The 144,179-nt window shown below is 32.6% G+C and overlaps 1 protein-coding gene across 4 annotated transcripts; it reads right to left on the reverse strand.

The window, feature by feature from the left end:
• Positions 1-39,343: 39,343 nt before the first annotated feature.
• Positions 39,344-98,347, reverse strand: LOC123563040 (voltage-dependent calcium channel gamma-5 subunit-like). Of its 4 annotated transcripts, none has more exons than XM_053528679.1 (5): positions 98,194-98,347; positions 48,002-48,320; positions 47,356-47,451; positions 42,966-43,100; positions 39,344-41,904 (listed from the first exon to the last, which is right to left on the reverse strand). In XM_053528679.1, exons 2-5 carry the CDS (start codon positions 48,216-48,218, stop codon positions 41,603-41,605), a joined length of 750 nt encoding a protein of 249 aa, XP_053384654.1. In that variant the 5' UTR covers positions 48,219-48,320; positions 98,194-98,347; the 3' UTR covers positions 39,344-41,602. The 4 variants fall into 4 exon arrangements, with proteins under 4 accessions (XP_053384654.1, XP_045211536.1, XP_053384659.1 ...); XM_045355601.2 differs by lacking the exon at positions 98,194-98,347 and adding an exon at positions 96,560-96,813; XM_053528684.1 differs by lacking the exon at positions 98,194-98,347 and adding an exon at positions 86,435-86,479.
• Between the last annotated feature and the right edge of the window lie 45,832 nt (positions 98,348-144,179).

Genomic DNA, 144,179 nt, shown 5'->3' on the forward strand with positions numbered 1-144,179 from the left:
TACCACAGAAAAGTGGTCTTGTTTTTTCCCTAGGGTCAGTTATAAAAATGTTACAATATCAGTTATTTATAGTAACAACTAAGGGAAGTTAATCTTTAAAAAAAAAAAAAAAATGCAAGTCCACACAAAAATCTTTATCAGGAAGAGACTGGTAAAAAAAACCCTCAAAATTGGATTTAGCATGTTTGTTGTACTACAGAAAAGTGGTCTCAATTTTTCCCTACGACTAGTAATGAAAAAGTTACAATAAAAGCTATTTAAAGTAACAACAAAGGGAAGTAATTCTAAAGAAGGGAACTGCGCATGACACTTCGTCTCATAATGGTGTATAATTGTGCCAAGTAACATCAAAATCCCTTCATGCATGAAGAAGAAATGTTTCGGACAAAGTCATTCTTGTATCTGACCTTTGGCCTCTAAGTGTGACCTTGACCTTAGGCCTAGTGACCTGGATCTTGCGCATGACACTCCGTCTCGTGGTGGTGAACATTTGTGCCAAGTTATATCAAAATCCCTCAATGCATGAAGAAGAAATGCTCCGGACAAGGTTTTTATTCTTGTATCATTTGACCTCTAAGTGTGACCTTGACCTTAGACCTAGGGACCTGGTTCTTGCGTATGACACTCCGCCTCGTGGTGGTAAACATTTGTGCCAAGATATATCAAAATCCCTCCATGCATGAAGAAGATATGCTCCGGACAAATGTTTTAAGAAAATATGATAAAGGGGAATAACTCAAAAATAGGCAAGGTAGATTTATTGTTCTTGCACACTGCACTTCCTCTCAATGTGTTCTATCAGTGTATGAAGTTTGAAGAAAATCCCTCCAGTACTTTTGGGGTTATGCTCCGGACAAAATGTTTTAAGAAAATATGATAAAGGGGAATAACTCAAAAAATAGGCAAGGTAGAGTTATTGTTCTTGCACACTGCACTTCCTCCCAATGTGTTCTATCAGTGTACGAAGTTTGAAGAAAATCCCTCCAGTACTTTTGGAGTTATGCTCCGGACAAAATTTTTAAGAAAATAAGATAAAGGGGAATAACTAAAAAAATAGGCAAGGTAGAGTTATTGTTCTTGCACAGTGCACTTCCTCCCAATGTGTTCTATCAGTGTATGAAGTTTGAAGAAAATCCCTCAAGTACTTTTGAAGTTATGCTCCGGACAAAGATCGTTGCGGACGCACGGACAGAGAGCATTTCTAATATCCCCTTCACCTTTGGTGGGGGGGGGGGGGGGGGGATAAACAAGCACGTACGAGGGGTGTTCGAAAACATTTGCAGACACATTTTCTCCAAGATATTAATTAAAAGTTGAAATTTTTTGTCTAGTTAACTTTGAAATATTCCCCTTTAGCCAGAACACAGCGTTTCAATTTTTTAATGCAAATTTTGAATTATATTTTTACTCATCTTTGGGTACAACCGTAAGAAACCAGTGAACTGCAGAACCCGATGCACTTCTGGAGCTACATCTTCTACCAGATAGGTATTTCGTTCAATTTCGGAAAGAGAAAACAGTCGCATGGGGTCTGGTCTGAAAGGAGGATACTTCAAAAAAACTGTACTACATTTGATTATTTGTGGGCTTGATAATTGTCATTTGACAAATGGGCCGAGTGGTTAAGGTCGCTGACTTCAGATCACTTGCCCCTCATCGATGTGGGTTCGAGCCTCACTTGGGGCATTGAAATTTTCATGTGAGGAAGCCATCCAGTTGCTTACGGAAGGTCGGTGGTTCTATCCAGGTGCCCGCTCGTGATGAAATAATGCACGGAGGGGAACCTGGGGTCTTCCTCCACCATTAAAGCAGAAAAGTCGCCATATGACCTATCATGTGTCGGTGCGACGTTAAATCCAAAAATGCAAAGTAAAAAAAAATGACAAATGGACATGCTGGAGACCAGCTTTTGGACGTACTTTTCTGATTATTTCTTCGCAATTGTTTCAGACTTATGACTTGATTTTTTATATACAAAATGTAAACTGTGAAACTTTCAAAGGTAGTATTTTATATTCAGGGCCAATTGTATGGAATTGTTTACCAATAGAAATCAAAACCCCAGCTTTATTGTCATGTTTTAAATTTAACTGTATAATGGATCGATGGATGAATGGATTTAATGCTAAATACATTTCATGTCTTTTGTTTTACGCATATCTAATTTCTTTGGTTTCCGTCAAATATTTATTACTATGACTATAAGACTGTTCATTCTAGTCTAAGAGGGTCCCATGAAATATTTGCGTAGCTAACTAGGTTACCCTCTATAAAATACTTACTATTTAGCACAATACTGGTCAGACATTTTTATACATTAACTCTTGTACTAGCGTTTATGTAGTAACTACAGAAATGCTATGAATGATGTCAAAGCTGTAAAGTAATACAAAATAAATACCTTTTTAATTTCTCGGTTTAATACGTGTATAAAAGTTTCTAAAGTCGTTTTAAGGGAATTTTTTGCTATCCTGCATACAACCAAGCCAAGAAAACAATGAAATAAATTCAGCACTAGGGATGGTCCAGACAAAAAGAGTATTTTCACGAAATTTCTTTAACTTAACACAAAGGAAATTGTATATAACCCACTTTCACATATTACCTGTTTGCTGCCTGCAATAACATTTAACTAAATGTTGTCCAATTACTTCAATTTAGTCATCATAGTAACAACAAAACAGTGAAGTGGGACAAATTTCAATAGATATAGTTCCTATAGATTTGAAATGCTAATATATTAGATATCATCTGTGAACCCGCTCCCCCCCCCGCCCCCATCCCCCCACCCCCAGCACACACACAAAAGTCCGTGCACTGAAAGGCATATGTCAATGAAACATTGAATTTTGATAACATATATTTGTCTATCTCGAAGTTATAAAGCATTACATTTGAACCGTGTTTATAATACCTTTGTAATGCTGTAAAATATGTAGCTAGATTATACACTCACATAGGCATAATATTGAGTACAAAAGTATCGTCAACGCCATAATAGAGCAGTCACTTAATTGTAAGCGGAAATGTAAGCAAATAATATGAGATGTACTCTTATTTTACAAGAACACATAATGAACAGCATACGAAATGTGTCAGCTTGAAAATTGGAATGATTAGAAGTTTGTGTCAAATGATCAAGATGTCAGTATTTTCAAACATAATAAAGCGAATTTCAAATGATAAAGACATTAGTGTTCACATACTCTCTCATACATTTAGTATCACTAGTGTCTGATTACGATTTAGAATAAGATAACATAAAGTTTTCTTCAGGAATATATATGTTCTCCTAAAGTCACTCAAGGAGATTAACTGGACAAGTAGAAAGGTTATACTTTAATTTAATTTGATCGGCTTTCAGCTCTGAAACTTGTTTTGCTGCGAGGCAAGACTGAAATTGCCAAACAAAATTAATTTAAAACAATACACTGGAAGCATTTGTCATTTGAACAATAAAATCTGTACAAAGATCATTCTGAGGCATAGAATGTACCCAAGCATCATAATAGTAGACTCGGTTTGATTGAGTCTGTGCATAAGAGGTTATGAAATATACAACAGATCACGTGCCCCCTCCATCCCAGCACCGATTTAAACGGAGATCTATGATAAAAAAAAATGAATGCACTCCATGATCCAAAAGGACCAGAAAATAAAACAACAAGCAATGCCATATTTTTGGTATTACAATAATGTTTTGACGTTTATATCAATTCAAGTTTAGAAAACGTTAGTCAAATTAACTACAACTGGTGAAGAAAGAGAGAGTTTTAATTGATGTTTCAGCAGGTAATTTTAAAAGAATGTTCTATTTGCTTCTAAACAAATTTATTGTATTAAATTCGGATTTGATACATATTTCATTTTATTGAACCAGTATTATAATAAAAACACACAGGTAAGACCCCCTTGTTTTATCTAAATTTAATGCTAATATATCAAACATCAGCCGGGCACAAAAACAAAACTTCGTGCACTGAAAGGCTTATGTCACTTAAATAAACATATGGAATTTCAATATCATGCATTTGTCTAATATTTGGAAGTTATAAAGCGATACATTCAAATCTTGCTGATCAAGAACTTTAAGGCGTCATAATACCTTTATAATGCTGTAAAATATATAGCTAAATAAAACTCTCACATACCATGTAGGCATAAATATTGAGTGTTCAAATATTGTCAACATCCGTATGAAGATGTTTTGTCGTGCTCCAGATTCAGTTTCAAGCTTGAATGTGTTTGAGTCATCTGCAGAGTCGTACCGCTTTTAAATAGCTGACATAAATCTATCTCCCAGGCGTAAATATACATACAGATCATTTTCAAATATTTGAACAAAATTAAAAAAACGAGGCTTACTATTCTTAGATATTGCAGGTAAAAGCCTAAAATTCATTTAAAAATGTTGTTAAGCAAATGTAAAACTGTACATGTAATTATAGACATTTATAACTATCTTATAATTATATATAAATGTGACAAGGCGTGTAACTTATGACCAGTTGAAATTAACCATATGCTCCAGGTCTCTATTCGCTCTACACTAGTCTATAATAATCTCGTTGGAACCAGATATATGTTTAGGAATTTCCAACGATCCGTGTTGACTATTTTGTGTGTTTGTTTTGTTGATAGCGACGTGTTTTAACAGTACTTATGTAACGGTGTGTAGTTAAACTAACCAGTGTTTCTAGACTCTTTACCACAACTAGCCTGTTCTCTGAAAGAAACTACCAACTTCCCGACATGAATCAGAGTTGAAGACGCCTGGTTTTAGATATAATGTCCCGTATCAATCATCAAGGAAAACATACGTACCGCCAGAGGATCGGACTCACAACCCTCGCAGCCCGTAGATCTAGGCTCTGCAGAGGGATTCGAGCGAACCTTGTTGAAGCGAACAATGTTTCATTGTATGTATACTAATCCGCTTCACTGCATTGTATATATACATGTTTTGTTAGGTTTAACGTCGCCATGACATAATTGTAGATCATATGGAGACTTTCCAGCTTTGACGGCGGAGGAAGACCCAAGGTACCTCTGCGTGCATTTTTACTTCACGGGCAGGCACCTGGATAGAACCACCGACTTTCAGTAAGGCAGCTGGATTGCTTCCTCACATGAAGAATTCAACAGCCCGAGTGAACCTTGAACCAACATCGGTGAGGGGTAATGATTCAAAGTCAGCGACCATAAGCAATCGGTCACGGAGGCCCCAGTAAAGACAAAGGTTGCATATTTGATGATACTTAACTAGAACAAGGATATCCTTCAAAAGTACTATAAATTATTTTAAACAAAGTTGCAGCTACAGTTTCAACTTTGTTATCAGAAATTTAATCAGTTGAAAGATTTGATTTGCTACCCTGATGCAACATAGTAAATTTAGAAACAAATATTAAAAGCAATAATGCTAATGAAATGTGATTAATTTCTATCACAGGTTAGCGCACCATGTATTGTTTTATCGGGAAAAGGATCAAATAACGTATTCAAAGTAATGGTCAAAACCAAATGTTATCTCATGATATTTAAGGAAAAGCCAACCCATAAACTGGACAAAAAGGGCATATCCAAAATTTCTTTGCCTTTATGGAATCTTAGGCTGAAAACCCAGGTGTACTTTTTTCCTTACACATATTTTCATTACGTTTTGCTGTCAGTTTTAGAATATCTTTTAAAATGTGTTAACAGTATTGCAGTTATGTCAACAGAAAAATATTGAGATATTTTTTCTAACCCACAGGTTAATGGGAGTGTAATTCAAACTCCACTTGGCCATAAAAGGTCTTTTTTCAGATTATATGCATCTTATACCATTATTTCAAATGACAAATTTATCAATTAAAGTAAATTAATGAAGTAATGATAACACCAAACTATGGATCTACAGAACAATCATGAAAAACAAACTTGTTAAAGTCGCGTCACAACAAATGCTTCCATTGACATATAACGGCTTTAGTGTGGCCATTTGAGCGTTGTTACATTGTGTATACACCACAACCTTGATGTCAAAATAAGTCACGATCGGATGATTTTTTCAAATGAAAAACAATCTGGCTGTAAATGTATCAGACACTAGACTGTCGATCATACTCCGTGGACTTTTGAGCACTCCTACACATATGTACAAAAATATGTATATAAAAATAAAAGTCAGTATAATCCTTGTGCAGGTATAAAATATAAAAAGTTTAATTTCCAGAGAAAATCAGCAGTAGACTTTTGAGTTTCTTTTTCAATATTTTTTTTGTAAATTTAAAATAATAAAATTATTGAAAAAACTCAGAAGTCTACTGCTGTTTTTCCCTGGAAATTGAACATTTTTATATAGAAATATGTATACATATGGCGAATGCAATAAGTAAAAAGTAAAGTTATTCTAACTGTACATTTATATAGACAAAAGTGCTGAAGTATCTATGTTCAGTCTCTTGTAAAGATCGGCCAATTTTCTAATACATTGCTCCCAGTTGTGCAGTTTAATTCTCTAAACGAAAGCTACGCATTCCAGCGCAAAACGCATAAAATGCAATTACCATGATAAATAAGACATCCGAATGTCTTTCACACTAAGTACGACGTTTTATTACTTTATTGGTTTTTTGCTTGAGTTTGGTATTTTCTTTTGTATTTCACTACATCAGTGTATCATACGAACATTCATACAGTTCTCGTTTCGTAGACAAAGTACGTAGGAACAACAAAAATTTCCTGTATTGTTTTCAAACCATCGTGTGTATTCTAATTTGTAATGAAATGTTTTATTCAAACATTTTTGTAAGATATATCTTTAAATCAGATCTCGTAAAATATGGAAAGGAAAACAAGAATATTTTATAATAATTTGTTTCTTATGTTAAATAGCTAAGTTCCCCTTTCCACCCCAAAATTGTAATCGTTTTGTATTATTTTATACAAACCGAAGCATACTATCTTAAAACATTTCTTATACCATGTTGAGTTAGTGTTAGTACCCGTTCTAACGCAGTTACAAAACCTGCTCTGCCAATCGGTTTATTTAAAAACATGTTATAGGGTGTGTTTAAATGATAAGTTTTCTCATATTAGCTTAGGAGGTAATTATGATACTAGTTTAGAACTTTTGTAATTTCATGCCTTGAAACCCTTTGTGCTTACTGTCATTTATATTCACATGAATATTATTTCTTATAGTGGGTGTATTTATCTCATACGCAAGACAAATTTCGTGACCTTTATTTTATACATTGAACCGAATTTGTATAAACAAACATACAATTTAGGTACACATTAGTAAATTTATAGATATAGGGTTTGTTGTGAAGTTGTAAATGTAACTTTAGTTCCTGCAAGACATTCTACATACATCATGAAGGATACGGGGTTGAATTCCACCTAAACATATCAGCAGAGCCTCTACACGAATGAGGGTTAATCTAATGGAACGTAGCCAGATGGGAACGCGAAATGATAGATATTTAAACATAATATCATATATATTAATTAAGTTTATTGCTTTCAAATAAGTGTTAAACGATAAATCACTTAATTATTTCATTATTTCTATATGCTATTATTATCATGACAAAACTGGTTTCTTTATACTGATCTTAAAACAAGTCCATATGTTATGGACGTTTTCACTGTTTGTGTATGTATGTTTATATCTAACACTCATTTGTTACATTTCCATTCTGTTTCTTTTGTTATTAGACTAACGAATATCTTTTGTGTTTCAAAATGGGTCAGTTATTCAGTGATTCTAATACAGTAATATAGTTGTCACACGTAAATTGAGAAGATTGCTGATGAAAAGTAACAAGATTCTCATAAAATATCTGACATACAGACAAGATATTAAATTAAATAAGAAATCGTACTCATTTCGCTTCATTTTTACTTAGTATTATCTGTTTTAACCGTTCTTCAAGGTTTGAAAGTGGGTCAGTTGGTCGTCCAGTGTATATAATACAGTAATATAGCTGTCGTGTAAATGGAGTAGGTTCTTATCAAAGGCTGCCGACGAGTCTCATAAAATAGCTGATTGGTTCACGATCTTATTTAGACAAAAAGCATAGACAATGTAAAATGAAAGTTAGAGGTTTGTTATTTTCATATGTGGTTGTGGCTATTTCTTTCAGAAATTTGTCTACGCGTTTTAAAACGAAAATGAAGTTTTTAGTATTTCACATAATATGGCAAATTACAAGTTTAAAACAAATATAACTGCATCATCCTTCCAATAATAATGTACTCCATAAAAATCCATTGTACGCTTCAAGTAATTACACGTTTTAGTCCACATGTGTTACATACATGTATCTGATAAAATCTTCCAAATAAATTTTTTGTACCAAATGGCTTTAAACTGGAATGAACATTATAGCATTACTTTAGTTTTATCATATTATAATGCATCCAACGATCATTTTCGACTTGGCTTGGACAAACTTTATCCGCAATATAGAAATTCTGATAACTTGGCAGCTGAAATAAATGCTATTTGTTTAAATCAATTTATATTTTGAATAATGCTTAAATCTTTCCTGGGAAGCAAGCACATAAAGTTCAAAAGAATCTGTACCATTTTTGTGCCCATCACATCTGTGCAGTAAAATGAGATTGACAAGTGCCCAGCTTATTTTGATATATGGTCGGGTATGATATTTTTGGAACAGAGATCTACTCAGGAATATAAGGGTAATAATATATAGGCAACATCATTCATTTTATAGAAGGAATGCCTGCGATTTATCAGTGAAACAGGTGAGAACAGCCAAATATTAACAGACAATAAAAATAACCGCCACTACTTGACTAGATCAATCCGAAATGTTCCATGTGGTGCATTGTAGGAACTACTGGTTGCTAGCAATTTTAGACTGAACGATTTATTTCCATGTTATAAATTTGCTTCCAAGGCAATTGAACGTCTTCTTTAGATTACCACTGTAATTACACTTATACCATTTTCGACAACTAAAATTAGTTAATTTCTCTTGAGAGCCAAACTCATTTCTAAAGTAGGATCGTATGTAGGAATAAATGATCAATAGTCAAATCAATGAAATTATTATTGTACAAGTTAAAAACTTTACATTTGCAAAAATCCTTCCTTCATGTTATATTTTCCTTATTATTAGTCCTTCAGGTCAGTCTACATTCATAGCAATACATTTGAAATTATGTTAATATCTTTCCAGTAGCTTTATATGTTATGAAAACAAACAAGATTTGCATTACAAAACACTATCCCATTATAACATGTTCAACAATGGAATTCGATCCCTTCTTCACATATTGTAGTAGTATTAGAAATACCGCAGCGAGCCCGATTTTGACCCCCCTGACCCCTTGACCCTATTCTAAAAAATCCAATGCCGGACAATTTAAAACCAAAAAATAAACAACTTTTCATAGTACTTTATGAAAACCTATAGTAAAATATGATTAAAGATAATTTTAAACACTTCCACCAAATATTTGCCAAAATCCTGCCAAGTGGCAGCAATGTGACAATGTCTGCCAACTTGGCAAACTTTTGGCAAACTTTTGGCAGATTATTTTTATTGATAAAATGTAACTTATTTGATCTTATTTTGAATTAGTAAGTATATTATTAGGGTACACATAGTAATTAAATGAAGTTTTAAATAATTTTTAATTAAGCTTTTAATTAAACCTTTAATTCAAAAGTTTGCTTATATCGGCACGTCCATCCGGTATAGATTCATCCGATATGTAGAATCTAATGTAACTATCCTTAAAGTAAAAAATTTTATTTCTGTAGTTTTTGAATCGTCAAAAGGGATGAATGTAAAATTTTGGGTCCCTTGTTTTTAAAAAAATTTTTTAATTTTTTTCTTTTTACATAGATTTTAAAACCCTGATCTTTGTCAAAGTCCTCGCTGCCTCAGCGCTATTTTTTATTATATTACTGCTAAATTTCCCAAAAAAATTTAGATCATCAATACCTTTCCCAAAAAACTATAATTCCCCACCAAAAATAAAAAAATGTGTTTTTGGGGTTTTTAAATGGGGTTTTTTCCGGGTTTTCACCTAGGGGCCGGGCCCCCCTTTAAATAAAATATTAATATCTATTATATATTTTTCCGGGGGTTTTTTTTGGCTTTAAAACCCCCTTAAAAAGTCATATTTTATTAATCTATTTTTTTATTTTTGGGGTTTGTGTTTTTAAAAAATTTTTTATAATCTACGATAATTAAAGGGTTTTAATTGAATTTTATTTAAATACCCCAGACCCCCAGATCTTTATATGTTAAATTTATCCAGGCACCTTTGACGGTTAAAAATTTTTTTTCATTTTAATAATCATAAAAATTTTTATTTAGTATTCAAAGGGGAAACATTTTCATGTTTTACTTTTTCTTTTTTTTTTCCCAAAAAAATTCTTCTTTTTTTTTTTTGTCTTTTTTTTTAAGGGTTTAAAAAATTTAAATTTCAGCTAAAATCAAGTCGTTTTGTTGGGGGCAATTTTTCAGAAAGCAGAAAAATTTTTCAACAGTACCCTTTTGTTCTAGCAAAATTGTTTTTCTTGTTTTTAAAAAATTTTTTATTACTTTTTTAATTTCTTCGGTTATTAGTGGAAAAATTTTTCGAATTAGCGGTTTTTTGTTTGTATTGGCGTAATTACTTGGGTATTGGGCAGTGATTGATTCTCCTTGTTTTAGCTGATTTTCAATTTCAGAGTCCAAATCATTTTTTTTTTTTTTTAAATTTTTAATCTTTAAATTTTGATCTTTTAATTATCTTAATTGTTTTTTTTGGTTTAGTGATATTTCAACTACAGAGCCCAAAATTCTTTTGTTTTTTTTTTAATTTGTTCTTAAAATTTTCATTAATATCTTCTTGTAATTTTTTTTTTTTAAATTAGAATTCGGGCTTTTTTAAAATTGGGAGGTTGTCAACAATATTTAACCCCAATTTTGGGAAATTTTTTTTTTAAAAGTCATTTTATTTTAGAATTAATTTTTTTTTAAAGGGTTTTTATCAAATTTTTGTATCATGTTTCATCCCCTCTTTGTGAAGCTCCCCTTTTCCAATTCAGATTTTTATTCTGAAAATTTTATTTAAAAAGGTATCGAGTAAATTTGTTTCCCTTTTGTCATTTCGTTTTTAGTTTTTTTATTTCTTTTTCTGATTTCAAAAGGGTTACATTTTTGTAACTTTTTCTCAGCTTCAATAATCTTGTTTTTTAGTTTTTTTATGTTTAATCATACTATTTTTTAAAATTCTTGAACTTGAGTGAAAAAAAATGTTTAAATTAACTGGGAAAATATTTTTTTATGTTGTCATCGGGGGTAAAATTTTAATTTCTCTTCAAGTTCTTTAATAGAATCAGTCATAGCTTTATTTCTTCTTCAATTTTACCTTGAAAATTGTTTAAATTAATAATAAATTTCTTTTTAAAATCTTTGGGTTAATTCTTAAATATTCTTTATTCTACTTCTAGTTTTTGGTTTTATAGATTTGATTTTCTTAAAGATTTTAGTTTTCTTTTCCCACTTTGAATTTTTTAAACAAAAATCGTTTTGGGAAACTACACGGTGGTTTTATCTGGTTTTCCCTGGGGTTGATTATTTTATTACCCCCCATATCTAATGCTTGTTTTGTGTTATCAATTTCCCTTTATTTCTTTTTGAAGTTTCGTTTCCTTTTCCCTTTTTTAAGCTTTTTAAATTTTTTTTTTGTAGCAAAAATCACTTAAATCAAAATCAAAAATTTAAAATTTTCTTATACTGTCAGGTTGATTAATTTGTTTTACATCATTAAAAAATCCCATTATTTTAAATTTTTTATATTACCGGGAAAATTTTTTTTTTTAAAAATTCCTTGGGGGTTTGGGGCCCTTTTATAAGAAAACATATTTTTGGGTTTGTTGATTTTGCAAAAGATCACGATCTGTATTTTGTTCATTTAAAAAATCCTATTTTTTCCCTTTTATCTGGATATTTAAATAAAAATATAATGTGAACAGTTAATTCGAATATTCCTTTTTGGGTTTTTTTATTGTAAGACTGACTTAAATAAAAAAACACAACAGTTTTTTTTTTCGTCCTTGAATAAAGTTTTTTGTTATTTTATTTTGGGAAATTTTTTTTTTTTTCACATACAAAAAACATAAAAAAAGTACAAATTTTTTGGGTTTTTTGATTCAAGATTTTCACAAGGTTCCCAAATTTTGGGTTTGGGGTCAACTGAATTTTTCAATTTTTTCATTTGGATCTACTTTAATTTTTTTTGGGAATTTGACTTAAGTTGTTAATAAAATTTGATATTTAGATTGTTCTTGGTTTTAGATATAAGTATAATTTATCATAATTATAAGAGGTTTTCGAATTATATGGGATTAATGTATTTGTTTTTCCCGTTCCCGACGATCCAATATTTAACCTTTTTAAAAAATGAAACTGGGTAAAAAGATAAAATTGTTTAAAGTTATTGGATTTATCATTTTTTTGTATCATAATTTTGGGAAATTTTCCCTTTATATAAATTACATTATTTTTCATTATTTTACAATTTCTTAACAATTTTTTACATTATTTTACATTATCTTAATTTTATATAATGCAATCAAAATTAATGAAATGATAATAAGAAAAAAAAAAGTGGACAAAAGATGAGAAATCTTAAAAAAGAAAAAAATGAAGAGAAAAAATAAGAAAAACTACAATTTGGGATATTTTACTGAAAATTTTTAAACCCCAAATTTCTGAAAAAAAAAGAAAGTTTAAAAAGAAAAAATTATCAAGTCAGTTAAAAGCATTACCTGGAAAAAACAACAATTAGCGTTATTAGGTGATGAAAAGAAAAACATACAAAAAAATTTTTTTCCCCGGGTGGTACCACAGCTATTCCAAAAAAACCGTCAATTACATGGTTCCTGAAAATGTGGCGGGGGGGGAATTTTTAAAAAAAAAACAGGGAAATAAACAAAAAACCTACTGAAGAAGGGAAATTAAAAAAATACTGAAAGTTATGAAAAAAGAAAAAAAGCTTTTAAAAACGGCTTTACCAATTTGATTGGGGAGATGAATCTGTTTGGGGGGGTTTCTCAAGAAGAATTTTTAAAAAATTTGAAGATTATGTAAGAAAAAAAAATGGGAATAACTGAAACAAAATGATGATTTCAACAAAGATACAAAATAAAAAATACAACTAAAAATACAATTGAAGGGGAAACGAAAAAGAATTGGGAGCAAGCCGAAAAAAAAAAAAAATAAATGAAATAATTTAGATGTGATTTGGGGTTAAAGATGTTTTGAAAAAAAATGAATTTACAAAACGTCTGAAATGTTTGACTTTTTTTCCCGCAGATGAATCTAATTTGAGTTAAAAAAAGTTTAAAACCCCCTTTGGGCTACAATAGATAAGGTTACGGGAATATTAGAAAATTTTAAAAGGTTCAATTAAATGGCAAATTAAATTTAAAAAATTTCCAAAAAAAACAAGGGAAAAAGTTTAAAAAAATTAAAACATGATTTGAAAAGAATTATTAAAATAAAAAAAGGCCGGGTTTAAAAATTTTATTCTTTGGGACGGTTTGTATATATAAAAAAAGGGAAAAAGGGAAAAAAAAATCCAAAACCCTTATAAAGTTTTTACCAAAAAGGCAATATGGTTTTAATTTTTAAATTTTTAACTTAAAAAAACTTTATGGTCAAAAATAAGTTAATTTCTAAGGGTAGAAAAACTGGAAAAAAGTAATTTTAAAACTAAAGTAGATTGATTTTTAATTGATTTAATTAAAAAAAAAAGATTAACAATAAGAAAAGATTCAATTCTTTCAAAAAAAATTTTTAAAGAATTTAAACAGAAAAAAGTCAGGATTACCTATCAATAAAAGATCTATGAAAAAAAATTTTTAAAAAAATAATTAGGGGACAGGTTATGAAATTTTTTCCATGTAAACCAAAAAAAAAAATTGGGTTTAAAGCTTGGAGTTTTTTTTTGGTTCAATTGATTCTGGAAATAAAAAGAAAATAAAAAATGAAGGGATTAGAATAATTGATGAACATTAAAAAAAGACTTCATATTCCCAGAACAACAAAAAATGTTATATAAAAATTATTTTTTTTAAATATTAAATGGAAAAAAAAAATGTATTAAGTTCTGAAACATTTAAAGATAATAAAAAATACCGAGTGATTTTTACAATCAGTTTAGTCGTTCTTTAATTTTAGTAAAAAAAAAAAACTTATTTTGTTGGTTTGGATGTATTACACTATGACCTACTCTTGGCATAATATTGTGATGAATATGACAAAAAAAGAATTCGTTATCAAAATGGTAAGGTTTGGGAAAAAATTTATTTTTAAAAAGGGGTTTTTACGTTAAAAGATTTTAAATAATTATATTGGGGAAACATTAATAAGTAATGATGATTTTGTTTTGATAAATCAGAAATTGCCCCAATAGTTTGAATTTGATTTAAGTATTTTTAAGATTTTGTTTTTCAATTACAGAAAAATTTTAAGTTGGATTTGGAAAATATAAAATTTTTCTACATTGCTTGGTTTGAAAAAAAAAAAAAATTAGACAAAATGAATGGGGAACTAAAACCCAAATTAACTAAATCTGGGGATAAAATTTCTTCATTGTGATTTATTGAAAATTTACTTGTTGATGGTAATTTCAGTGATATATCTATGCTTTAAGTACTGCAGATTTAACAAGGCTTACCCATTTACAAAAGAACCACAAAAGAGTTGGAATTCTGAAAAAATTAATAAATATATTATAAATTAAATTTAGAATATATATTAAATGTTTTTGGTAGAAAAATTTAAATTTTTTTTAATGAGGTTGAAAAAAGTTTTACACTAATTTTAAAAAGAAATTTAAAATTATAAAAGAAAAGACAAGGGAAAAGAAAAAAAAAAAATTTTTTTGGGAAAGGGGAAAATATACACGGAACAGGTATCTTTGACACTTTTTAAAGAAATTAATTCAATTTCAATTGGCACGCTGGAAAAAAAACTTTGGAAAAAAAAAAAAAAAGAGGAAAAAAAAAGAGCATTGAAAGTGGAACAAAAAAAAAAAAAAGGTTTTTTGGGAAAAGAAGTTGGAAAATTTTTCTGCAGTAAAAATTGTTGAAAAAATTAAAAAGAAACCTGCCCCGGGGGTTTTGGGATTTAATTGCTAAGGTTACAAGAAAAGAAAAAACGTAAAAAATAAAGGGGGGAAAAAAATTAATATAATTTTAAAAGATTTTGTCAGGATCTGGGGCTTTGCTCAACAAAAACGTATTAACAGATTAATTTATAAAAAAAATAAAAAAAAAACTAAAATAAAAAATTTAAAAAAAATATATAATTTATAAGGTTTGAACAAAACAATATTGTGAAAAATAAAAATTAATCCCTTTTAATTAGATCGTTTTAAACTGTCTGGGGGGAATAAGTTAAGCAACAAAAAAAAGGTATCACTTTACAATTAAGAAAGAAATTCATTTTTGATTGGTTAAGGTTTTTTGAAATAAAGGTTTTAAAGTAAATTAGCTTGTAATGGTAATAATTATGCTGATGGAGATAAATTTCTCTAATTATTTTGCAGTTTTTTAATTGATCAGTTTGTGGTTTTTAAAAAAAATGGAAAAAAATTTTTTTTGATTGAATAATTTTTTACAAAATAATAAATGTAAAAAATTTAGTTGAACTACTGAGGATTATGCAAAATCAACTGGAAAAAATGGTTTTTTTATTTAGTATACTGATATGTGCTGTTGCTGATAATAGGTTTTTTTTTAAATTTTAGAAAGGAATTAATCGAAGGTGGTGCTGAGGTAAATGCAAAAAATTCCCTTTTTAAATAATTATTCTTTTTTTTCAGGGTTTAGAAATAATATTTTCCCCCAAGTCAAATTAAATAAACTGCGCGGGAAAGTGATGATAAAATTAAATTTTTAGAGCTAATGCTGTGATTGGTGGGGTAATTGTAAAAAAAAAATTCTATGGGTTTTCCACGTTTGTTTTTTTAATGATTTGGGTTTGAATAATTGTATAAAAGATTTAAAAAAGCAAGATGGTCATCCTTGGGAAATGATAACACAAAAATGATACACGACAGGGCATAACTTTTAGAATAACAGCTGGTATAAAAAAACCAACCAACATGTATTTGTTTTTTACAACGACCGGGGGAAAAAAGTAATGCAAAAGACAAAATCCACATTTATTAGATACTTTAAAAGTTGATGCAGCAGTTGATAATACTTTTTTTTTGAGCTCTTGTCGTCTTAAATTTGGTAATGGTGTTTTTTTATCCAGAAACAAAATACACAAGTATTCAAGAATTTTTGAGTGAATTAATTATTATTATAAACAAAATCCCCAAAACTAGGGAAAAGTCTTTAAATAGTTTTAATTTTCAAAGTTTGTTTGGATTTGTTTTTTTTAAAATTTGGGAAATATAAAAAGGAACAAAAAAGAAGTCCTAAACAATTACATTAACACCCAAAATTTAAAAATTTCGGCCGGCAGGCCATGTCTGTTTAGAAATTTTGTATTTAGGGAAACATTTGAAAAAAAATACTTTGGAAATGAAATTTTGTTATTTTTTTTAAATAAAATAATTTTATTTTATTTATAATGAGTATTAAATGACGGGGGGTTGAAAAAACCCACATAAATTTATTGAATTTAAAATTTTACCTTACAGTTTGAAAAAAGAAAAATTTCCCAAAGTTTAATAATAAAATTCCATATTTGTTAAAACATGAACAAAACGTGGAAAAATTCCCTTTACTTTTAAAAAAAACACAAATTTTAATAAATTTTAAAAAAAGCTGTTGAAAATAAGAAGGGATTAAAAATTTTAAAATTTTAAAAAGAAAAAAAATGTCCGTCAAGGTAAAAGGGGGTGGATTTTTGGGAAAGTTTTTGGGGGGTTTTTGTTGGGGAAAAAAAAAAAAAAAAAAAAAATTTTCCAAAGGGCAAAAAAAAATAGTAAAAAATTTAGCCCCTTTAGGCATTGGGTTTTTTGGGTTGGGCTACCCAGTATGGTGTTAGTAAAATTTGGAAATGGTTGTTTCTTAGAAATGTAAGAGAAATATAAATCACTATCTTACACTAATAAAAGGAAAACATTTGTGGATCTGGAGTGTTTAAAATTAAACAAAAAAAAAAAGCGGTGGTTTTTTGGGGTATGTTGGTGTAGTTGGGATCCTTTGATTACATCTTTGTTAAGTGGGAAAGGCTCAGATGTTTCTCAACGGGGCCCTTTTAAGACGAATTCAAAAGAAAAAAAAAAAAAAATTTATAAAAAACCCAATATCAAAATTTTGGGGATTGAACAAGGGGGTAAACCAAATTTAAAAAATTTAAAAAAATTTTAGGGGTGTATTTATAGAAAAAAATTTACCAAGAGTAAAAATTGGAGAAAGGTTAAAAAATTTAAAAATTAAAAAAGAAAAGTAGAGTGGGAATTATAAATTTGGAGACTCTGTTGGTCCGGGGCACATTGGGTTTGTTTTTTTGGTAAAATATACTTTGACCATTTGGTTTTCCCCCAACAAAAAAAGAAATTCAGTATTTCAAATGAAAAAATAAAAATGTTAAATTCAAGACAAAAAAGTTGCTTTGTGGATATTATTGTTTATTTTTTTTAAAAATGTTACAAGAAAAAGTCGTTGTATGATTTTTTTGTTAAAAAATACAAAAAATTTTATAATAAAGGAAAATGAACAAACTATTATAAATTACTTTAACAAAAAAGGAAATGAAAATTTAAAATTTTTAAAAAATGTTTTTTATTTAACTGGAATAATTAATATTGGGAAAATTCAAAAATTTTTAATGAAAAAGTAAATAAAAAGAAAAAAAATGAAAGGCAATTAAAAAAAAAACCCCCTTTTTTTTAAAAGTTTTACCAAGATATGATGGTGGGTTATTTCAAAGGAAAAAGTAATGCTTTGGTTTGTTTAAAAAGGAATAATGTAAAATTAATTTTAATTGATCTTAATTATTCTTGTTTATGCAAATTAAATTAGTAAAGGAGAAGTAAATTTCAATTAAAAAAATAAAGAAAAAGTAATTCTTCCAAGTTACGATGTAAAAAAAAAAAAAAAAAGATTTTTTTTAATAAATTTTGTATAAAATTTAAGTAAAAGTGTTATTTTTATTAATTTTTTAAAAAGTTAAAATATTCAGTTAAAAATTTATGGTTCTAAATTTAATAAAAACTTTAAAAAAACTTTAATAAAAACTTTAATAAAAACTTTAAATTTAAATTTAAAAATAAGCTAAAGTATCAATACCTTATCAGATATATCTTTTTTCGTTAAATGATAAGATGTTTTATTTTAACATGATTGAAAGATTGTGTTTATCAGAACGAATAACTTTAAAGGTGGTTATTTGGGTTGAATTTAAAAAAAGTTCTTTATAATTTTTATGAACTATTGTTTTTTAACAACAAGTTTTTTAATTCCCTTTTCTTTTTTTTATTTAATTATTTTTAATAAATAAGAATACATTTTTTTCTTAAACCCACAAATTCAACGTTGGGAAAACGCGGTTCATCTTTAAATTTTTCCCAATTACTTTTTTTTATTGTGAAATAAAAATTTTAGTTGTTATGTAATCACTTTTCAAAAAAAATCTTTGTTTATAAAAGTTTTTATGATTTTTGGGTTTTTTTTTATAAAATAATGAAACAGTGTCATAAACAATAAATTTTCATTTTCCCGTATTTTTCCCTTAATATAAAATTTTAATGAAAAAACATAATTAAAAAATTTTTATAAAACTAGAATGCACATTCCAACATAAAAGGTTGTTTAATAACAAAATTTTTTTTTTTATGAATACCCAAAAAGGTTTAGTTACATGTTGAATAACAAAAAAGGGTTTGGTATGTATTTTTAAAAAAATATTTTATCATGTGTTAAATTTTAATTTTTACCCCTTTGCGTAAAATTTTCCATGTTTACCGATCAGAGTTGTTTTTAAATAAAAAGTCCTTTTCAAATGAATTTTTTTCTTTAGTCTTTTTTGAGTATTAAAAACAATTATTTTTTAACCAAGGACTTTGTTTAAAGTTTTAATTTTTATGTTTTTTTTTTTTTTTAACCCTAAATTTTTATTTAGTTCAAAATTTTTTTAATGAACTAATAATTTTTTTTTTTTCATTAAGTTGGAACCCAAATTCTTTACGTTACTTTTTCCTATTTCAAATTCGTTTTAATTTTTTACTATAATAGAAAGCCATTGATCTGGGATTTTAATTTTTTCAGGAGCTAAAAGGGTAAACGTTGTGGGTTTTATGTAATTCTTTTGGATATTCAGATACATTCAATTAAAATTAGTTTTACCTTTTGCATTTAATTTTTGAATTTTTTTTCGGAAAATTAAAATTTTAAAATTTCCCGGGGGTTTAAAAGGGGACAATAGCCAACCCTAAAGGTTATTGGCGTCGGGTACATAAAGTATTTTCTTTCTTCTTTTGAATTTAATCTTTTCATATATTTATTGTTTGCTTTACTGTATCTGTTTGAAATATAACTTATTCCTCCCCCCTCCTTTTAATAAAAAAATACATACAATATGTTATTAAATTAAATTAAATTCCCCGTCATTTTTAACATTGCTCCCCAAATAACCCGGACTCTAAAAAAATGAAAGGATTAATTTTAGTCTTAAACTATTTTCTAAAATTTTAAATCATAGCTAAAAAATAATCGTGTTTTTAAAATTTTAGTATGATATTCTCCCCGTTACCCTGTGTAATTTAAAACCCCGTACTTATTCCCCAAAATTTATAAATTTTTCTGTAAGCAGCAGTGTTTGTTAAGTGGGAAAAATTAAATTATCTATTGTTTCTATTCCCTTATTATTGAAAAGTTTTTTATTTCTCATTTTTTATAAATTTAAATTTTTTTTTTTAAAAAATTTTTTCAATTCACTAAATGGTACCCAAATATTAAATTTTTCTTGTAACCTTTCCCTTTTATAAAATTGTTTTTTCTTATAGTTCGTCTAATAATTTTTTTATTCTAAAAATTTTGTGTAGTAGGTAAAAATTTTTGCCCTAAAATGAACTTGAATATTTCTCATTTAAATCTTTAATACTGTTGTTTGGGTTTGTATTATTTTTTTTATTAAAATTTTAAAAAATTTTTGTCCCCGTTTGGTGTAACCTTTTTAAAATGTTTTTTAAAATTTGCTTAAACGAACTCGTCACCCAAATTTAAATTTTGCTTTTCTCTTTGGTTCTTTAAAAACCCATTAAATTAAAGAAAAAAGTACCTTTATTTAAATTTTTACTAGCTTCGGTTGGTGCCATTTTTATACTAGAATGTTTTGTTTTGTTATATTTATCAACCATATCCTGCAAATTATTTAAATAAGTATAAGTATTATTTGCTGTAAAATATTTCCACATTATTCTTTTTAAACTTCTATTAAATCTTTCAATAACTACAGCCTTTCCTTCATTAAATGTATGGTACATATTAATTTTATTTTTATTCAAAAATGATTCAAACTTTTTATTATAAAATTCTTTTCCTTCGTCTACCCATAAATTTACTGGTAATCGTCCTTTTAAAATTATTTTTTCAAATGCTTCAGTAACAGATTCTCCAGTTTTATTCTTTAATGGAATAACCCAAGCATATTTACTAAATATATCAATAACGGTTAACAAGTACTTTACTCCTTTATTATATTTTGAAAAAGCTTGCATGTCAACTAAATCAGCTGACCAAGTATCATCAATATCATTAACTATCACTCTTCGTTTCCTAAATTTCCTTTTAATTGGTTTGTGTAATTCTTCTGCTAATTCATCGCTCCAGCGGTAGCTCAGAGTTACCGGCTCTGCAGTGATTTCGGGGGTATACTCTACCCCCTTTTCCCGTTTTTTGATTTTTGTCCCAACCCAAGTTTGTATTTCGTTTTGATAGCTGGTTTTACAACTAAATGTTTTGCAATCTTTTCTCCAAATGTTTTTGATTTAGTTTTATTTAAATTGGAAAGCATTTTTTTGTCACATTCACTTTTACTTAGTCTTGAGTCATAGCAAAAATCATGGTCCATACATACTGCATCCAGTTCATTGACAGGGGGTCCATTATCTAGGGGATTTCCTGGCCCACAATAATTATATCCTGGAAGTGTTAAACCTTTCTTAGGTAATAAAGGTAACATTGCTTTGTGAATATCTAAATTACCCCCTGTACTTTTAACAAACTTTGATTTCATTTTTCCACAAGATGAACAAGTAGCCCTTATCATTTTTCTCCCGTTTTTTGTTGTAACATAATGAGGATTTATATTATCAGTAAATCTTCTTTCTTTCAAACAATATATTTTATTTTGTAAACTCATCTATATCAAATGTATTTAAAATTATTTAAAGACTAATAATGTAGTTATTAATTCAAAATAAGAACAAACACATTACATTTTATCAATAAAAATAATCTGCCAAAAGTTTGCCAAAAGTTTGCCAAGTTGGCAGACATTGTCACATTGCTGCCACTTGGCAGGATTTTGGCAAATATTTGGTGGAAGTGTTTAAAATTATCTTTAATCATATTTTACTATAGGTTTTCATAAAGTACTATGAAAAGTTGTTTATTTTTTGGTTTTAAATTGTCCGGCATTGGATTTTTTAGAATAGGGTCAAGGGGTCAGGGGGGTCAAAATCGGGCTCGCTGCGGTATTTCTAATACTACTTATTGTATTGATTAAGGTGACACAATATATTTTAATTTATTACTTATGTCATTAATGTCAGGACGTCTTTTCTCAGCAAGGGATAGAATATGTCATAAATGATTAAACTGAAACAGACAAGGTGTCAGAATGGTGATTTCCTTTAAGTGTAAATTTTTAAATAACAACAAGATCTTGAAAGAATATATAATTTTAATCATCAAAAGACAAAAGTAATACTATTATTCTATCAGTTAACTAGCAAATCAATAATTAACTATATAATTTATTGATGCAATACCATGAAATGAGATTCGGGCTGATTTTATGATTTTTGTTACTTAAAATGATTTTAACTTAACGATTACAATTTGGTTTTTCATGCATTCATATTCATGCAAATTATTAAATGACCACGGAACAATTTGATGAACCGGGTGAGCCTTTGTCTAAAACAGCGGAGTCTTTCTTCCCATACACTTAACACTTCAGCATCGATTGTCACATAATGATTAAACAAGATAAAAAAGGTAAGGATAGATTTCCAGGAAGCACAGAGCACCCAAAACACAGCCACAGAGCCATGCATCGCAAAGTAGGCCCACAACAAAAAAAGGTGTAACGGAAAAATATTGTAGACGGATTGCTTAAAAAATCCAACAACAAATACATTGAAAATATATGCAAAATACAGAAAACGGGGATTGGGTAGTAAGGGGTAGATAAAAGGGTCGGATGTTGGGGGAAGGTTGAGCAAGGATGGATATTAAACAAGGAAAGTTACGTTCCTTAAACGTAGTATAAAACTACGAATGGCGCAAATGTTCAATTATATAGATTACATTTATGTATGTGCAGTTGTGTGTAAGTTCAGAGAAAGTAAATTTAACAAAGACAGTTATATAAATATTGTAACTGATTTTTATTGTATTAGTAATTGTTTAACAAGTTGGCAACGTAAATAAAATTAAGGAGGTAAGAACTTTGGGGGCAGCTTCTGTTATTTCATGTAAATGTCATGTCTGAGTAGTGATAATTCTTTACGCAGATAAAAATCCTATTCTTTAAGGCAATTGCATTTCGTTAAAGGTAAATTACACCCAAATTTTATATTTTAAAACGTCATTATTAACTTCAAATAATCTATGTTAACATAAAATGAATAAGTGTATGTGTGTAAAAGTACTGCACACTGTATACATATATAGATAAACACAGTATATATATGTGGAGTACCACTTTTATCGTTACTGGAGGGATAATACACGTTTTTTGTGTTGGATTGTTTGTGACCGAGACCGAAGGTCGAGGTCACAAACATATCCAAAGGGCTTCTGCAGACGTTAATACACAAAACAAACGTGTATTGTCGCTATTCTTGCATAAAAACAATACACGACGACTTTATGTATTATTTTCATATGCGATGACATGACGATTCCGGTACATTTTTTATTTACTATTCTTGTTGTTCTTGGAAACGGTAAACATGTTTTAAATATCCGTATCCAGAGCCCAGAAATGAACAACACTATCAAAAGTGCATCCTGAAGGTTTTTAAACGATTTTTTTTTATCTCTCGTTAAAACAAACACAAATTACCAATAATTATTCATATCACTTCACAATTTGGGGCACTCGAGCACAATTTCAAGAATAATAACTTTACATTCGAGGTATATAGAGTACGGACACAGTTTGGAGTACGGATGAGTACGAACGTAGTGTCAAGCTTCCAAGCTGTTTATATAAATTTTTCGAGAAATTAGATAAAAACATACCGACTGATACTTACCAAAATCATAAATATGATTCCTAAAAACAAAGAATCGCACAAGTTACACGCGATTCTTTAATATTCACGGTTGTCTACAAAATCTTAATTGACGCCGAGTTCTAAAAGGGGAGTAAACAAGGGAAGAAACAAGTACGAACATTGTTGGGGGCAGCGCATTTGGCGTTAGTTACTGATACAGCAAAACATTCTATGGTTTAGCTTGCATCTTTTATGCTTCAAGAAGAGGTTTTTATGAAAGAAACAAGACGCTGATACCAGATGTCAATCTGCGCAGAAATAAATATACGTCCCTGGGAAAGCATTTCAAAAAAAAAAAAAAATCGGGTATTAACAGCACGTGAATTGCCTTGTTTGCACACGATTTTTCTCCCGTTAATACATAGGCGGATCCAGTGAAAAAGTAGTTTTTATGCAGGAATGTGGCTTTGCATTTCCATTTCCGTCTATGACAGGCTCAGTCAAACCGAGCCTGCAACATTTTCGTTTTTGTCGTGTTGAGCGACCTGTGGAGTTTCCACTTTTTCTATTTTATATGCAAATTTAATTTATATATTTAGTAAAGTTAAATACCTTTGATGAGGAATTTGTACATTTGAAATAAATATCTAAAGATAACATATTTCACTAAAAGATTGCCATTGGATATCTTTAAAGTCGGGAATGTTCATGAAAGCAGCCGTTTACCGCTTGTTGACAATTAATTTTCACATTTTTTTGGTGCTTTCAGAATTTAAAAAGCTTGGAGGTTAAAGTATTATAAACTGTTTCTGGTGAGAGAAATGTGTGAAACAAAATAAATAGTTTATTTAGATTTTTCAAAAGTACTGTTTTGCTTTACGACTTTGTACTTCCAGGACATCGATATATAATAAGTATATCATTTAATATATTTATTTTTATTCTAAGATTATCATTAACAATTTGCAAATAAAAAGAAACTGGTACGTAATAATATCGCTTTCTTTTTGAAACATATAACGAAATCAAGTGAGTTTTTGCAGACTCAGTTTGATTCAGTCTGTTCCTGAGAGGCAATAATATGTGTAGCTGACACCTCCCTCCGCGGTGGTACCGGCTTAATACTTTCGGAGTATCATGTTTGGTAATTTGAATTATATGTAAAAAGTACAATGTTGTAATAATTTGATAAAATAACTTCATAAAGTCGTCCGCTAAAAATATCCAGACCGTTTAAACTATTGAAGTGTACATTTTTGTACAGAATACTACTTTGAAAGCTAATGTAAAAATGCATCTAGAGTCATTTCAAGCTAATCATACTGACATTTTGCCGCCACACTCAAGTTTTTTCTGCAGCAAAAGAACTCAGTTGATCATTCCCTTTTTTGTCATTCTTTGCCTGTGTTTATTGAAATCTAAGCACCGATCTGTTCTGTCATACAGAACTGGAATATATTTAAGGAAGCCAGTGTGCCAGGAATTAGATTTCAGTTTTGTATGCTAATGAATAACTTCTCTGCTGGCGTATTTGCTTGTCTGATTGTTATAATTACATGTTTGATTCCGCCGTATTTGTGCCCATGAGGACCATTTAATCCTTTATTTCCTGATATTTACATATTAATACAGTCAGTGCCTGAAGATATAAAAATGTTCATTCATATGTCTGAATACAAACCATAACACGTCTGAATAGCCCTGCACACTGCCTATATTATAAAGCGAGGTTTTAAAAGAGTAGACAAAGTACACTGCATTTGAATTTATGAGGGAATAAATGTGACCAGAAGTGATATGTTTGTTTCCACTTACACGTATCAATTATACTGATATATAGTTTATTTATTCACTGGGAATACTGTCGGGCAGTTTAAAGTTTCGCTATTTAATATAAGTAGTTGCAGAAATTTGAATGACAGTAATTAAAAACATGATCGGTTTGGTCGGTAAATTACATAAAGAATCAATAAAACTCCAAAAAAGTATGAAATAAATAATTATCGCTACAGATATCGCCCTCGAACGTAAGAGAAAGCGCCACTGTGTACACGTTTTACAAGATTACACCTTTTCTTGACTACAAAAAAACCTGCTGCAGTGTATTTCAATGCAAACATTGGTAACTATGACGACTGTAAAATGATGACAAAGCTGATCGAGGGTTCCATTTTCAATTCCTTTAAATGGCTGAGTGGAAAACCTAGTAGGTAGCCTTCATTCAGCAACTACTTAGCCTGACATAAGTCATGTCTACAACTGCTGGCGAAAAACTCGTTTCATGACGAGCTTAAAGTAAATACGAACTTCAAGATAGATCTTTTAGATGCTTAAAACACAACCAAGTAATATAACATCAGACCCGATTTGACTGTTTGTTTGTTTGTTTTGGGTTTAACGCCGTTTTTCAGCAGGATTTCAGTCATGTAACGGCGGGCAGTTAACCTAACCTGAGTTCATGGATTCTGTACCAGTACAAACCTGTTTTCCGCAAGTAGCTGCCAACTTCCCCATATGAATCAGAGGTGGAGGACGAATGATTTCAGACACAATGTCTTTTATCAAATCGTCACGGAGAACATACGCCCCGTCCGAGAAACGAACTCACGACCCTGCGATCCGTAGACCAACGCTCTCCATACTGAGCTTAGCGGGCGGGCTCCCGGTTTGACTGAGTCTGTTAATTATATTTAATGATTTGCGAACACATTCATGCCATTTAGTACCGGATAAATAATTATTGTATTAAACGCCCCTACCGTCAGAAAGCCTGATAAGGGGAGGTAAAGGAGGTTATGTTAAATGTTAATATGTGTTAATGAACAGATCATGCTCACTATAATTTTGTGGTTCTTGTGTTTAATTTGATGCAAGGTAACATCGGCGTATCCCTGTCTTCCCATAATACACTATCAAATAGTATGAAATTTTCCCTTCTATAGAAGTTTAGATAAAATACTTCATTTCAATTTCTTGAACGTTTCTCTGACCAGACTAATTTATACAATATGAGTTTACCATAAGTTGTTTCCTATTTGTTTATAAAATCACCATTCTCCTGATTTAAGCGTGCAATGTAAATACAATTACGGTAATATATGCTTTTGCCTAAATGAGATCGTGAACCAGTCAGCTTTTTTGATATCTTTTATTGATAACTTTATCCATTTACGTGGTGACAGCTTCATTACTTTATATGATACACTAAACCACTGACATACATCGTGGAATAGAGGGGTCTTCTATCTTAAGTCTTGTAACAGAATTAAATTAGTGAATACTGCAAAAAAAAAAAAACGTGCGATGTCAACACAGTTGTGACAAAGCTACAAGTGTAAAATTACCAAGAAGTTGGAAGATTTTGTGAGGATATGGAATTCAAATGATGCAATTTAGTGACGCTGTGGGCATTAAAATGGTGTTTGCATATTTGAAAATAACGAATTCATTAGCGGAGGGACGTTTTATAATTTTTTGGGGCATGTTACCACACTCTGCTCCTACGTCTATGATAGAACATACGTGTATATAATATAGTCGAGTCTATGTTTCGTGGAAAGTTCTTACTTTCTTAAAGCTTGCTTAAGGCACACATTGTAACAATTTATGTTCCAGTGAATATAAAAAATCTAATTAAATTCAGATAAGCTAGGATAACGAAGGTTTGTGCATCGTTTTTCATTATTCATTATAAAAAACTACTTCAATTGTATTAATTTGTTATCGGAACAACTTTCAGAAAAACAATGAAATAAAGGAAATTGAAGAATTTAAAAGAGTAGTGTCGACTATGCGACAGTGCATTTTTTTTTTTTGTAGTGAGAACATGTTAAAGTAGAAATTAAATATAAACGATGTAATTTACAACACTTGGTTTTGACCATGGCCATATGGAGACAGCAAATATTCTGAATGATCACAAAAACATGTGTGTCAAGTATTTAATCTAGAAATTTTAGCATGAATTAACTTATATCAATTAATATTTTTGATCTTGTTACGCATTTTAGATGCAATAAATGTATCACTTTTTACAATCTACCCTACCCCCACCCCGATTCATGATATATAAAAATATACATTGCCTTAGGGGTTCTTAAGGTGAGTGTACAGCAATTCTGATTGTAACATAATCACGTAGAAAAAAATAACTGGTGATGCATCTACGTTTATTCTCTCATACTGTCTTGCGAAGTTTCAAATACATTGTCCGAAATTGCGCAATTAAAGACACTTACAAAAGTTCTCTGCACTTCAGACTAAAATGCATAAAAATGCAATAACCATGATAAATTAGACATGTGAATGTCTTTCACTTTTCATTCAATGTATTGTTTCTTCATTGTCTTGCTAATAGTTAATCGCTCAGTTTGTATAGTTCTGTCAATGTATAAGTATGTTTATGTATACGTAAAATGTCATTTGTATACCACTACGTCATTGTACTTATATTTAAATAGCCTATGAAACTATAAAATTTTAATGTTACAATTGAAGCCTGAAGATTTTTTAACCGAAGAAAAATTGCATTGTCTAGTTACAAGTAAATTGAATATGAAGAACGTGACGTCTACATGTGCAGCTGTGATGGGCATCCTAAATATTTGTCCATTTTTATTTAATATCGTATCTATTTTTGTACATTTCTAGTTAGTATGTTCAACCATATACGTCGTCCACAGTATCTTTTACAGTAATAATGGCTGTTGTGTAAATTGGGAAGTCTATGAAAAAAAGGTTACCGACTATTCTCATAAAATACATAATTGGTTCACAATCTTATTTAGACAGGAACATATAAAACCATTTGAAAAAGTAACCATTCATAAGGTTCATTATTTGCTTTGGATGTAGATCTTTTTATCATATCGGAATAATGTTTTGTAAGAAAACAATGGCAGTTTTTAATGTTTCACATGAAAGCGTCAATGCAATTTTACCAGAAAACACACGCTATTAATAACAAATCCTCTGGAAATATCGAAACGTCATTTGGATGTAGCTACAGCATTTTACTTATGAGCAAATATTTCAATTTCTAGCTAAAACAGATCATTAAGTTGACTATCAAATAAATGGCAAGTAAACTATTCTGAACAGCAAAAGAAACTATCCAGTTTTATAACTGGGGTATTTTTATATTAAAACTTTAATTTATAAATCACTCGGGTTTTTTTTATATCACATTACACTTGAAGAACTTCACGTGTAAAATTTTGAAAAATCAATCAACCGTGAAGTCAGAAGTCCCACAATAGCCGTTTTGCACGAAATTCAGGTGTGTCTGTAATTAACAATTTTCTTTGTGAAATTTTATTGTCATAGGAAATATTGATAATTGGCCAACTCGAAAAGCAGCATAAAGTTTAAAAGATATTGTTGGTTGCATCGCACGACTGAATCAAATTCAGCGCGAGGGCCCAATTGGGATGTTACAATGCAAATGACGCGCAGAAGATATAGCCTTTCAAACGGCTATTTTGGGACTACTGACTTCACGGTTGATTGATTTTTGAAAATTTATCACGTGACGATCTTCAAGTGTAATTTTGGTATGAAGAAACAATTCAAATTTGAAAAATTAGTTTTAATATACCAGTTATACATCTGGATAGTTTCTTTTGCTGTTCAGTATATTTTGTAAATTTGGACAGCACGTCCTTGCAATTTTTATCATAATTATTTGTCATGCCTCAACCGAATAATGTATACACAATTATACACAACCGTTGTCAGAAATGCAAAGACATTTTGAAAGCCAGTTAAGATAGTTCTGCACGTTCGGATCAATTTCTTTTCTACAATGTACAATTGGATTAAACCTCGATTTTTCAAAACTTCAGAATATGCTTAGAAAATTCGGTAAATAAATCTTTTGAGAGTGTTTCGAAAAAAATGTCCTCACACAAGTTTTTGTAATGGCAGTCTATGGGGAAATAACAATTTTGATAATATGTACGCGAATAGAATTATTTCTATAATGTAGATTTTAATCAAACTTCTCACATTTGTAATTAAACACATGGCCTATAATATGGTGAAATAAAATGTAAAGATACATGTGTTTTTTTTTTGTTTTAGATATTTACCAATGACTAAGGAGATACGCGCATTGTAAGACATTTTTTTGGATTATTGAACCTGTCAGATGTTTTAATATCATATTCTACTTAAAAAGAATAGTAACTTTGCCGTTGAAATAAATTTACTCACCGGTTGCCATTTATTAATAAAATGATTTTCATTACCGTACGCCAATTCCAGGCTTTATTCTACGTTTTCTGGATAAATGACGCTACGTCATTACTTCCGGTTTATCAAATGTGCAGAACTACCTTAAGGATGTACGATCGATTTTTTTCTAACGTTACGAATTTTTTCATACTCTGTGAGCTTCCAGAACATTAGTTTTCAAGACAAACAAGAGAAGAAAAAACATAGGTCACCGAACTCGTTTTAATTTTATAGGGCATTTTCTACACCCACTGTTTAAGAATTTCTGAAATTTTGTAAAATTGAAAAAATAGTTGTACTTTATAAAACATATAATATCCCATTTAATGTTATAGGGATTTCATGTCTTACAGGTTAATATGAATACAAGGTGATGTCAGTATTATATAAGCATAAATGTCACAAACAAATCTCTTTCATTTTTACACGTTGACATAATTACCCCACCCACTTTATTTTCAATGGAAAAAATATATTTAGATCTACAAAAAAAATTCTGACGGTAAGATTTTAAAAATACTTTACAGCTTTAATGACGCACAAAAATGCTTTAAAATGGAAAGAAAAAAGTAGGGGTCACCGTGCATCTAAGAGATTTATTAAGAAAAAACTGTCAAAAACTGGTGAATTTTGATATTTTGTGTTCTTTTTTATTTAATTTATATTTTCCAGAAAAAAAAGTGCTATCTTGAAAACTTTTATTTCAGTTATAGCTTATCATTATATGTATCAGTCAGGAAAATATCAAAACGAAACCTGATCTACTTTCGTAGATATTTGAAATTACCTACCCCTACCCCATTGTAAAACTTACGTCAATTTTAGACAAATGCCAGCCAAAAATAAGGGTGAAAATTTTTTTTCGCAAAAAGCAGAATCTTTTTGCTTAAATGATACTTTATTAGCCATATTTTAATGATTTAGCATTAATTTTCGGCAAAACATTTGTTGGAAGGCAATATTTGAAGAAACATTTTTCAAAATGGCGGATATCCTGAAAAAAACGCTCGTACATCCTTAAATGAAATGCTGCATTTGCAATATTTAAATTAAATTGCTTTTCTGGAGATATATTTATCGGGTTTTGTAAAGGATGTTCAATAAGTTCCGCTTTCTTCAGCAAAACGTTGCAAACTTTCTTGAATAAGAAGTGTGATATATAAAGCTCACGGCAACTACAAAATTCGAAAGAAGGAGTAACATCTTTATATTTATTGCATATGTTAATTTAAATAACCAAAGTGTGTAATCTATTACGTAATAGTTCGGGAGTATTATCTTTATGGTAAGAATAGGTCCCATAGAATGTAAGGAATTCATCTCAGTGAAACGTTAAATAATAAATATCAGTCACTGAAAACACAGAATTATTTATTAAAATACTTTTGCTAAAGAAAAACATATGTTATGTAATAGAAAAAAAAAAACATGGTTGTATACTTTTATACTAAGCAGTATGTAAACTTCTGACACACAAAAATGTCCTAATTTTGATTGTGTAAGGCCTTGCCGCAATTTACAGTGTCACTATCATTGCTTCATGGTCGGGTAGTCTTGAGACAATTCAACAAAAAGACTTTTGTGTTCGTTTTTCCCAAAAATTGCTATTTCGTTTGGATGTGAATTCAACATTTTCAAATTTTGAAGATAAAATGAACGGTTGTTTTATGTGTTCGATAGGGTGTAATTTTGCTGATTAATTCAGCCACAAAATTCACAAATGTGTTCCAAGCAAAAATTAATGATTTCACAGTAAACTCACAATTAATAAGTACACTTGATTTATACCATACATATATATATACATTCATATACTGATATATCCTCATCAGATGTGTACATGCGTATAATAGTCAGTTATCAATACTCCCAGATAATATACAAGGCTCCTGGACATTTATATGGAATTAGAGTTTCTCTGAAAAACAAAAATCTGGAAAGTAGATCCCTCGGAAGCACCGAAAACAAAGCAAACAGTGAAAATTGCAGACTCGGTTTGATTGAGTCTGTTCATGAGCAGTAATGGAAAATGCAACACTGCCCACGCCCCCTAGCACCGGCATTAAGCAGTATTCAATCTTCAAATCTAAATGAGTTGAAATCAATGATCCCGAAGGACCAGAAAATATAACAACACTGAGATGAAGTCGGGGCGAATTTTTACGGCCGCCACACAGCACTTAACACCCGCTGTTGTGAAGTAAATAAAATCTGGAAAGTAGATCCCTCGGAAGCACCGAAAACAAAGCAAACAGTGAAAATTGCAGACTCGGTTTGATTGAGTCTGTTCATGAAAACTTACGTCGCGTGCGCATTCTCCGCTAATATTGATTTTGTCAAATTCTCTGTTGAGTATTCATTGTTAACTAATATTTGGTTTCCACTCTGCTTTTACTAACGTAAATCGACATCATGATATTAACAGTTCATTTTTGAGTAATCCATATCCATGGGCTAAATAAATAAAGTTTAATTCCGACGAATGCAGTAGTGTCGTGTGCAGTCAGGCAAATTAGATTAATGGTGGTATGCAATGTAACTAGAAAAGGTAACAAAATTACATCTACAGAAAAAGCGTAAATGTTATACACACAGGCGCTATCAGCATTCAGTCAGAAACATTTGTGTTGATGTGGACATACCGTTTACGTAATATAAAAGTGGTACGTTTCACAGAAGTCTGAAAACAAAACAGTATATCATTGACCGTTTTCATGTGATTTAGTTGCCTTACAAATTAGTTTACCAGTCTAAAATAACTTGTCATTCAAAAAAGCTTTTATTAGATGTCAAAAGAACTTTCCGACTTTCGAGCAAAATCAGATCTAACAAGGTTGAGCCGAAAAAATGTGTTGCAGTTTAACCATTATACACTTATTGTCTTAGTGAGCTCACAAAATTCGCAAAAGTCTGTATAGATATAATATATTTCATTAGTTCTTACTCTTAAGTTTTAATCATGTTTGGGACATTTGTCTTTGATTTGTAGGACTTATATATAAGATATTCAAAAATATTCAGTTCGTTTTCAAGACCAGAACATTTCTGATGATTAAAATTAACCAGTGAAGTCACATAGCATTAACATTTACTATAATAGAATGTCGCTTAAGCCGGTGCTAGGGACATAACGGTGTTACACATTCCATTATCTCTCATGTTCAGATATATTTAAACCGAGTCTATTATTATATTGCTTGGTTTCTTTACACGCTTCAAAAGGATATTCCAAGACTTATAGATTTTATTTACTCTTTCAAGTGCCATTTGGCGGCTGTAATATGTTTCCTCGTACTTTGACTCAGTGTTTTCATATTTCTGGTATTTCTTATGAAATCATGGAAAATGTAACCGGTGCCAGGATGCCTCGAGCAAGAGGTGTTGCACAAGTGATTACTTTTCATGAGTAGACTGAATCCCACCAAGTCTGATGTTGATTGGTTGAGTTCTATTTTTCCAAATAGTATATTTTCATATAATATTATTTCATTATAAGAAATGATGGCTTCCTAAATATTTGGCATGCTATATTTGATTCCATGCTGTTAACGGAATACACAGGTGGAATAATAAAATCGAATAATAAATACGAAAAATAAAATTCGAATAATTACTATATATTTTTTAACTTTAAAGCCATGCGTTTGCAATGCTTACCTTACCTACGTATGACAGGTTAGGATATCACTTGACAGTTGCAATAAAATATCACTTTTTACAGTTTTACTTATTGTGGCCACAGGCTCAGTAAGCTTATCAGAGTTTCGTCGGATTCGTCACCAAAAGATTTACTACATGTTTTCACAGGTTTTAACACCCTACTTTTGTTTCATCTGAATGACACAGTAAAACGGCATAAATGAATCACGAATCCAGTTCACGAAAATCCCCTAAATATTGAATTCAAGAACATATGTATAATAAAATAAAATCAGGGGTAAATTTCACAAGGATTAGTCACGTTAAAAAAATACAGCCTCCCCAAACAAAACGTTGCCGCAGTGTATGTGTGGACATGTAAGTGTCCATAACACAAGCGTAAACAAAGAAAAATAATATGTCAAGGACAAAAAACACACACACATTGTAACAGTCCGTGGCAAAACTAACATTTGGTAATTTGAATCTTAGCTACAGTTCGATGGCGGTAACGGGGTAAAGAACTTAATCTTATTTTGGTTCAGAATGTCTTTAAAAGTCTCCATATAGTTCGTACATTTGTTGCGTACATGTAAAAGAATGTGACATTTCCAGGAGGAAATGAGGCTATAGAAACGATATAATTCCATTCAATTAACAAATCAATTGTCAGTCAGACGATCCGAAAAAACTAACGAATGTAAGGTTTAATTTAGTAAAGAACAAGGACCATATCGTTAAATAAGCGAGTGCTAAATGCAAACATGGAAACCGTCCATACTATCTGTCTTTAAGACAATTTAAGATATGTTCAGCGAACATATATCCCTTGTACCAGATTAAAGTAATTGTTTCCCCGTGGTGGCGATTAAATAAGCATTCCGAAATATATTTTTCAGAGGTTTAATATTATCTGTCAAAGTTTTTCTTACATATCGTATACATAGAAGTTTTTTATTCTGCCAGAATATTTTTCTTGCATAACGTATTTTACAAATAATAGAATAAATAGAACAAATAGAAATGCTTTCTTTGCTATTCTCTTTTTATAGTAGAGTATGCACACAAAGCACGAGAAATTAACATCCGTAAGCAGAAGTGACATCATGACATTTCAGTGTTCTTACCGTAAAATTACGTATTTTGAATCGAGAACTATACTATAGGGAACGGAGAGAAACTATCAAGGTACCTGGTTTTTTCGTATTTTACATAAACAATATATAATCAATGCATGAATCGCTAGTTATCATTAACAGCAAGTGAGTCATATCGACATAGGATAAGTAAGCATATTTATCCTGTCACTTGCAGTATTTTGGACCCGATATCAGGGTGCCGTATATCTTTTTTGATATACCGTTAGTTGACACGTGACCAGTGATATACGATCATTTGATCATGTGACCTTATGATCGATATTGTTGTCAAAAGAAATTTTGCATTGAAACCATCACCATTGTGTTGGAAATGTCCGAACTAAGAAAATGAATTGTCAAATAATGAGTTTTTATTCAAAAACGAAGAAGTTATTGCGATTTTTAATTGTAACCACATTACTGTGTCGGTGATTACGTCATTATATAAGTGACGTCATTACAAAATGACGTCATTAAAACGCTTGTCGCACACTTATTTTTGTAAAATAAATTGCCAAATATCGGAAAATGAAGTAATGACAAGATAAATAGAATATTAGGTTAAAGCCTAAGATGGAGAAAGTTTATCTGGCTCGGCTCCGGACGTTATCAGGTTCGCCTTCGGCTCACCCGATAATCTCCTCCACCTCGCCAGATAAACTTTCTCATCTATGGCACTAACCTATTATTCTCTATATCTGCTCAACGTTGAAAATCAAGGTTCGTTATGTTTTCTTCCATAACTTTTATTATTATTAGATAGTAAAATTAAGATTTTTTTATGCATGATGCAAACTGAGACAAAAATTTCTAATTAGAGTAACAGGCATACATATGAAAAGGCATTTTTTTCTGAATTACGTGAATTATTTGTGTGATCTCTTTACCCTTACTAATTGAAAGCTTTGCTGTAGCATAACCATTGTCAATGCCATTTTTTCACTGAAACTACAACTGCCTGTGTTTATATTACGATGTTTGTTGCCATTGTATATGATATCTCACAGATCAGCAAAGTATTTACTGTTATTACCAAATTTGATGCTTGCATGCAATACTGGCGAATGGGAATTCCCCCTGGATAGGGAAATGGTTCCAGAGCCATTTAGAAGGAATAAAACTTTCTTGGCAATGCCAATATATTGTCACTAGCTGCGCACTGAGTAATATATAACTTTCCTGCTGGTATTGATTTCTTGTGTTGAAAAAAAGCAAGGTATGTTTTTTTCATGAATTTACTCGTATCTAAAGCTACAGTCACACATACGGATATGTCCGTGCGTTGAGGTACGGTGCGGATGGGATCGGTGTGTGTGTGGGGGGGGGGGGGGGGGGGGGGGGGGCACGGATAAGTACGGAGCAGTACGTCTTAGTACGGAAATATGGTGAGAAACGGAGAACAAAAAAATACATGACGCGAATAAGTACTACATTGAACTAAGTTTTACTGTACCTTGCAACTTTCCCTGCGCGTGGACGGGTCTGCTGTGAACTACGTTGAACTACGCTTAAATATGGGCAGCCTCGGATAACTAAGTTCAGCTACGGATCAATATGGCAAGGAACGTTTCAGTACGGATAACTTATTTTAGTACGTTTAACTACGGATGAAAAAAGTTCAACCAAGTTGGACTAAAGTCACGCTCAAATGGCTACGGATCGCTCAAACATTTGAGCATGTTCAGAAGTTGGAAAAATTTGCAAGTTTGGGATAAGTCTTGAATACGTTTTGACCACGTGTTGGTACGGATTGATACAATTACTACTTTGAGGTACGGCTCAGGTACGGATCGATACGGATTACTACGATTCTATCCGTGGCTGGATGTAGCTATCCGCGCCGTATGTGTGACTGGGGTATTAAATTAAAAGTACAGTTTCATATCAAATACCATATCGAAATTAAAAATGAGTGACTTATCCGAAACACATACACAATAATTGTAAAAGTGGTTTAGAAAACAAATGCAGTTTTAGACGAAGAAAGATTACTAGTTTGATAGGAAATTGACACATGTTGTGCCCGAGCAAAGAAAATGAATACTGCCGTTTTCGGACGATCTATCGCCAGAAGCCCGTATTTGAGACTGATTTTAGGAAATATGTCACAAGTTATCCATTTCAAAATTGTAACATATTGCATATGTTTAGTTTGTAGCAATGAAATTAAAAAGATTTCTGAATAATCTTACATGTACAAGTATTTAATACTTTCATCAGATCTAAAATGTCATAAAAAAAGCATATACATTACGCATCCTTATCATGCTTGTAACTAACTTTCAGTCTGTGTGTTAAAGGTAATGATAGTAAATTGAAAAAAAAATGATTCAGGTAATTTTATGCAAAATATGCACATATGTTTATCTTCAGTTCACTCCGCTTTATTCTACTCAGTTAAAGGCCATTCAATACTTTTTCATTACTTCTACCATCTGTATATAAAGAATTAAATCATTGTATAGTTAAAGAGTAATGTTATTCTGTCTACTTTGATAAGAGTTTTAGATCGTTCTTTTAATAACTGCGCATTAATGCTTGTTTATTATGATGTCTGTTTAGTTAGGTTTAGCTTTAGTATTAATCTTTTAAAGGTGTAACTGTATTTTACGTTTTATATGTACCATGTGTTAAGGAAGTAACTGTATTGCAAACTTAATAAGTACTATGTTTTAAGTTGTTCTTCCCTGAATCTATACCTATATCACTACATTTAACACGGTTTGTTTGTTTAAGGGCTGAAATGTGTACTATTTTAATATTACTCATTTTAGTAGATTTTCGATAGAAATTTTATAGTGAATTGTAAAAATCAATTTTAAAGTTTTAATTTGTAATAGATATGTATGTCTAGTATATAACTTCTAAGAGGTTTGTCTGAATATTTGATTATTTATGTCTAGCTGTAGCGGTGTTGTCTGTTTGTAATCAGGCAGAGTGAGACTATAATAAACATGTCTTATATTGTTATAGTTCTAATTGATATCTTTATCGGAAATTTGGTTATAGCTCAAGATACGATCTTCTTCAAATGATAACGAACATATTGGGCGACATAATACAAAATTTGTTTTTGAAATGGTGCAACTATTTTGAATATTTTTGATTAATACAAGTCAATGTAAAACAATAATCATACATTGTTATTGTACCAAACCTACTCAGACACGAAATCTTAATGCTCTCATCCCTACATACTAATTTAATGACTTTGTTGTATAAAATGTTCACTGTCTTCTTGTAATTCAATTTCGGTAAACTTTGCTCTAAGAATGGCAAAACGTTATGCAATATTTACATATTTACGTATTTTTAAACGCACCTGTATGTATATGAATTGGGGACAAAAATTTTAGTCAAGTTATTTGTTAACCGTACGTACGTAAAATGCCACAACGCTAAATAATCGCAGTTACACATGTCTTTCTAACTCTTGAACGGATATGTTGGCACTTCAGAATGGGAAGGTATGGTGATATCAAAGATCAAATAGGCGATACTTCAGTTTTTCCTATACAGTATTACCCTCTAAAAGCAATTTAAAAATACATTTGGTGCAAATTAGAAAGGCAACTTTCTCAACTTCAAGGCTTGTTTATTAAAGATCAAGATATAAGAGCCGCGCCATGAGAAAACCAACATAGTGGCTTTGCGACCAGCATGGATTCAGACCAGCCTGCGCATCCGCGCAGTCTAGTCAGGATCCATGCTGTTCGCTTTCAAAGCCTATTAGGGAAATTGTTAGCGAACAGCATGGATCCTGACCAGACTGCGCGGATGCGCAGGCTGGTCTGGATCCATGCTGGTCGCAAAGACACTGTTGTTTTTCTCATGGCGTGGTCTCATAAAGTACTTAAAGTCCGCAACATATTTCTTTAAACTCCTAAAACATTTGTTCTATTACGTGTTAAAAAATTCCCACAATAGGAAAACATGCAGAAAAGTTCATGGGTCAACATTTACTTAGCTTGCTCCGTATGTTTTCTGTCGCTACGTTGAAGAATATGTACCGTGCATTGTGCATTGTGTTGTAATTCAGTATGTCCACCCTTGAACACTTTAAAAATGTTAAACAGAGAATGTAAGTTTGTTTAGATGGAGTCACTTTCCCTAATACTTTCCACAAAGATAAAGTCTTGTTATTGTCCTTTTTCATTACCAGTAGAATCTATTTAATTGATAAATTGCTGCGACGTGTCTCTTGATTGGATGCGAATTTTTTGTTTTTAAATATATTTAAAGTAAAAATCCTACTGAAAGTTATTGTTTTATATTATTCTTTCAGGGCGACATCATACATATCGGATGGGCTAAATCTGGAACAACTATTTGAGTGAATGAAACAGATAGTGTGTACCATACTTCTAGTTGTTGTCTATACTTTTATTTAGAGATCTTTCAAATCCGCGTGCTCTATAATTCAAACTTACAGTATATCATTTCCGGTTGAAGCGAAGAGTGTGTTCGATTCGGTCAAGCGGTAGTGCACTAGTGTTACACTCGCGCAAGCGCAGTTTACTGTCGAATCGAAAAGGCTCGAGTCTGATCGAGATGAGCGTAAATATGAATTTTTTTTTAATCGAAAGGACGCATCTACTTTAATTAAAAATTTTGAATTGTTTCTCAACACCAGCTTCGATGCAAATGTTAAACTTTATTTACAATCGGTATAGTTTGTGCTCAATGCTAATCTTTCGCTTTCCGCTACTATCCCGCAATTTTGGATTTTGTCATAAGCACATTTGGTCGACTTAACTCCCCACTGCGAAAGGAGCATGTCCTTGACCTGTGACCTCGACACTAGCGTTGCACTACTCGCGTTCGATTGGCGATAGTGTGAAAAATCCGCTCGACTCTACCCGAATCGAACACACCCAGACAGAACAGTCGAAACAGAGTACACAGGTATTTATGGCATTTAATATAAAGTTTTGTAACATGATCAAACTGGCACTAGATCAGTCATGAATGGGATAATTATAAAATACATAAAAACAAATGATCGTTAAATATCAGTATCATATCAATGCAGTGGCGCTTTTGATTATTTCCATGGTAACATTTACTAAAGACAGTCACCGGTCTATTGATTTAAAAAAATACTGTAAAGTGTAAGCTAAAGATTTTAACATAATGTCAGTAACTACCATGCTTAATCTCTTCTTTCTTTTTATTAAAGTAGTACATTATAGTTAGTAGACAGAGTTTTATAAATTTTTAATAAATGTTTGCTTTTCAATATCCATACTTGTTTAGCAAAAACATCAATATATATATGCATTTTCGATAATGTAAGTTCAATATACATGCAATGTCCAAATGAAGTGTGATTATGAACAAACAACAAGTAGTCTGCAGTGGAAACAAGAAAATATAAAAAAAGCCGACGTCATAACGCATTGAGCAGCGCATTTACGTTAAGTTCTGTGTTCCGGAAGGAGTGACACCGACAAGCACGAATAAGTTTCTCATAAAGGCAATGCACGAAGGCATCGTGCTGACGATGATACTCAATTTCTTAGGATTTTTAATCATACGGGCCTTGCGCGTATGAACTTTGCTAATCCATATGCACGGTATCAAATCTGAACTAGAGATTGTTTATTGACGAAACACATATGTCCTCCACCATTTAACACGTAGAAATTATAAAATGCATCAAATTAAGTGTCATAACTCCTGGGGAAATCACCCAGCCATAACATCCAAACGATATACAAAACTATGCTTGGCAGTAGTAACTCCTGCGGAGTTTAGCAGAATTCCAGACAATAGTATTGAAGAAGTAAAGATATAAAAGAATTTGAAAAATCATAGGTCATTACTGCGCTGAAAAATATTAAATCCAACATGACGATGATATGTACAACACATGCTTCACATCCATCAATTGTGAGGATTGGTAAAGTTTGCCTAATGGTATACAAGCAAGTACTGTCGAAATTGTAATAATTTTAACAAATCATGGGCTATAAACCTGCTAAAATCACTGAAACGGTACATGCCGATGATATTCAAATATAGTCTTTGAACTTATAACTGATAACTGCAGTAGGGCTTGGTAAAAAATCTGTCAAAAAGCATAAGACTAGATGCCAAAATATCACAAAAGTGACAAATACAGGGTCATGTCAATAATATACATGATACGACTTGGCACTGACTAATCCTGTAAGGCCCGGGTCGATGGAAATCTGCCCTATCATACAAGAGAAGTAGCGAACACATCATAAAATTGGAAAAATCAAGGGTCATAACTCCACCGAAAATCTACCTACCGGAACATGCCGACGAGATGCACAACTAAGCTTGGCAATAGTCACTTTAGATAAGTTTAGTGTAATTCCTTCGGTTGATATCGGGGCAGAAGTGCGGGCAAAAAAAATCAAGGGCCATAAATGCACTGAAAAGCACTGAACCGGAACATGCCAGCAATATGCACAATGAGATTGGGACAGTTCACTCCTGTTAGATTTGAAATCCAGCCAATAGTATAAGAGAAGTGGAAAAAATCATAAAAAATAATGACATACAGACGGACAGCACTAAATCAATATGTCTCCCCTACTGCAGGTCGGAGACATAATGTTTTTCACTAGCTCATTACAGTCTGAACAATAGCGCAAGGTTGGTGTCAACACTGTACATATCTTGATGATAAATATGGTCAAGCACCTCATAAGGTGCATCCATTTGAAAGGGGGAATACTTCGAAAACCACTACATCGCTGTTTTGATGTTTGAAGTTGTCCGTGTGTCTGTGTTTGTAAAAAGTGTTATTATTTTACCTTTACTTTACCTTATAGTCATCACATATTTAACGTAGACAGTCGAATTTAAACACCATTAGTTTCATATCTTAAAGCATGCGGTATTTAATGAATGCTATATTACGAATAAAATTATAAACTGAAACGTAATATTATGATTTTAAGGCAAATAAATACAGCAATTGTCACTTTTAAACAACATCTTTCACTACTTTTCATTTCATAGTTAGTTTTTAAGAGTACCGCATGTATTCATCGATAAAACATACACATTTTAACACTAATGTACCGATACAAAATTCATATAAGAAACATATATAACATAAAGCATTTTAACAAGTAAAAATAGAAGTTTGAAATGGCATTTTATAATAACAATAAGCAGTATCACCAGATGAGAGTTTGTGTGTTTGGTTCATAGTTCTTTAAGCTGGTTGTCTCAATGAATATTTTATCCTCTAATCCAGGAATTATTCGAACCATATCACCCACATTTTTGAGACTGTTGATAAGGTAAAGTTTTATAGATATAACAGCAGAAGTTTCTTCAACAACAAAAGATAACCCTATAAGGTAGAAAGACCAGCCGTAACTATATTCAAAGTCTGTACAGGAATTCGCATTTTGAAGAGACAGTTCATCGTTAATCCGTGAAATGAATAAAATCACACTCACAGAGAGGCACAAACCTGAAAGAATATAACATTCTGATAAAAAAAAAAACAAAAAAACCAACAACAACAACCAACAAACAAACAAAATTTTAGCACATGTTAGTAATTCGGTATGGATACAAAATAGCTTTTGGGGAGAAGGGAGCAGGAATTCTGTAATTACTGTTGGACCAGTACAGAAATTGAAATGCAATTCATTTGCCTGATGCGTTTATATTTATTTTTTTGCCTTTAATAGCATTTTTCCAGAATCGGGTCATGATATATATCAAATAAAATACCCATTGTCTACACACGATGCACGCAAAATAAATATATTCAGTAATGGTATAAGACTCATATACATGTAAGGGAAAGAAAATATATAATTGACAAAAAAGGCACCTTAAACAATACTCGCGTGATAAACAGTTACTGTAGCAGATTTAGTTTATTTGAGTCTATTCACGAGAGGAAATAAAATATGCATCACCTCTGACACCACCTAGCATCGGCTTAAATAGATCTTTTTTCAACAGTTGATTGAATTGATCTCATGATACAAAAGGACCAAAAATAACAACAGCACTAAGCTAAACACTGGGCAAGATGATGTTACGTGCTAAAAGCAATATTTTGAAGAAAACATTTGTTTATTGTTGATATACCGCTAGTCTGTTTATGTATAAGACTGAAAATTGAGGAGTGTGACCACTCTATTTTTCACGAGACTCATGATCAAACTGGTTTCTACAATTAGAAACATGTTAAAATGTGATATGTGCCTAAGATCATGAAGATTTGAAAACTGCATTTGTCACTTTGGTGGTATTAAATTATTCATAGATAAACACACCACAGTATTTACACAGTATTTGTAAACACCCTACTAACATTTCCGAAAAACAAAGTTTATTTAACGTAAAAGTAATGATGCCTCACTCTATAGAACTGTTTTAATACTTATTGCACTGCTGTATGAATCAGATTCTCGTATGGTACAATACAGCAGGCCATGTCTTATGTGTACACAGCATCTAATATGAATAAGTATATTTTGTTCACTGATTTTGTAAAAATTTGATGATTATACTTACCGGAGGAAATATATAAAACAGCAGCAACAATAGTTTTCTTATCACGTCTGTAATTACCGAAAATGCTGCATATAAACCCAGATAAAGTAAGCACAACAGCCAAGCACGTGAGAGGAAACTGTATTCTTGTTGCCTCTGAAATAAAACATCGGAGCTTTAATTGATCCGCACCATGAGAAAACCAACATAGTGCATTTGCGACCAGCATGCATCCAGACCAGCCTGCGCATCCGCGCAGTCTGGTCAGGATCCATGCTGTTCGCTCACGGTTTCTCTAATTGCAACAGATTTTGAAAGCGAACAGCATGGATCCTGACCAGTCTGCGCGCAAATGCGAAGTTGGTTTTCTCAAGGTGCGGCTCAATTATTACCCTAACATTACTGGTAAGGGCATAACATTTCACAGAGTGATATTATCCGTCATAAATACTGTTGTATAGAAATACTACTTACAATGTTTATATTTCTTGTTCAACAGATGTAATAACAATTAAAATCATTGCTATATTGGTAAACCAAACAAATACTTAAAACGCTGGCTATTGATTCTAATGGAAAACAATTGATGTGTAAAGCTTTGGAGAACCAACCTTTTTTTCACTGCTATGACTTATCGAAAGTATACAAGCATTTTGTTTAACCAGTAAAATAATTTCAGAACTGAATATGCAAATTACATTAACCAATAAAATCTCAGCATCCCTTTTTAACAACTTTAATCTTCAAAGGTTTCACACCTAAACAAGTGTTACTTCTTAATTTCCTGTTAATACAGACAATATAGTCTGCTTACCACTTTTATCTACATTAAACCTTTTAATTCTAGACAGGTGTTGATTGGCATCCTTTGTTATAAAGAAACCCTTTTGCTCTTATTCAACAATTAATAGTTTTGACAATTTGAAAAAAATGTCTCAAGAAATTGTTGATATTCTTAATGATATAAAACTGAAATGTAAAGATACCAAATTTACAGCATAACATTATATCACAGACACGCACGACTTCGGCTACAGTATCGGCAGACGTAACAATAAAGTGGACGAGTCTAGTGAATGCGTTACTTTCTACGTAGGTTTTGAACTATTACAAACTTGATTAACCAAGCTATTAGTTGCAGTCCAATCTTATATATTGGGATGATTTATATTGCTACTGTTATTGATTTCGATACTGTTTTGTATCTTAAGTCTTAATGTTGTCTCCTTTACCCATACTCCAGAACGTAAAATACAGCTATCATAAACACGTTCTGCACCATTTTCATCTCAACATATTGCCATGATGTCAAATGATGTTAAAAGGTGTTCAGATACATTTAACATTGTAAGCATTATCCTAGGCATAACCTGCGTATAAAAGAACAATATCCTATAAAATTGACATTTGGCGATATCAAAATTACTAAGTGTGCAGCGCTGTTTCTGGTTTTGCTACAAGGAGGCATTACAGTGTCTAGCTTACTTGTCAAATTACTATTTCCTTTTCCCAAATGGCATAGTTAATTAATGTATTATTCTGACAGTTTCCAATTTGTGACGTTGTTGTACCATTTGTTTCCATGGCTGTCTAAACACTTGTGTATTTTAAGAGCTCTTAAGCATGGCATGATATAGCACGTTTTTCAACACATTCGTTTGTAGAAGTATATAGAAACGCAGCCTAAAACACTACAAAACTTAAAAAGTAAATGGTCTGCTATCATATAATGACCATTATATGGGATAGGTGCAAAATTAGAACTTTTTGGTGTGCATGACAAATGTAGCAATAATGTTTGCAATTACCACAGGGACATGCGATAACTTTATTTCACCAGTTCATTGAAACACGTCGCTTTTTCAAGTATATCAACTGTTCAAGTCTGCAGCTGTCTCCGTGAGATTATCGTTTTGCACATATTGTCATCATCGGAATACCATTTTGTAAACAATTCAGACTAGAATGCTCTGTTCTGTGTAAACTGGCCTGGCGCCATATCCACGTAACATTTCGGCAGAATTAGTAAAACAGTAGCCGAAGTGATCGTAGTTTATTATTTTACGATATCACAGTTACTGTAACTTAATTATTGTCCAAAGATATCAAACATAACCAAATTTCAGGACTTTATTGAGCTTCAAGAGTCATATTTTTCTTTTTTCTTAATGATGCACAGTGTAAGTGTGCCCGATCATCATTTATGTTCCCAGAAAGCGTATACTTTTTTATTAGTAAGAAACTAGGGTGTGAGCATCATTTGGTCACTGTAGGTTTTTGCAATCGTCTGTTAATGATACTGAAACTGAATGTTAACTGATTTGTGAAGGGAATGACGAACATAGGACGAAGCAAGATGATTTGACTAATTATTATGAATTCATTATTCCCGACGGCGAGAAGAAAGATGCTGTTGTCTTAAACACTGCTAAGGTGCGGCGATAATTTTAATCAGTTTTATTTTAACCTGAATAAACCACGAGATTAAGATATTATTATAATTAAAAGACGTTATCTTATTGTACCCCACGACAACAAAGTTGTAAGAAGGGGTATACTGGTTTCAGGTTGTCTGTCTGTCTGTCCGTCTGTCTGTCTGTCTGTCCGTCTGTCCGTAGACACAATCTTGTACGCACCATCTCTCCTCATCCCCTTGACACAATTTAATGAAACTTCACACAAGTGATCAGCAGCAACAGTAGTTGTGCATGGGACATGTTAGGTTCTTTCAGAAAAAAAAATTGCAGAGTTACGGGACTTAGTTTTTTGTTACTATATTATATACATAGACACACTCTTGTGCGCACCATCTCTCCTCATCCCCTTGACACAATTTAATGAAACTTTACACAAGTGATCAGCAACAACAGTAGATGTGCATGGGGCACGTTAGGTTCTTTCAGAAAAAAATGCATAGTTACGGGACTTCCGTAACTACCGTATAGCGGGTTATTTCTGCGGTCAAAATATTCTGCGTTTTGGCCCCAAAAATTGTGAAACAAATTTCTGCGTGTTTAATTTCTGCGTTTTCACATAAAAGGAAGAGAAATTTCTGCGTTTATGATGCCAAATAGGAGGTAGTTTCTCGCATGATCGGGCGTTGTGAGAATGATAGCGTATGAAAACAATAAACTAAATTACCGGTAACTGTTGTAAAATAACTTTGCATTTAATGAAAACATTGTAGGATACAATAACATGTGAACTGAAAAAATTTAAGTACAACAACAATTGCACAATCAACAACTGCCGGCATAACGGTTATACTTATATAAAGGTTATTAAAGTATAGTTCGGAAGATATCTATTACAAGGGTTTAATAAGAATAACACAACTGAAATTCACTCAGTTATTTCATTCACAGAAGAAAAATGTTTTCTGAGGGATTAACAGTTAGGGCTTTGATTGACCATCACACCTAATTATACAATTATCGGTAATTGTCAGATTGCGACGGTAATTTCCAATAATTACTTCGGATTACCTAGGGAAACATAACATGAAACAACGTTGGGGAAAAATGCAGTTCTTTTGCGTTTTAAATTTTTGCTGGATGAATATTCTGCTGGAAATATTTTTGCGATTCTACCGAGAGACCGCAGAAACGCAGAAATATTCCCCCCGTAGAAATAACCCGCTATACGGTATACTATATACATAGACACAATCTTGTGCGCACCATCTGTCCTCATCCCCTTGACACAGTTTAGTGAAACTTCACACAAGTGATCAGTAACAACAGCATGGGGCATGTTAGGTTCTTTCAACAACAAAAAATGCAGAGTTATGGGACTTTCTTGTTAACATACTATGTACATACAGTCTGCATATGCAATCTTGTGCGCGCCTAATCTTCCGAACCCTTGCACATAATTTAATGAAACTTCACACAAGTGATCAGTACCAACCCTAGTTGTGCATGGTGCATGTTACGTTCTTTTAGTTAAATATTCTGCATTAGTTATGGGACTTTGTTTTTTGTTACTATACTGTATAATACAGTCTATATACATACAGTCCACAACATAATTATGCAATCTTGTGTGCGTCAAATTGCAAGTGCATGCGGGGGGGGGGGGGGGGGGGGGGGTACATTCATCACCTTTAGCGATAGCTCTAGTTTAATATGAATTAGTCAAGTCTCAATATCGTCACTCCCGGTCAAAGTGGACACTCTGACTATAACGGCATCATTATAAGAAGGACTTTAATTGTAAGATCCCCTGAAGTTAGTTCCAAGCGGAATTTTATTTTTTACGAAGTGTGATACGTGTCCGCTGAATACTTTAGAATTTATTTACACACCTCTGCGTAACGTCTGGCTGAAATGCGATAAATGGATAAGTATAAATATTTAAACTACATAAGGCAAAAAGAGGGTCTAAATTATCCAGAAACATGTATACTTACCTATTACAGTACCAGTCTGCCATTGTGAATCTAGACGTTCTTTGCTTTTCTCTAAACCGTATTTTAAACCCGTTTCTTCGCAGGATATCTCATTCTCTGAAATATTGTAAAGATGAAATAAACTGAGATAAAAAGTCGTATAAATATAAAGACTTACATATTAAAAAAGAGGTTATGGTTACAGCAAATACAGATGGCTGACTTTTCAAATTGATTGCAAGCATATCCGTATTGTAATAGTATTTTCAGAAATAAATCTGTTGGCGCGTATTTTCAGGAATAAATCTGTTGACGAGTATTTTCATAAATAAATCTGTTGACGGTAGACTTGGCACTGCAATGTTGTATCTTCGCTATTGCATCCTGTCATTTAACGTTCGTTTTCCGGTTTAAATACTGTTGTTATATAAGATTTGATTGATATAAGACATATAGATCAACAAAGCAAAAACTGCACACGTAAAATGTTAATCAAAATAGAATGCAAACATGTTTAAGTCACAAAGAAAAAGTCAACTAAGTCCAAGTATGACAGTAAAGGTTTATCTGAGGGCATTTGAAAATCTAATTAGCGGGTTTTAAGTGAATGGCAGCGGACGGACAGACATCCAATGTAGCCCATTTATTGCGTATAAAATGTACGTACCATCGCCAGAGTGTAGGCAAATTCGCCAAAGGCCTGCATTGGAATACATTGTTAAATTGAGTAGAACTGATAAGTTCTCACTAATTTCATAACGTTCGCTACAAGTTTCTTTCATGTACAACCAATGTGTTGTTGTAAAAGATAACAGTAGTCCGACTAGAGCCATAGCCCCTGTGGAAAGAGACGCAACTGTCCATTGTTGCAACCCTGTGCGCATGTTGCCGACCAACCCTTCTCTTCTTGTCCATCCGAATATAACACAGGGAGCTGCATGGACCGCTGTTTATCATTCACTCACAAAGTCAGCCTATAAGAATATCTGAAACAGAAAAAAATCCATCCATTAGATTCGCGTTGTGCACTTAACACTTTACTAGCTTCGCGTTATGCGGCAGATAAAGTCAAATATGGCTGCAGGCAAACACACATAGTAATACTTGAATCTCACAGTCTCGCAGCAATAAAAAAAACGGAACATTTAATATACTAAGGTGTAAAATGTATATGTACTGAAAACCTGTTTTGAAAATTGATTTTGTTTTCTATAATAATTTTGAAAGGGACAAACAATGTGATACAAGGCATACTGTAAGAACATTGAATCAGGATGTTCATTTTTCTAATTATACAATTGTAAGCTAATGTAAACATAGATTCCAGTTTATGCTTCAAAACAAGGAAATTACAATCTGCGACATTACAATCTGCGTTTGGTATTAAAAGACAATACAGATAAGGAATGGCCTAAAAAGTCAATGTATTGTGCAAGCAGTCTTTTCCTCGCCAATGTACAAAGCTATGTGACATTTGATGGTATTTGTGCATACATTTGCTAGATATCTATTTATATATACAATATGTGAGCTTAAAATCAGTCTCATATCTGTTAATTCGCATGGTATGTCTAGCTGTTTCTTAAGGTCCCATGAGAGATTAGGTCGCCATCTCCCTCTTCCGATCACAACTAAGCTTATTGATATTCATTGAAATAAAAATTACATTTGCACATCAAATACATTATGAACAAAGACATTCCAGTAACTGTCCTCTTGAGTAAAAGCCCACTTTTAGAAACGTGTTCACAATGGGAATGTTAATTCTGTGTATACGTCTTTAAACGAAACCGCTGTCTCATCATTTCGTATTGATAGATTACGAATTTAACAAGGTCGTAGAGAGCAAGCACGTATACGCCTTATACGTTTAGTTTTCGATGTTGATTGGAATTTTTTATGGCATTTACAAAGAATATTTAATTATTACACCGTTGAAAAGGTCGCGTTTTGTCACTGTCAGTGCAAGCCTTGATGCCAAAGAGCCATGATATTACTACAGTACTATCATTACTTTCTGTTGTTTTTATGGCAACGCATACGTACACTAAATAATTCGTTAAACATCTAATAATTCACGTATGAATTACTATGATAATCTTATTTTATTGGTGTTTGATACATTAACTCGATAAAACATGTACATAGGAAAGTAAAGAAAAAGCCCTTGTAATCACCCCATTGCTTATGACACTGAGTTTTCAAAATAACGTATAACATATTACTGGATACGAGATTTCCACCAGAAATCTAGACAATCTATCTAGACAATGGATAATTGCCATCACACCGATCTTAGAATACGCAAACATTCTACGATAGATTATTAATTCTCCCTTGGAATCAGGATCCCCTTACACGGAGAAGTAACAATTTAATATTCATCATACTGTACTTGTCAGCCTTTTTTAATGTATCTATTCATGCATCTCTGTTAATATTGTGCTAAGCGAAGAGTAGCTAAAGAAATGCTAGCTGATAATTTTGCATTATTACCTGCGGCCCTGAATGGAATGCAACAAGTAGTATAGCACATGGGGACTAGGTGATTTCACGTGACTTTTTACCGATATGCGATTGGCTTATCGCATTTATGGAACGCCGTTTTTGCAATATCGCTAGCACTCTATATGATATATAGAGAAATGTTTTTGAACTGAATTCCTCATTCATTATTTCATATAATTTATTCAAACTTTCAACAATGATCAATATTCATACCTTGTTGTGCATAAGGGTTTTTATGTTAATTGCTCTTCAAATTTCCTAGATTATGGTCCTGTGTTGTCAAGCAAGCCCAGGTGAAGGCATGAATCACATTTGTGAAAGCTCTAGTAAAGTATTTCAATAGTCAAGGAATGCGACCAGTTGAGCTAAAAGTTATGTTATACATGAAAGGGAAATATAGTTATTTTTGCTCCAAACAATAACTTTCAGAATTAAGAAATACATAGTTCATATCTACTTGTAAATCATGTAGAATGAAGTAATATTTCTTACATTAAAGCGTAATAGTATAATAAAAAACAAAACAAGTACGTTATTTACCCATAAGTTACTATCAACAATTTCTGGTCTGTATAACTTCTGGCCGCAGGAAATCGTTCGACTTGTTTTTATCTTGCAAACAACCCAGAAAACAAAGAAAGGAATTCTTATAATTTCAGTCGAACATGGTAAGTGTGATCTAGTTTTTCGGCGACGCCGTCTAAATTCGTTTTCGTTACCAATGCCACGTGACTTAAGTTTGCAAATCAAACTACTTGATAACGCATTATAGATAATTTATCAAAATGGAAGATTTATGCAACACTCTGCCTGATTGGACGAGAGTGTCAATTTCTTTCACTCTGTTGATTGTGCTACGCTGAGTGAAATGTAGACAAAGCGTTTATCCTAAACGACGCTGTTCACAGTTTTAAAGCTAACTTTGGCTCAGTATATTTAGCAAGAATATTGATATATCTCAAAATGATAAGTAAGTTTAATAAATATGATAAAAACCTGTTCAAATACCAACATATATCAAATTAAAGAAAGAGCTGAATACGGTCTGCGTATCACATGAATAAGGGTGTGATAAGAGTCTCTTATGTAGTGAAGTGCTTTTTAAAAGATTTTCCTTGTTACAATTGTCGTCTGAATATGAAAAAGTTTCTTGCTTTTATGACTTATTCAGATTGCATATTAAAATGAGTACTTGTTTGCTTTGATATATTTGTTATAAATTATTTAACTGATTTATTATATATGAATATTTTTCTTTAGTATGGTATGCAAATATTGAACTCAGTTGAAATCTGTTTTATTATATATATGCTATATAATGACTGAATCTCATTACACTGAAATGAAGGTACGCTGCATACAGGTTCTATGTGATATGACTACGGTCAAACTTTGCTTATGAAACAGAAATATTGAAATAATTACAATTGTATGTTTTGCTTGACCTTCACTTTTTTATAGGTGTGACGTCATTGTCCAAAGATTCATGAATAGCGAATATGCTATTTGTTAAAGCGGGATCAGTTGGCCTATTTTAGAAATAAATAAAAATAATAAATAAAAAAATCCTTTAATTGATTTTTTCTCATGTATTCTAATCAAACTTGACTTGTAGCATCTTTATTAGGCCCGCAGCCAACTTTGTTCAGCTGGGACATTTGACCCCTTTTAGGGGCTGCTAGAGCTAAAACTAGAAATGCCTATATACAGCGTCTCATGAACAGCTTGGTGGATCTTTGTCATACTTGGTCTGGAGCATCATTATAAGGTCCTCTTCCAAATTTATTTATATAGGAACTTGGGCCCTATTAGGGACCACTATAGCTAAAAGTAGATATGCCTTTCTTCGCATTAACCACTAAAATGTAATGGATTTTTATCAAACTCGATATGTAACAATATCGTAAGGTCTCCTGCTATTTTGTTACAAATGGGGATAGGGACCAATTTAGCTAAAAACATAAACACGTTTAATGACCTCTTCTCATGAACCGCTTCATGAATCTTCATCAAGCTACTGCTGTAATTATTCGTCTAAGAATAAACGAAACAAAATTGCAACCCTACGAAACCTTTGCGAAAAATTAAAAGAGAACCATTTAAATAGTTAAAGTGCGGTTTTTAGTTTTGCAATTTGAAAAATGTTAGATGAAAGATGAAAGTTAGATGAAAAATTCATAAACTTCTTTCCTTATTACAATTCGCCGACCATCATTTTTAAAGATATTTCTTGTTCATGATAGATATTTCTTTTAATTATCACATTAAGTTTGTTTATGTAATACACTTTTATATATTAAGTTTTGATGCTTGGTATATCTTTTTACTGACGTTGTCCAACAACTTAAACCAGAAATCTAAAGGGTTGCAGCTTTCAATATTTATAGTCCCTAGATAATTCAAATGCTACTGTATTAGACATCAGTTGGGGTACAAAAACATAATTCGTCCGTTTAAAAGATTTATGTCTATGAATAATACATATGTAATATAAACATCATGCGTTTGTCTAAAATAGTGTTTAAAATTTATAAAGCGATACATATAACACTGTATGGCTGATCAAGAACTGAGAAATATGGGCATCTTAATACCATTGGTATACGGCACAGCGTAAAGTTAGGCAATACACTCATATAAGCATACATTGACTGTACAAATATTAACGCCATACTTTGAACAGCAGTGAAACCATCATGCAAGAATAGGAGATGTATACTTATAATATTACCAAAATAGAAAACAGTGGAAAAATACAGGTCATCCAGCCCGACATAACTGAAAATATTGCTTGCTCAGTTTGACTGAGCCTGTTCATTGACGGTAGTGAAAAGTAAAACACATAAGGAAAAACACATTGAATATGTCACCTGGAAAATAAAAAGTATAAGAATGTCTCCTTATTAAGAAAATGATCAAGATGCCAGTGTTTTCAAAAATAATAAAGCAAACATAACATGATAGACATGTAAGTGTTTGCATAGTCCCTTAAATATTTAAAATCATCGTAAGTGTCAGATGGTGATTCAAAATAAGATACTACACTGTAGTCGTCGTAAATAAAATCAACGTCACTACGACGTTGCATCGTGTTTTGGCACACTACTTTCTGGCTGTGGTAACACTAAACATTTTTGAAATTATGAACATAAATATCCAGGGATATATAGGACCTCCGTGGCCAAGTGGTTAAGGTCGCTGACTTCAGGTCGTTTGCCCCTTTACGAAGCAGGTTGGTCAGAACCTCGTTCAAGGCGTTGAAGTCATTCAACTGGCTTACGGTAGGTCGGTGGTTCTTCCTTATAGAAAAGTACACGAAGGAGTACCTGGGGACTTCCCTCATCATCAGAAGTATAATCTTTAGTTGTGCATCTGACGTTAAACCAAAACCCAAGCCCAGGGGTATATATTTTAAACCTGAGGAAGGAAAAGTTACTAAAATACATTTTCTCGCGTCTGTTTTTGATCTGTTTTCTTAATAAAATTCACGCATGTCTTTTTATTTACAAGCGCAGCATTTAATTGAATATACCGTTATTAAGTTTAACACAGCACTACTAAATTAAATATAACGATATTGTAACGCCTAAAGGAAGCAGAGAAGTTTGCAAGTATTAACATTTGATTTTATTTTCTGCAGGCAAATGACAAAGACTGCAGCAACATAAAGATTTGTTTCATTTTACATTTTTGTTTACTTTAGCGTGTCAATACTATTGTAGTCGGGTGTTTTGAAGATTTCACAGTCATACTAGGAAATTAAAATCTATAGACGCCGCGGTGCTGTGACATTTTTCGATACAAGTTTCTTTATGTTAAGCAAAATTTTACTGAACCAAATCACGGGAACACTGACATAGTTATTTCAAACAAAGATATGACTTAATGTTTTCTTAGAATGATATTTTCTGTAAAAGTTACTCAACGAGATTAACTGGACAAATACAAAGGTTATACTTTAATTTGATTTGATCGGCTTTCAGCTCTGAAACTTGTTTTGCTGCGAGGCAAGAGCGAGATTGCCAAATAAAATTAATTTAACAAAAATACACTAGAAGTATTTGTCGCTGATTTATTGTTTTCTATATTGTAATAAAACAAAATGTATTAACCAAGTCCTTTTAGTCGCAAAACGGAACTTATGATTAAACAAAATATTTTAGCAAATACAGCAACTGTAAGTTATTGTGTGCATCTGGTGAGAGAAATAATAAAATATGTAGAAAGGTCCTTTAGAAGCATAGAATGCAACAAAGCAACATAATACTGACCCGCCCCTCCCTGATCGCCTCCCCTCCCATGGCTCCGACTTAAGCGGAACTCCATTATGATAACAAAAATGAAAGTACTCCATGATCTCAAAGGACCAGAAAATAAAACAACAAGCCATGCCTTATTTTCAGCATTACACTATAGTTCTTTGACGTTGTTCAATTCAAGTTAAGAAGACGTTGGTCGAAGTAGTTGCAATAGGTTCAGATTTTTTTATGTTTAAGCAGAAAAAAAGTTTAAAAAATGATGGATTTATCTTCTCTCTAAATTTAATTTATTAAACTCGGATGTGACTCACATTCTTTCTTATTTAACCCATTTACATAAGACACAAAATTAAGATCCACTAATGGTTTTGCCTTAAATGAATTTTTTTAAATCTAAAGTTTTAAAACTAAGATTTTGTAAGTTATTTTATTAAATGGTTCCACCATAAAGTAGAAAAATGAAGCTTTCTTAGGATTAAACAAATGTATAATAAACATTTTTGTCAGTTCAATGGGATGTTCCACAATACAACATAACAATGAAACAACTGGAAGTGTTGGATGATGATCCAGTCTCTTTAATCGAAAGTAGCACTTTGCATACCGAAGGTAGTCCGTTTCAATTATTTACATACATCATCAGTCTATTAGAAATGTTTACACAAACGCTTTAATTATTCATTGTTTGACAGTCATGTTATCTCAAATGTCATTCTATATCATAATAGAAAATAGAGGAAAGTCTATGAATGAGCGAAGTCTTGAAAACCATACAAATCTGATCCTACATTGACTGCATTTTCTTTTATTTGTATATATCTAAGATAACAGATTCTGTAAGTAAAAATTGGTTTCATGCACACCATGCTTTGTCTGCAGAAATTATTACACGGCCTGTTGTTGGTTCGATACCCTGTCGATGTTTTGGCGTTCTCCCGATTCAAAAGTTTCAAGTGTGGTAACCATCTAGAACATTTTAAGGCATTGCAGGGCCGTGTCGATAACATAAAATCTGACATGACTTTAGCTAAACATACAGATGACTTCCAAAAGTATTTTAGGAAAATCTTTTTTCCACAACTTATCTGATTTTTTTAAATTGCCGACTCATTTTGAAAGTTTTCTGTTGGTCGGTAAATGTCAAATTATACATGTTTTTATAGAAAAATATAACATACATGATTTATAGAAAAGTATAACTATCTTATGATTATATTTAAATCTGACTAGGTGTTAAACATATGAACGAAATGTTCATCCTCTTATTCCTGCCATCTTTATTCCAGAACGTAGCTGTGTTATTGCCTACCTAGCGGGGAGAAACAAGTTTATCCGGGTAGGTGATCAACTTATTTTTCCCCTAGGGAAAAGAAAAGCCACATGTGCACATACTGAGGTCATAACTTGAGGTCATATTATAACATTCATAGTTTTTGAACGATTTTTAATTTATAAAGTCTTTGAAAATATTGCAGGCTTATAATCCACCCCCTTACGTTGGTTCATATAAATCTAGCATTAAATGAAATATAATGTAATGTGTAATACTGATAATACCATGAAAATAATGGGATTTCGAGATATCACGTGATTAACAAACGTCAGTAAAATGTGAATGACACGAGGGCGAAAATATTTCCTATTACACAAAAAATGAATCAAACTGTCTCGGATAATCGCATAAAAGTTATGCTCTTCAAAGCCTGTTTCCAGACCCATATTTGTCATGCTATATCAGTTCAATGTGCTCATTTGTGTCAAATAAATTACTGTTTAAACGGATAATTGTCGGAAACAATCAAAGTTTACAACTATCTAACTCTATGGATGGCACCAGCATAATTTCTATATCAAAGATCCAAAGTATCTTTGGCGCTGCATTTAGTGACTGCTTTGCTACATGAACGTTTTAGAAATTTGCTTTAAAGACACATCTGACAGTTTTCTATATGAAAATAGGCAAACATTTTCCTAAAGACAGAATTTCTTTAACCTTTGTGTACTGACTGAGAATCAAGTTTAAAACGGAAATATGTATTAAAATCATAGGTAATGGTGCTTTATCTTGAATTATTTGCCCTTGAAAATTGATTTTTCAGTACTTTCCGACTTTCAAGGGCAGCAAATTCATGACTAAGGCCGGGTACCTATGATTTGTTTTATTTTATATTTCTGTTTTTGATTTGATTCTCTAGAAGAAATTCTGTCCTTGAGAAAATTTTGCCCTATGTCAATATAGACACAATGGCAAATGTTCTTGACTATGAACATGACAAAATGATACCTTAAAGTCCTGGTCTTTCCCACGGACCGAAATTCTTTCAACTTTATATACTGAATGCAAATGATGACTAAAATAGAAATATAAATTAAAATACACACTTGTTTGACTTAATCATGAATTATCTGCCCTTGAATATTGCTTTATTTTTAGTATTTTCTGATTTTCAAGGGCAGAAAGTTCAAGATCAAGCACCGGAACCTATGATTTTTAATACATATTTCCGTTTTAAACTTGATTCTCTGTCAGTACACGTAGAAACGTTTTTGCCTGTCATATTAGACACGGTCAATGTGTCTTAATAGGAAATTTACAACAATACTATGAATTGGGAAAACAGCCTTGTCATTTAGTAGCATGTAACAGTTATAAAGTAATTGAATTTTAATTGGTTATGACGCATGTTATCGACATCTTATAATATGTTATGTGGGCTTTCAGTTTTAATGGTGGAGGTAGACCTCTCAGCATTATTTCAGGCATGAGCGGGCACCTTTTGGTAGCACGGCCAAACCTCTGTAAAACAGCTGGATGGCTCCCTTGCATGGAAGAATTCTACACCATTGCGCAGTTAGTTTTAAATCTACGGCGGTTGCAGAATGAAATTAAAAGTCATCAACTGTAGCCACTCGGTCACGGAGGTCAGTTATTATAGTCATGAGTATTTGTTACTTAAGGAAGTGATTCTGGGTAATTGATATTAAAAAATTTAACGTATCTTTTTCGCTTTTAAAATCCGTTACTTACTAAAATGTAAATACAAAATATATACAATAAATTATTTTAGTTGAAAATAAGAAAGCAGGTTTGAAAAGCTGTAAATAATGAGTCTAGAAAGAAATGTTTAGAAATTGTATTGCCTTGATAAATTTTACTGTTCCGTTTAAAAGTATGTCCAAACTGAATTCGATTTGCATCAATGGGAAATAAGATGAAGACGCTAAAGTGATCATTTTGCATTGAATTTAAAAATATGAAAACATACTTATAAAGTAACGAAAAACTAGATAGAAGCCCTTAACATCGACATATATGAATTCCCTTATTATATACCTATATAACTTCTGTAAAAAATCGGCTTGTATTTCACAATTAAATATGAACAGGAAAAAAAAATTGGTATTGTACCTTTTAAATTCCGTATTGTACCTTCCGTATTGTATGCTGCTGGACTACTTTCATTAATGTACATGACCTGGTACAGTTCTATAAATAGCGCGAATAGAAACTTCGCTTAGTTCAATTTTAATATCGATAAACATTGAAGATTTCTTTCAATAACCAAACAACAAACAGAAAGGTAGAGGTATATAATAAAAGTGTCATTATAACAGTATCTAGATCAGGGATTTTGTTTTCGGCTCTCGTGGATTTTGCAAGGTCGGATCACACTCGGCGCTTGCGCGCCTCGTGATATCCGATCTAGCAAAAAGCCACTCGAGCAAAATACAGCATCCCAGATCGAGCTACTGTTATAATAACCCTATTTTACTATACTTCATGTGCAATAAATATGAACGTTCATATTCGGCAAAATATATCGTGACATGAATTTCACGGGGGAATTTTAGTAAACACTACCAGCTTATTGCGCCAATCAGTGTTATTCCAAAGTAAAACTCGATTGCTGTCTTCTGTTATGAGACGTTTATGACGTTATTGCATGCAGAAGGTTCATTGCCATTTAAACTCGTATTTTCCCCTTCTATCCTTATCAGGAAAATCCTTTAATATTCTTCAATGCACAGAATACCCAAGATACAAAGTCAGTTGTAAAAACATAAAATCACCGACTACGTGTAGCAGTCGCTAGAGAAAAAATAAACAGCGCCGTCGTTGTGATTGTTCCTGTGTATTCGACATTCACTGACGTTTTTTGGAATTGTACTTATTATCTATTTTTCCGAATTTTTCAAATAAGATTAAGGTCATAGACTAAGAGTGGCATTCATAGTAAACATGTTCCTTCATGTTCGCTTCTACTAGATGTTTTGCTAGTTTTCATAGCAGTACAAAAGTAAAACATAAAAATAAATATTTTTTGTTTCCTCAAAAATGTTTTTTTTTTGAAGTCGTGGTGTATTATGGGCACAATGACTGGTCAATATATTATGTGTCGACGTAATGAATTACTAGTATTTGTAGCAAATTCAGCGACGATAATAAAAACGGCAATAAAGCATTGATAGGTAACAGAATGCAACCATGTGAGTGTAAATCATAATAGAGTTTAGCCGAAGTAAGGGCATAAAGCAACATCTTATTTGACAAAAACTAATTTAAATGCGTCTTTATAATGTTATTTGCTATTTAGAAATTCTGAACTACATCAGAGAAGCGAATCCTTTTAAATGATGAATAACAACTTTGCTCTATCTAACGAATCATATACGATTAACATAAGGTCAAATATGCAACCTCTTGATTCACTGCCAATGTCTTCGCAGGCCCTGCTACAAGATTTTCTGTTTCAAGTGTAAATAAAACGATATAAGCAAACTATTGATAAAACTTTTGAATACTAGTAATCATTCAGTCAAGCCTGGTTAACTTCGATTTTCAGAATTCAGCTATGCGTAAAATATATCATCTATGTTACTTAGTTTAGACACGGCATTTCTAAAATCCGAAACGTCATTCTGCAGATATATACCTTTTTGACACCTATTAAGACATTTTAAAAAGGAAAAAAATCCAGAAAACGAAAGTTAAGATATTTTTCACTATCAGTTTGCAATTCACAGCAATGCAAGTGCAATGTTTTCAGTAATCTATTCCGAGAAATAATTTCCTCAAAATTATGAACTTTTTTACAATTCAAATTAACTTTTTTGTTGTTGTGGATATACTTCCTGACCGATTATCAGACGCTCTAGATAACAAAATATGTCCAGGTGAACATACTCCCCGTACCCCTAAACGGTTTGCGCACACTCCGCTTCTCAGCGGGTTATCATTTGGTGCAAATGATTTGAAGTCAATGACCTATGAGACACATTTACAGAAAAAATAACAAAATCAAAATTTGTGTTGGTGATACATTTTGTATTATTATGTGAAATACTGTAAAATTATTAATATTCATTGGGGCGTTAATTTTCGAGCCCCTGATTGAGTCAATCCCCGAAATAAGGTCCTGACAAAGAAGTAAAATTCCCTTTCATTATATTGACAAAGGTAAAAATTCGTGATTTTATACCCCACAAATAGCCGTTTTGTCCAAAAACAAAAGTTTGTCCACTATATTAAAGATTTCACTGTATCTTCATCACTCTAACGTAAATAAATCGCAGATGTACATTGTAAAATGTTTCACCCGATTAAGCTAGCCAAGGTATGCTATTAATTATCATCTTGAAAATTATTACCATAATAATGTGATTGTGTGTAGTAAAAGCTTTATAGAAGACGAATCAACGGAAAATGTTGAAAATCGATGTGTTAGATCATAAATAAATTCTGTAACAAGGGGCATCTGGTATCATTTGTGCATCTAACATTCATTCATTTTGTTTTATAAAATATCATCCTACTCCTTTTGCATGCATTTTAAACATTCATGAACATTTTACGAGTATGCACATTTATAACCAATTCAGTCGAAGAGGTACAGCAAAACTTAATCTGTCAAATTGAATTAGATAAATGGAAAAAAATGGGATTTACCGAGGATCGCTTTTGTGCTACAGATAAAATTCCCCAGACATTGGAAAATTAGCCGCTCAATGTTTCCCTAAAAGGTAGCATTATCTCGTTCCAGATCTCAACAAGAAAACACTTTGCATTAGATTGTAAACGTACAATTTTTACAACCACAAAAAATAAGATTGGCATCGTGTTTCTAAACAAAGCACATTACGTTTTGTAATGTGTAAGAGAAGGTCAAAGCTTACTTTAGTACATAAAAGCGTTGAACAGCTGATCTCTAAATTGGTATATCTAAGAATATCCTTAGGAAGCACAGCATCTAGCAAATAAACTACAGACTCTGTTTGATTAAATTTGTTCCTTAGAGGTAATGGGATGTGCCACACCTCTAACAGCCCCTAGCAGCGGCTTAAGCGAAATCAAATGGACTCCCTGATCTCAAAGGACAACAAAATATGACACCACTGAGTCTTGTTAAAATTGTAAACATGACACTGTTTTTTTTTAATGTAAAGCTGAAATATTTGTCTGTCATGTTTATTCATGTGTGTATCATCCCTTCTTTTGCATAATGATAATACCTATAATTTGACGCAAGTTTACTTGATGACATAATTTATAAAAAGTGTTTACACTATTTTCAGATTGAATTTCCTTCCCAGCTGTATTTTAAAACTAACATGCATACAGATATTTCAGAACTCCGAAATGTGTTAGTTCGCGATAGTCCATTTTTACACAAAAAGCCGTCACGAATATAACGTGATCTGAATGCAAATTACAACACATAAGCGGATTGTAATTTGGTTCTTAAAATGTACCAAGGTCACAAGGGACTTACGAAATGGAAATTAGTGTAAATTACGCACGCACTACTATTTTTCTTATCACATTTGTAAAAGCTGGCTTTTTTATGGCAAGAAAACAGTGTCAAATACTATGCTAAAGGAAGATATTTTAATTAATTTAATTCAATAAGATAAAAAAAAAAACAGAAAAGCACCGGTTCATGGAAGATAGTGGAAAAGCAAGCTACCGTCCTCGCCCTCTAGCCCCGAATTGAGCAGAACTCAATATTTACACATGTTTTAAGTACCAGAAACTTATTCAAAGACATCCGTAAATGTATTCATACGGCGCTGCATATGGAACCTTCAATGACACACAGAGTGCAATTCCACGAAAAACCGGCGTTTGGTACCTAGAAAAATAATGGTTTTGCCCTAAATGAGAAAATAAAAGGCAGAACCAAACAAACTAGAATTTAGAGAGGGGATCTGTGTGGCCTGCATATCACAGAAACAGTCAAAAGACAAAATTAAAAAGCAGACACCATATCCAAGGGGTGACTAAACAATATCAAAAGCTTTTAAAGCGTGAGTATTGGAGTCACCCAAGCTGAAATTTTCTAAGCTGAACAATTAAACAGTACACTAATACAACATAAATGTCGTGCTTAACGATCTGAAAAGATCAAACTATAACAGCTCTGTAAGCCTCCAGTGCGGGGAAACTTTTTACGCTCTCAAACAACGCTGTTGTGATGATAAAATAAAAAGGCGGAAAACCACAGGTCGCCCAACACGATATAAACGAAACTGATTCAAGCTCAGTTTGACTGAGCCTCTTCATGGACATTTACTGTAGTGGAAATGCAAGCAATCTTCCACGTCCTCTAGTCCGGGTTGAGCAGAACTCAAGAACTTGCCCAAGTGTTACAGACATCATGATGACGGTGAATTTCTAAACAGCTTAAATGTGTGCGCTTTCCTCGAGCAAATCAAATTCCACTATCTTACACTCTTGAGTCGTACAAAAGTTTTCAGTTATTAAATTTTGTTATACAAATTACAATTCCCACACACATTTTTCTTGTACTGTTTTCATGTATAGTTTTGGCCAAATTAAAAACTAACACGAATGCTTTGATTGTATAATATACATGCTGCGCGCACCATTTAAAATGTACTTGCAAAGATAGCGATTTTCTTCTTCTTGTTCTCATTCACTTACTTACTTTCTGTCGTTTTTCTTTTCTTTAAGTATTTATTGTTTAAACTTTGTAGTTCGTTGTAATTGGACATAAAGTTACACTTTTGATAAATAAAAGACAGTGAAGATACCCTGATAGGGATGTCATATAATTTTTGACAAAATCAATTTTTTTACATAATTCTTAATAAAAAAAGGTGATACTTTATAAGCAAATCAATTCTATACCTTTTTAATCTTATTTATAGACTTAATATTTGTTTATCCATTGTTCGTTTGGCTTGTTGTGCTGTGCGTATTCTGCAAAGTTCAATTATATATGTCAGAATTTAACCAGAAATTCCAAGTAAAAAACTTTTATTTTTTTTCCATTTTTAAATCTTCTTTTTTTACATTACAGTAAATCATATGATATTTAGTCAGAAATAAAGTTAACTACTTATGTATGTCTTAGTCCAGTTCTTTGGAATGTTCAGCATCACTTTTTAAAGATTAAAATATTGTGAAAATAATAAATTATATCTCTCTTACTCAACAGATGTACATTTTTATCATCATTTTTCTACATCCAGTATGATTCAATAGATACAACAAAAGAACTATAATAATTCTATGACTAATTGCACTTACATATATTTTATCACGTACTACATGTTTTCCACAATGAAATATTTTGCCATTTTTTCATGAACATGAACCAGCATTAACAATTACTTAAAGTTATAAATCAAAATATCAGCTGTTTGTGCAACGGGTGACTTATTAAGAAACAAACAAACAATAATTTTGACTAATTTACACTGAAATCAAAACAAAAATACTCAGAAATACCTTGTTTCGTATTCAGAAAATATCTAAATGCATTTGTTTCCGCTCGTGTTTTTACAATTCGTTACCATGTGTCTGTGCATCAATAAGAAAATGTAGAATTTATTTCAGTATAACTCCATATTCTCACAAAATGTCACCAAAGCTACCTTTCCTCCCGCTTCACATGTGTGTGGGCTTTATCCTGCTTTTATTACGGAAGTTCAGCACAATGACATTCAAACAGTCAAATAAACATCTATCGTAAATCGACAGTCTTATTCAGAGTATTGTATTGGAAATATCTAGCGGCAATCGTTTGACAAATCACTTACTATCCTGAAACGATGCGACGTATCAATGCAGTCTTTTCATCAAGCGTCACTCAATGGTGTCTCTTACTGTTAGACAAGATCAAGTATGTATTGGTAACACAACGAAACAATGTCTAGTTATATCGTCGCCTTATTCTTGTAAAGAGCAACTATCTTGTTTTATTTTTACGAAAACGACTTCAGAATCAATGAATTATTTTGGTCATAGTCTTCTTGAAAATATAATGGAAAGAAGTTGCAGATGCTAATTATTCTCTCTTGATGTTTAAAAACCTGGGCAGTTTTACTGAAAAGTTTATCCGCAATTTCATTTTGGTGAAAGCTAAAAGGTGAGAAAAAACGCGGACATTTTAGCATGTGTCGTAGTGTGCTGTCTACCGCTTGTTCAATACAAATATGGTATGATATACTTTCCTATAATAATGCTAAAATTTAAACTCTACATGTGTTGAAAGAAAATTGCTCAGCATGTGATGAAACAAAACAAAATAGAATGAAACAAAATATAGAGGTTCAAATAGCTCTAAGCTAATTGCAAGACATATCGCAGCGTAAAAGTGAAATATATCTGTGGAATGTGTCTTTAACGGGGCTTGCAATAATAATTTCAAAGACACCAGTTTATAGCTCATTTAAGTCGAATTCAGCGCTTTATATGTATAACATATATTTTTATATCATGAATGACTCTAAACGCACTATCTGATTTAGGCGACGATGTACTTGCGTATCAACCCGAAATGAGAAATTTTAGACATGTTAGACGTATTAATAGCAATGTTACGCAATTGGTAAATCAACATGTAAACGATGTCTAAAAATGGTAATTATATACCATCTGTAGACAGGATAACTGTGACAAACATGAAGTAGATATAGTTTAGTATTATTTTGCATACTATTAGATGATTTGACATATACGTACTGTGAGGATTGTTGAATGCCTTAAAGAGGAAAACTATACGCTGATGAACTGCTCCAGAATGATTATACACAATCATCAAATAATAAAATTCACATAAAGACGTGATTTTTTTTCATAACTAGGAAAACACGTAAATAAGCTATGCATTTTGGTAAATAACCAGCAACGAAATTACTTTCTTTAATTTACAAACCCTTATTAATCCCTATAAACCAAATAAGAATATCACTGAATATGCTACAAAGTAGACGCATAACAAACTGATCAGTTAGAGATTCCACAACGGACTCTGGAGTAAAAGCTGTTTCATCACAGTGGCTCCTCCTGTATATTCGACCTTCAAATGCATTTATTGTCTAGTCATCTTGGATATTACAGACACACTTAACGTGGCAAAACATACGTCATGCTTTATTTGTAATAGAATTTTGCAGAAGAAGGCAGGCGACTTAACAGAACCTCCAGACATCAGCCAATAATATGTACCACGCAGGTTTTTGTGAAGGGAAAATACTTCCTAATCAGCAACCTTAACCACAAGGCCTATATCCCATAGTTGCATCTAAACAACAGAAAAGGACAAAACACAGAGCCTAAAATCAAAAACACCTGGTTCAACAATGTAGATATAGTAAGACTACCGTGGCTAAAAGCTGACTTTTTTAGAAACTGAAGTTGTATGCTATTTACAACAAGTCTTTCCTCAGAAAGGTAATTATTTATTAGATTCTTTTCAGGAGTTAATATTTCGTCTTTCAATTAGCGAGTTTAAGACTGAATGAGTACGTCCTGAAAAAAAAAATCTTTGTTTTTTTTTAATCACACTACAACTAATTTAACAATTTTGTCTGAAATTGTTATACCGTGTATCACTTAATGCAGATGTTAACCTTAATCTCAAAGTCAAATGAACAAGTGCATCTCCGTAACTATCAGTGATGGTGTTATTATTATGTAGCTCTATTTATACATTATCAAAAGATATTACCATTATTTCAATTGTTATTAATACATTAGAGGTAGACTGCATAACATTTTAATCAGATCATACTGATCTCCATTTGCCATTGTCTTTCAATAACCATAGGCGTGCAAATGGCTAAAATTCCGGTGAAATGTTGAGAATCAATGGACCAGCTCATAAACTTGGAACAAAGGGGCATCTGGGACTATGTTTGCCTTTAAAGTTAGATCAGCCTTTCAGTGTCTGTGAAATATCACCTTCCGTTAAACAATATATATATTTCTATTACCCATTCAGTTGCACGAGAAGAAAAACATGTTTTATTCTATTTAGATGTATGTATAACATTGAATTTTCTGTGCATTTGCCTGTAACAGATGTAAGCATATATGTAGATATCCATTAAACTACAGGTTTCTTAAATGCAGCTGCTTCGTTCTATTTTATTTCGTACCAATGATAAAATGTGTATTATAATATAAGCAAACACCAAAACGAACTCGAGCAGGAATATATATCTAAGCTTTGAGTTGTATGGATATAAAAAGTAAAATAGATCATTCAGTCCTTCTACATTTCCGCTTTTTGCAGTTGATATTAAATAATTATCTGGAAATGCAAGTGTAAGTATATGATACTGTTTCTTGATTTAGTCAAGATGAATGACTGACGTGATGGAAGGCTGTTTTGTTTACCAAACAAAGCTATTCCGCCGCTCGGTCATCTTTTAGAAGCATAACGGCTCCAATCAGATGATGGTGAACTAATGCGTTTAAAACCTGAACGAACTAAACGTTTTTGCATTTGAAAGAATGATTATGCAAAATAAGTATTAAAGAGAGACAACAACTGAAAGTTTTGGCGACAGTCAAGAGTAGACTGCAGATACAGTGTTTCACATTTTGTTTACTCTGCCTTTTTAACAAATCTACGAGGTATGGTCGTCACTTGAACCTTACTGCCGTCGTTGGATAAGATTTGTGTTCAGGTTCACTGTTCCTTAAACACTATAAGAGCTTAATCTTAAATCAATATCATCATCAGAAGAAGTAGGCCAAGAACCAAACTTCTCACGATCATTTTGTCTGAATTATGACCCATTTTAAAATTCAAATTTTCTTCCGTTTTACTTGAATACTATATGAGGAGTAACTTTGAAACTTTTCAGACTTGTTTGTCATTATTAGTATAAGTATAAGTAAATAAGAAGACCAAGAACCATAACACTTGTATATAGTCTGTCAGAATCGTTACCCTTTTTATGTCTTAGATATATTTTCATAAATACATAAACAGCTATTTCTTTGAAACTATGTAAACCTGTTTTTATAGATCAATAAGGAGATCAAGAACCATAACTCTCACACATTTTTTTTTAAATGTACGGCCCTTTTAACTGATAATTTTCGTTACTTGTAAAAATGGAAAGGATAACAGAAAAATGTTTCAAAGAATAGCGCGTTATTACAGAAAACGAAACCAAACTAGGTAGTCTAGTCGGCATCTTATATAAAACATGTGAAAATGTTTACAGCCCAACTGTGTTTTTATCGATAAAACTTTATAGAGACTTTACATTTCAGTTTCTCTCAATTTATGTAACCCCAAAAGCCAGATATTATCTCTAGATTAGCTGCAGTTGCTTATATAAGAAACGTCCTCCTACGAAAAAAGTGCGTTTGGCCTGACGTTGCCAATGGAAAGTATGCGTTGTGCCGCTAGGTAAGAACGTACACGATTCCTACAGCAGCAATTAGATTACGAGTTTGTCAAATCAGAGATATTAACTGAAAGAATATGCACAATTGATCAATAAAGTATTGTGAAAGAGGTAACAGAACTGAAATATATGATGGAAATAGCAGTTTAGTAATAACTTTATTCTTTTCGCTTTGGTGTAATATATATATGCTCTTAATATTTCTGCACATTTTCATGTATGTTTTGCGTTTTGAATAAAACATTCGTAATATACATTTACTTCAAGCGCGCTTGTCGGAAATATGATTTAACAATGTTATTTAAAGAGCGTATTGGTGCAACAGTGTCGCCGTTTGATTGAATGAAATCATTTCATGTTGATTAAATTCTCTCAGAAATATTACTTTTATATGATCGATCTGTAAATAAGGTCATGCGTACATGTTATCTAAGTAAATACAATTTCATAATTATCTAACCCAACCGAAGCATTAAGAATATACTGGGCGTATTAAATGGGCACATTTGTCTTGATGAATTGGCTTCATGGCAAAATTTTCTTTAACACACTGACATTAGCAAAAGTACACCGACACAAAGTTACTGTTACTGTTTGATAGACTTTTACTCATTAGGTCCGTGCTACAGAGCATTTCTGAAATCATTTTTTTAATCGTAATTATTTTATTCGAAAAAAAATATCTTATAGCAAGGACTTCAGGACTAAGAGTTCACATATTTTTATTATTAAAATAAAAGTGCAACCGCTACCTCAAATGAACATATAAAGCACATAATTATGAGTTTAGTGCTTCTTGTTCAGTATTTGAATCAAAACAGTAAGATGTCTTTTCTCAAGGAAAGTGAAGCTTTCACGTTCCTTGGTGATATTGATTTTGATGCCTTATAACAGTTACTTCTTTAAAGATTAACTGATCATGTTTAAGAAACTGTAACGCAGGTTTGTCAGGTCGTAGGCTTGAATGTTTTCATTTCTGCGGTAACTCATTTATACATTTATCAAAATGTCAAAGAATCCCCGTGAAATTTGATAAAAAGATCTTGATATACAGACGATCTTTTTAAACATTAATTTTTGTAATGAAACTGATACGAGGGATGTTCGAAATGAATTGCTTATTTCTATCTGGAGACTTCAAATTTCAAGTTAGCCCAAAAGGGCTCATTTCATGCCCTCGAAGTATTCCCCGTGGCTAGAAATGCAAAGTTTCAGCCGATGTATCCACTTCTTGAAGGCGTCACGGTACGCTGATTAAGGCACAGTAATAAGGTACTGATGAATGGCAGATCCAAGTGCCTGTCGGGACTGGTATTTCCGCCAGCAAGGAATGATTTCAATTTCGGAAACACAAAGAAATTACACGGGCAAGGTCTGGGAATACGGGGGTGAGGCAAAACAGTTACTTTTTCTTTCTTCAAACCGCCGTAACTATAGCGGAGGTATGAGTGGGGCATTGTCATGTAGAAGACGGACATGTTTAAAACCAGTGGCAGGGCGTCGTTTCTGATAATACTTTTTCAGTTTCTTCAGTTCTACGTCTTTGTAGTACCTTACGGTGATGCTTTTGCCCTTTTTCACCGGCACTTTTATTGCGACTCCTTCACCAGAGAAGAAGATTGCATACAAAACCTTCTTTGCACTCAAAGAACGTTTGGCAATTATTGGGCGTTTGCTGTGTTTAGTGGCCCAAATCTTATTGCTAACCTTTCTGACGGGCTCAAAATAATGGACCCAGGTTTCATCACCTGTGACGACATTGGCAAACTGCTTTTTGTCATATTTTGGAAACATTTGAAGCAGCTTTTTGGCCACTTTAACCGTTGCCTCTTTTGCTCATCAGTCAACAGATGTGGCACCCATCTAGCAGAAATCTTTCTGACTTTCAAATGCTTCTTCAAAATAAGGTGAACCGTTGATAGTGATATGCCTACCTTTCGTGCAATATCACGATCTGTAAATCTGGCATCTCCTTCAATGATTTCCTTTATTTTGGAAACGATTTCTTTACGAGATGCAGATTTTGGCCTACCTGATTTCGGTGCATTTTTGATGGACTACACCAGACTCAAATTTCTTTTTCCACCGCCGAACTGTGTCATAAGACACACAAGAAGGTCCATAAGCAGTAGAAAGTTCAGTCATCAGCTGCTTCAAAGAACAACCAAGTTTTGAGCGAGCTTTGATGTAAGCCCGTATTTCATCTTTCTTGTCGACGCTTCTACCAACCATTTTTACTACAGTGGTCAATGATTGCGTGTATCCAAATGGCAAATTGTATGTCTTACACTTAGTCTAACATGTACATTTATACACCGCTGTGTAGGTATTGAATAACCCTATACAGGTAGGTATTGGTTTTTATCGTGCCCCACGTGGATATCGAGCTACAGGACAATAAGCAATTCATATCGAACACTCCTCGTATGTATTTGGTTTTACACAGACATAAATAAAGTCACTGTCTTTAAATCACTTGCCCCTCACCGATATGGGTTCAAGACTTACTCTAGGGGCGTTGAATTCTTCATGTGAGGAAGCCATAAAGCTGGTTTACGGAAAGTTCTACCTAGCTGCCCACCCGTGGTATAATAATGCACGGAGGCACCAGGTTCTTCCGCCACCGTTAAAGATAGAAAGTCGCCTTGTGACTTATAAATGTGTCTGTTTGACGTTAAACCCCTATCCCACAAAATGATTTCCGAGGATGATGCTGATATCTCCGCGTTTTCTTAAAATTAAAAAAATGTCCATGATCATACAGTTATAAGCAAATATCTGACTCCAGAAGTGGCTTTACAGATTTTATTAACTATCACAACAACAATCTTTCAGTCCCTTGTAGGGACTGTAAAAAGACTCCCCGTACCTGGATTCAGTGTTGTTTTATTATCTGGTCCATTGGGATCATGGAGTCCATTCAATAAATGTGTAATAGAGTTCCTCTCATTAGATTATCTCTCATCAACAGACTAAATCAAACCGAGGCTGCTGCTATTCTACTTGGTTGCATTCTATGCTTCCAAAGGACCTTTTTAACTGATTGTATTTAAAATTGCATAGCAATCTGCGACAATGTTAATCAAATCCTGACTTTTATGTGAATGTTATTTTATAGACTTGGTAAGATTTTTGGTAAAGGAAACTTCGTGAAAGTGTATTTATTTAGATTATAGGTCCATATGGAGTTGGAAAATACAATATAGTTTCTTATTGTGTCTGACGGTACAGGTGGACTACTGCATAATATAGACAATCCTAATAGTCCTATTGGAAAGAACTGCCTTGATATTGGTCTTTTGACCTATTTCGTTGGATCCTTTATTGCAACTTCTTTCTGCAATGTTTGTTTGTTTGTTTTGTTAGGTTTAGCTTTGCTTATAAAAATGTCAGGTCATATAGCTACTTTCCAGCTTTGATGATGGAGTAAGACTCCAGATGCCCATCCGTGGATTATTTCATAACGGGCGGGCACCCAAGTAAAACCACCGACTTTTCGTTTGCCAGCTGGATGGCTTCCTCACATGAATAATTCAACGCCCCGAGTGAACCCACATCGGTGCGGGACATGCGATTTGAAGTCAGTGACCTTAACCACTTGGCCCCTCCCTCCCTTCAATGACATTGAATGCATGCGTACATGGTTTGTTTAAATATGTAAAATCTTCAAAATTGATAAATTCAGGGGAATTGTTCAAAGTCAATGTGTACGATCATAAATTGGAAACAAGTGCATTTTGTTCATTTGGTGTTATAAAATGGCATAATATAATCAATCTAAAGTCTGTAAAAATATATCTTAATCATTTTACTTGCATTATAAACATTTATGAACATTATTCCTGTATGTTTTATGATAACCAATTTAGTTGCAGGAAAACAACAAAATTTCCTTTAGATGAATAGAAATCGTGACATTTACTCAGGAGTTCTATGGTTTCTCAAAAGATAATTACATTGTTCGGTTATTATCAATACCATAAAGATAAAGCTCTGTATTAGTTTGTAAATGCATAAGAAACAAATACATAAATGTGAGATTTTTGGGGATTATACGTCGAAATCTAATCCTTCTTTATTCATAGTTTATTAAAATAAACAGTAACTATTTAAGTACAGATGTCATAAAACTTCACGAACGTTCGTTTTTGACATCTGAGGTGTTTAAAGACTAAAGTGTTTTCTGTTTAACTCGACAGATTTTTTTGTCCACCAGGTAACTTCAATAGGTAGAGCATACTTCTTCAAAGTAGGATGTTGGTTCTGATTGTTGTTAAAATGTATCTAGTGAAAACGGAAGGCTTTTTGTCAAACTTTTCCTCTTCTTGTTCTTTTGCGACAGTTACTTGCAGAGAACATGTATTAATGCTAGTAGAAATGCAGAAAGGTATAAGACGAAATGCCGTTTTAAAGGCTTTCAACATGAATAGCAATTGGAGATTGGAGAAATATTGAAAATTAAGCGGTTACATAACAGCAAGAGGGTAAACATTATTATATTTTAGTACACAAGTTACTTAAACAGTATTGTTAGCTCAGTACATGTCATGTTTCTATGGGCGTAAATGCTCTTGATTTATTAAGTATGAAACAAATCTTTATACAACGGGATTTCAGTCAACATCTTGCTCTCTCCAGTTTTCTTTCTTAACAGTTGCAAAGTATATTTCCTATCCCTTAATTATATGCATGGATGTATGTCGTCTTAGGGTAAACAATACCGCTTCATCATAAAACAAAGACTTGTCTTAAATGACAAGACAAGGTTGTGTTTGAAGTTTTAGCAAAGATCGATCAAAATAATTATTACTCCCAGAATTTGTGTCACCATCATTTTACTTTAAAATAAGAAATATCAGCTAAGCCACCAATTCTTCTTGTCTATTTTGTCGAACACGCAAACATTTTCTCCCCAGACGGTGTTCACGTATTATTTTGGTAAAGTGTAAATGCAATTAAATATAATTTTAGAAAGACAATAACCCGTAGAGCTTCAACAATGTTCCATAAATAAATTCACAGTTTTGTATTTATTACAACATAGTTCGTAATGCACCATGTTTATCTTTGCAACACCAAATTTATTTATGCAATACATTTCAAGTAAGAGACATTTTGCTCAAGCGATTCTGTTAAGAGCGAAAAAGAGGCTAGTCCGCAGTCTTGGCATAAGTTGGCACCTTATAAAACAAATGCGAAACCAGTTACAGTCCAGTTGTGTTTTTGTGAATCTCTATGTACATCTGATGCATTTCATTTACAAAGGGATCTATAAACTTCAAACCGATGTTACAATTTGTTACATATGTCAAGTCATCATACGAAATACGCACATCCTGATGGTAGTTATTATGGGAAAAGCCGTGCTTTTTAATGCTTTTTAATTTTGTTTCTTGGCAGTTTCTGTGATATGCAGACTCTATAACCTCATATCCCCTTTCTAAATTTCACTTATTTAGTTTTACCTATTGTTTTCTCGTTTTGGACATCTGGGGGACCATACGCCACTTTTCATGGAATTACACATTAAAAGTTCCATGTACACCGCTGCGAATGTCTCTAAACTTTCTTTTGTACTTGTAGCATGTGTAAATGTTGAGTTCTGCTCAATCCGGGGCTAGTGGGCGTGGACGGTAGCATGCATTCTCACTACCGTCCACGAACAGGCTCAATGAAACCGAGCCTGCAACATTTTCGTTTTTGCCATGTTGAGTGACCTGTGGAGTTTCCACTTTTCTATTTGATGCTAATTGAATTTTCATTTTAAACATCAGCCATTGCTTGACACTTTAATTTTGGAGATCTATAACAATGTGAAAGAAAGAAAATAAAACTTTCAGTATAAGATATAAATCGCCGTCTAGTTAAAATCGTATTATTTCCTTTTGCGTATAAAGTACATTGCATTGTTTATATTTATGCAACTACACTTAATGCACATGCATATCAAACCCAACTTGAGACTACTTATATCTGAGTAAAAACCAATGTTAGACCGCTTGTAGAGATATGATTTAATAATATTATCTAGTTTAGTTTCCTTTTGGTGTGTTGCATTGTGTGATTAAACTTTAACGGTAGATTTAATTATTTCGATAATAATACGTTCTACATAAACGACTTTTGAATAAAATGTTTTCATGATTATCTCAGTAATGACCATTTTAGACTAATCCGGCTTAAATCACTTGATATGTACATCTAGTTGTCTACATATGAAATATATAATCTATTTCAACAAGGTTTCAGAAACATACCGATTCTGAAATGTACACTTCTCATAGACATGTAACGGGCATGGTCATGTAAGTTGTCCATAGTCTAAACGTAGCGGGCATGCGATTTATTTGTTTTGTATATACTCAAGTTTGAAATCCAGTGACATAATTAGGTCGATGTAAAGCAGTGATGCACTAAATCTTTGAAGAATCATATACGCACAATTGTTTTCACAACTAAGATCATTATACTTCAGGGGACTTCTATAAAAAGTATAAGTATTCAAGTAGCTTTAATAATACTAACGTTTTAGTGTTTATGCCTTTAGAAACACACTCTACTTTTATGTCATCTAAATCGGCGCAAAAACGTCTTGCCTTCTACTTTCTACTGATTATTGAACGCCCTAAGGCGTCACGACATCTATTTCTTTCTTTACGTGCTAACTGAATTTGATTGATAAAAGATATCACGAAAATATCCTGTCAGCTTAAATGACCTATATTTTCTCTGACCACAACGTTTACTGAATTCTGCCACAATGTGTAAATTGTATTAGCATATTGTCAAATAATCCAAATTAAGTTGTTGTTTTTTTTTCAAATGGATATGGTTTATGAAAACGAATGATCAAAAGCGGTTTATATTTATTTTCATTCTGACGGAAAACTTATTCAGTATCACCACAAGGCGTTTAAATCGAAAAAAAAAGAGAATTATTTTGATACTATGACGTTATACGTTGACAACCACAAGCAATTAAGCGTGTACAGTTGTTAAATTTCTATATTAAAACACACTACGTAAAATAATCTGCAACACAACTGTACACATACAGTACAAGCCGCGGCTTTGTTTCTAAATAACGCAGAGTACGTTTGATGAGTAGGTCAAAGATACTACATTTTCTGCAATGAACAGCTGCTCTCTAAATATGTATTGAGACATGTCAGTAATATATATAAGAACACTCTTTAGAAGCATAGAACGCAAAGTAATAGTAGACTGTGTTTGACTAAGTCATGAGAGGTAATGGAATGCAACACCTTCAACCCCACCCCATCCCCGCAGGACCGGAATAAGGGGATTCTAAAACAAACAAAAAATGAATGAACGTCGTGAACCCAAATGACAAGGAAATATAAAAACAGCGAGTCCTGTTTTAAATAATTATGAATATTAAATTGAAATGTTTCTAAATCAATTCTGTAAAGCTATTAAAGTGGTATTTTTATCGATAATCGTTTTCCGCTTTTAATGTTCTCTGTAGACGAAATATCGAATGCGATTCCTGTACCATTTCATTTTCGCATTATGAATATCTGTAATTTGACGTAAGTTCATTTGATGACATACACTGGTGTTTAAATAAATTCTCCTTAACAACAGTAACTATAAATGTTAATGCATATCTCATAGAAACGAAATGAAATATTAGTTCGTAATAGTCAGTTTTTATACGAAACCTGACATGAAAATAACGTGATATCAAGGAATACTACAACACATTAACGGGTCATTATTTGGTTCTTAGAACATACCAAAGCCACATGGGACACAAGAAATGAACATAAGGTGAAAATTACGCAGGTATTGCAATTTTCCTTCCAACTTTTGTAAAAGCAGTCTTCTGGCAATAACAAAGAGTCAAACACCGTTCTATAAGGGAATTATTTTAATCCATTTTATTCAATAAGTATTTGCTCAAGTGAAACAGACATAATTATGACGCTGTATTTCCTAGACAGCGAAATTCTCACACATTGTTCGTATAGGTACACTTTCTTCCGTAATTCAATTCCACTGTCTTACTCATTGAGTCGCAGAGAAGATTTACATTTTGTTCTGCAAATCGTGATTTTGAAGTTTGAAACAAAATCTACTTCCAAAGGCGTTTTCTTGCTCCACAGTGTGTGTTTGCGATAGTTTAGGTCAAACGACTAACTAACACATATATTTATGATCGTTTAATAAACAATGTCTCACACAATTGCAAACATATACATGCGGGCTCTTGTTTTCAAAAACACTACTGTGACTACGGTTTTAAGAAATCAAACATAACCAGTACTGTAGCGCAAACAGTCTTATACATTATTTCTGACTACTGTTACGACGCATTTATATAGCTGAATTGCATTTCATTGCCATATAAACCCATATAATCCCCATTCGAACCAAATCAGATTATTTTAAATATGCTACAAAGCAGACATATTACTAATTGTAAAGATCTTACATATTCAGTTACAGTAAAAGTTACCATTGACTGAGATACATCTACCACCTTTGTCATCACAGAGGATGCTACGGTATATTCAACCTGTAAGCATTCAAAGGACTTCCGTTGCCGAGTGCTTAAGATCGCTGACTTCAAATTACTTGCCCCTCACCAACGTAACATTCTTCATGACAGGAAGCCATCCAGCTTACAACCGGAAGGTCATTGGTACTGGAGGGGCATCTAGGGTCTTCCTCCACCATAAAAAGGGGAAGACAATCTCACATACATAATTCAGGTTATAAAACGGGGATCAGGTTTTCATTGTAATAAAGACCCACCGTAGAACTCTGGTAAGTTTGCAGATGCAGGCAGGCGACTTGAGAGAACCTTCGCTAGATGTCATCCACACATTAGCAAATTATCTATACCAAACAGGTTTTCGTAAGGTGAGGGGAAAATTCGTAATCAGCGACCTTAACCCCAAGGCCCGGATCCAAAGTTTGCTTCTAATCAATAACAACAAGGACACTTACATGTAAAACACAAAGCCGAAAATAAAACCACCTTAAAGGCATTTATCAGGTTCTTGTTATTATAGTGCATCAATATATTCTATGGGAGTTCAAATTGAGGGCTATTTGAAATAAAATGACGTGCATGAAACACATAGTGGTTTGCGACCAGCATGGATCAACAGCCTGCCACGCGCGTCTGTCGGATCCTCTGTTCGCTTTCAAAGCCATTGAAATTAGAAACGTTACAACAGTATGGATCCTAAACAGCTGCGCGATGCGCAGCTGGTCTGTGTATCCATGCTGTTCGACCATGTTGGTTTTCCCATGGCACGGCTCAAATCTGCTTTAAGTATGATAATAGTTTCTTATCAAACTACGAGTGTTTGAATTTAAAGTACTGTGTATCACTTAATGCAGATGTTTCTGTGATATTTGCAATCCTTATACACAATGTTACATGAACAAGTGCATCTCAGTTAGAAGCAATAATAGTGGTCTATTTGTACATTATACAAAGATATTACCGTCATTGATCTTGTCGTAAATAGAGTAGACTCGTTTTCAAAATATCATGTTTGTCGCAATATGCTATTGTTTTTCAATAAACATAGTGTGCAAATGTCTAAAAAAATACAGAAGGGATAAATTCCGTTGGATTTATAAGAATCAATAGATCCAGTCATAAATTTGGAAAAGGGACATCTGGGATTATTATTGCATTAAATAATCCATTCAGTGTCTGTACGATATCACCCTGCGATCTACATTACAAAACTCTATGAATATTATATGGTTATTATCTTCTATTTCCGATTCAGTTACATAAGAACAAAGAATCTAATCTTTTATTTAGATGTATGTAAAACGTTCATTGTACTAATAATCACTTAGATACGAAGAGATGTTGTAACAAATGTATACATATAATCTAGATAACCATTAAGCTATACGTTTTTCAAATACAGATGTTTGGTTTAGTTTTATTTCATACGTACAAGCTTTGTTTATATATTGTACACTGGAAGAGGATATATCTAAACTTTGAGTTGTATCGAAATCGAACGCAATCGAACATTCAAACCTTCTATATTTCCTCTTTTCGCATTAAATATTAGATATAAAATCCTCAAAAGTTTGTTTTACTGTTTCTTGTTTTGGTTAAGATTAATGGTTGACATGTTAGAAGACTGTTTACTTACCCAACATACCTAACATTGCCGTTCGGCTAGTTAGTTGACAATTTCGTCAATTCAGAAATTATTTATACATTTGTAACCTAAAACTGTTCATCATATGATTAATTAAGTAATGCATAAAAGAAAGTAAAACTGTGAAATATATAAAGCAGAAATAGCACTGCAGTAATATGTGCACTGTTTTTGTTTGGATATTAAATATCAAGTTCTATTTCAATTGCGCATGTCGGTCCTCTGTCTCAACACATTATATTCCCAAGCGGTTACTACTAAACCGGGATTTACCATTTTATCGTGTACAGAAATATGTGTTATTTTAAACGAGTATTGGTGCAACAGTGGCGCCGTTTGATGGAATGAAATCATATAATGTTTATTGAATTCTCCCAGAAATATTACTGTATATGGTTGATCATCAATAAGACCATGCATGCATTTTATCACAGGAAGAAGAAAAAACATTCAATAGCTATCTAGCATAGCAAAAGCATGAAATTAAATTTTGAACAAACTTACACATCGTTTCTTTTTATGAACTAAAGTTTATTGGCTATATTGTACCAGCAAACTTTCCTTAAAGACTTTCTGTAACACACCGACATGATCAGATTTACACTCAGTCTGACTAACGTTTACCATGCTTACTGTTTGATAGTGTTTTTTTACGCATTGGATTGGTGATACAAAGCATTTCTGAAATCATTCACTTAGTCGCAATCATTTTACTTGCAAAACAGGTAGTTCTGTACGTTATGATATTTTCTTCTACAATTTGATTAAAACCTGATTTTTCAAAATATACTTAGAAAAGTCGGCAAATAAAAAAGCAGTGTCGTGTGCTAGATTTTTTGCTAGACTTATTTAAAAAAAAAAAAGAATGAACTCGCACAAATTTTTATAATGGGACTCTATGTGAAAATCACATTTTGATATCATTTTCACGAATATCATTTTTTCTCATTGTAGATTTAAATTAGACTTCCCACAGTCGTAAATTAACATATGACCTATAACATGGTGAATAAAATATATAAAACCGCGTGCGTGTGTTTGAGATATTTGCCCATGATTAAAGAAATCCATGACTTTCAAGCCAATTTTAAGACATTTTTTTGGAATCATTTATTGTCTCAGATGTTTTTTTTTATATCATATTAAAACTTTAGAAACACAGTAACGTTGCAGTTCTTTTAAATTTACTCACCAGTCGCCATTAGTTCATAAAATGATTTTTATTTCCGTACGAAGAGTCCAGACGTTATTCTACGTTTTACGGATAAATGGTCTTGCGCCATTACTTCCGGTTTATCAAACGTGCAGAACTACCTTAAAATAACAGTGCAACCTCAAATGAAATAAAGCTGATATGTGTTCAGTGTTTCTTTCTTTGATACAACACAATAAGACTATTTTTTTTGCAAGGAAAATTACACATTTACGTTCCCTTGCTGATTATTAGACGCTTTGATGCGTTGTCAGTTTTTTTTCCTTTGTAAACTCACTGATCCTGTTTTCAAAGAAATTTGACGGAAAGGGCTGGTCAGATTTGTCAGTTCGTAAGCTTAAATCGTTTCTTTCGGAAACTTATTTTCTTAAATCTTCTACATTTATCAAATATGTCAAATTTGATAACCAGGGGCTGTATTCAAAAAGAATCTTAAGTATAAGTAAAAGAAATTGATTATTACTTAAGTATTACTTAGGTAAGAAATTTATTCTACTGAAGTATATTTGTTACTCATAAAACAACTTAATAAGTAATTCTTGGCTTTTATTGTGGACGAAAACATAAAAAAGCAATATTAATTTCAGACAGATACAACATGCACAATTATGGTTAAAGTGCTTTTATATGAAAAACAACACTTTAATCGTACTCACAACGCTATCTTGTTTTCTGACTTAAGTCATTTCTTACGTATCTTAAGTTTAAGCTGTTTTTTGAATAGGACTTAAATTTTTTACTTAGACTTAAGCTGAAATCACCACAAACTTATACTTAAGCTGCTTTATGAATACAGCCCCTGATCTTGACATATAGATGATCTCTTTTAACACTGCAATGAAATTGATATGTATTTAGTTTCATGAAGATACATATATTTTCCGATGGTAATTTTGAAAAATCAGCACGAATCTATTATTCTGACGAAGTCTTATAACAAGACAATATATACATGTGTGTATTTGTTGTATGAAAATCAACACCTTCTACCTTTTTCTGTGTCCTTACATTTAGACTGTATGAAACTATTCATTATTCCACCCTATTCGTTCAACAAAAAACAAACTCAGAAAGAAAAGCAATGTTTTGCTATCTAGACTGCACAGATGTTCTGTTTTAGTTCTTTTTATAACTGATTTATTTGCATAGTGTATTGTTCAGAACAAGGCAAGGAGATTTTCTGGATTTTGAATTAATACATTTTGTCTCCTGTAAATTATAACGTTGTCTATGCATGGCCCAGTTTGTATATTATAACATAGTGTTTGCCATACTTCAGATAAGAGTTGTAGTGTCAGAGTTCTACTGTCACTTGTATTTGACAATTTGGAAACTACATGAATAAATTAATTTTGCCGTCACATACATCAGTTTGAAATTTCAACAATATAAACGCATCGAAAATTAAACAAATAAAACTGCATCATTAATGAACCCAGAAACAGTTAAACTGTACAGATCGAGTTAAACTTTCGTAACTATTAGTTCATCTGGACCCTTTGTCGTGTCTGTTTTCTGTATTGACATTGAGTATTTGCGTATATGGTCCTGTTTAAATGTGTAAAATCATCGGAATAAATTCAGGAAAATTGTGCAGAATCGATATGTTCGGTCATGAATTGGAAACAAGAGCATCTGGTATAATTATTAAATCGTAAATATAATCCATCCAATGTCTGCAAAATATCAACCTGATCATTTTACTTGCATTATAAACATTTATGAGTATGTTACTCGTATAATACTCATAAAAGTTTATAATGCAAGTAAAATGCATTACTATAACCAAATTAGTTGCAGAAAAACAAAACTACAATTTTCCCTTCTATGTATAGAACATGCGAGATTTGCTGATAATTCCTATACTTTCACAAAACACAATAATTATTACTTTTTCGGTTTCAATAATCGCAAAATATTAATTTGTAAACACACAACATAATGTACTCTAAGGAATATAGCATTACTATAACCAGATTAGTTGCAGAAAAACAAAACTACAGTTTTCCCTTCTATGTATAGAACATGCGAGATTTGCTGATAATTCCTATACTTTCACAAAACACAATAATTATTACTTTTTCGGTTTCAATAATCGCAAAATATTAATTTGTAAACACACAACATAATGTACTCTGTAAGGAATTTAGCAAATGTGTTACTACAGATGAATAATCTAATGACTAATCTCCATTCTAATATGCTGTTTCTCTGTTAAACGCTCTTACGCTAAAATGACGTCAATGTTTTTGTTGCGACCAAGAAAGAGCACTACTATATTTTATCTACTGTTTTAGATTAAGGGCATATTAGAATCGAAATAATTTAAGGCAAAACCGTGTTTTAAGACTATTTATACATTCAGGCGGTAATACGTCGTACAAATAATTTCACGAGGGCTGCGCCTTAATTGGATGACCTTAATAAGGCGCAGAATAATGCTGCAAAGCAGGAAGATGCATCGAGATGTATCTTCTGAAAACCAAAGGTTAATGGAACCGTGCCATGAGAAAACCAACATAGTGGCTTTGCGAACATCATGGATCCAGACCAGCCTGCGCATCCGCGCAGTCTGGTCAGGATCCATGCTTTTCGCTTTCAAAGCCTATTGCAATTAGAAAAACTGTTAGCGAACAGCATGGATCATGACCAGACTGCGCGGATGCGCAGGCTGGACTGGATCCATGCTGGTCGCAAAGCCACTATGTTGGTTTTCTCATGGCACGGCTCAATTGTCTTTTTATTTTCAAAAAGTCTACTTAGCATCATTTATTCCTTATCTATGTTATCGGGCACGCAAGCATTTTCTCCCCGGACGTTGTTTACGTTTTTATATTTATAAAAGTTACCAAAATTAAGTTAGAGACAAGCTGTAGACGTTTGACACTATTCCATAAATAAAACAAATGTTTATTTATTTGTTACAGATAAAATTAAGAAATTCATAATATACCATGTTATTGATATCTTTGCAACCACATGCATTCATTAATATGAACATATGCAATACATTCACGTCATATATATGCAAAATAGTCAAAACAGCATACGAGAAATTTTGCTCAAAATACAGTGCATAAAATCTATAAAGAACGCAACTTGGCTAACCAGTTGTCTTTGCATGAGCTTATAAAACGGATGAGAAACAATTCATGTCCAACATGAAGCTATATACAATCGGTTCATTTCAGTTGTGAATAACTTTATTAACCTAAAAGCTACATACTAGAATCATCACTACAATTCTCACGTCATCATACGAAAAATGCGCATCCTACCAGGTGTTACTCACGGAAAGTTAAATGAAATCCTTTGCTATTTAAACAGCAACCGTTAGTAAACATTTCTGACTTAGATCTTTAATAATGTGAAGGAAAGATTAAATTAAAACAAGAAATGTCTTTAAAAAAGACAAACGGCGTAGAGGTAATAATGTTTTGGAGCATGAAAAAATCATAGTTAAACAGGATGTACAGACAGAAAAGATTTGGATATGCATCTATGGACACATGACTCATTTGCAAATATTTCAACTAAGTAACAAACTTAAATGATCAATATATATCCTTTAAGTAATAGAAGGACAAAATGATTCGACGTCCGGTGCTGATTCTGAAATAGTTTCTTGTTGGGTCTGAATCCCCCAAAAGTACCCATTAGCACAATATCTCGACCCAGACTACAGTTACAACCATCCACCACTCATTCATATGAAAGCGACGTACGCAGCGGGGAAGGAAGTGTATTTTCGATTTCTCTTGAGATGATAAATTACTAAAGGCTTTAAAGTTAGAATAAATCATTTTAGTTTTGGGTTAAAATGACTAAGTATTCTCTATTTAATATGTGCCTTCTAATATTCAATGTTATTTAAGACTTAGTAATAAATGGTTTATCTTTTCAGCGCGCACCTGTTCCGTGCCCATATAGGTCAACATCCATGTTATTCAGCTACGCCGAAAAATGTCAAAGTATCAAACTAATCACAGTCTGTTTATACCCTAGTACTTTTAATATAAAAGACATTGCTTATGCTTATCCAATCACATACTGAAACTGTTCAAGTACTACATTGCGTATGCTATTTAACACGATGATAAAAGTAAAATATGAAACCATATTAGTTTTCTCCGTATAACTGTCTGCGGAGATAGGAGTTCACAATAATATCAATATAAATTCTTGTTTGTGTAAGGCGCTGTGTGGGTCGATAATATTACGTTAGATGTAAACAATTTATAAATAATGCTGTTCATGATTATCCTAGTAATGGTCCATTTAAAGTTATCAGACTGAAATCAATAGAAACCAGGAAATTAAAAATAAGAATTTATACGTAGTTGCCTACACATAAAATTTATCATCTATATCAATCGTACATAATTTTACACGTCAACGGTTTCAGTAACACATACTGATTAAACTGTTACACTGGCGTACGTTTACTGTTCATATATATGTAACACTTATGGTCAAGGTCATGTAATATGTTTGCTTAAAGGTAACGGTCACGGTCAAGGTCATGTTATATGTTTGCTGAAATGTTACGGTCATGGTCAAGGTCATGTAATATGTTTGCTTAAAGGTAACGGTCATGGTCAAGGTCATGTAATATGTTTGATTAAAGGTAACGGTCATGGTCAAGGTCATATAATATGTTTGCTGAAATGTAACGGTCATGGTCAAGGTCATGTAATATGTTTGATTAAAGGTAACGGTCATGGTCAAGGTCATGTAATATGTTTGCTGAAATGTAACGGTCATGGTCAAGGTCATGTAATATGTTTGCTTAAAGGTAACGGTCATGGTCAAGGTCATGTAATATGTTTGCTGAAATGTAACGGTCATGGTCAAGGTCATGTAATATGTTTGATTGAAAGTAACGGTCATGGTCAAGGTCATGTAATATGTTTGCTGAAAGGTAACGGTCATGGTCAAGGTCATGAAATGTGTTTGCTTAAAGGTAACGGTCATGGTCAAGGTCATGTAATATGTTTGCTGAAAGGTAACGGTCATGGTCAAGGTCATGAAATATGTTTTGCTGAAATGTAACGGTCGTGGTCAAGGTTATGTAATATGTTTGTTGAAAGGTAACGGTCCTGGTCAAGGTCATGTAATATGTTTGCTGAAATGTAACGATCATGGTCAAGGTCATGTAATATGTTTGCTGAAATGTAACGGTCGTGGTCAAGGTCATGTAATATGTTTGCTGAAAGGTAACGGTCATGGTCAAGGTCATGAAATATGTTTGCTGAAATGTAACGGTCGTGGTCAAAGTCATGAAATATGTTTGATTAAAGGTAACGTTCATACGATGTGTTCCTTTTAGATATATACTTAAATTTAAAATCCCGTGTTTTAATAAAGTCGTTTAAAAGCATGGATGCAGTAAATCTCTGAATGATTCATTTATGCGCAGTTGTTTTCACCTGAATCAGAACATTTATTATCAAGTAATAAAGGGGCTTAATATAAATGATATGACAGAATAAACTTAAATGTAATATTAACTTTACAAGTGTTTTTGCCTTTGGCAGCATACTATAGTTTTCTTTCATCCAAATGTCTTGCCTTCTACTATCTACCGGTTATCGGACGCCCTGATATTTCCTTCTTTGCGTGCTAACTGAATTTGATTTATAAAAGAAATCACGAAACCATCTTGTCAACTTTAATGACCTATATTTTCTGTGACAACAATATTTACTAGATTCTGCCACATAGTGTGAAAAATGCTATTAACATATTGTCAAAGAATCATAATGAACCTTTTCAAACATATATGCTTTATGAAAAATTGCCTGAAAGGTGATTCATAGTCGTTTTCTTTCAGAAGGAATATTTATTCATTATCAGTACGAGAACATTAAGCCAGAGTGGAGAACGTGGCATACATGTATATGCAGAAAGGTAACTTTGATACTTAGACGCACTGCTAAATGTCTTTCATTTTCTAAATATAATACCGCGTTTACCAAATACTTCAAAAATCATGTTTAAGCATAGATTTACATTTTAAAAATATTTTTGAAATTTGGAATGATTTGCAGCTTATGGTGAAAGCAATACAACTCTTGACCATGTATATTTCCCTTTACTACTTACATAACGGTATTTTTTGCTGCATGTCCAGATAATATGTTTTATTAAACAATTTACTTTTGTCCAATATTTATTTGGGTCAGCTTTCGTAAACAAGATAAGTTAATGAAAGATAAGAAAACAGTAGCTTCATTCTAATATTTTTACGGGATAAACTAATTTAAGATATATAAGGAAATGAAAGGAAACAACTTTATTTGAATTAAATAACACACACTCAAATAATTTAATTCAATGATAGATGTGAAATGTCTTTTTAGTGGTGCTAGATTTCTACCATCACGAATAGATTTTATGCAAACAGGCAGGACACAACGTCAAATAATAAGCTATTTTAGAATTACGGCAAAAGGGATGTGTTATATTACATGTGTTCATAATCTGGTTATTGAGACGTTACAATTCTACACGGAATAAAAAAAAATGAAATGATGGCAGAATGCGGTAGTGTTGCCTTCTTCTTACATTTATAAAATAAGTATTATAGTAAAAAGGTAAGTTCATATATTCTGTTAAAAAAGTTATTTCATCATTCATTAATTACAGTGCGTCCTTCTATAAGATTCTCAGACATCATGATGACGTGGTTTTTTAAAAACAGCTAAACTAGTATAATCATGTAATCGTGTAATTTTGTTTTGTTCGTTTAGGTACGTTTTCTTCCGAGAAATCAAATTCTGCTGTCTATCACGAGCTCATTGGGCCATAATAAAAATGGAAATCATTTAACGTTGTTATGCAAATCATGGTTTCGTTACTAGAGTAGTGTTTTTCCAACTATGTGTCTTATACGATAAGATATTGATTCTAAGTGTACTGCCGCTTACTTTCGCAATGACAAGCACAACTTTCTGTTTTTAATTCCAGATTACGATCTGGCTACGAATTAAACAATGGCAGACAAATTTACAATAACTGCAAAAAGAATCTGCATGAAAAATGATATTTATGTACTTGAACACCTCCTCTTCAATGCAGTTATTTAATTTTCTGTATTCAGTATTACATCGAACATTTGTTTACTTCAATGTCCTTGTAAAGAAACGGCAGCGTATACTTTTGAAATAAATGGTATGATGGTATATCATTTCAAATTTATAGCGAAGTATCGTTCGCGGAAAAGCAGTTTAAACAAAACTAGATCAACATTGCAAACAAAATAACATCGTATTGATTTCAACAAAATATTTGTCTCAGAGAAGTTAATTTTGGACAATAACATTTCCAATAATAGACTGACAGCCGTTCATCGGCCTTTTTATTCAGTTGTCTAACACAGTTCCATTTATGAATTATGAACGACCCTTAAAAACTTACAGTTTGACAAGATATTTTACCTCATGCAGCGTTTCGTTACCCACTGACGTGAGCAGTTTTCAATTCGTACAAAATTTATTTTGTTGTTTTTGACCAATGTTTGTTACGTGCAAATGGGTAATATTCATCAGTGTGTCGATTTACTAAGTAACGTACTGGATTTAAAATCACATAAGTGATTTCACTCCGGAAATAAAATGAAGGTATCACATAACTTTATAGCTGTTGATTAAACGTTTGAGTCAGAAGACCAATTCAAAATATCTCAACGAAAATTTAATTGAAGTGAAGAAGTGTTATCAAAATTTAAAAAAAATGTCATCGTAATCTTTATATTGCGTTATCTTCGAAACCGAAATAGTTTAACAAGTTCAATGCTGACCTCGAAAATTTGCAAAACATAGCAGGCTTTTTTCTCCTTCCGTTAAAAATAAAATTCCTATTTTTGTTTTAAAACTAGTGTAAATTTATAAAAGAATATCAATTTGAAACTTTACTTATTTAATTATGATTTATGTTTTGTTACAGTTATACATGTTTTGTTAAATATTTACGTATATTTCACAACGAAATATTTTGCCACTTTAGACGAATATGATATTACCTGCTGTATACCTTAATATCTATGTAGCATCATTCAACATACTAACCAAACAAACAAACAAACACACAAACAAAATACATAATTCCAAGAAAGATAATACATAAACGAAGATGCACGTCACCTATATATTGCTACAAAATGAACACATACATGTAGATATAAAATTTCTACATAAAATACGCTCTTTCCTGCCTGTCTCAAATCACATGTTTACATGTATTAGTTTTGTCTATATTCAGAAAGTCAAATAAATAGCTACCGTAAACAAATATCCGTTATCATTGGGCTTATTTATATAATCTGACGCGAAAACCGGTTGAAAAATTACTGACTATCTTGTAACAATGCTGCGTAGTAATATCGTCTAGTTTGATCTATGTCTAACATTGATGTTTGTAGCATCTGAGCAAGTTTAGTTGTAGATAGGTAACATAGTTAGATTATTCCTAGACATGAAGTGAAACCTATTGCATAAATATACATCAAAATAATATATAAACATTTCTGAGATAACAAGGGCAATATCAAGTATTACGACAAAGTAGTCTGTTTAACATAATTGTTAGTCACACAAATACCGCCGCTACGGAATAATTTTTGTGTAATAACAAAAAAAAAAAAAGAATGGTAATCATACATTTGAACCATTTAAAAGCTGAATTACATGTAATTGCTCCTAACTGGAACATGACTGTAGATTGGCTACACGGTTTGATAAAATACTCGTTACAAAATTACTTTCTACGACAAATCGGGGAAGAAAACATACGTCTAATAAATGCCAATGCTTCTGCAACTAACATTCCATTTAAATGTCAATGCTTCTGCAATTAACATTCCATTTAAGGAAACGACATAACAAACGAAGGTTTTGATCGTAATTTCATTACATTATATGCGACAGTTCTCCATCTGATAAGTATACTTTGAATATATAATCAAATTGATAATGAAGCGTTCTCCGACAACAGAAGGATAAACTGTTGATACGTTCGAGTGTACATAGGAAAACAATCGTCCAAAAATAGCAGACGTCTACAAATAAAAATGCCTTCGACTTTACTGGCCCAACCAGTACATTCGGAGACATCGAATATTTTGATTAACTGTTATTAAATTTAGCAAAAGTTGGGGGTGGGGACATTAGTTTATATAACTAATCTATATAACTAATCTATGTCGCTTAACTGGCAATTACGAAGCACCTTTTCCAAATCTGAAAATCCTTATTCAAATAGCTAGATGGTACAAAGCGGAAATCGTATACATCTAGTATTTTCATTACATTGCAGAACTAAAATAATGTTCATCTCCTGAACTCTGACCATAATTTATATTGTTAAATTACTGCTACATTGATCCCTGTCACAAATAACGATAAATTGTCGTTTTTGGTTACATTGCTTATATGGATATATTGTCATTTTGATCGATATGAGTATAAACCATGTAATCTGTTTTACAAAAAGGAAACGTTGTTGAGATTGATATGTCTGTAAATATCAGAAAATACTGGTCATGCTCCAGGCTACTATTTGACAGCTGTGATGAAAAAGGTAATTGTAATTTACACAGCATCTGATCTAATATATTTATCTGGTACTGACAAATAAAGAAGATAATCACAAGCAGGTAAAACCTGGCATTGATTTATTTAAAAATCAAGTTCAGAATGATAATATTAATCATAATTTAAAATGCGTAGCGGACATTTTACTCTTTTCACATCTTGCTTGTTCAATTTGCTCGCATTCACATTAAGAAATGCTTGTTTTGAAAAGAACAACTTTTAAGCAATTTTAATGGACGTTTTCTTTTTCTTTTGTAATTGTAAGTGATTCTCTTTTTGAACAAAATATATTATAAAAATAAAACAAAAGGTCAACGAGAAAAATCACCCAAACAACGCTACCATCCAATCATTTAGTAAGACTTATTTTCAAGGCAATATTCTGCATATATCTGATGAAATATAAGTAAAGCAATCAATCTATTTAAGCGTACGTATTGTAAATAATTTCGTTACAGTAAATGCTTGTTACTTGTCTTTATATTTCCTTGAACATAAACAGCTCTTTGGGACCAAGCAGGTTTATTCAAATTAAGTTTACTTTACTGGTTGGTAACCAGTATCCGGACAGGACCAGTTTCCGGACACATGTAATAACCGCTTTATTTCATTGTTATTCGCGTAATTGTTTCATCTAGATCATCTAGATATTTGTTGTGTATGTCTGCAACAAACCATTATACTACAAGGCTGTATAATGTTAGATTTTATGATGATACCTCACATGTGTTTACGAAACAATTTTCTGTCTTAACGGGGCATGAAGATAGCATTGCGCATGCACAGTAGTATTTACTTGTAGAAGTATCAAGTGGGGAAGAAATAATTAAACTACATATTAATTGTCTACTGATAACATGTGCTACTTTTAATTTCAAGGTAATAGTTACATAAAATGCAGGGTTGTCGATTCTTGCACTAATTTTATTCTATATTTATTGGAATTTTCAAGAATTCGCGTTAGACGAAATTCGAGTTTTTATAGTCAGCCTCTGTTTGGTTTCGTAGCTGCTATTGAACGTTGGGTTATGTTTCATGTGCATTTTTTGAGAGATTAATGATAAAAAATATGCAAAAATTGTTTAATTACTTATTTCGATATCAAAATAACAGCAAAACATCGACAAAGTATTTGTCCGGCTACTGGTTTACCTCACGGGGAAAATGACTTCTTTTTGTGAGACCATTTGAGGTCCCATAGAACCCATATTTTACGTCACAACGCGATGGTGATTACAATATCGGATGCGGATAGAGGTGAAGTTTGGGCAATGTGGGCTTCATTTATTCAAATATTTTTTTAGGAAATAATGGAGCCGAAATATGAAAATATGACCGGCTACTGGTTCCCAACCTGTATATCATTACTGATTTTTGTTAGGACATGTTTGTGTTTCTCTGGCAATTCAGTCCATTGACCTGTAAACTCTTAAATAGACTGGCAAGTAGACACATGACAAAAATTCAATGATATAACTTTTCTTAAGTAAAAATACCATTGACTATGAAACAAAAGAAAACTAACAAGAATACGAAGCTAAATTTGAAACATTTTACACATGGCAACAGATCAATACAGGTGTTAAAATTATTTCTTAAATTTATAAAAAAGAAAGAAAAATGTAATTAAAATTAGTTATAACAGCAATCTATGTTTCAGACATTGACAAGTACAAATGTAACCTTCTTACAAGTCAACTATCAGCATGTCAATCCCCGATCAGTCCGCTTGCAAAATTTGAACTTTTGTTTCACGTCTATAAACTTACACATATAGCCTCAAACCAATAAACTGCGACGAATCTTATAAACTCGGCATTCAGTCTGAAGATTATTTCAAAATTCTAAATATAGGCCTTCATGACTTTTAGACACAAGAAAATCTATTTCACGTCATAATTAAAATCCGATTCTCTTTATGTATAGAGTTTCGTAATTGCAAAGCATACGATGCCAAAACGGAAAGAACAACATCAGATACAAATCATTTAAGAATAAGTAAGCCGTTTGCAAAAATCACGGTTTATCTTTCTATTTAGCATTTAATGCTTGGCGGTTAGAGCTGTATTAGAGCTTTTTATTCAATGAGAAAAGTTAATATAATCTAATGTTTTCATTATTCAAAAGAGTAATGGAACCTGTAAAATGCATGTTAACTTATCACAATGGACAAGTGTGCGAAGTTTTAATCCATTCCAGTCAGTGGGAGATACTTACTTACATACAAAAACGTAAGTCGAAAATGGTGCACAGTTTTGTTAAAAAAAAGCAGAACAGAGTTCTGGAACCTGCGCAGAGCAAGTCAGTATATATCACAGTAAACAGGTGTTTAAAGTTTAAATCCATTCCCACATGTGATTACGAAATATCAGCTTACAAATAAAAACTAAAATCGGGACGCCGAAGCGGACGCCGACACAGACACAACGGTGAGTCTATATTTTTCGAATAGTCCAGCTGATGACATATCCATAAATTATAAAAGACAGATGGAAATTATCAGCTACCTAGACAACAGACTAAATCATCTACCCATCTCGTCTCAGTTACATGGGTGTTCTTATTAACTGTAACTTTAGTATTATACATCTGGAATTTATTCATTTATCTGACCTTCTGAATGTATTAGCAGATAATTTAAGACAACACTTCATATTTTGCAGCTAATAAGAGTCTTTTGGCACCCTCACTGATCAACATACTTCGTTAAAATGAATAGAAGATACTATACCTTCAGTTCGTATTATCAGATACAGACAAACACTGACAGAAACATATCTTTGTTCTTTAAGCCGGACTGACGAGAACATCTCGTTTGTTTTAGATGCATTGTAATTCAATTCTAATAAAGCAAAACGTATTATACAATCTCTGTTAAAAACGGCTGTCATGTCCATGCTTACATTGTCAAGATACTCTATGTACACAAACATGAAAATGCAGCATATTATTTATCTAGACAATTGTTGACATTTGTCATCTATATGGCACATTAGCTCAAAAGCTGAAGTATAATCGGTAAAAAATCGGAATTGAAACATTTTTTTCCATGTCTTCAAATCATACATGTGTATATCTATTTTCCTCACTACAAAATGAAGTATTATTGCTGATATGTCTAAAATTAATCAATTATGAAGTAATATGCAATTTTGCGTATTTCATGCAAAAACTATTAATTGGTATGATTGCATTAATAGGATAATAGGCATACTAGTTTGTCGTTTCAGATAAAATATTTCTGTAATTGTGTCATCTAAGGGACTTAAAGAACGATAATCAAGACCCTCTTGCACTTGTTTACTTCTGGTTTCATATCCAGATAGTTTTACAGTGAGGCTTCAGCTTAATTTTTGCGACCTCCATATCCGACTGGTTAAAAAGTCGTCATATGACCTATATGTGTTGTTTCGGTGCCCAACAAAAAGAAACAAAACAAAATTAGCTAAATTGAATAGACCCGATATACAATATTACTTACCGAAAACAATAAATTCTCCACAATTTATTTATCAATGTTGTCAATTGTGGACGTGACTTAAGCCACTATAGCAATCTAATAATACCTATACTACTCTACAAAATTACATTTATTTATCTTCTGCATCCACATGTAAATTTCTACAAACAAGACTGTCAGGATATAGATACAGAATTCTACACATCAGACGAGTATGGTGCCAAATCCTCCTAAAATATCTGCACACCTGCCTTTGTCTCGCTTAACGTTATGTTTATTCTGAGAACTCTGCTGTGGAAGAACATATAACAACCAAATAAAGAGCTACTGTATTATATCCACTGCCAAAGTTCTTATTCAGATCACGGTATCGGAATTATAACAAAAAGAAAAAAGTTACACATCACAATCTTGGAACCATGCGATGTTTGTTTCTGCTCTGAATCCAACGTAACAATTCAATGTCTGCATCTCTTAAACAGTATACATTTATTTGGACTTCGGACAATTGTTGACTTATAACCGGCAAACCATTTGAATATATCACAAAAAAAGTTTAATTTGTTCTCTTTAATTCTAAACCTTTTCCCAGCAAAATGTATTGATGAACTGTAGATTCATCAATAGCATAAACTATGGACTGGTGTTTATATAAGGAGAAATGTAATAATATCAATTATAAGAGTAAGGGAGTATATAGCACTTTACTGAGCTACGTGGTTGGCATATTGCGTAAACAGTATACAAATGCATGTTATGTCTTTTACAACCGTCAACACAGAGTACGGTTTTTAGTATAAAATTGTTCACGACAGTTTCAACAATGTCTTAAGTACAAAGAAGTAGGCTAATATCACACGTTTTGGTTAAAACCATTGATTGAAATCATAATAATATCATTGAACGATGCTTTGGGGACAAAAAAAATATTGCCTTAGCTGTTTGTATTCACCATAGCACATAAATGATTTATGTTGATTCTAGGACATTTTGTCTGAAGAATATGTTGAGCCTTGGCTTCATAAAAAAACTATCGGCAGTATACTTAAGTAGTTTATAACTCAATAGAAACTATTTAGAATTAATGAACACCGTGTAATGTAATTTTAAACTTAATGCTTGAAATTTAATGCTGATGTAATTATCTATTGGCCTAACAGTTCCACTTATGAAAATCTAGGAAATAATGTTACAGCAATGTTCTGCGATTTATATCAAATATCAGAAGAGATCGTAAAATCAAATATTTTATATACAACTGAAGCAAATCAAAGTTAATTGTTTAAACTACGTTTTTTCGAATAACTCAGACCACGACACCCAGGGATACTTAATTGGCCAGAAGTAAATTCTGATATAATTATAATAACAAACCTTTCTACAACAAACAGAAGAAAACATACGCCTGGTAGATATTTATGTGTCTTTTCTTTCAACATGATCTTGTCATAACGGAAAATCTTGACATCATATTACGATTTATAAATAAATGTTTGGAAATTCTAAATAAAAACGTGTATCTTAATCATTTCCTCTTAACGTAACTGTATTTGAAAGCTGTTTTGTTTTATTTCTTTAAATGGCCATATTTTTTGCCATTTCCAGCAATATATATCACAATCTGACGTTACAGTGTATGAAACATGTTCCTCAGAATTTATCAGCCTACTTTTATCTAGATTTAGGCAAAGCACAGCTCGGAACCATTCAGAACTTCATAGATGAATTTATCAACCTAATAAATCTTAAAGCCATGTGGCCTTGGTTTCAAATGATAGCCATTTCGGCTTTGGTTAATATATCTTAAAGTATTACAGACGTTTATCATAATGCATCTATGGAGTATAAATCTCTGAAATATGATTTTCGCAGTAGCAATAGATAATACTCCGAGTATTAAACTCTCCTATTTCCCGGTTTTATTGTTGCGTATAATGTGATAATCTTTATCAAGGGAACATTAATGTGTTATTTACTAAGCCGGATGTTGCCAAAGGGGAAGGCTTTTGACAACGCATAAGGCGAGGACAAATTTTCATGAAGAGAAAGCCTTTGTACCATTAGATAGAGTGTGGGGTTGGTGAAAAGCTAGGTATATGATATATGACGTTGAAAAAGAACAACAAAAAAGCTTCAGATTAATTCATAACATGTTATATCGTAACGTATATTCGTACAACATATTGTACTCGTGTAGCAAATATGTAAAATGCGTTAAATGGGAATGAAACATGAAATTGAAAATGCAATCATATTATTTGTTCACAGTCCTTGAATCGTGTAATAATTAAAATATAATATCGTTTATTGTCGTCATGAAATGTACTTGAAAATGTTGTGTTTGATCTATCTAAGAATTATTTTGCAAGTACGATTTACCTCGGGAAGCATATTCTGTCAATAGTTTTGTACCGATGAATGTGGGTGTCTACGGACATTCCGATTACCCCTTCCGAATCATGCGTGGAAGCTACTTGTATAGGCTAGACTAATAGAGAATCGAGGAACACTATATTCTGTATATAACTCGAATTTAAATCTTACAATTTACATTGTTGTACTAAAAAGCCAGACCGGTTTTTCTCTATAATCCAAAACATGTGTAATGAAAGTAATATACTTAGGTATAGTTATAAAATTACAATGTCTTAATTCAATATAGTGTTAACAATGTTTGAGACTAAAAATATTCGAACAAAAAGAGCAACAAGAAATGTCATTTTCAAAGTTAAACAGGCACAGTCTCAGTCCAATATTTATTTTAATTTCCCAGACCTTACTGCAAAGATCACGAATATCCAAGGCAATAAAACATTATTAGTTTCGTCTTTGATGTCTTCATTCAAAATAATTAGTAAGAAATGTCAATTATTCAGCGTATGAAAGAAAACCACATCTCTTGATAGCATAATTTTCATGATTCCAAACCAGTCTTGTCATAGAGATGGATTTAGATTTTCAGAGATTCCCTTGCATCGTGTTTTTGAGTCCAACAAATTATTTGTGCTTCCTTTTCTTGCTACGTACAATGACAAACTGAAGAAATATAATTTACAGCATAGCTCACGAAATTATCTGGCGTTTCAAAGGAAGTTATTTCGAGGTAGACTATTATGAAAAGCTATAGATCCTTAGGAATCCTGAAAAGCAACCAGGTAATAGCAGCACATTCAATTTGATTGAGAGTTGCCATAAGATAGATTGAACGGTCCGAATGATCGGAAAGTCCCAGAACAAATAGCAACACTGCGTCCAAGTAGTAGTAGTAGTAGTAGTAGTAGTAGTAGAACATAATTATAGGTCATATGGCGACGCTCCAGCTTTTATGGTGGAGGAAGACCCCAGGTGCCCCTCCGTGCATTATTTCATCACGAGCGGGCACCTCTACCTTCCGTAAGCCAGCTGTATTTATGGGAATTTCTTAGCATTAGAGAAAGCAAATATTCCAAATAGAGATACATAGTAATTTAGAGTCATAAAACGTTTTCAGCAATACTATGACCAGATACATTAAATATTATGTTACAAATCTAAATTCATAACAATCTGCTAGATTATTTAACTAAATCTTTATGTGAAAACATTAATTGTAATGATCAGCTAGGTTTCTTTGCTGTATTTTCTCTCTGAAAGATTTGCTGAAAGCAAATACAGTTTCACGTCCGAGCAAATAAACAAGCTAATGTACCTTAAGAGTTCTTCGTGTCACCACAAAAGCATGACATTCCCTTTACGGTTCTCTTTTTCACGGCTTTTATACTGTGTTGAAAGAAAGCAAAACGTGATAATAAACTACTCTCACTGAAATAGCACTGCTGAGTCTTTTTGATTGACACGCATTACATTGTACGTAGGAATTTATAACATTTTCAGCAGGGTTTTACAAAGTAACATTTATATAATATTATATATGTGATACTTTCACTGTAGCACAGACATATAGATGTATGCATATGCACAATAAATAAACTGTTATATCAAATTATTTCACTTACTCACCACATTTCATATGACTTTCACAAATGTCGTTTAAACTATCACACCCCGGTGTTCACTACGGGAGAAATATTTTTGATCTCAGACGGAAATAAAAAAAATAATATACTCTTTGTAATAGGTACAGTTATTCTGATACGTCTATTCACACTTTTGGAGTCATAATACCAAAATGAGCCACACCATGAGAAAACCAATATAGTGCATTTCAGGCCAGCATGGATCCAGACCAGCCTGCGCATCCGCACAGTCTGGTCAGGATCCATGCTGTTCGCTAACGGTTTCTCTAATTGTAATAGGCTTTGAAAGCAAACAGCATGGATCCTGCGCTGGTCTGGATCTATGCTGGTCGCAAACGCACTGTGTTGGTTTTCTCATGGTGCGGCTCATATGTCATTGCCATTGCTATTGCCAATAACTTTGTGCCAATATTACTGTCTATATTAATTCCAATTACGTATCTATACCTATATTATAAGTGTTGCTTATTTACTTGCAAAACCAAATGGCGTCTTCTGCGCCTTTAACCACGATACAGTACTTCTGCTTTAAACGATTCATATCTACTAAGTACATGTATGGTAACTTGTATATCAACAAAATGATACGTAATCAAAATAAAACATAAAAAATTATCACTACGATATAACTATATAAAAGCAAAGACAGAAAATGTGTAGAAAGGGTTTTCTCTCTTCAGCGCAGGAATATATGTGACTGTGTGACAGGACTTTCTTAGTGTTTTGAGAAATTATCTAAAATATGACGTAATATGCCGCCTCTATAATCGCATTAATATGCCACGTTCTAGATATTTTCTGTGACCTATTAGATTTGTCTGCTCGTAATTGGATAACCATGCTGCATTAATTACTTTGTCTGGTGGCGGTGCATATGTAATGAAATATGATGCAGCAAAGCTCAATGGAACATAACACATAGTTCAAGTGTTTCTAAGGAAACTGGTGCCCAGTTAGAACATAATTTTCAATGTTTCATTACATCACTTCAATGAGGAAAATGTATTACTTGAAACGGTACCAGCTGAATGAGTTAATATATACTTACAGTGTACTTATTAGCTTATTAGTTTTTATTATCAAACATCATGCAGTGTAAGATAATTAGCATTCAAAAATCAATATTTATTATTGTATTTTCTTTGTAAATAAAAACAATATAATTATATTATTCTACTGATGCACCAGTGAAACGTGTTCATATTTCTTGCCCTAAAACAATTAATGATATTAAGTACTGAAACCAGTAAATTTTGATATTAATTCAATATCAACAAAATATGTATAATTTGCACGACTTAAAGCTATTACAGTGAAAAAAACAAACAAGCTAAATACCTGCATTTCCATCTTTAATTACTGCTGTACACCTTGTACTTTAAAATTATTTCACAAATCGGGACTGTGTATGTTGTATCCAGATGTAAATATTGAGTTTCTAAACACTGAAATAATTCCGAGCCCTCCTAAATATATTGCACAGCTGACTTTTCCCGCGTTACAATCCTGCCTACTGTCGGAAGTCATATTCAGATTATAGTATTGGAATAATACGTAGCGGAAATCGGTCGACAGATTGCCTTCTCTTTTGTAACAATGCCATGCATGAAATTATTGCTTCATTTTTACTTTTAAGCCAGTGTCTTACTCGCTCTCTTATCAAAATGAAGAAATGTGCTTTTAATATTTATTTTTCGATTTTTTTTTTACACGAGCGCCACTGTTAAATATGCTGTACTAGTGTTTGTGAAAACATATACTTTCGAAACAATAGGCTAACTTTGGTCTTAGGAGGCAGTAAACAGTTTTGAGCTGTTAGTGTCGAATTGGCCATCTGGAAAATTTACAAATAAGAGGCAATTTACGGATTGAAGTGGATATTTGAAGTTTAAAATAATAATAATTGCTACAATTGAAGTTTCAGCGGCTAGAATTGAGTTTCACTTATTTAAAGAAAATCAGTTGAGTAGCCTTGATCTTGATAGTATGACGTAATGACTTGCAGGAGCGTATACATGCTTCCTCTGAGCTAGCTTGAAGTGGGGTTGTCATTTTAGCAGGGGCCTCAGGAAAACTGGAATAGTGAAAAAAAAACGGTACGAATGGCACATATATTTGAGCTTATTTTCAGATTTTACACTGTTACTGGAGTATGGAACAGTGTAGCAGTTGGGGCTATCATTTGCAGGGAATTGTCTACAGCGATTTGAAAATTGGCAAATTTAGCTTTTTTCGTCATCAGTTTCCGCGACCGGGAGAGCACAAAATTCAGGTCTTGTAAACAGAAAACTAGATACTAGAGATGTATTGCAGATGGTTTGTAACGATAGACATACAGTGATGTTAATGTTGCAATATCTTTATTTCAGATGTGTGGTTACAGACTTTTGTGTGAGGTTTTGAAAGTTGGGTAGGCGACTCTAGGCCGAGAAGCTCAGAAAACTGTTTACTGCCTCCTTATTCAAACAACGAAAGGGACGGGTGTTATTAATATGAAATGCTCAGTCATTAGCTTGACTGGTTAATGATTTCTTTCATTTGAAACTAACAAGTATCCTTAGGCGTTTATCAAATTAAAACAGCGATAATGAAAATCACTTTCCAATAAGATATCTAGCTTTATTTAAGCATCAACAAATTAAATGAAAGATATTTTGCTTTAATGTCAGAGAATGAATGCATTTTTCGTGTTTTATTACATTGCACGGCCATGATCACCTACTCAGCCGTTGGTTCCGTTAGTACATGATTAAAGATAATATCATGTTGTCTTGCAGATCAGTATTTATGTTTATAATGTTGCTTATTTGTATTTTACGCCAATACTTTACGTTTTCTATAACACAATATGCAAGCGCATTTAATTTAGTCAATATTCATTTGACTTGACAAAAAATGTGTAAAACATGTTTCTCAGAAAATATTAAAATGACAATATTTTAGTCACCCTTACATAATATTGGTATACGTACCTTGAACATTTCCGATTCAGTCAAACATTCGAAACCATTCTGGATACATTAGTTTGCTTGTCAATTCTATAACACTTACGTCAACCATTTACCATATTTACGACTGATTGCTCTTATCGGCTTCAACTCCTACGGAAACGTTACGTTATATTTTATCGCATTAGAAAACGTATATCATAATGCACTGCTGGAACAAATTTATCTACAATGTGAATTTCACGGGAGAGATAGATATTACACCGACCATTAAATTCTCCAATTGTCTGCTATTACTCTTTCGTGTAATTTGATAATCTTTATCAAGGGAACATTAATGTGTTATTTACTGAGCTGGTTGTTGTCAAAGGAGGACGTATTTGATAATGCATCAGGCGTTTTTGAATCTTTAGGGAAATTTTACACATTCGCAAAATAACAACTAAAACTTGGAATTAAAGGTCATTTGTATTAAGAGTTTCCAGAGCAGGAAAATTGTTTTACGTTTTTTTATTCTTTAAAATGTCAGTACTTTTTATTGTCAAATTTAGCAATATTCTGCTTACATAGTATTACAAAATTATATATTTCCTCTAATAATATTTTGATATGAAATTACTTTATATAAGTGACCACAGAAACTAGTGGGAAACTACATTACATTATGTTTGAGGTAACATAGATGATGTACCGAAACAATCATTCCGTTGTATGTGTATGTTTGAGGTACCACAGAAACTGTTACGAAACCATTTTTAAATTGTATATGTCTGAGGTATCGGCGAACTGTAATTAATGTTAAGTTCACATAAAACAGGCGTGTCGCAAAAAAAAAGAAATCCTGCAAACCGAAAGTATAACTATTTGACATATTTTTAACATAACCTCAAGTTCCGAAAGTGACATATTCATTTGTTCTCCTAATTGATTTAAATCATTAAAGCTACATAGGTATTGTGAGGCATGATGCCTCACGACCTTGTTTTGATGCAACTGTTTTGCATTGTTTTTACGGCCTATCGGTAGTTTTTTATTTTTGATGTTAAATTGTCAGGCTATCTTTCAGCTACTTTTTAATCACAGTTCGTTGTTCTGTAACATTTCTAGGTATTGACAGATAACCAGTCGCATTGTTAAATTGTTGTTTACTAAATTACATTTCAAAATGTTAGAACTCTACTTATGTTATGCGGTTGTGTCAGTTAGTGAAACTGTAATTCTAGCTTTCACAGGGATTCTTTATAAAAGTACGCAATGTCAGCCCGAGTATTAAATTAAATCGATGTTTTCATGTAATGTCCATTGTTGACTTTGTAAAGCTTCATAAAAGTTTTTGTCAGTCGAAATTTTGACAGTTGTCAACCATCTTGGATTTTTCTACGTATGCACCGGGGGACTAACTCTCGTACAAGCGGACCGAAATCGTTTCATATTCTGCAGATATAGTTAACTTTCATTGTCAAGTATTTGACATTTAATACTTGGCATGTAGTGTTGATTCGTAGCGTTCTATATTGTTTTATTATTTATTTCTGTCCGACTTTGTTTGTTTACACTAGTTTAGAGGTTAAGCTCCGCCTTATTTGCATATAAGGAAATGTTCGTATCCCGAATGACGTCATGGTCGGCCGAAGTGAGTTCGTAGCCTCAACTCGGTTACGGATCTGTCCGGGTATTTCCGACTTTGGCGTTATTTAGATTTGGTATTACATCCTCATTTGCATACGCTAGATGGCTAGAATCATCACTTTGCCTCCGTCTCTCGTATAGAAAGACTGTTTGTCAGTTTGTTCTTAGACATTTTTTATTTACACTTCTAAAACCTATGCGAATTATTCAAACTTTGAAACTGCACGATACTTATTATCATTAAATTATACAGTTATATTTATTAGCAGTATTTGGCTGTTTTTCTCAAAGGAAACTCTGTAATTTTAGAGTTGGCTCTCGGTCCGCCTGCAACACTTTTGTCTGATATTTTCATTACTGATTATTTCATTCAGTTATAATTGATAGTTATTGTTAAGGTTTCCCATAAATAAAAGTTGTCTGGAGCCGAAAGGAACGTTGTCAGTAGTTTATTTTAAACTTTGAAATAAATTTGAACTCGGGCTCTACCAGCCTTTTAACTTAGGCGCTACCAGCCTTGTCTTAGGCGCTACCAGCCTATAGGGTCGCGACCAGACCCTAGTTTAGTCAACATGTTGCTTATCCCCAAAATGAATAACCTTATAGTATTGTAATTGGTGGACTTAGTCCCCAGACTGTAGTCCCCTTGCCCTTGGTCTGTTTAATTTAACATTATTTTTACCCTAACCCAAGTAAAATACAGTGACCGGGGTGGGGGCACTACAGTATATTCTGAGGTATATTCTCAAATATACTTTTAAATTGATCACCATATTGCATACTTCCTTTCTTTGATTCCATTATTTTCATTGGAGTATGAAATAATTTTAGGCAGTATGAACGTCCCTGTCTGTGGAGGGAATGTTTTCCCACACTGATATTCTCTGTCATCACAATGTTAAGTGAGAAATTCAATGTATTTCTTACACGTATTTTTAAAAATCATATTTGTTTGAATCTTCTATCACATATAATATGAAATTCCTGAAGTCATTCATATCTCAAATAAGCATGTCATAAAACATAAAATGACATTTTATGACTGAAACAGTCATACCTAATTAATTTTGCAAAAAGTAAGCAATAAATTCATATTAATGAAGAACTGTAACCAAATCACATGACACATTTAATATGAAAAAGGCAAAGCCTCTGAGCGAGCGTAGCATAAACGGCAAAGAAACTTTTCACTGCTTAAAACAATTCCGAGAACCTATTCACTTGAAAAGTTGAAAGAAACAAAAATTTAGTGTCATTATACCTGTAACAGCAAATATCATACGTTGCAAAGTTTATGGAAAGCCGGTGTCACGGTGACGTCATTACCTGTTTGTGGCGTTCTTATATGCTTATTTATGACATTTTATCCATTTTCTGGCCAATGCTTGATCTTTTAAACGAAAATCCTATTTTTTTTCTACCAACTGGAAATCTTTCTTGCATTATTTTTGAGTGAGGGATAATATTCAGCAATCAAATGAAGTTCTGTATTCTCTGCCAACAAAGCATTTCCTGTGAGCACCTGTCCTCTAGGGACACGCACTTCGTAAAATAAAAGCAGAATTGAAATTATTTCCATAACATAACTTTTTTTAAAAATAAAGACACCTAATGAACATAGAGATTGTAACTCAAATATAAAATTAAAAAAAAAACAAAAATAAAAACAATTTTCCCGACTTCGACGGAAGTAGAACAAAATGGCGGCACCCAGAATGGCGGCGCCCAGACAAGAGGAAAATTTTTCAGCTACATTACTTTGCCCCATTCGGCACACCTTTGTTATATTCGCCTACACATTGCCGTAAGGCGTGCTACGCGCTCGCAATTGCGCTTCGCGCAATTGCTCGCGAGCTACGCTCGCTAATACAATTCGGATGAAAATTATAACAGAACAATATTCCCAGATGTAGTAAAAAGACAAGAGTCCTGAAAAGTTTTAAATCAGAGGAGGAGGAAGTAAATTTTAAATGAAATTGTTTACTGTGTGTGTGTGTGTGTGTGTGTGTGTGTGTGTGTGCATGCAAGTGTGCGCTCGTGTATGTGTGTGCGTCAGTGCATACGTATCAGTGTGTGTTTCGGTGTTAAAGTCATATCAAACACTTGCATTAATTACTGTTAGTTTTATCAAGTACAATTCCGTGTTTAAGGAACCAGGCACACCAGGGCCGTCAACTACAGTGTACATTGTACATAAATAGTTACACAAAATTAGAGTTCCAATATTCGTGTAAAAACTAATCATCATTCATGTAAAACTACTATATTACGTGTATATGTACATATTATGTAGAACTATAAATTTAAAACTTTTATCGGTTTTTAAGTAGGTCAAAAGTTGACTTAGACAGCTACGCCGAAAAAATATCTAAACAATATTTTGCGAAAAGATTTTCTTAATAGCAAAAGCCTTCTGGGATTATTCTTGCGATAATTTACATTATTATCTCGATAGGTTTTAGAGGCCACAGCTGATGTCTATTAACTAGACACTTACCAAGATTACATTGATACTTTCAGAAATTATCGTGATATTTCGAACGTTTCAATAAAGTTTATCTCAGTAGCCTAACGATTTCTAGAGAAAAAGCATAGCATGATATAAAATAGTTTATTTCGAAAAGGTTTATCAGAAACAATGCACATTTTTGCTGGAAAAGTTTAAAACGTATCGTGATAGCTTCCAAACATTTCGTGGCAGTTTTAAGCAATAACGTGAACTTAAATCAAAACCTATTACCATTTACCAGTATTCTGAGGACAACTGTCTTAAACATGTTTGCCCTTCGTTTCAATTTGTTTGTTTGTTGTACTTGCACATGCCATAAACAAATTTATTGCTTTGTTTAATGTAAATACTTACACTCTATTGCCGATTCCGTGCAAAATGAATAGATTTAACAGTTGTAAAGACAATTCCGTTTGTAAATTGTGAAAACATATGTATATACATGTAGTCATCTAATGAAATATTGTTAAATTACTGATACTATCTTATTTTTAAAAAGAATACTACAATGGTCAGAATCAGTTTATGTGATGTTAACTTTCTAACCCTTCTCAAATTCCACTTTTTTGTTGCACACTTTAATATATGCGATATTCAGTTGCAAATGATAGCCTCTCTTCATTCCTAATATCGTCTGCAAAGAAGTAAAACATGCAACTGTAATCTAATAAAGACCAGACAAGTTTAACAGCTTTGCAGACATTATATAGATTATGTCAAATAAAGAAATATGTTGTGTTCTTTTGACAATAACTTTTACTATGACCTTTTGTCCTTCAAATAACAAAGTAATTGTTTTTCATGCCCTTAAGGACAAAACGGCTACAGCATTCTTTATAAATTGTTCTATCTCATCATGTCACTTATGTTCTTTGTTTCTGTATCTTGTCGGAGCATTGTCACAAGTTCGTGAACGCCGAAAGCGTCCAGAGGCATTTATAAGCTATTATCTTGTGCAACTCACACAAAACTATGTGGCAAGATTAAATCAAAAAGGCGTCTGTGTTCTAATGTAGGTGGTGATGAAACTGTATACAGAGTGCAATAATGCACGTTACTCCCCTTCCTAACGCCCCCATATACCCAATCTCCCCTTTCACCCACAACAAAAAAAAAAACATCACCCATTGCCACTTTGCCCTACAACGAAACACACACTGATACGTATGCACTGACGCACACACACACACGAGCGCACACTTGCATGCACACACACACACACACACACACACACACACACACACACACTGTAAACAATTTCATTTAAAATTTACTTCCTCCTCCTCTGATTTAAAACTTTTCAGGACTCTTGTCTTTTTACTACATCTGGGAATATTGTTCTGTTATAATTTTCATCCGAATTGTATTAGCGAGCATAGCTCGCGAGCAATTGCGCGAAGCGCAATTGCGAGCGCGTAGCTCGCCTTACGGCAATGTGTAGGCGAATATAACAAAGGTGTGCCGAATGGGGCAAAGTGATGTAGCTGAAAAATTTTCCTCTCGTCTGGGCGTCGCCATTTTGGGTGCCGCCATTTCGTTCTACTTCCGTCGAAGTCGGGAAAATTGTTTTTTTGTTTTTTTTTATTTTATATTTGAGTTACAATCTCTATGTTCATTAGGTGTCTTTATTTTTAAAAAACGTTATGTTATGGAAATAATTTCAATTCTGCTTTTATTTTACGAAGTGCGTGTCCCTAGAGGATAGGTGCTCACAGGAAATGCTTTGTTGGCAGAGAATACAGAACTTCATTTGATTGCTGAATATTATCCCTCACTCAAAAATAATGCAAGAAAGATTTCCAGTTGGTAGAAAAAAAATAGGATTTTCGTTTAAAAGATCAAGCATTGGCCAGAAAATGGATAAAATGTCATAAATAAGCATATAAGAACGCCACAAACAGGTAATGACGTCACCATGACCCCGGCTTTCCATAAATTTTGCACCGTATGATATTTGCTGTTACAGGTATAATGACACTAAATTTTTGTTTCTTTCAACTTTTCAAGTGAATAGGTTCTCGGAATTGTTTTAAGCAGTGAAAAGTTTCTTTGCCGTTTATGCTACGCTCGCTCAGAGGCTTTGCCTTTTTCATATTAAATGTGTCATGTGATTTGGTTATAGTTCTTCATTAATATGAATTTATTGCTAACCTTTTGCAAATATAATTAGGTATGACTGTTTCAGTCATAAAATGTCATTTTATGTTTTATGACCTGCTTATTTGAGAAATGAATGACTTCAGGAATTTCATATTATATGTGATAGAAGATTCAAACAAATATGATTTTTAAAAATATGTGTAAGAAATACATTGAATTTCTCACTTAACATTGTGATTACAGAGAATATCAGTGTGGGAAAACATTCCCTCCACAGACAGCGACGTTCATACTGCCTAAAATTATTTCATACTCCAATGAAAATAATGGAACCAAAGAAAGTAAGTATGCAATATGGTGATCAATTTAAAAGTATATTTGAGAATATACCTCAGAATATACTGTAGTGCCCCCACCCCGGTCACTGTATTTTACTAGGGTTAGGGTAAAAATAATGTTAAATTAAACAGACCAAGGGCAAGGGGACAGACTCTCTACTCGTAAAATATCTGCTCAGCAGTTTGTCTCGTGTCACATCTATATTGCTTTTATTCAGCTTTTATTAAACATTTTTGACACATGTTTGGCATATATCCGCTATTGAAGATCTTATTCTATGATTTTGATAAGCGGAAATTGGTTAATAAATCATTCGTTGTAATGTTATGATGTAGTGTATCAATTTTGTTTGTTTTTAACCTTAGCTACACCATGATGTCTATATCTCATGAACAAGATCAATTATAACTTGGTAATATAACAACACTATGGCTATAACTGTGCATATTATGCTTTGTATTGACGTAGTCTCATATCAATTTAATACATCACTAAAATGACCAATCCTCAACAAAGCAAGTATGTCAAAACTTTACATGTAGTGGCACGTTCTTCCTTTTTAGAACGTGGATATTAAACAGGAACAAAGATCTATTTTGTGGAATTTGATAGAACGTAGTTTTTATGTTTAAGACTGCAAAAGGCATGGCAATTTCTATTTAAACATATTAAAACATATCATAGTAATAACAATATCCTGTATACGTTTAGTCGTTCAATTAAATATTTTTATAAAAAAAATTAACAATTACGCAAATAAAAATGGTAAAAATTACAATTCTGCAGAGGTTTGCATTTTGCACAAAATACCAGGAAAAAAACAGCGAAAAAGTAAATAGACGATATCACATGTCATTGAGTGTCTTTTCATACGAGTTGAATAAAATAAAAAAATGAGGCTTTGCCTTGCTTTTTGTAACTTTATTAAACGAGTTTAATAAATTTAATGTGGAAAGACCTAAATGTTATATTCTTTTATCGCATATAAGATGTCAAAATTTCTTCTCATATGCTTAAGACGACGTCAATGCTTTGTTACACCAGTGTGGTACTAATTTTTGTGACGGACTTTTTACGCTCCCACATGTGATAATGTATGCTATATTTTGATTAAATTACATCGGTTCCAAAGCAAATTCAACGCAGTGCTATAACAATTTAGAAGAAATGACTTCGGCATAACCATACAAAAGTCAAATATGTTACAGTTTAGGTAAAAATAAGAACAGATGTCTGAAATACTATTTATTATGTTTGAATGAATCAGTCGACTAATGAGACGCAGCACACTGCGACAAACATAACTGTTGCTTTTAATGCCATATTTTCATCATTCTACTATTGCAATTTTGTAGTTGTTTCTATATTCCATACCATACTAAGGTTATTCACAAAACGTCTTTAACTAAATGGTTGTATTTTATCAGGAAGCAAATAAGAATGTAGTTTGTAAGGTAATGGCGCAATAACTCATGTGCCGGTGTAAATCTCTCATCGTGTGTAATTTACTTAACGGTCTTCATCCGGATCTCAACAGAAAATATATTCTAAAAAAGTCGCATACTGCAATCGATAAAACAAAAAGCATACGAACTTGGCTTGGTTAGGTACGAAGTGACGTGTACTCACTTTGATTTAACTGCGTACTTGTAATAAAACTGCGCATGTCATACCGGAGGCAAAATAACGACACAAAAATCCTCTTGGCATCTTGTTCCTGCGAGGTGTCCCCGTCAGAACTAACAAACGACAACAGAACAAATAACTCTCGTGTCATCGAGTGGCGTCCCGCCAGCACGAGAACACGGCTAGTTAGGGCACCAACGTGATAAATAAAATATGCGTTGTGTTCACGTGCTGTCGTGTCGTCGTGCTGACGTGTGGGCGAGTGGAACGGGGGAGGGGGCAGCAAAAATGATCTATCGGGCTGCTGTGATGTCGTTTAGGCGGGGGCGCCAAAACAACGAACTACATAAGACCAAACCATTATACAAATACATACAAACAAAATATCTTACTCTAGCAAATGTTTCGCAAAGTGTGGTACGCACATTCAAGTACATTGCCAACATTTATATATAATTTTAAAGCTGTTCTTGACAAATTAGCATCAGATCCCGAAATGGTGAAATTGTAAACTTATTGCAGGATGATTTTATAACGCAGACTACTAGCATGAGGAACTAGAAGGCAAAATTAATCTAAAGCATTTAATGTGACGACTTCTTGTCAATATTATTTTATTCTAAATCGTCTTGAGAAACTGTTATTAGCAACCTCTGTGATTATATTGCCTAGACATATTAACCATTGATTCTGTTGTACTTTAAGATCATGTTTGGTTTTCTCGCGAAATTAAATTTAACCCTCTAACTCTGTAGAACAATTTTGTAATTCATCTAACGCTGTTAGGCAAATTACGTAGCTAGTTTCCAACATAGCTGCGTACTGTTATAGCTTAATTACAGAATACCGTCTGAGCTGCTTGTTCTATAGCCCCAAACTTACCATAAATCCACAAATAATGGGAGACAAATGCAAATTTAACAGCTATTGTAACATGAAAATAAATTACTTTACTTACTCTATTTAGTTGCAGAGAATTTTATTATATGTTTCAAAATGTTTTATTTATAATATATCCAGTACTATATCTAAGTCGTGATCTAACAAATAAAAAGTAAATATACGCAACCAAAGGATTCATAAAATCTTTAGCGGGAAATAATTAATTAAACCCTAAAGTTACTTCTAACAATTAAGTTTTAGGATTGAAAATTAAGCATAATTTGACATATGAAATTGTCCTCCACTCCAAAGAACCAAAGCGTAAAACTTTTAAATGAAGACGGTTTATGTATTCTGTCTTGAGCAAGTGTTTTGATAAATGTTACACTGTCTCTTGTGCATAATTGTTCTTGCATTAAATATTATGGTACAAATAATTCAAAAGTGACTTGAAAAGCTAAGACGATTTTTCAAGTATCTATTTACTTTCATACTGAATAATTTGTTTATTTTATCTCATTTCATACGTCCTAGTTGGTATATGTATCATTTCAAGTTTAAAGGTAAGTGTCATTTGTAATGTGTCTATCGTTTTGAAATTTGACAACATAATTTATGCTTCATCTATTTGCTCAGAGGAAAGCAATATACGATTCCTAAACATGTACAAATAATGTAATATTGTCGATATATCTTAAATCGTAAGTACATGAATACCAAATATACAGTTTTGCGTATTTCTAAGAATTTCTTAATGTTATGATTAAAGTAAACTTGAAGAGAATATAAAATGATACATGTACTTGTAAAATGTTTCAGATTTTATATATCACGTCTATTTCTTACATGGTTGAAAATTTCAACTTTAGAATAACCCGCTTTCTAATTTAAAAACCATTTTCTGAGTTCAGATAAGCCATTCTTTCAAATAAAAAATAAAACAAAAAACTACTTAGTTCAGTCCTTATCGCTTTCGTTTCTTTTCTGTCAAATATGTGCGTATAATTCACAAAGAATGTTCAGCTATATGATTTAAAATATGATGTATGATATTTGCAACAAAAACATTAAATTCTAATTATTGTCAATATTTATCAAATGTTAACTTTTAGATGTGGGCAAGACTTTCAAATTGTCACAACAAGCAAATAATTTAAATACCTACATTCCTTTATTTACGTGCATCTATACATTTCCACATCTATAAATGTCGTCAAACGGGACTACCAATCTCTACGCACAAAACAGATACAATTCAAGGTCCTCGAAAACGATCGGCAGAAAAGCCTTTGTTCCGCTTCACATTTGTATGTTTATTCAGGAAAATATGCAGAATGATACATAAACAACCAAATTATATCCGTTATCCAAATTCTGCTTAAGTAAAGCCGCAAGGTAATAAATTACGTAAAGCGGAAATCAGTTGACAAATTACTTGTTACGTATCAAAACAGTTTCGTTTTTAGTTTTGACGTGTCCAATGTCTACATGACTGTAATGAAATGAATACATATCTTTGACATCATCAGCCATAGATCAGATAAATGAGCATTATGTAAAACTGATTATAACTTTCAATGTGAAAATCTTTAAATTAATTAATTGTGTTTCGATGACAGAATCTCTTAACATTAAATGACAATATTCATCTACTGAACAGATATCACGATTGTATAATCAATTCATAGTGTTTTAAAAAAATATATGAATACACTATGTATAATATATTGTGTTCGCTATAATATACATGTACATGCTTGTTGCCCTTTAGACTAGTATATTAGAAAGAAAAAATATACATGTACAAATCATGAATTTTGATTAATTATTTATTGAAGCGGTCATATTTTAACAAACAAATGAATGAATGAGAGTCAGGCATATGTTAGTTCACTTTCACAATACATTGTTTATAATGTTCCTGTGCAATATCGCTCAATGTCGTCGCCTCAGTCGTAGGCTTTCCCGTAATACTGGGGTAAATAAAATCTTTCAGAGCCTCAGTTCGATAACATAAACCATGGAACATCAGCTCCAAGAGCTTGCTCTTATCCGTTTTGACTCCTACGAAAACAAATGTATCTTATCGCAATACAAGCGTGTACTATAGTGCACATCTGGAACAAAATGATCTAAAATACGAATTTCACGAGTGAGATAGATATTAATTTGGCCATTAAACTCTCTCATTTCATGCTTATATTGTTCGTGTAATATGATAAAGTTTATCAAGGGAACAGTATTGTGTTATTTAGTAAGCTGGTTGTCGTCAGAGGAAGAAATGTTTGATAATGCACGAGGCGCGTTGAATCATTATGGGAATATTTTTATAGAGGAAAATGTATATATACAAATAAATAGGAAGGAGGCATTTTGTCTTGTCTTGCATTATATACTTTACTTTTGGAAAAGAAACAGCGTAGAATTAAAACATATATTATAATTAACTCATTATCAGGAGGAGGAAAACAAGAAAAAAAAAATTATTTTCAGTCTGTGCAAAATGGTACAACTGTTTCTTTTAATTAGTTCTACATATTAAATATTTCTCCGAAAAAAGTTCAAAACAACGTTTAGATATGAATAAGTTATGCATCTCTTCTAGATATAAAAGGTAAAAAACAAACCCGTTTGAACTGTCAACTTGTCCATTGACAAAAATGGTCGTTTTCTTGTTTTTATAGTGATACAGAAGCAGCGAATGCAATGGAAATAAATATATGACAATTTACCGGCCTTTGGAATAACCTCAAGATCTAAAAGTTACATATTTCACTGTTGGCTTAGTGTCAAATAACTAAAACGGATAAAACACTATCTCTAGATGGCATTCCTGATTAAATCTACCAACCAGCAAAAACAATACCAACATTTTACAGACAATCAGAGGAATGTATAGCAATAGGACTAATAAACTATATAAGAAAATCCCAAGGAAACACAGAACTTGCAGTTGTAAGTGTGCATTACTGAAGCAGCAGTATTTTGATAAGAAGCTTCACAATGCGACGGAAGATATTAAGTTATAGCGTTTAGAAATATTTACACGCGTTTGACTTTGAGTCATCGCAACACATGTAAAAGCGTAATTCTTAAAGTTATTTTATATCTAATTACGTACATAATTGCTTGAAATAGCTTCAATTTTAGTGGAAACCGAACTTGCAACATATTAATTTTTTATCGTGTTGAGCGATCTTCCTTTTTTGCTATAGTTTGTACATAGTGTGTAACTATTTCTGTGACAAAAGTAAAATAGTGTGAAATTATAAACGTAAGCATAGTTTTCTTTTGTTTGGTTTCACAACGCACTTACAGAACTATAGGTCAAATGGCGACTTTCCGTTAGCAAGCTTGATGGCTTCCTCACAAAGTCATGACGAATTCAACGCTCCGAGTGAGGCTCGAACCCACAACGGTGAGGGCAAATGATTTAAAGTCATATACTTCCATAGTTCTGTATTACCAGGAATAGAAAAATTACTAAGTCACTATAAAATATAAACAACAGTTATATCTCACCAGGACTACATAAAGCTTCACTGATAAAGGTTTTGCCATATAGTCTGAATTTTGACTACTCTTAAAACGATAACCATGTTGCAGTTTTCACTTTCCTTGCAGAAGAAATGAAATACTTCATACGCAGTTAGTTTTCATATATAGTGAAATAATATGCATTCGACTAAGGTTCTCTACATTTAAAGAACATCTAATGATACAATATTTAATTATATATTTTCAAATAAGTTTAATCAGAAACAAACACACTGAAGGCAATGACAAACATACTTTTAATAACTACGTTGTAAAAATATAAATGCATCGCACAAGGCATTAGGATTGGAAATTTGATCGGAATACCATACCAATTGTTTCTTATAGTTTTAAAAGCAGTTAGTAGCATGAGAGGTAAGATGTCTCAAAGTCATCATTCTTATTTAACAGTTTTTGAACATTTCAGATTTATTTCAAAGCGTTTGAGACATGCTTGACATTTTCTGCTACACTCGCATCGGATAATGTTGTTTTGTTCATTATTGGTACGTTTTATTCCTTGGAAATTGCGTTTGATATTATAACACAAAAAGTTCTGGTTATACATGATATCAGAAATCAATTATCAATGCATGTGTGCAAAAGTGTAGTAAAATCTATTATTGAAGAGCAATTTAAAACTCTTATCTTATGTACATTTTTTGTTGGTTTTTATAACAAGTTAATATACAAATGTAAGACTTTGAAAGCGAAATTCATTTAATTTTGCCATCGAACTCGTTGATTAACATAGCAATTTGTAAATCACGTCACTTTGGTATACAAATAGTGGTATTTTATTAAGAAGGCGGTTGAGTATACGGCAAGGCGTTGTTTTATATCAGCGTAATTACAGAGGTATAGGTTAGAACTTTAGTTAAATTGTTTCAGAGAGTAATTTTATCCCAGAAACAATTTTCTGCTGCTCAATCATTACAGCCTTATAATGAATATTAAACGACAATGCCTTTATTAAATAATATTTCGGCGTAGCTGTGTAAGCCAACTTTTGATCAATAAAAGTTATAAATTTATCATTCTTCGACATATAAAAAAAGCGGGACTGGACAGAAATGAATACATGCATACTTTTAATTGGCTGAATGTAGTATACTGTTTTACATTATATTTCAATAGAGTATTAAATAGATACAGTAGATACAGTCTCGAATGACGTTTATCAGAGAAGCACGAATTAAAAGATTACTGTAGACAGGATGTATTTATACACGTAATATTGGAGTTTTACCTGGATGATGATTGTTTATTTTTTTTGTACACGGATCTCAGAACTCCAAATTTGTATAACTATTTATGTATAGTGTAATTGACTGTCGTGGCTCCGTTAACTCGGAATGATTTCCGCATCTTGATTAAACTAGTAGTAATAAATGCAAGTGTTTGATATGATTTTGAATCACAAAATGACGTATATCTACCGAAAAGTGTCAGAAATGCAGTATCTATTTAAAGTTGCACTCTTGTAAAGCCTTATAATTTTGTCCAGAAGCAATGAACCTTTCTGAGTTGCGGGGTGCCACATGGAAAAGTTATAAATTTATTGTATTGAATCTTCACATGGTTAAAGAGGCCGTTGCGAGAAAGCATGCGCAGTATGAAAGATTATATTTATTAAACTTCTTTATCTATACTGCAATCAAACCTTTTTAATATATTAAATCCCCACCAATACCGACTATCTTTTAAAAGATATTTTTTTGTTAATGCTGCATCTGTTCTCTGTGTGAAGTTGGTAAAATCAATTTTCAATCTGAAACTACGAAAATGGTTTGGAATCATTACAAAGACATGGCAGCGACGCTGAGGCTTCATGTAATACATCAAAAACAGGCTCAATTACTCACTTAAAAATAAGTGTAGACGTAGTTATGCAACACTGGAAACCTTTCACGTCGGCCAATATCTTCTTAAACACTTCAAATGCAATGATACTTGATTGGAAATTACTGAATCTCAGTTAATTCATTACATCGACTGTATAAACAGTTCGTAATACAGTATGTTTAGCCAATAAAGAGTAGACCAGATTAGGCAAATCGCAGTTTAAAGTAATTTTAGATAATTACTTGAAACGTTTGTCATTGAAATAACATTAACAGTACTCGTCAAGAAAAAAAAGAGTAGTGCATGGTTTTTTGTGTGATTCATTCACATAGCATTTGTATAGTTATGTAATACTCTTCCGGCTACCATAAGAGACGCTAAAAGTTTGGATGCTTTCAAAAGATCATTAAAAACACACTTTTTCTTCAAGGTCTATTGAAACTAACTTTGCATTGGAAAACAGGCTGTTGTTTGACTGTGCAGTAGAAGTTAATTACTGTTGTTTATTGTTCTTTAAAATATTTAGTATAATTGATATGTAGAGTCAAACCTAATTCTAGCTAACTACCTCTGGTAATTTTAATGTTGATTTTATTTTTAAATATAGGTTTTGTGTGTTGTGTGTCCATATCATTCTGTGATATGTAGTCTGTACAGCGCTTTTGAACGTTCATTTTATAGATGAAAAGAGCGCTATAAAATCTGGTACATAATAATAATGATAATAATAATCATAATAATGTATATATGGCATTCAGAAATAACATAAAGAAATGAACATGGATATATTAAATACTACGGCTTGTAAAATCTTCTGTAGAACGGTCAAATTGTTTGTTTCGATAACTCCCCCTACATTGTTATTGTATTGCAAATAATATCATATTATAGCTGATTTACGACAATGGCGAACAATTTGTAACAAAGGCCATTTTTACAAAAAAGATAAATAGAACTTAGTTCTTTCATACTTATCCTTGATGAGACACCTTATTTGTTTGTTTTGGATTTAACGCCGTTGTGAACAGTATTTCAGTTATGTAACGGCAGGCAGTTAACATAACCGGTGTTCCTGGATTCTGTACCAGTACAAACCTGTTCTCCGCAAGTAACTGCCTACATCCCCGCATGAATCAGACGTGGTGACGAATGATTTCAGACACAATCTATTTAATCAAATCGTCATGGAGAACATACGCCCCGCCAGGGGATAAAACTTGCGACCCCGCGATCTGTAGATCGGCGCTCTCCCTACTGAGCTAAGCTGGCGGGCCTTTTGCACACACCTGATGATGGTATGAAAATTATACACGTAAAATTACAATATATTAAACTGTAAAAATTTAATGGATCTTTAAGAAAACATTAATGACTTCATAAAGTAAAATAGTCAATTTGCATTTGAATTAAAGATAGTAATACATAGACAAACAGCAATTTAGAAAAACAGCAAGAGGCCCTGTAACTATATGTGTGCTTTCGGTATTACATTCTATTTGTAACGTTACGCTTTTGTTCTGACAAGCCATCAAATCTAATATTACAAAGTTCATCAGCAATACAACTCCAAACAGTCATAATTTAACATAATTATTTGAAAACATTTCGCAATGATTGCTTTCTGTAATGACACGTTAATGGATCTGTTGCATAGGGATTTACAAATATAATCAAGTTATATTAGAAAAAAAAATACGACAAAAGATAAGTTCGAAGCAATAAAACCATTAATTATAGAATGGATACATGCGTAAATAATAAAAATAGCAATGCGAAAATCAATTTGAAACATTTCACACAGGACCACAGAGTATATATACATAAGCTATACATTATTAGAGAGGTGAAGTACGCGTTATCGACGTAATTTTGACTTTCACTAACCGTTTCAAATATCAAATAACTATTCATTAAAAACTTCTCAGTACACAATGAATGTCAAAGAGCGACATGTAGGTTCATTATAGTAAACAAGAGGACCATGATGGTCCTGAATCGCTCACCTGTCCCCACATGACCCAGTTTAGAACTGAGTATGACGTCGTTTTTTCTATTATTTGACATAGTGACCAAGTGTTTGAACTCATGTGACCCAGTTTTGAACTTGACCTTGATATCATCAAGATGAACATTCAGACCAACTTTCATACAGATCCCATGAAAAATATGGCCTCTAGAGAGGTCACAAGGTTTTTCTATTATTTGACCTACTGACCTAGTTTTTGAAGGCACGTACCCAGTTTCGAACTTGACCTAGATATCATCAAGATGAACATTCTGACCAATTTTCATGAAGATCTTGTGAAAAATATGGCCTCTAGAGAGGTCAAAAGGTTTTTCTATTTTTAGACCTACTGACCTAGTTTTTGAGCGCACGTGACCCAGTTTCGAACTTGACCTAGATATTATCAAGATGAACATTCAGACCAACGTTATACAGATCCCATGAAAAATATGGCCTCTAGAGAGGTCACAAGGTTTTTCTATTATTTGACCTACTGACCCAGTTTTTAAAGGCACGTAACCCAGTTTCAAACTTGACCTAGATATCATCAAGATGAACATTCTGACCAATTTTCACGAAAATTTTATGAGAAATATGGCCTTTAGAGAGGTCACAAGGTTTTTCTATTTTTAGCCCTACTGACCTAGTTTTTAAAGGCACTTAATTCACTTTCAAACTTGACCTAGATATCATCAAGATGAACACTCTGACCAATTTTTATGAAGATCCATTCACAAGTATGGCCTCTACAGAGGTCACAAGGTTTTTCTATTTTTAGACCTACTGATCTAGTTTTTGACCGCACGTGACCCAGTTTCGAACTTAACCTAGATATTATCAAGATAAACATTCAGACCAACTTTCATACAGATCCTATGAAATATATGGCCTCTAGAGAGGTCACAAGGTTTTTCTTTTATTTGAACTACTGACCTAGTTTTTAAAAGCACGTGACCCAGTTTTAAACTTGCCTAGATATCATCAAGATGAACATTCTGACCAATTTTCATGAAGATCTTGTGAAAAATATGGCATCTAGAGAGGTCACAAGGTTTTTCTATCATTTGACCTACTGACCTAGTTTTTGATGGCACGTGACCCATTTTCAAAATTGACCTAGGTATTATCAAGGTGAACATTCTGACCAATTTTTATGAAGATCTTTTGAAAAATATGGCCTCTAGAGAGGTCACAAGGTTTTTCTATTTTTAGACCTACTGACCTAGTTTTTGAAGGCACGTGACCCAGTTCAAACTTGACCTAGATATCATCAAGGTGAACATTCTGACCAATTTTCATAAAGACCTCATGAAAAATGTGACCTCTAGAGTGGTCACAAGCAAAAGTTTACGCACGGACGGATGGACGACGGACGCTGCGCGATCACAAAAGCTCAACTTGTCACTTTGTGACAGGTGAGCTAAAAAGTAAAGAAAATCTTAGAGAAACAAACACGTTGTAATATTTCAGACAGCGACGGGTGGGTACAAGAACTGATCTACCGTTACAATTTTAAGTAAAAGGGTTTCTGTTAGGAGCAAGTGATTAAAAGTTACCGGTGGACAACGGATTTAAAACATCATAGTCAGAACCATATTCATTACAACAGAAACAAATATCATTATGTAAAAATGTCATCATCATCATTACTTTTTCCAAATATCACATTGCTGCATCTTTCGTAGAGATGGTTTTACAGGATATGTTGAAAATCGATAGGTACATGCATGATAATATATTTAGAAACAGGCGGCATTCATTGCATGAAAATCAATCCGGCCAAATTCTGTTTAATGTCAACCTGCTTATCTTGCTTGCGTTAAAAACATTTCCGAACGCACTGTTATAATCAACTCAGTCGTAAAACAACAACAAATCTTCCACTTGTTTGATTGTGCCAGAACAAAAAAGAAAAAAACACGTTCAAAGATATTTGCTCATTTGATTAAACATTACATTGATGAAACACGAATAAAAGTGCAACTGGTATATCTTAACATAGAATAATATATGAATTGAAGTATTTTCAATTAGTTTAGCTCATATTATTGCAGTAGTATCAAATTCTATACGTGTTAGAACGGGTGTTTGCTGTCGTCACCGAAGTTGTTTGAGATTGTGAGAGAAGTGTTTGTTTTACGTGTTATTTAAGGCATTGGCAGACACTCGAATGGAACCTAGAGTTTTCAATAAGCTAGCCGGAATGATTCTTTACATTAAAAAATTACATTCCATGCACTGTTTTGAAATTGACAGCGGTGAGAGATAAACGATTCAAAGTCGAATATCTTAGTAAATCCCTGTAATTCTGAAGAAACTTGTTTAGAGTATAGAAGGCAGCCATGAACAAAGAAAAAGATCGCCTTGTTCCGAGCAGACAAGATCGCTGAAATGAAACCCAGTGAATATTTGAATGGGTAATTTAATTGTCATGTACATGGAAACGCATTGACAAAATAAAACAATAATGGAACTCAGTGCGGAACTGTCTTTGATCCGTCATTGATAGAAATACTGATTCCTTATTACATGCAATGGTAACAAAACGCATCAAGTGTAGAACAAAAAATGCTGATCATGTACGCATGTGCGCAATGCATTTGAAGCAGGCAAAGCAACAAGAGAAAAATCTTTAAGAGCCTGAGACAACAGACAGGAAGACAAGTGCCATAAAGGTCTGTCCCAGTGAGCGTTAGAATGTGTCTATCACTGAGTTTTCGTAATGTACTGTAATGCGTTGAATATCTCTACAACGACAATCAACGATACTTGCACTTTAGTTATAAAATAGGGAACAGTATGTCCGATTGCCTGAAAGAATAGATCGCACTTTTCTACATTAGTGCAAAGGGTTTTATATATTTAATTTTCTCCGAGTAGTTAATATGATATTATATGGGTTCCCTTGACAGACAATGTGTTTCTGACATCTAAAATAGAACATTTTATACCAGGAACGACGTTTAAGTAATAAAGAAATAGTTGAATTACAATGTCCGCGTCATCGTATCAGATATATGCATTTTACTGGAAAACTTCCGTGGAAAGCATGCTCTGTGTTGGAACGTTAAAACTCCTGCTCTTCTAGAAGCCAACGCAACTTATGACTTTGCCATTTCATAAATTTCAAAAGTATGCAGCACTGGATAAATCAAAACAATGTTAAACGAGAAAAACGTGTATACATAATACAGCTATCGCTTTTCAGTTATAATCTTAATATTATTTCGCCTTTTGAAATAACAGTTTGTGTTTAAAGTACTTTCATGTGGCCTCAACCCAGACATTAAAACGCGGTCATGCATTTCATAAAAAATGGGAACTACGAACCAGGTATTGATTTCTCAATGAGACATAATGAGATTACAATTATTTACTGATTGTAATTCAAAACAAAAACCAATATCTATTCACGAAAAATTAGAGTAAAGTCACTGAAATGCTTTTAAAACGCCTACCCAACATAATTCTGAATAACTCCAATTTGAAAAATACTTTTGGATTAAATTTTATTTGAGAATATGGCATTATAAGCCACCAATATACTTGCGTAAAATTTCATTTCCGTAACGAATGCATAGCAAGTGTATATGTATCTCCCAGGAGACACAAATGAAACTGAAGGTCACCAAAATTAATAAAACTGTTAGATAGTTTATTTTATTTTATTTGAGTCTCATCCATTTACATTTTATACACAAATACAAACAATAAAAATCTCACATATCAAACAAGTAAATGGCCATTCTATATAGAATTACAAGAGACTATCTAAAAATAGTACATGCCACAATTAAAATCACAGTGAAGCTATTGCAAGTGTATTGTGTATTTTGTGTTGTGTTCATTTCAAGTGGTGCGTGTGCGTGTTTGTGTGTGTGTGCGTGTGTGTACTTAAGTTGTGTGTATGTGTGTAGTTTACTGTGTTGTGATTGTGTTGTGTTGTGTATGCATGTATGTGTGTGTGCGTGCCAGTGTTTGTAAAGTATTACGGTACCTCTGACAATGACTAAAGTAGTTCCTATGCAAAACTAGGATTTATATCAATACTGAATTACAGGAGACTTATTATCTTTGTTAATTTGTACACCCACATCATTTACATGAACCATATTTATATGATAAAAACTGAGGAGCAGTCGCTAATAAAATTAAAAAAGTCTTAAAACCAAAATAAGGTATTAAGAATCTGACCAGTAATATGGGCACTACTGTACAATTAAGAAATGGTTTAAAAAATCAGATACATGTATCACCCTTGATCAGATCAAGGATGAACTTACTAGCAACTGCTTCTCAGATTAGATAAAAATACTCAACTCATACTACAGAGCAAAACAAAATGTTACATCAAGACATTATTTATAATGATAAAACATCAGTGTCTTTATACAATGTTAAATATAATACCTAATTATACAGCATGTTAAATCTAAGTTGAAGAATACTGTAGCAGGTTTTTGCGGTCACAATTGCCATATCTTTGTTGGAGAGTTTAAAAACTAGTTTTTCATCTTCTGTTAAATTAACAAAATTCATGTTTATATGAGGTGCTTTGTTTAACATTGGTTGCCTTAATTCATTATATGAACAACATTCAAAAAGTACGTGTTTTCATTTTCTACTGACGATTTACGAATGGGACATATTCTGTTTTCAATTGGGAGGTTTTCATATCTTCCGGTCTCTAATCGTATTGGCGCTACACCACATCTAAATTTAGTGAAAGAGGCTCTGTGCTTTAAAGGCATATTCAAGTTCACATAATCTTCAGTTAAAAGTCCTCTTTTTTGTAATTTATAAGTTCTTAGTTTATTTCCCCCTCTTCTACTTGTACCAGTGTCTCGACTTATAAGAGTTTTCCATTCAGCTTTATAAACTTAACATAGCTGCTTCTACAGTTTTATTACAGTAGTTTTTAGATGACATATTGGCACACTGTCTTGAAACTTCAACTAAATCTAACTTCTCTAAAAACCTAAGATACTCCAATTGCCAATTTTTACATCTCTGACCACTTTTCATCATACCTGTATTGAAAACTTTATAATTTACTCTATCATTTTCCATTTTCATAAATCTATATCATTGTTGACTAACAGATTTGAACTGTTTCACATGTGGTGGTTGCCAGGCTAATTCCCCATACACAGCAGCATTAGGTTTATACTTTCCGATCCCTAAATAAAATCGCATAGCTCTGTACAGCATTAATGCAGGAGTACGATTTTTGGCCCCATATTAAAGCTCCATATGCAATAACTGGCCATGCTGTTGAATCATATAATTTAACAAATACATTATATGGCAGTGTACCCATAGATTTTGATTTAGCAATCAGTAACCCTAAAGCCCTGCTCGCTCTCTGAGCTACACATTTAGCTGTTTTATTGTGATCTAAATATTCAGTAAGTAAAAGACCCAAATATGTATACTGTCCTACAATTTGTAAAGCATGACCACCACACGTGAAATTAAATGTAGTTCTATTAGTCGACTGTGGACGAAAGTGTACAATATTGCTTTTATCTCGATTAATAATCATAGAATTCATATTACACCAGTTATCCAATACATCTAACATTCTTTGCAAATCATCTTCGTTTTCTGCAATAAGGACTACGTCATCAGCATATAATAAAATACAGACTTGTTCATTATCTAAATGGATTCCTTCTCCAATTGCTTTTATACGTGTAACTAAATCGTTTATGAAAAGGTTAAAAAGCATTGGAGACAAAGAACAGCCCTGACGTACTCCACAGTGGACATCAAACCAGTCGGTGTTTAGGCCATTTAGTCTAATACAAGAGGATACAGATTGATACAGTGACTGTAATGCCAAAAACATATTGCCATTTATACCAAAATCATCTAATTTTTTCCAAAGGATATTTCTATCTATAAAATCATAGGCCTTCCTATAATCAATAAAAGCACAGAAAGTTGACTGTTTAGCCTTTTACCTCGTATCAATAATATTGATTAGCGACGATATATGATCAGTTGTACTTTTTTTTTTCTAAACCCATTTTGTTCATCAGATAAAATAGCATTGTCTATTTAGACAAACGGTGGTTTAAAATTTAACAATAAATCTTATACATAGTACATGATAACGAGATACCTCTGTATGACATTGGAGCCCTTTGAGCTATTGTATTGGATTTAGGAATAGGACTTACAATAATTTTGCCCCAATCTGACGGAACAATACCTTTATTGAAACATACAGTAAACAATATATGCAAAAAAGATACAGAACAATCATTTTTTAGAATCTCCATTGGAATGTTATCAAAGCCTCAAGCTTTATTATTTTTTGCATTATTGATTGCATTACGTACTTCAAAAATTGATATTTCTTCATTGAGAACATCACAATAAAATATAATCATTGTTATTTGTATGGATATAGCTCTCATTATTATTCCCATGATTAGGACCATCTTGCATAATATCAGTATCTACTGGTCTGGTAAAAAGCTTACTAAAATCTATTTTCCATTTGTTCAGAACAATATCAACATCGTTTGAAATACCATTCTCTGTGACTACTTCCATAGGAATAGCTTTTTTCTTGGACTGAGAAACGCCTATCCTGCCTATTGACTTCCAAAATTCTTCATGATTATTATCACAGTCTGCCTGTAGTTCTTTCTGGAGATTTATCCAGTAAGAACGCTTACTTCGCTGTACTTCCTTATCAAAACTCTTTCTAGATGCAATGAAATTTGCCTTATATATTCGCTTATCGGATGCAACCGTACATTTCTACCAAGAGTTTTCCGCTTCGCAGTACTTATTCCATAAAAAGGTTAGGCGTTCACTCTCCTCTTTTTATTAGAATTTCCACTTTTTAAACTGACTGTTTTGTAACTTATCTTGTTATACATTTCTTGTTTAATAATACTTCATATATCAGCATAAGTATTGTCAATATCAGATTTACATTTTAAACTCTGTTCCAATCTAAATATACAATTATGAATATCACTGACAACTTTGTCTGATTTTATAAAATCTAATGGTATACTGGTGAGATCAAACGTGTCATACGAAGACATAACATATTGATTATCAGAACTATTATCATTATCATAATCTCTCAATGTAACCGGTATGTCATCAGACAAATTAACCAAATCTACAGTCCACGAAAGTACTGAATGATCTGAAATAGATACTGAAGACATACCAGTTCTCAAGTGTACTTTAGTAATTAGTTCCGTGACTCGTGTTACTGTAAAATTGGAAAATCTGTCCAAGTTTTCATGTTGCACTATACAATAATCAACAACAGCACAGCCTTTGGACGATATAGATGTAAAATCATTTTTCTTAAAGTTCCGACCATTTAAAATACATAAATTACAGTCAATAAGAAATTTTACAAGTGTATCACCGTATGTATAATCAATTACTTCTCTATCAGGAAGTGTATCAACTCCTGTAATATAATCGTTATTATCACCAACACGACTATTGAAGACGCCACAAATAAACAACAAACCTTCATTTTGATAAACATTAATACTTGACAACAGGTTGTCATAAAACTCTTGAACATCAACATGTCTAGATGAATTTATAGGTGGTAAATAACAAACACATGTGTAGAATTTGACATTGGAAAAATTATCCTTAAAACACAGCCATAGAATACCATCAATACTATTATCAGCCACAGATATATCATAAAAATCATTAAATTCTTTTTAACAAGAAATGCGACTCCGCCGGAACCATATCTAGCATTGACATGAATAGATTTACGATTGTTACCAAAACATAAATATCTAGATAAATCAATACTATTATTATGCAACAAATGAGTCTCGGCTAAATCCAAAATATCTAAATTTAAAAAGTTAGTGCATATTTCTCTTATATGAAAATTATCACTGTTTTTGTTACAACTCCAGCAATTAATGTTCCAAAAACCAATGTTTGCCTAATGTCTATGTTGACGACCTCTATTTTGTTGACGACTATCATACTGTTGATGACCACCATTATGGGATGCTCCTTGACCACGACCTCTACCTTGACCTCTTGGAGCACTTCGCCTTTGACGACCTCTACTATTTCTAGAGTTCTATCCACCTGAAGAGTTACCACTTGACACACTAGCAAAAATATCACTTACATTTTGAGAATTTACATGATTTGGAGTATTTTCACTATTATTTACACTATTAAAAGCATCTGACTGACCATGAATCACACGATTTCCGCGTAAAGACAGGGGTCCACCCCTGTTAACAGCATTTACGACAGCTCTTAGATTGCTGGTGGTTAGGCGTTCCTCCCTAGACTGGTCTTGATGGATGTAAACATCACGAAATGGGGTGTCACGAAGGTTACTTTTAGCTTTCATGACTTTAGAGCGATCCTCAGCATCGGTACAGGTAGCAATTACAACACAAGGAGCTAAAGAATCTCTGCTGTTGGAATTTGCAATTCGACGGGCAGTAGTAACCTTTACATTATCTACCTTCACGTGGTCCTTGATAATCATATTAACTTTTTCTGCCACGTTTTCATTCACAGATTCTGGTAGCTTTCTGATTATCACATTTAGCGCCCGTGAATTACCCGAATGTTCGTCTGACGGAATTGTCTGAATTTGTTGTACAGTATCAGCTATGGAATTCATTTTCCCAGTTAATGTATCTATATCGCTGTTTATATCTGCCCGAATGGTATCGACACGTTCATCTAAACCCTTATTTAGACGCTTCATTTTTGAAGTCACACGTTTGTCTATTAATTGGGCAAGTTTGTCTGACAATTCTCTTTCAAGTTGATCTATTCTGTTAGAAAGGTTGGTATTTACATTTTTTATTTCACTCACACTGCCATCTAGTTTATTCATTATAAGTCCAAACCCTTCACTGTTGTTTTGGGTTTCATCTTGTTTGGATGGGGTTTGCCCATACAGAGTCCCTCGAGCTTCAGCTATTAGCTGATCAGTACAATTGTAACATTAATTTAAAACACTGTTCTTTACCTTCTTTAAACATGTTTCATCACCATCAATCATTTCCTCTGACAAACGTTTCTTGCTGGTTGGCGTGTTTGTTACTTTACCAACATCGGCCCCCTCTGAAAACTGTAGACTTTTCAGGTATTCCATTTGTTGCGGCCATCTCCTGGACTTTAACCGGTTGCGAAGAAGCCATAATATTGTCCACAAAACCCTTATCACCCGTGATAAATAAATGTCTCACTCTGTTAATTATATTCACTATATAAATATATTCACTATTTAAAGCACCACACATTCGGCATAAAAGTCACTGCGGGACCAATCACATGAGGACCTGACTTATCACACTAGGAATGTCTACCCATGCACCGTTTACTTTTCGCAAAATATCAAAATTCTCTTTCCAGCAGATATTTCAAATTGTGTCACCTGTACAAAACGCTGTATATAGTGTCTCTCCAGAGTATTCAACAACTCTCAACTTCCTCAACACGTTAATATCTTGTATAGCTTTTGTTAAATTTTCACCGCCAAAAAGAAGCACGTAAACACTAGGTCAGAGACCACTGTATGTTAGACGATACCGACAAGCACCTTATACGCGGAACAGATCAGTAGAATCAAATTGTCAAAATAACAGTTTTTTTATTACTATTAAACATATTTAAGGACGGTACAGCCAGTATACGTGCATATTAACTTAAAATTTTAGGAGTTTATTAAATTAAAACGCTGTCCTTACATTTGTTTTGTTATCCGTGTTGAGCCTGAGGCTAGGATGACAAAGATCAGAGGAATTGTAGAACATTTCAAAAGAGAAAAAAACATGCTTTATCGTTTCAACATATAAAATGTATACAAAATAATCCCTTTTGAGTGTGGCACTCTGGTGCCTGGAGTTTGCAAAATGCTGCCAATCGAAAAATGTATATCTGTTAATTTGAAACGGAAAGTGTCTTTCCAGTCCGGCAGTTTCAGGAGAATAGATTTTGATAAATTTACCCGGGTAATGCGTAAAACTCATTTCCTTACAGATAAAAATTGCACATTATTAAAATACCTCTTGAAATCAAATGTGTTTTCACGCACGAATGATTTCAAAATTCGACCGTCAAAATTGTGTGTAATATCTCTAAAATTTTCATGTTAGCACAATTTACCTTCAAAATATTCTTAAGAAATTTGGAAGATTCTCAAAATCTGTTTCAAAGTTGATTACCGAGAATATTTACAATATCTGCTGACATTGTAGAAATCCTGTTATTTCCATCTGAGTTTAACAAGTATCCTAGATATTCGTTCTAGACGCGCAATGGTGCCATGTGACTGAACGCAGTCACTTAAGGTCAAACATATTACATTCGATAAGATCAGTTCACATTCAGTATAACAACGAACACATATGACGAAAGAATATACAGGTCATTACCTGAATATGAAAACGTTTCCATTAAAGCTTCTTTTCACAGTGAAATCCACTAAAATGTCTTAACATAAAAAGATACTTGTACATGGTCAAATCATTTTGTATTCAATGATTAAGCAGTGTAGAATCGGCAAACTTTCAAAGCTTTCGATGGGAAATACCACGGAACCACTAACTGCCGTCGAAGACTTTTGAGCAATAATAAAAATAGCATAATTAACACCGTGGCAAGAGCAGACATCTATTTTTGGATGTAAACAATGTTAGTGCCGGGCCTTTAGAAACTTAGGAAGAAATTAATAACGATTATGTGGAAAAATAATTTCGTAAACCAAAACATACAAATTAGGGTCCAATTAATTACCAAAATCTCGGAACTACTGTTGTTTACTGTTTAAATCCGGAGATTTTTTGACGCATGGAAAAAACGAAAAAAGTATATATCAGGTTCTAAAAATTTGCATACCAGTAGGATGAAATCGTAACTAAATATATGTGCTTGCCATTCCACGGAAGGTAACTTTAGCTATTTTATATTTTTGACTGCATGTCAGAAGTTCCCGTAACACAAATATATCATTATTTACTATTCCATTTATATCATTCATAGAGTTTACTTGGTATATAAAAATTCAATAACGTAGTGCAAATAAGTTTCAGTAATTTGTTTTGCCTTAAATTAAAACAATATAATATTATCAATACCGTCGTAAAAGTAATAAACTATATCCGTTACAATCATTGTTTGATGACAGTGTTACTGTACAAGAAAAATGTGTATATGTTTGGTGCCTTCGGCAATATGAACCAGTTGTCTTTATACGTGTTCCTATCAGTATTTTAGGATTTTGCCAAGATAATCGTCTTACATTTATAACTGCACGCCTTGATGCGTTATGACAGTTATTATCTTTTTCAGATGTTAACTGGAAATCTGACGCGAAAATGTCTGAAAGGTTTGTCTTTTTTATCAGCTTAAATCACATTTCAATCATCTCTATTCTAATATGACATGTCACATTTATTTGAAAATGTTATTAACATACCGTCAAGGAGAACCCACGGCAATGTTGATCAAATTTGACAAACACATATGCTTTGCATACAATTCCCATAACATGATTAATATTTGGTTTCATTCCTACGGAAATTTTATTCAATAACAATACAAGACCAACAAAAAAAGGAAAAAAAGTATACACATTCATAAGAATGATTTTAACTTTTCCATATAATTGTTTACAGAAATATACAAACAAGGGTGATTGAGAATTCCGTTCACATTTCTTCTTATAATTTTATTTAGAAATAAACGACACTGAAACGTGTGGAGACTATACTTAATAGCCAACTTTTTTTGTCAAACGGTGAAGCTTGGCAAGTAAATATATACATTATATACATGTTGTAAAATTTAAAAGTGATGCATTTAATATCCGTTGGAGCAATTACCATAAGCAGCCTACGTCCACAGATGTTGTATAAATTTACATACGTTTATTACCACAATACGTTGCTATATTTAGACGTCAGTGAAACATGTGAAAAAGCGATTTAGATACAATGTACATGGTAGTGTGATGGTGTTAAATACAGTTCAGAAAGTAAAGTTGTTTTTTACGTATAACTAGCCTTATCAATTTAGAACATGTTTTGAGTGTTTTTGTAATATTTAACGTACCCTGCCAATTTTACGGTCGCCAAAAATGACATATTCTTTTTTATCTGATGGTCTTGTTCTATGTTTTACATTCTCTGCAGACGAGGAAAGGCATTTTGCAGATGATGTAAGTGATAATAAGACATTCAGTAGTTTTTAAAGAAGTGTCACATGCGTTTGAATTGTATAGAAAACTGGGACCTACAACGTTACATCATTAATTTTTATCTCTGATGGTATCATACGAAAATTGACAAAAATATAAAACCTCTGGAAATTAATGTTTTTATTTACAGGTGTGCAGCAATTCCAGTTTGAACATTCTTTGAAAGAGTCAAAGTTGACAAATCACTTACTCTCTGGTTATGGTGAAGCGAATCAAGATTTAGCTTTTGGTTTTGCTTTGAATCCAACTTCGCAACACTTGGACAGCATCAAGTATAAAAAAATCAGGAAGTATAGTGCACAATTCTTAGATATGTGTAATTAGTGACGTAATATTAACTGTAAACAACATATTCTAGCGCTTTTAAAGGCTCATAAGGCCTTTGTTGATAATGTGGTTGCTGCAATTTTTGTTATAAACAAGTAATATATTTATTCCTTGTTAAATCCTATTTTGATAGTTGTTTTATCCAGTATATGTCAAAGATTTAAATATAAATATAAATGGTAGAAAGTTTTATTTAATCCATTGTTTTTTATTATCTCCCTTTATGGCTCTTACGCCATTTGTTCATATGCAGTAATGAAAGTAGTGCTTCTCTAATCATGAAATTATGCATAACATATATGTGGACACCTAGTTCATCTATTTTTAACATGAAATTAAAAACCTCCTGGAACTAAAAATATATATTTGTGCATCACGGATCACGGTTGTAAGTGTTAACTGGTTTTTGTAAGAGTAACGGTTAAGGATAAACCACGATAGGATTCTATAATTTGTATCCTTTTAAAGTGTTGTTAAGTAGTGCAGAATATCATAAACACTATTTATTACACGAGGTTACACAAAAATATTGCCTTCAGCTCTTTCAGCTCATCAATGATTATCAAAGGTTTTCTGTTCATCTGGGGAAAATGTCGAGTGAAAACAATCAACCGTAAGCATCCGAAATTAATAACTCGACCAAACCGTTTCAAATTAATGAATTAATCCAATATCACGTTAAACACTTGATAAATGTGTGCAAAATTAAAGCTGATGTAATTATTTATTTGTCTAACAGTTTTGCGTATGGAAATTGAAGAAAATAATGTAGCATTGTGTTGCACGAATCGCGAAATATCTAAAGGGTTGCATATACAGTAGACACATAAGCTCTTTATTTTAAAAGCTGATCCCAGGAGTAAACAATGCATTCATATGAATGATTTAAATCGTGACAAGTCGAAATATATGCATTTTCTCCGGCAACGCTTTTACAATCAATTTCAATGAAGGTCTTGCAAATTTGAAAATTGCAAAACAAGACATTCAGTACTGTAACAATAACACTGTATACTAGTATAACACCCAATAGCAAACATTCACACAGAATATACGGCTCGCGAATATCATTATTTTATATTTCAGCATCAAATCAAATCCATTCATTGAATAATGTGTTCATGCAATGTTTACCTAAGCAATTACTAAGATTCTTTAGACCTCCAAGGCCGAGAGGTTAAAGTAGATGATTTCAAATCAATTGCCCCTTACCTATATGTTTTTTCCTGCATACCAGACGGGGGTTTCCGGGATTTTTACTGGTGCTGGAAAAAACCATCTTACACCGCGGGGTGTACCATCGTGCTATAAAATGACGTATTACGAACTACATTTATTTCATTAAACGGAATAGAAATCCAATACCTTGACAGCTCCTCTTTGTTCCTTTTGCTTCCCAAAGCAATAACAATTCAATGTGGCTATAGTTTCAATTAATTTCATTTATCGGCTTTAACATTCACAGAAACAGATACTTATCACATTACAAACGTATTTGAGCATTAACATCTGAAGTGCAAGTTTCACGTTAGAGACAAATGAAGACTGCATCCATTAAAACGTCCTTTTGCCTGATGTAATCTGATAAAGTTTACCGATGAAACAGTGAGATGGCTGTCGTTAAAGAAAGAAAATGTTTTGTAATGCATTAAGCACAATGGAACCTTTGTAGAAATGTTTTTTGTAAAAAGAAAAAGTATATACAACTCAACTGATCAATTGTTGCGTTATATTTGCTTCATGCACTTTATTTTGAAAACGAAATAGAATAAAACATACCATACATTAAGTTATTAAACTCCTCATCAGAAAGAACAAAAAGCTTTTTTATCTTGCACGAGAACGTTAAAATGCTTTCGCCGTGTTACTGACGTCAGATGTCTAAACACGTTCGGTGAATTACTTAATGTAATGCTTGAAGAAGTAACAATATTTTTATTCAGATTTTCAGACGTATTATGAGTATTATATAATGCAGATGGACACAATGTCAAATGTGCTTTCATAGCTATACAAAAGCAATAAAGTCATTGGTTATGAAGATATGATTAAGTACCCGTCTCTTTAAGTAAGATCCGAAGGTTTCATGTTTTACTTTATTCTCAATAACAAATATTTTAGTAATTTATTGCAATGATTAAAACGCAATCTCTGCGACCACATTAGTTGGTAAATATTCCTGATAATATATTCTGTACTACGAACTACCTCACCATTCACTTCAGACAAAGAAAGAATAGCGCCGCTAAGTATATTATACAGTACAACAATAGAGTCGACAGGAACTATTTCTGTATCTGAATATGGATGTGAAATTTTAAGAAAATAAGTCTACCACTTACGTACACAGTAAAATAATAACAAACTCAGTTTGATTAAATCCCGCTATTCATCATCGCATTTGGAGTAAAAATATGAAGAAAATAGGATTTTAAATTTATAAAATCAGTCAAATTACCAGACAGGCTGATAAGGAAGATAAATTAAAAGTTTCTTGGAAGTTATTGTTGTGGTAAAATTGGCAAGAGAGTTAACATTAATATACATTATTTTGTTTTGTGTAAGAGGCAAGCAGAACAAAAGAAACATTATCTTTAACTAATATATGCTGATTATTTCTTTGCGCTTACTTCAGTTCTATGTTTTCTTTAGCAATTTTTATTAGTTGATCTGTAGTTATATTCGTAGATGATTTCATGTAGGGAAGCAACAGGCGGTATTGTGTTAGAGAATTTCCGTTTCCAGGACGGGTATTTTCTAATAAGCGAACTATTATACGTAAGATGCTCAATAAGACATTTACAGCATAAGATACTGCGCAACTGAAATGCAGTAAAGAATCTCCAGCTTAATTACGAATTTGGAATGGCAAGTAATTGGCACAAATTACAATGTAATGAAATATAAGACATATTGCTTTTGAATTGTAAGATTTTTTTTCAAGAAGATTCGTAAATTGTCTCAGCTTTCAATATAATGATGCTAAGACCAAAGTCTGGAACCATAATTGAAAAAGTCTTTCACGTTATTCCGGTAAATGCATAGTCAAAGTATATTTTTCGAAATAAAAATGTATTTGCTAATACATGTTCGTTCGACATAGTATCGTCTTCAAGCAACTGTATAGATAAATGTTATGACGAGCGCTTACTCTTGCAAATATCAAAGAATGTCGATAAACGACATTAAAGTATGAAATCATATGCAGCTGCATGAACAGTAAAGTATTGATTTCGCACACATGTATTTATACTCTCGAATTAAGAACATTTCATTAAAAATACTTTCGTTTAACTAAACAATTGATATGGATGTTCCTCTACAACGTTGAAAAATTGAATTCCGCTAAATCATTAATTCCAAGAACAATTTGCGAACGGCTAAATGTTATTATGCAAAAAGTGGTTATACGAAAATACAGCTATATACTGCGATGCCACATTCCTTATTAGCATTATTTTGTATAGATAAAATTAGTGTCCAAACTGGTGTGCTGCTCTATTTTGTAGAAATTATATAAGATAAATGTTTATTCTTTATCCAAGTATTCCGATGTCGTCCCAGAACCACATGGGGCTATGCATAAGACTAAATTGTTCTATTTTTCATGGGTTGTTATGAATGTAATTTGTAATCAAAAGTCAATCACTAATTTGTTTTAATTTTATATATCCTGACAGACGTCCTCAAAGAACCAAGGATATATAAGTAAACATCTATCAGAAGAAGTTCACTGTATGTAATGACAAGCAATATGTACAGTCGTGGACTATAAAATACAATAATACTTGTGAATTTGAAATGTCATTTTCTTTCTATTGATGTATCACAATAACATTTATTTTATTTTTGGCAAGAAATAGAATATTTACATTATGTGATTTATAAAACAACATAAATTACAATGTAAAGCGGATGTATGTTTGTCGCATGCATGCTATTATAGTTCAAATTAGATCGTTACAAACATCCTGACGAAACCCACATAAATGATCTCGGGCACATCGAATGCACAAGTGACCAATATCTTGTATCCAAAATGTTAAGGAAAAAAAAACACAGAAATAATGAGAGTAAATAAAGATACAGTTGAACTTCAATGGCTCGAACTCGGATCTTTCGAACACCCGGGATCGCTCGAACTCGTCGCCCGGTCCCAAATTTATTCCTTCTTTATTCTATATAGTTCTACCTCGGATCGCTCGAACTTCGATAATTCGAACTCTCGAACTCATTTGGTGGTCCCCTCGGCTTAATTACAGTGATAATTACACCTATTCAGTCGAACAGACAATTTTTCCCGGGATGGCTTGTGTTTACAAAGTTTTTCACATTTCTGCCTGACATTTTCCAAGCTTCCCCTTTAACCGGCGCGTGCGTAATTTTCACACGCTTACGTAATTAGCGTCGGTAAACAAATTAAACAAAGTGACTTTCGTTCACTGCAATGCTTTAATGGGCTTTGATTTATGAATAAAAAATGATTGAGCAATGTACATACTACGTTTGTCTTTATTTTTTCTGCATAAAAACGGGAGATCCGACGTCAACTTTCATACTGCTTTAGCATGGCTGAACAACTTAGTAAAGGACCCGGATACGGGGGGATAGCTAAGTCGGCTACTGGAAAGCAAAATAATTGATAATATTTGTACTGGACTATGATTCAAAAAGGTTAGTTATTCATGTCTTTCTGTTTGATGCTGTCTTCACCAAATTCTTATAATTATATTAGTGTTTTATCCGTGTTTTTTCCATATCTATGTCATGTTTGAAAATAAATAATAAAGCATATTTCACCGTTCGGTTTTTATTTATCATCGTATCATACACACATTTAGGTACAATGTGACAATATATTACGATGTAAGGTTTGTAACACATCATGCCCTCAAATTCCCAAATTCAAAATGGCCGTCATTTGGATGGCTCGAACAACGGAAAACTCGAACTAATTTTCACGGGACCCTCGAGTTCGAGCCATCGAAGTTCGACTGTATAGGGTTTATAAACAGCAACCATGTGTTCAGTAAGTTTTGAAAATTGTCTCGTTTTCCGCTACTATAACGACTGTGAACCATTAAAATAGACATTAAAGCGATAAAGACAGAAAATTAGAAGCTTAAATTCAGATTAAACGAAAGAAAATATACAGAGGTACACACTTACATGTAACCATGACGCATATTAGCAGCTCTCTAGACTCATTAAATCTTTTCATATGCGCATTTGAGTAATTCAACAGAAATGTGGTAATTTACTCGTTATTTTCTAGCCAACATGCATCATAGTCTCTTGAGGAATGCACACACATGGTTATGCTTTTTTCTTTATGAAATGTTAACGCATGTAAGAGCGAGTGACTTACAGTGCTATGTTTTGAAACAAAGGATAATCACAAGCGTATTCTTCAGACTTAAATACTCATTCAGAGTTCTGTTAGGCGTAAGTTTTAATACCGTTTTCAATGTATTGTCGCACCATGATGTCTGTACCAATCATAGATGGGTAACATAATTAGACTATATGCTTACAATAATATGTGCTTTACACCCTCCCAAATTACGTTACTACTGATACAAAATAATATAGTCTAGAATTTAGTCCAGTCTGTTTAGTCAAGTTTACATAAAGTCTTGTGTCTTGAAATTGCAACCACTTACCAGTTATATTTGTGCAAACAATATAGCAAAATGAAAACCGTATTGTCTGAGGAATCGCAACTGCAATAGCAGGATAGAGAGCCTTTGTTAGCAAACCTCTACACTTTCATTCAACACTGAATTTCCATGCACACCGGAAAGAGCCCTTGCCATCCATTCTATAAATGTACTTATTCGTAAAAGTTGCTCCTTACTGAGAAGGAATGACCGTAGATAATGCCCAATGAAATATTTTAGACCCGAAGAATATTTCGGCTTTTACAGTACATTGTTATAGTATATTTCCTCGTTTGTTTATAAAACGATAAAGAGTTGTTCTAAAAATGATAATTCATGTGACTATTTGGATTCATCAATCTCATAACTGGGCTTCATCAAGTTTTCCTCACAATTCATCTGGGGGAATGTCTGGTGCCATAATATATCAAAAGAATCACTCTGTAGTTAAGATAAAGACTATTTTGATTGCAAATCAGCGTCCCTCGACTTTTCATGATCAGGAAAAGGCCTTTTTTATCTTTATGGAGCCGAACAATGAAACAGCGCAGAAAATGAGAAGTATCAGCACAAATATGTGTAAATCTGCTAAATTAGTCTTTCCGCGGAATATTGAAATATATAAGCCGTTTAAACATGCCATGATATACTACCTTGTTTACAGATTTTACCTGTGGTTTTTTGAAAAGCAACATGAGCTTGAATAATTTGAGACAGGCGTGTCGATATTTACCAAAATTGCAATAATACTAGGAATATTTTCAAGGTTTTTGCTATCTTATATTATTTTGATGTTCCACGATTTTGCTACAGTAACAGATAACCGAGAAGAGTGATGTGATTGTGCAAACATTGTCCTATTCAATCGATGCTGTCTCCACACTAAATACTGATAATGAATATACTGTGTTTATCTTCTCCATCAGGCTGATTGCAGCACTACGTAAAACTAAAAGCAAAGTAACACATAAGAAAAGTGTAAATACTGTTTGAAAGCGGACATTACGAGAAAATAATTCAGGAAAATATCCGACCTATCCCGACATGACAGGAACGAGTCACCATATTTTTTTAATATACATGCAGGTACAAAGTATGCTTTCACGTACATTTCTGATTTGTACCTGCAGATATATTTTTCAAATTGCAGGCAGACTTTATATACTTCTGGTTTATCTGTTTACATTTGATCCATAAGTAAGCTAATATTACTATCCTCCAGAGATCCTAAATTATATCCAAAATACCCCACGTCTATTTTATCCCTTGTATATACGGTGTTACAGGTAGTGACTATTGAATTTATATTTACACTGTCTGCTAACATCAACTGTTAGGCAGTTGGAGTACAAGTCTCTCGATCAGACTATCAGAAGTTGTATGCTTGTGATTGTTTCATTGCCATACATGGTTCTAATCCAAGCATTTGCATGCAATGTCGAAACGTGTTCTTTGTTGTTACTGCGAAAAGAGAGACAAGAAAATACCTCAGAAGACACCCACTGGTGATAAATTCATATATCGCCACACACTCGTCCCGCATCAATCTGTATAGCTTCTGCAAATATTACTACACAGAAAACGTGTGTGGTCCCTATATCAAAATATATTCTTCATTTATTTACCTAAATTGATTTTCAAAACAAATCTCCAATATTTTTTGAGAAGTAAGCATGTTCTTCATCAAATTTCTACTGATCTGTTTTCATCCAAGAACAAAAATAACGCGTTGATTTTATTGTCAGATATACCGCGGGAGCCAATCAAAAATTGCCCACTGTAATGTCTATAACAGAATGACACTAGTACATCGTTTCTGAAACATTTTCTCCTAAACGTATCATAAACTGTGCGCAAAAATAAGCATTAATGAATTCTTCATATGATTACTCAGATATCAGTATCCTTCTAAAGTGTACCTTTCACACGCGAACCAGTGTAATATTTATATAACATTCAATAATAGGTACATGTATGTAAAATAAAATCTTGCGTGACCTGTGAATGATAACATAATATTCGTTCGTAGCTCCTTTAAGATCGATAGCACTTTGGGAAATACGCATGTATACAAAACTTAATATGGCCAAACCAGCTGGACAAGAATGCTTAACATCTTCATAAAGTATTTTAAAAACTTAGTATACTTATAATATTCCAGATTAAATACAACGGTTCACTTTTAGTCGATCTAATTTCCCTTGTTATCAAATCCACTACTAAGACGATAATCATAAGGATCATAAACAGTATTTCGCCAAATAATATATAAAGACAAACTTAAACTGTTTTTATGCTTATACATTATTGCCAATACAATTTGTTACACATCCTTTCCAACATACCTTTCGAAAAGTGTACAGTGCTCGTTAAAAACAAACTGTTTTCCATGTTTGTCAGTTTTTATATATCACTGCGGTACAGAGCGACTAAGTTTTAATTTATAGACAAAAACGCAACACTATTCCCCTGTACAAATTGACATTTTACTGAGGCATTCCGTTACCGTAACGCACTTTCACACATTTATTGCTATAAACATTTATTTAGCACACTTGGTATTTTACTTAAATTGGAACTGTTTTCAGCAATATTGATATTTCGGCCGTTTCAGGTTTGGACTTCCATCAACTACCCACTTTAACCTTTTACGTATAGTGTTATTCATATCACTAAAAGGTGCAATCTACCTACGAAATAAATAATAGAAATAAAGTGCATAGGTCATACGGGTAAGAAAAGACAAATTAATGATACAATACCGATTGAATGAAGTTATGCGGTAATTGTTATCAAACTATTTTAATCATGTTGGAACTTTTCAAAAGTTTGACTGTTATTTGTTTAAGGGAATTACTTTTTTTATTCAATTATTTCAATTGACTATTTCACATTAAGTTAATCAGTAATGTTTGCTGTTATCATACTAAAAACAAATCTAACATACATGCATTATCGCAAAGTAGTTGATGTATAAATTGTTATTGGCGTACAAATGAAAACATCTTGTTGTATGTACTTTATTTTTATTTCCTACAGTTGATAAAAGGCTTCCACCGCGAAATTCAATTTCACTGTCTAACTTGTTTATCCGCAGAACAATTTGTCAATCAATTCACGTTCGTATGTAAATCGTGGCATTTTATCAAGCACGTCTTACTGCCAGGCATATTTCTCATACGATCAGGCATTGTTTGTATGCGGTTTGTTACGGGGTTTTATATCGTTAGTTCAAGTAAATAGTTAGATTGGATAATTAAATCCTAGAAAACATTTTCTCCTGCTCACAAATCACAACCTCCGTACGAATATATGAAACAGAAAGATGTAACAAAATGAAGATACTGGTATTGCAACGTTCGATCAATAAAACGTTTAAATTGTCTGAGTTTCAATTAGGATACTGTTATCGTTGTGTTGAACCAATAAGTATGTCATCTGCGTTACAATAAAATCATGTTATACATATTTATATATCATTCTCACACGAAACATACATTCAGAATATATACATTAAGGCCGCTCACTTTAAGTCACTTGCCCCTCATCGATATGGGTTCGAGCTCGAGACGTTGAATTCTTCATGTGAGAAAGCCATCCAGCTGGCTTACAGAAGGTAGGTGGTTCTATCTCTGTGCCTACCCATGATGAAATAGGGCACGGTGGGGCACTTGGGATCTTGCTAGCTTCATTAGCAAATGACTTATGATATGAACTGTATATAATTTGCATAAATGGCCTGAATTTATATAGAAAATACATCTCATTTTGACACAAGACCTACACTCAGAGAAAACATGTATATCTATCCATAACAAAATTAGCAGTCTTTATGCATTACCATAAAAAGGCAACGTTACGGTTGGATGTGATACATTGGCAACAAGAAAAAACACTCAATTATTTAAAAAATGTGGCTTTAGTATTTGATAGGGATGCATCATTTTTCACTTCTACAGATTAACAAAATGATGACAAAAATACTTATTCTACCGTTTGTTGACCACCAGATAACATGCGTAATAAATTGCCTTAAAAGAATCAATACGAAAGAATCATGACCACAATAAATGTGTAATTTCTTGATGTGGGTACTGCCAAATAAAGTAGAAAACGTTAGCTCTTATCTTATATCAGGATTTATTCAATTAAGATTTATGTTGCTGCAGACGCACAAACGCTGTTTTAGGTTACTACTCAGTTTTTTTAAGTCTTTTTGTCTCATGTGCTTTTATAGCGTTTAAACGTGTCATTAACATGGATGATTGCAACAAATACTGAAACAAAAGCACGAATATATACTATTGGTTTAAAGTCAAGGCAAGCTTATAAAATGTAAAAGTAATTAATTTATACAAATATCTTACAAGTAATTTGATGCATTATATTGATATCTGGTACATGCTAGCATTTATAACCACTCTCAAAGCTCCTTCCATATAAAACTTACAACCAAACCTTAATACTTAGTAGAGAGTATTTTGAAATATCATTTTAAATCATTCATAATATTTATTTTAATGGAAATAATATCTTTATTAAATTTATGTAGTTCCTTTTATTTTGCTACACAAATTGTATTTGAAACAAGCGACTGCGTATTGCAGTGACAATACATAAGTTCCTAAAACTTTCATTAGTTACATTGGCCTTTGATCGATAACCATTGGTCATGGTCTTATCATGGGTAACATTCCTGATCCTTTGATGCAATTAAAAGTTATTGAGTAGAAACAAGTTTACTAGACATTTTACAGTGACCTTGACCTTAAACCGACAAGCATAGATCATCTCGGGGAACATTTGTGTGTAGCACTAAGATAATCCACCAATGTTAATAAAAGTTATGGAGCGAAAGTAATTTTTACTTGACCTTCAACAGTGACTGACCTTTGACCTACAAACATAAGTCATGCACATGCATAATCTATCTCTATTCACATACCAAGCTTGATAACGTTTTGAGTAATTGCAGGATCCAGATTTGCGGACGCACAAACGGACGAACGGAAGAACGAACGGACAGACGAACGGAATGCATTCATATAGTCCCCTCCCGTGTTCCACCGGTAGGAGACTATTAACTTATTCATTGCAATTTATTTCAACTGTTAAAACCTCGGTTCTTTGTTTCATTTCAAGTTAATCCCCTTCTTGTATGCAGATTTGTATGCAAAAGCAAAACATAAGCTTATAAAATTATCTTCTGTAGCAGTTGATTAATAGTTTCGTATCAATGTGAAAAGTGACATATATATATATATATATATATATATATATATATATATGCCTCTTAACTCAACGTGCACTGTAACTTTCTTGTTCTGTTTTGATTCACTTTAATTATTGTTAAGCCTCCAACAATAGCTTATGTGGAGTGTTGTCAGCCCAGACATTCTGTCTCAAGACAGTTATTACCAAAATGTCGACCAGCTGCTAGTTGCTGTTAATATGGATATTTTATGGCTTCGAAGCATGTGTAAAGTTCACTGCCATATAAAGCCATGCTATCAGATTCACTTTGTGTATCAGAACCAAAGTAAAATACTGAAAATCAAATATGTATTAGAAAGAGCTGTGAGAAGAGTATTTGAAAACAATATCATCCTCTATCTGCTATGGAAGCTTTGTGTTCATGTCCTATTTATCAACTGTAAATGACTTGTAAAATTAATTATAATTTTTATGCTTCTGAAAATGTTAAAGTGATTTACAATCGAATAAAACTTCAATAGCTGCACCTGTTTGACACGGTTCAATAATCAATATTAAATATGTAATTGGTGTTAGATATATCTTTCAACACAAGAAAGAAACGTACAAGAAAACACACAAAAAAGCATATTTCTATTTTTAAGAAAGCGAACTTGCAATGGTTTGGTATCATATCAAATTAACATGAAACTCTTAACAATGTTTGTGCATTTCTTCGATGAAGGTATATACGGCAGTCTTATAAAACCCATTTGCCCAACAGGCCGAATGTCAAAATCCGCGATTGTTAACAAATGTCTACAAAACAATAATTGAGCCGCACCATGAGAAAACCAACATAGTGCGTTTGCGACCAGCAATGATCCAGACCAGCCTGCGCATCAGGATCCATGCTGTTCGCTTTCAAAGCCTATTGCAATTAGAGAAACCGTTAGCGAACAGCATGGATCCTTACCAGATTGCGCAGATGCGCAGGCTGGTCTAGATCCATGCTGGTCGCAAACGCACTAAACATAAGAGATATGCGAATTTTACCCCGGTGCAAATATGCTCTGTGACGACCCGTTAGAATGTTTGCAACTCCGGCAGCTTACTGAAAATATTGTGCATGATATCAACAAAATATTTTCAAAGAAAACTGTAAAAAACTAACAAATCGCTGTTTCATAACATATTGTATTTATACTGCAACGTAACTAGGGATATGAAATATATTTAGTGTGTTTAAAGTAATTTTGCTTTGAGGGAGAAAATCGGCATTCACGCATTTCAAACACGCCCATTTACTTCTTACTCGAACAGAACATCCATCTTCAAAACGCAGGTAGGTATTATAATGAACAAGTAAAACAAATACGTGTTACATCTACGTACTATTTAAATATCAAGCTACTGCAATAAAAATACAACGTTAATATGTTTCAACGATGTGAATAAACAATATCACTGATAGTGGTTCTTGGTGTCTTGGCTTGACAGTTTTGGTTGATTTGACTCTAACAGACATGAAGTACAATAATGTACTATAATTATACATGATTTTCAACAGAACTACCTTTTACATAGATAACTGTTTCTATTCAATAAAGATATGAGTAAATTGGCCTCATGAAGAGATGTAATGAAAACGTTTCAGTTACATTTGATTTTGAAATCACACACTGGATAACTTTTACATTTTAGATATCATTATACCAGTTACGTTTATATAAAACAAAGTTCAATACCTTAACAAACTGACGGGCAAACAATAATGCAGAAACGGTCTGAATCCTTTAGTTTTCGCAAAAGCAACTATTTACCCAATATTCAACATTTAAACGTATAAGTAGTTTAAAAGAACTTTTATATTTGTGTTATCGATACAAATACACTGTACTTTGTGCCTATGGCAACAAGCACCAGTTGTATTGAACGCATTTCTAACATCTGAGTTGACGCGGTACGCTGTTTGTATTAGACAAATTCAGTTTTTGTATTGAATTTAAGATATATTGCACGATAACTAAGTAAAATGAATAAGATTTTCGATACTGAAAGCAAACTGAATACAATCCTATATTTAATTGCAGCTATTTGTCTTCTGTATACTAATTTCAGACTTCAGTAAAGGTTTCTAATGGATGTTTTGTATTAGTACATAAATTTAGGACTGTTACACCTGAGTATCTTTTGTAAAATAACCCAACAACTGTTTATGTCCGGAGTGCAAAGTTTGTCGTATTTCCTTTCGATTTGCAAAATTTCAAATTCTCATTTTTAGCGCTTGACCTGGCCCATATTTATGAAATCAGATTTCAAAACATAAACGAGTAAAATAAGTTTTACTAGAAGAAAAGGAGCAGAAAAGAAATCAAATAGCAGAAAACAGCAAATTTTGTCGGACATGGCATGGACAACTCCTTTCGTTTTCATTTTGATGAATACGCCAAAAAGAAAGAGTTATGAAGAGGTGTTTTTTCCACAAACTCCAAAACGTATTTCTCAAGCACATATTGATGGCTTACATATATTATTTTAAATGTTGGATTATATTAATATTATGTTCAGTGTATTGCACTAATTACCGTTTGTGTAATAATATTGGCAGTAGCAGCGCAATGTTACGCGCCAATCTGTATGTCACTGGTTTGTATATCACTCATGGCAAATAACCAATTCGTGATTAGCGCAATCATTGGCAAATAGGACAACTTTACTAACATTTGTTAAACGCACATGGTAACTGCCTTTCGCTTTTTTGTAAATCCGTCTGCGCTAAAGCCTACAAAATGGTTTAATGATAGAAATGGAAAAAACCAGAAATGCTTGAAGGTGTGAATTGTCCGAGTCGTTCTATTTTACTTGTATATTACATTAAGGTATTGAACCCGTAATAGAGTATCTCCTTTTTGAAGAGTATTCAATTCCTACCATAAACCTACTTTGACTGCAATTTTCAAGGGGGCGTAGGTTCAAGCCCCACTGGGACCAATTTTTTTTCTCCATATTTTCCTTTTTTCTATTAAGTTTTTACTTCTTTCAAGACTTATTATGGATGTATTGTACAAAAGTGATAATTTTCATGTTTTAAGTGATTTCTTGCTGTTCAAAGTGAATTTACCTCTGAATCAGGAGGGGTAGAGTTAGTCATCTTTAAAAATACTGAGTTACATGCGGTAAAAGTTCTCTATTTTGCCTTCATTCTTTAGATTACATATTGTGGAAGAAATGCAGGTAGGTTTTACTTCTGCCCCAAGGTGATTTTTGAATGAATTGAGCAAAATTCAAAACAGACCCACAGGATTCGACCTTATTTTTTCAATGTTGGAGTTAGAATTCTGTCTCATTAAATCTATTTACTTGAGGCACCCTAGAAAAAATGATATTTACAGTTTTATTTTGTGTTTTATAATTGTTTAACAATAGTTTGATGTTTCTTTTATCAAAATTCATGCTGTAATGAATTCTCTGCAAACGTTTTAGATAGTGGCCATCACAATGAAATTTTTCTCTACTTGAGCTTGAGGAAATACCATAAATTATACAAAATTTACAAAAAAACGGCATGGTAAAAGTTGTTTAAAATTTGCAACACGGTGCGAAACATGGTCAACTTTAAGAATATACCAAGCAAATGCTATTTTTTAAACATTACTATTAGGGATCTAATACCTTAAATACTAAAAACAAGTGATCCAAATATGTATGCAATTATGTGAAGAAGATATTATGTCCTTGGTAATTTTCATACTATTTCTTTCAAAGCCGCTTTTAGAGTTACTAATAAGGTGTATTTGTTTAACACTTATTATTATCACCTTATAATTTAACCTTTAAAACTGAAAAAAAAAAACACACACACAAATAAATTTCGCAAACGCACAAATGACATAGCAAATCCTGACATGTATTCTAATTTTACTTTTGTAAAACATCATAGTTCAATGTTAAATTATGCCAACTGGTAATCTAAATATCCACTTTGGTTTTTCCTTTTAGACTGTGAGTTCCACGCCCCTATGTTGGATAAAATTGTGACTATTGTGTTTCACTGTACATCTCAGTCTCTTCCTCATCATTTAACTTGAAAGTATCATGTAGAACCGACATTACTGATTTATCAGAATAATGGTCTTGAAAACATCTGAGCAAAGTCTGAAACTCATTCATTTCGGATGAACATCTACGTAAGTCTGAATGTATAAAATGCATTCCATTCCATTTACCAAAAGGTCAATTTCGCATATGGATCATGATCAATCAATAAATAGGTCACTAAATCCTGCTCACACTACAAAGGCAATGTTTTTTCTCAAACATTCATGAAACCAGATCATGAATATATTTGCCTAGGGTCTACAGAAAAGTCACCAGTATTATTATATCATCTCCTGTTATATCAGTACTACGTACATTGCTATATTTTGCGCAGAGTTTCCTTTTGCTGCATCTTGCAGCATCTTTCGTACTTGTTTGCTATCATTCTGAGTATAGTATTGGAATACTATAGGCGAAAATCGTTTTTTCTCTTTCCATCAAAGTACCTAGCTGACAGTGCACTATGAGTGTCATTTATTGTTATGCATTCATTTGAAACAATTGTCAGATAATAGATTTTAAATGAATTATGTATTATTATAAAGTTGAAATTCCACTTAGATCTGTTATTGTTATTATTCGTAAATATTATACAGCTCTGGTCAAACTTTTTTCAAACAACGCGTTCACAACATTTTCATTTAGTAATACTTGAAAACAAAGTGAGTTTAATACGACAGTTTGTAAAGAAGTTGAGATCTGTACTTCTGTTAATCAATTCAGCGTAAAACAGTAACAAGGGTGTCAACAATTGCCAACTACTTAGGACAGAAGAAGGCCTTCCAGTGAAAAAAAACTAATACTTAGGAGCCGCCCCTTACCATTGAGCAACATATGTACGACAATAAAGTTATTATGTTATTCAACTTTAAGATTTATCAAAGACCTACGGGCCAAACCTTTGTATTGCTGTGAAATACCGGCATATCTCAGCTACATGTTATGATGCAAAGAAAAGGATTAAATCATATGATTACTAAAAACGCGAGCACTCGTCTTCGATATACGAAACCTTATGAATTACTAATGTATATGTCTCATTATGTCACAACACTCAGCACATGACCTACTCCTTTTCCTCATACTTTTGTAAGCTTTAAATACGCGAAAGAAGAACTGGTTAAGCAATATTTGATAATTAATCTGAAAATGTGAATTTCACCAGAGACACACGTTTTTGGCCATTACTTTCTCGTATGTTTCAGGGGAACGGTAATGTGTTATTTTCTAGAACATTTTGATGGATCTTGTTCTCGTCAAAGCAGGAAGTATATGACAATTGATTAGGCACGTTTGAAATTTAGAGGGAATATTTTCACAAACAGGGGCTATGCCAGTTGCTTAGAAATACAATTAATGGCAGTGCTGACAAACATACAAACTATCTAACGTCTATTATATACTTCTCTCTAATGTCTCCAAGTATCAATGCTTATATATCAATAAGAGCGCCAAGTACAGCCAAGGGTATTTTTATATATAACTTCAACAGAAAGAAGAATTTGACTTTCCAGTTTACATTTTTTCATCTGTATACAAAATTTGAAAGCTTAAATATGGAGTAATTTACCCCAAACTCATTGTTGTGATCACAAAGAATACGAATTTTTGTTTTCAAATAAATCCTGACCCCGGTGTATGAAATCACTATTCAACACCACTGGGACTTTGCATATATAACTATATAATACTAAGAAATATAGATAGCATTCTAAAAATACCCAGAAATAATCACATACTCAAAAAAATGGTTAAATATATTAATGAAAATTAACACGAAGTAAAACATAATCTGGAAGTACAGTGATGTTTTTGGTGTAATAGCATACAATTTTCGGCCTTCTTTGTTAAATATGAAATTAGATCGTAAGATTTCTGTTCGAGTGTAACTATGTTGTTATTTTGTTCAGGGTCGTTCCAGCAAATGTATGATATACAGCAAATATTTCAGCTCTTGATGGAGAAAGAAGGCTACGGCTTTTTCCCTTCCTTTTTCCCTTCCAGGCCCAGGCA

This window comes from Mercenaria mercenaria, chromosome 2 (assembly GCF_021730395.1).
Source record: "Mercenaria mercenaria strain notata chromosome 2, MADL_Memer_1, whole genome shotgun sequence".
Taxonomy (NCBI): domain Eukaryota; kingdom Metazoa; phylum Mollusca; class Bivalvia; order Venerida; family Veneridae; genus Mercenaria; species Mercenaria mercenaria.

Coding starts and splice junctions, on each gene's coding strand:
- LOC123563040 (XM_053528679.1), bottom strand. CDS start 48,218: ATGCGCACAGGGTTGCAACAATGGACAGTTGCGTCTCTTTCCACAGGG. Junction 47,452..48,001: donor TTGCCTACACTCTGGCGATG/GTACGTACATTT, acceptor ACAATATTTCAG/AGAATGAGATATCCTGCGAA. Junction 41,905..42,965: donor TGTTTTATATATTTCCTCCG/GTAAGTATAATC, acceptor ATATTCTTTCAG/GTTTGTGCCTCTCTGTGAGT.